The 144179-nt window shown below is 38.1% G+C and overlaps 3 protein-coding genes across 9 annotated transcripts; all 3 read left to right on the top strand.

Moving 5' to 3' along the window:
- The first annotated feature begins 712 nt into the window (after positions 1-712).
- Positions 713-14913, top strand: tmem170b (transmembrane protein 170B). The gene is made up of 3 exons (XM_028461264.1): positions 713-1060; positions 8712-8882; positions 10693-14913. Exons 1-3 carry the CDS (start codon positions 907-909, stop codon positions 10821-10823), a joined length of 456 nt encoding a protein of 151 aa, XP_028317065.1. The 5' UTR covers positions 713-906; the 3' UTR covers positions 10824-14913.
- Positions 14914-37929: 23016 nt separating this feature from the next.
- hivep1 (HIVEP zinc finger 1) lies at positions 37930-110796 on the top strand. 7 transcript variants are annotated; one of them, XM_028460815.1, is made up of 9 exons: positions 37930-38040; positions 46594-46711; positions 94769-94822; positions 97872-103624; positions 103717-103853; positions 103957-104132; positions 105876-105977; positions 107656-108149; positions 109311-110796. In XM_028460815.1, the coding sequence occupies exons 2-9, from the start codon at positions 46672-46674 to the stop codon at positions 110250-110252; spliced, it is 7698 nt and encodes a 2565-aa protein (XP_028316616.1). In that variant the 5' UTR covers positions 37930-38040; positions 46594-46671; the 3' UTR covers positions 110253-110796. The 7 variants fall into 7 exon arrangements, with proteins under 7 accessions (XP_028316616.1, XP_028316617.1, XP_028316613.1 ...); XM_028460816.1 differs by lacking the exon at positions 37930-38040 and adding an exon at positions 43167-43430 and having other exon boundaries at positions 103720-103853; XM_028460812.1 differs by lacking the exon at positions 37930-38040 and adding an exon at positions 43167-43430.
- A 12911-nt stretch (positions 110797-123707) lies between these two features.
- Positions 123708-127977, top strand: edn1 (endothelin 1). The gene is made up of 5 exons (XM_028461456.1): positions 123708-123865; positions 124028-124166; positions 125322-125471; positions 125591-125674; positions 127301-127977. The coding sequence occupies exons 1-5, from the start codon at positions 123805-123807 to the stop codon at positions 127446-127448; spliced, it is 582 nt and encodes a 193-aa protein (XP_028317257.1). The 5' UTR covers positions 123708-123804; the 3' UTR covers positions 127449-127977.
- Positions 127978-144179: the final 16202 nt, after the last annotated feature.

Raw genomic sequence — 144179 nt, 5'->3', positions numbered from 1 at the left:
TTAGTCTTACTTAAGTTAATTTTATGTTAATAAATAGGTTAAAATTTCGAACTAATTTATTAATTACTTAATGTAATGATACTTATTATATTAATGTATTTTTTATTAAGTACTGTATTACTTGTGATGATATGGTATTAACTTAGCCATTACATATTGTATATATGTTATATGCTCAGTAATTATATTAATAGCTTAGTTATTAAGTATTATTTATGTTACAATTTGCATGTTAAGAATGTTCATGTAATAGTTATTCATGTCAATGTCTTTGTTATCAATTACTGATAAATAATGATAAATAAGTTTATATGTAATTTATTGATAATAAATAAACTATCAACACATTTTAAGCGTTTATTTATGTTAATGACTTGTATATGTTATGCTCGTGTTTGCTTTAATAAATGATCTTGAGAATAATTATTGAACAGTATGTGAGGTTTTTTTTTTTTTTTTCTTCCATGGATCAGATCGATACAAAACGTTTCTGTTTTGACCTCCAGTCAAAAAATAAAAAAGTATTAAAATTAAAAATGTATTTAAATTAATTACAACATTTTCCCAGACTTGAATTAGTCTAAAAATAATAATCACAATTTTCTATTCTTCAGTCCAGAATAAATTAACCGTGTGTGTGTGTGTGTGTGTGTGTGTGTGTGTGTGTGTGTGTGTGTGTGTGTGAGAGAAAAAGGGGCTGCTGGCCCTTTAAGAGTTATGTCAGACGGACCAGTCGATGTAGGCCGAGCTGCTCCCGCTGTCCTCCCCGTCATGGCCTCCTCACAGCGGCTCAGCTCCGCTCCTAGCGGCCCTGTTCCTCCCGGAGCAGACACGGACGTTAAGCCGAAGCAGAGGCACCGGTAGAGGCGAAGCAGAGCCGAGGGGAGAACCGGCCCGGTCTCCTCCATGCCTTCGTCCAGAGCCCAGCACAGCGTCTGGATAAAGACGGGTTCGTACCCGGGCCGAACCATGAGCGCGAGCAGGGATTACACCGTCAACCTGTCCGTGCAGCAGGTGCTGAGCCTCTGGGTGCAGGGAGCCACGCTGCAGCACTTCACAGGTACGAGCTTTGTTCATTCTGATGTTTGCATGTGCACCACCATCACCACCATCACCATAGGCAGCATCAGCAGCATCAGTGCCCCGTGCGTCCATTTTAAAGCACCGCTAGGGATGATCTGTCACCTCACCATCATCTTCATCCTCAGCCTCCTCTTCCTCTTCCTCCAGCTGGGCCACAAAGGAAAGGAAATGATACTACTGCCACTCCTATAAAACACTGCTGCTGCTGCTGTTCAGGTGTTTCCTCCACCCTTTGTCTCTCATTTAGGAAGAATTACAGGAATAATCTGAGTTATTAATAAACAGAATTATTGATCCACCTCAGCAGGATGAAGATAAAGCCTCAAGTTTCTCTCTTTAGGTTTGTGTAATATGAAGTTAAGCTCTGACCTATGGCCAATTTCTAGGCCTACCTTATTCCTGGGACTGCTACTTCCTTGTTATGGGTGCAACTTCCTGATTTGATTAACTAATATATGCAAATGTAGAGATTACCTTATTTCTCTTATGTAGATGTCGCCTGGATATAGACTTAAAGATAGATAGACGGATAGACAATTAATAATGAATTCTAGCTTTTCACAATAAAAGCCTAAAATATTAACTTAACACCTGTCTATAAGTGCATAGATGCATAGATGATGTATTTATCTCCTCTGGCCTAACAGAGGAACATTAGTAAGTAAGAGTTAATGCAATAAAATAGTATATACTTTGACATTATTGTCAATTTTTTTTACTCTTCTTAAAGGCAGGGTAGGTAATTTTAGAAAGCTAGCATGATTTGGAATGTATCATCCTTCGAGGACTCCACCTTTACCATCCCCCACATTTGTGCTCCCTCTAAAGCTACGCCCCTCACTCACATGCACGAGTGCCGGTGACGCGCTTTGAGTATGGACTTGTGCACGCAAGGGGTCGAGAACGAGTTGGGAGACAGGGAGACGTGATTGGTTAATAAAAACAACTAACCGTTTTTTTTCTATTGGTCGAATATTTTACAGGTTTACAGCTGCTACAGTTGACAGATTTTCTTCGTTCCTTTTTCAGAGCACGTAAGATCTTAGTTTCTGTCAAGACATAAAGAAAACTTCAACCAAAAACTTAAAAAGTGGATCAGGAGAAAATTACCTACCCTACCTTTAAAATGTTCCACATTTGTAAAAAACTGTTTTTATATAGGCTGTTTTTACAAATGTTGCCTAAAATCTTTGAAATCTACTTATTAGAAGATCTATGCCTTTAATTTAGCATCTTTAAAACCTGTGTCTCTCCATCTTGGAATCACATGATTGATGATGTCACATGGCCCCACTGCCTGAAAACATCCCATTGTTTTCTATTGGAGTGAAACATTTACATTTAGCCTGTTTTTTTTAGATCGTTTTCAGTCAAAATGTCCATTTGTGCTGCTTTCAGTTGCTCTGAATAACCAGGAAAAGTTAAAGATCCCGATGTAAACCTCTTTTGTTTACAGAAAGAAGATAAAAACAGTTGTGACTCGAAAAATTATCTATGACCACAGGGGGGCGATGGTTCCAACTCTGCGATTTGGATGTACACAATGAAGCAGAGAAGAAGAGCTCTCCTAAGGGACCTTTACTCTCCCTTAAACTGTGAAAGTAGTCTCATTTTTAAAAGTTAATCAAACCAATATGGTGCGAAATAATGTGTTTTGTTAGGCATAGATCTTCTAATAAGTACATTTTAAAGATTTTAGGCCACATTTGTAAAAACGGTGGAGGATCCCTTTAAAGATGGATAGATAACTTTTAAATCTAGCTTTTCACAATAAAAACCTACAATCTATAAGTCTATAAGTGCATAGATTGATAGATGATGTATTTATCCCCTGAGGCCTAACAGAGCAATATCAGTGAGAGTTAATACAGCAGAACAGTATATACTTAATTTGATATCATAATTGTCAACATTTTTTGATGTTTCTTAAGCCGAAACAGTCGCCTTAAATCTTGTGAGAAGTCTGTTTATATCTTCTAAACACATGCTACTGATTTAACAATCAGGGGAGCATCTAAAACATGCAGGACAGGGGCTCTCCAGGACTGGACATGAGAAACGCTTGCTGAACAATCAAGTAAAACATTCTAAAATGGTGACCAAGCAGTTTAATGTGGGAAATATTGCTTCTGCTTGAGCATTTTGCCATTTAACGCCTCACATACAGTACCTACCATCATGTATATCATAGTAGAGGTATGAAGGGAAAAAGAGGAAGAGCAGGACTGCTGGGTTACAGAGTGACTTTACGTCCATGTCACATCCTGTGTTGAGAAACACACGCACTTATAGAAAGCGGTAGTAGGCGCTGCTGAGTCAGCAGGAATATGAAGTGCACAGGGAAGTTTAGGGCGGCAGCACAGATCTGCCACCCAATCCATCAGCCGGGTGATAAACGACCCGCGGGGACATTAGGTAAGGTCAGACTCAGACGGAGAGGAATGCACGTGAAGCTCGACGAGGCCTCGGAAAGTTGCTAAAACAAATGTGTTTCCTGTTTTAATGTGCGCTGTAGTGGTTTTCCTTCAGCTAAAGTGCAGAATCAACATATTTAAATGTGAGATGCTACTGTACACTTTGTACCTTCCTCTTCAACTTCCTCTTTATCACGCTTAGCTTTAAAAATCACAATCCCAGCCTACAACAATGTCAATATACTGAAAATCGTTGCTCTGGGATTAAGGGTGTATCGCAATACTTCGCAGCGCGATTATTGTATAGATCCAAAAATTGTCCAAATCGATTTTTATTAATGTTTTTAAATGAAAAACATGTTTAGTGTGTAAACGCTTGATTGCACTTTATATATACTGGGCACTTTTATAGATGTTATGTGGTCAGATTCAGAATCTGTTGTAGAAGCAAAAGTTAAACTTTTTTGAAAAATACATACCACCTGTTTTTGATATTTGTTCTTGAATCACAGTTAGTTATCATTTACTTGTTCTCGCAATTTAGAAAAAAAAAAAAAATGAAATAAATTGTATTTCATACCATTTTTGTACTTGTAAAGGTGAAATTAATTTGGAATTAGTGACATCACGTTATATCACAATGTATATTGTATTGTTTAGTATTGGGATATATTGTATCGTGAGTCGTGACATGCAAATATCGTCAGATTCATGGTAATGTACACCCCTAGTTGGGATACAATTCAGTAAAATGCTTAAGATACAAACGGACTTTAGGACTTTTTACTTTTAGGTTTTTATTTTAAACTGTTGGAAACTATACATGAATCTGTGAGACTGTTTAAACACTAGTAGTTGGAGCGTTCTGTGTGGCATTTGCATGTTCTCCCAGTTTAATGTGAACTAGGTGTAGCAGTGAATATGTCTTACAGTGGGTTTTTTTTTCAAATTTTTCCCCAATGATCCAGTTTCAGAGTTTACTGTTTTTTGCTTCATTTCCCTTTCAGTTTATCAGTTCCATTTTGTTTTTGTTTCATCTTTCCCTAAATACATTGTCGTTACTGGTTGTTAAACTTTCTGAAATCGTGCTAAAAATTATTTTGTAAATTAATGTTATTAATCTCATATTTCAATACATCGCATAGTAAAATCATCCGTCTGTTTGCTACTAGCTAGACGTTCCAAAACACATAGGAGAGGGTTTAGTCTGTGTCGATTTCAATTTCAGGAGAAAAAACATACATGTATATATGGATATATTTATGTTTTGGGAAGAGAATTTCGTGATTTTTGTCCGTTTTCTGTAAATGCAGAAATTCGGAGGCCCGACTTTATTATTATAATTGTAGATTTTATCGTGTGAAATATTACTCCATAGACTAAACTGAGCAGAAAAAGTGGGTTGAGTTGATGTATGTTGCTAGTTCTGCTTTCTTTGTGTTCGTTAACATGACTCTGCACTTTCACCATGCTCATTTATCACCCAACAGGAGCTGTTTTTACCTGCAGTGTCTTAAAATATACCTGGCTCTCCACTTTCCAGCCCTTACCACAAACCATCTTTCTATCAACTATGCTTTTTTCCACACTTGTGTTTAACACCATGTGTTACACCGCTTTAGCGTAGCGGCAGGTCAGCAGGTGAGTGCTGCTGAATTAGCCTCTAACGACAGATTTCACTGACATTTGGTCCTCAGCAGGTCTCAGCGTCTGATCCTGGAAGTGTTCCTCAGATCTTTGCTTCATTGAATTCAGAATGAGAATAAATCCTACACAAAAAAGCACAAAAACAAAAAAAATGAAATTGTGTTCAGAACAACCTAAGAATGTTTGACCAGAGAGACAAGCTTTGATGTAAATTTTCTGTGTTCAAAACGGGATGGGACTTAGATAAGCAAACTGCTTCTCTCGTCTCCTTTTTCGGCATGTACAAAAAAAAAAAAAAAAAACAAAAAAAAAAAAAAAAAAAGTGAATGTAACCATGTCGGAAATAAACTGAATAAAAAAAATAAATAAATTATCCTTTACTCATGTTTTAATCACAAAAAAAATGTATATTTTTGCATCAAAAACACTTTCAAGTATGAAACAGCTGAGTTCACTGAATTGTTGTGTACAAGTCATCAACGAGCTGAATAGATGAACGATGGAGTTCAAATGCGCCAAAAAAAATTGAAAGTGGAGAATAATTAAAATAATAAAACAACATCACAATATGTATTCTCAATAATAACAACAATTAAAGGTGTCCCGACAACTTTTTCTTTGTCCGATATGATGCCAATATTGCAGCCTTGCCAGTTATGATACGCTATCAGTGCAAATCATACCTACTTTTATGACTTATTTATATTAGAAAAGGCTTAATCAGGTGATACTACTAAAAAACCTGTTTCTTTTATTATTAACCAATGAGTTACATACATTTAAGCCTTAAACAGAAGAATATTCTACAATTTATGAAATAAATGAAAAGATGAATTAAAAGACCCTGAAAAATAACCTCAATAAATCCAATAGTTTTCTATTTATAGTTATTATTACATTCAACATGAAACCTCAATGAGAAAATGACCTTTATTTCCCAAAAGATATTTAAGTACATTTATCGTTTTCAGTTGTAGTTGTGGCATTTTATTATGGGTTGATATTCAATCCTGAAACAGACCAGTTCAGAAGTGTTAACTAAAAAGAAAGTGACAGACTTGCGTTTTTTAAACTTATATTTCCACTGCCCTTCGTCCCATCACAGACGTCTCCTGAAAGCTCGCAGAAAGACAATGGTCGATGTTGGCTGACTGGAAAACACGCTGTGTGTGTGTGAGCTGTGCTAAGTCGTGTAAACAAAGAACTTTTGTGTGATGGTCCCGTCACTTCTCTCTCCTGTCTCGCTGTTGGATCGATGCGTAGATGTTGGCATGCAGTCAAGTGGGAAACCAGGTTAAATAGATCCTGCAAAGTGCTCGTGGGCTCTGGATTTCTAAAAGCTTTCCAATATTTCCAATAGTCTTCCAACAATGTCCTGTTTATTTCCCGCAGCTCAAACACAAACAACACAGCAAGGCCCCAAAGAACCTTCCCAAGATTGGGAAAAGCATCTTGGTCTCTGGAATGAGCTAATGTCTAACAGCCAGCTGGCATCCTCGGGCTCCCACGGTTCAGATAAAAACCTGTCGGATCCCACAGACGTGCAGAAAGAATAACCAAGAGGAAGTGGTTATGGAGACTATTGCTGCCAAAAGTTTTGTCCATTAAATTAGCTTTAAACAACACGTAATGGCCACTGTAGCATAAACAACATGTTTTTTATCCAACATTTAAAGTAATTTCCCCTACAGCTATAACAGGCTAACCTCACGTGCCGCTTTTTCATTTACTGCCTAATGCCTGGCTCGTAGTAGATCACTGAAACCGTCTCAGGAGGGGTTTTATGTCTCCTCAGTCCCCCACAGTTCAACGCCTCCTTGATGAGCCCTGAGCAAGGCAGTGGCTGCGACAGATTCAAACCTTCCGTGGTCTCTTCAACATACTGTGTCTGTCTGCTTCAGCTATCAAACCTTTAGTTATACTCAAGGATTATTGTTTCTGTAAAGAAATATGAAGAACTTTCAGAAAAAGGCTCCATGGTTTTAGGTTTAGAGCTTTAAGGCTTTGTTGATTCACTAGTCACATCCTACAAAACTGTTTGTAATGTAAATGTTCAGTGAAGCAACAAGAAAACATCAGTTATTAGTTCTAATGAGGTTAATGTACAGACTAAAAGGCTTTGTGAGGATGTTTAGAGAAGAAAGTCCAAAGACTTCATGGTATTTATGCTCTCCTTAAATGTTACAGTATGCTGTAATTCTATTTGTTAGGGTTGGTTGTTTACGGTATATTTCGGTTGTTACTCGCTTTTGTTTAAACAATGGAACAAAGAAATAAGTAGGGATGTCCCGATACAACTTTTTTCACTTCCGATACAATACCTATATTGTCGCCTTACGTATTGGCTGATATCGACCCGATACGACATCAGCACGAATCATACATACTTTTATTACTTGTTTTGTAGTGTGGAATGTTAGAAAAGGCTACATCTAGTGATGTTACTCAGAGAACAATAGTAAACAATTCAAGTTCACTTCAGTAATTTTTTACTGTCAGTATATGGTGGGAACAACTGAGGACAACAAAAACCTATCGGAGCGCTTATATCGGAGATTTTAGATGCAGTCGGATAAAATCTGATATTCATTTCCTGACAATATTGATATCGGACCGATATCCGATATCAATATTGGATCGGGACACCCCAATAAATAAGTGTGCCTTACCATTTTTAATTGATCATGTTTAATCCACTTTACCTCCATTATTTGTAACATACTTTAACTTTAACTAAGGAGGTCATATTTTTACAGGTATTTATTTGTTTGTTTGCCTGTTAGTAGGATTACGTCTAAAGTACCTTAACGGATTTTGACAAAATTTGAACTAAACTTTAAAGATAGACTTTTTGCAACGGAAGATTCCAATAAATTTGGGAGGGGATTCAGATCAATATGCTGACTCTGAATCAGTTTCAAAAAAACAAATCCCTATCTTTCATCGGTGGCGAAATTTCAAAAATGTATATCTCATTCTGTAATTGACTGATCTTTATGAAATTTGACTCCGTTATGTCAGATTGGTTCCTCAATTATTCCACTGAGTTTTATCCGGATTGGGCATTTCATTGCAATATTTTGAAAAGATGGGAGTAGCCTTTACATTTGTATCTACTGTTTTGTTATTAATAGGGAGAGAAATTTCCTGCGAGCCTTTAAAGTGTGAATGATCATGGTATTATGATCAGGATCAATGATCCAGTAAACTGACAAGATCTGGCAAAGATTTAGAGCTTGGTGGAGATTTGCGCTCTGTTTTTTGAAGTATTTTCTACATACAGTTTTCATTCTCCATTTATCTCGACATGTTTAAGGAGACTTACAAGTTGCTTCTACTTGATACAGACATGTTATATATGTGAGCCAAATTAGGATATTATATAATTTTTGTCAACGTAAAAATGGAAGAGAGAATAATAATCATTTTGCTCGAAAAATGTTTGATTGTTTATGGTCTGACCATCTTAAAATCAAACCAGTCTCTATGTGGCCTATGAACTGGTGTAAACTCTTTGGTTTCCTGTGGTCCTGATGGTCCGTCCTCTCTGTGTCTTCTCCCACTCAGAGATGTGGTACTGGGTGTTCCTCTGGTGTCTCTTCTCCTCGCTCTTTGTCCACGGTGCGGCGGGGTTGCTCATGTTAGTCATGCTGCAGCGCCACAAGTGGGGTCGCCTCATCACCCTGGTGCTGGTCAGCGTGGGTTTCCTGGCCACGCTCACGGGGAGCGTCATCACCAGTAAGTACAGTAAACTTTCTTCTGCTCCCTGTCTCTGCCTTTATTATGGCTCTGGTTCATTGAGCCGGATGGATGTGGGTACGTGACCTGATATCTAAGGATAAAGCTACAGAGTCACTTCAGATTCATATTCTCCTCTCTTCACTTCACTTCATATTTGTGTCGCACAGAAAGCTGCAGCTCTGATAGTCTGACGGCCATAATTTAATATTGGAGGTATTTACAGCTCACTTTAGGGCTTCAGTGTAGGAATGAATGGGATTATGTTTAGTCTGCTGGGCTCGGTCAGCAAAGAAAAACAACAACTTCTAATATTGTTCATGAACTAAGCTGACATGTAGCAATAAGGCAAAAAACATCTACAAACAATAACTGATGGATGTGTAGTGACAGATGTACACTTCATAGTTTTTGTGCTAAATTCATCTCACAGTGAAGTATTATCTGGTATAACAGTCAGTGGGCTATACTGTAACATAATAATATTAATTGTAATGTTATCAGCTTTTTCAGAGTTACTTGTATGTGGAAAGTGAGGTGTGATGTATTGGATTGGATTATTTCTGCTAATGTTTGGTATTTGCTAACGTCTATTTCTGCAATTTTGTTATAATGTCACAGATATGCTAATTATTATGTTGTGCTGGGCGTTTTCTATGAAAGTAGTTGGAAACCATCTGTCTTCATCTTGATTACATATGGTTAAATCTAGGAAAAATAAGTGTTGATTGCAATGTCAAAGTATTGATTTTCAAAAATGAAAAACAAGTTATATAGCTAAACAAAAATTAACAAGTAAATTACACAGCACTTAGTCCAGGGGGGCCTAATACATTTATCGCCAAAGTATAGACGTATTAGCCACCACTGGTGTAAATCTACCTCGAGTTAGCATTTGATTCAAAAGACGAGATGTGCATCTGTATAGTCCCTCCTATCTCCTTTCCTATCCATTTTTCCTTAACTCTGTGGATGACCGCAGCATTAAGGAAAGGTGTTAGGAGACTTTTTAAAGGAGTTAGAGAAAGGCCGTACTTCCACTAGGCGACGTATTAATCAGACGGCGGTGAAGGTTAGTGACGTCTGCCGTGGTGAAAAAAACTCAACATTTCTGAAAATGGACTAAAAGCTAATTTATAACACTTTCCCCTGTCTGTCTAACCTCTGATATAATCTCAAATATCACCCTCAAAACAAGGTTTGAGGGTGAATCAAAGGAAAAGAGGCTAGCTGGCTACGAGGAACAAAAGTGAAACTAAAAGAACGTCACAATACTTTGTTTTATCTCAGTTATAATCTCATAATATGGCTTGCATATTATAAAATGTGTTTTAAATTATTTAAAGTTATTCAAGGCATATTATTGCATTGGTAACTTACCTGATCTACTTCCTTTTTTAGTCATTGTGAGTTTCCGTGAACGTTCAGATGAGCGGGTCCCTTTAAACATTGTCGCCGCAAGGAACTGTGGGACAGCATTATCTAGTGTCCTTTGGTAAAGGATGCATCATTGTTTCCTTGGGTAAAGAAGGTTATAAGGGAAGTATTGAGCCTCCTTTCCTTAGCTTTTAGAGAATTGGAACGCTCCTTATCGTGGCTGCCACTTAAACACTACCAGAGGTTAAGGAAAAGAGGGTAGGAAAGAAGATAGGAGAGACTATTTGGCCACACCCTAGGTCTAATTGGGATTCCATCTTCCTTTCAATCCATTGGTAGATTCCAGGGAACAAACGGGGAAAAGCTGAAACCGTGTCCGTAGCTGAACGCATGAGCGTTGAGCTGCTGCTGATGTGTGTTTCTTTTCCTGTAGGCGCGGCGGTAGCAGGCGTCTACCGTGTGGCGGGGAAGGACATGGCCCCGCTGGAGGCATTGGTGTTTGGCGTGGGTCAGACCTCCCTCTCCGTCGTCATCTCGTTCTCACGTATTCTCGCCACCCTGTGAGTGACAACCCTCGACCAAGAGAAGGACAGGCGCCACCGCCAGGAGGCCGAGTCGTAAAGCGATGCTCTGGCCGGTGACAGAGAGGCCCTGGATTGTCGTGGCCGGATGCTGGATCTGCTCTTACTGCCACAGTCACTGGAGGCCGGCCGCTGGTCCTTGTTTCAAAGAGCAGAGGTTTACATTCTGGACGTGAAAGCCATGTTTCTGTCTGCAGTGTGTTCGTGCCAAAAGCCTTCTCTGGGACGCCTTCTTGGCCTGAAACGTTTGAAGGCTTTCTGTTGCACAAGAGGGAAGAATTATATATTTTTTAATGGAAAAATTTCACACTGTAATCGTGACCAGATGATCGGACGACAAGGAGTTGAACCGTGGATGTTTGTAGGAAGAACGACGATGTCCCATCAGATATTCCTCAGATATTCCTCAGCATCAAACAGCTTCACTTAATGATCAATGCTATCATTGCTATCATTCCATCAGAAAGAAGAAGCTTTGTAGTTTGCACTTTGAACATAATGGCTTTGTCTCATGTGGTGTTAAATCAGAGGAGGAGGAAAAACAGCATTAGCATGACAGTTAGTTTGGTAATAACTTGATTTATAGTTTGCCATTAAAGAACAATGAGTTTGAGTCCAAAGTGTAGAATGATAGATTTGTTTTAGTCCTGATGAATAAATGAAAATACAGAACACTGATGTCCATGATCATGAAGCTAAAGCCAGAGACATTAGCCCAACCTAACCTAGCTTAGCCGAGCTACATCTCTTAGTTTAAACCATTTTAGCCTGTGTTGTTTTGGTTTTTAAAGCATAACTTGACTAAACCTTTCTTAACTTAGTTATGCTGGGCTTAACACTTAGCTTATTGTTTAGCTTAGCTTTTAGTTGAACTGTCATTAAGAGAGGACCTAATCTCATTAAGTGTGGCTTTGCTTAGTAAAAATGTAGCTTAGCCGAGGCTGTTTGTTTTAGCAAGTCTAGCTAAATCTGTCACTTTAATCTACCTTAGCTTCTGTTCTCTTGGTTTAGCCTTGATTAACTATAGTTAGCATGACTTAGCTTAACCTATGTCAACTGAGTTTTTCTTAGATTAACTTTTTTATTATTAAAGTCTAAAGTCAATCATTAAGACTTAGACTTTGCTTAAAAATGGACATTTTATCAGCAAAATATTAACACTATTAAAAGCTATTTGGTAGTTTTCTAGAGTAATATATAGAGTAACGTCATACATTTTAAGTTGAGCCTGTAATTCCCGCAAAGCATTGTGGGGGATCTGAATGAGATGGGTATTAGCACGAAACTATACTTTCTGTCTTATTCAGTTTATCAGAGTTGAAAAATTATGAACCGTATACCATTATATAATCGAGTAATCTGATAAAATGTACTTTTGCTTCATTAAACCTCAAATATAGCTTTAATTAAGCAGATATATAATGTGTCTTAATATCTTAATAATATAAAAAAATAAGTGATATATTAAATATGTATCACGCAAAACAGAAAAAGAAAATATTGCATAATTGTTACTAAAAGATTCCGCTACATGTGTCAAATTAAGATGATAAATACAGAAATGTTAAAGAAATTAAATAAATAAACTGTACACCAATGGCTTCTATTTGAAGCTCCTACTCACTTCATTCATCATGGACTTCAGAGTCTCAGGTTTTCAGCTTCTTTTAAAAAAGGGACAAATCTTCAGTATTATTGTGCTTTCACATATTGATCTTCCATCATTTTATGACCATCTCTCCTATATTGGCCAGTATTTAATATTTAAAAAGCTGTGATTTTTTTTTTTAACCTGTTTTTTAATTAAAACCAGTATTTCCATCTTCAGTGTTTAGTTTGCACTGGCCAAGGTTTGCTCCTGATAGGTTTGACCTTCCTTGTTTTATGATTTCATTTTAGCCGCTACAGTATTATTTGTTCATCTGGTTCCGTGATAATGAAATAATGTGTTGCTCTCATTCGCTGTGTGTGTTTATAATATTTTGGCTGATTGATGTAAATCGTGGTTTGCAGTGTTACATTACACCGCTGTGAAGAAGCTCTCACAGATTTTGCTGCTAATGTTTTATTTTATTATCCTTAACTATTCCATTGCGTGACCCATGTTCCTTAATGTTCTTTAACTTTGACTTAGTTTGCACTGACTTTTTCTTGCCTTGTTTTGCGACGACACCGACCAAATAGAGGCTGATCCAATTACAACAACGAATGCAAAGAATGTGCTGAAAACTAGTGATTTCTGGTTTAAAAGAAGATTGAAATTATGAATGGTAACTTTTACGCCCAAATTAACACAAAATTGAAACTGGAGTGAACCATGGTGTCTTGTTCTTATGCTTTGAAGTCGATTATTAAGTGTAGTGTTAGGATTTCACTTTGCTTTCTCACAGCTGACATGAATGAGATCAAAGAAAGTTGGTTTTTGAACAGGGTGTATGTTTTTGAAGACCTGTAAGTAGCACCAAGAAAGCACACCAGGGGGTGATGTTTCACTGAAATAGTGACTGACTGCTTTCAGGAGCTTCTGACTGAAATTTATTTTAGCAAATAATGTGAGAAGATGGAAAGTCGGCTGAGCTCAGTCGTGGCCGTTTGAATGTCTTAACTTATTATCAGGGACCAAACGCGAGTCGGGTGTCGGAGACTCGTCGTTGGAGAAGTCGCACGTCTGTGTTTGTGGGTCAAACTCTGTTTGTGTGACTCACTGGACTCTGTTGTTTGTGTGGTCATTCAACATGAGACTGACTTTGTGTTTGAGACACTGCAGGTGAACTTAGAAACTCACTTTCTGCAACTTATTCTTTCACCTCAACAAGTTATAAAGAATGAAATGTAGAAGCTTGAAACATAAAAGAAATGAATATGAACAACTTTTACAACTTCTCCCCACAAGTCAGAGTAAAAAAAGACTTGAAAACTTTGGTTTTCAAGTTTTTTCTAGCTCCAGGACTCATCCCAAACCTGAAATAATACAATATCATCACAGAATGGCAATGTAGGAGTTTGATTGGTGGTCTACTGGTCAGAGAAGAGGGTTGGGTGAAAAATTCCTAGGGCCTCCCAATTTTCTGTGATCATCACAACGGACGGAAAACACGGAATTCACTTCCTGAAACGGAAATGGCAATATTTTCTTGGTTTTTTGAAATTATTCTATCTATTTATTTTAAACAAAATCAAGCTGAAATTGCAACATGACAGGAAATATACTCTCGCATGCATGTTTTCAAACATTATCATGCATTTACTTGCCATTTGTCTTCGTAGACGGTGGCCAGAGAAACGCAAATGTCAATTCTCAAGCAAAATCTTGCGTAATACGGCAGACTTCACCTGAAACAGGAATAGCTTTATGGCATGGACTAAATAAACACTTGCCGACTTGTCTTGGGACAATACCACACATTTTCACTATTTTTTTTGCTGTAAAACATATGGTCTAATGTCTGGTTTTAGCAAGTGTAGCAAATGGCTGGACGTAAAATCTTGCGCAAAATCTAGAGTTATCGTACTTGTTTCGGCCATTTTTGCTGTGTGTAAATATGAAATTAATTGACAATAAATGTCAACAGTTAATCCCATTAACCTTATTAAGCATGTTTGGCACGATTTTGATACAATTTAAAATCCTGGGAGGACGTCTGATTAGCAAAAGCAGAGGAAACGGAAACTAAACAGTTGCAGAGGTGAAACAATTGTGTAAAGTGATGCGGAAATTACAAAAAAAAGGGTCAACTCTGAAACTGAACGGAGGATCGGAAGCTTGATATTCCCTGGTAGCCCACGGCTAATCTCAGTAGGAAAAGGGTTTGACTGCAGATACAATTTGACTGTAAAGTCACGAATAAGAGATACCATCAAATAGACGTTAATGCTAGGGGTGTTTCTGCAGAGCTGCGTGATGACACCATTAGATTCATGTGTTGGAACACAGATCGTTGAGGATTTTGATTTTACGGTCCAGAGTAGGGCTGGGCGATATATTGAGATCCAAAATATATCACGGTTTTTATTTTGGCGATATAGAAAATTACGATATCGCCTATATCAATATACAGTCGGTATTTATATAGATTTTGTATTTAAATAATCGATTCAGTAGTCTTTGCTTTCGCTACTTCTCAAAACAGCATGACAAGCTCAGTTAGATGGATTTCTACAGACACACACTCACACATGCTGTCCCTTATAGGAGAAAAAGCCAAAAGTGTATAGCTGCAGCTGTTTGTTAATAAATGAGCCTGTGTGGCATTCTGCATTTCTGGAAAGACTTAATTCAGTTAAAAATATTGATTTATATTGTATATCGCCATTGAGAGAAAATATATTGCGACATAAGTTTTGGTCCATATAGCCCTCGTCCAGAGGTGCAAAAGGGAGCAGTACGCACAAATAATCATTCATTCACGTTACACACACTTTGACTTCTAATCTACTGACTTTAGTTGACATGGGGACAGCAGGACATCACCTGCAGTGTCTTACCATAAAGTAACACAAGTACCGGTAGTGTGATTGTGATTGTGTAAGGAAGTGTGCACGTGTTTGTCACACAAGGTCCAAACCTGTATATATAGTCCTGGTGTTCTTCACTGGGAGGTTGATCATAGTGGGATGGAGTCCTCACATTGTCCTGAGCCCAGTTTTTCTTCTGCTTCAGTGTGTGTGTGTGTGTGTGTGTGTGAGATGCATTTGTTGTTTATTGAAACCCTGAACGAATGAATCTGAATCTGGTGGTTGATCCTCAGTCGTCACACACTCCTCCCTGCTCACTGAAGGCCAGATGATGTGTAAATGGACTTCTAACGAACAATCCGACAAAAGACGATGTACAAAAGCCCAGAGTGGTACCACATGTACATACTGTACCATATGTTCTTTTTTAAATTTTGTACCAGGCTGATATTTATAATGACTGCCTATTTATGTACTCACTCCTCCTGTACATATTCAACGGTTGGTTGAAATAAAACTTTTTGCAGAATAAACACATAATAGAATTATTTTTAATGTTTACTGTCTCCTCATACTTTTTTTTTTAATTTTAAACCAGTGAGTCTCAAAACAGCAAGAGATGCCTTCATATGAAACTGTTTTACTAAAAAAAAATTTGTCCAGTTTAAACTCATAGCTACTCAAATATGTGCTTAAGTTTCATTTATTCAACTTTTTTCAGTCAATTTACTTTGGTCTCCTGACATGTTTCGACTGTCAACTGCCAGCCTTCCTCAGAGGCGACTGCTGATGGCTTTGATGTGTCCTTATGATATCAAAGTAAATTTCCTGAAAAATGTAAATTAAACCTTAACATATTATTGAAAAAGAAGACAAAATGAACTTTCTGGAAATGTTATACACGCTAAATCACGCTAATTTGAATGTTCAAAAGAATTAAGCTTGGATTCACGTGAACGCACAGATTTTCTGAGAGTATAATGTTTTTATCGCTATTTTTACCCAAGGTTTTTTAAACAAGGCACCTGGTCATTTATAGTCAACCGAACAGCTATGGTAATATATTCAGAAATATGTTTAATATAATCTACATAACAAACCCCTGTTAGAGCTGGAATGTGTGTTTAAAATGTGTTTTGGCCCTTTAAAGGCATGAGGAACAATGGGAGGTTTAACTGCAGAGCTTTTTCCACTGAAAGATGACAAAAGAAAGAGATTTCAATCAAAATCTCAACCATACTCATGTTTCAGGTAAGATTAAACTTAATTATTGTTTACCTCCTGGCTAATATCACTGGTTTGGGGTTTGGAGATTGTATTGTACATGCTAACCACGAGCTAACTCATTTCCTGAGCTAACTCAGCTAGCGTCCCTAAATAGATAAATAAATAAATAGTGTCACTCAACACCAATTCAACTCATGTCCATTTTAACATGTTCAATTCTCATTAGATTGCTACATGTTTAGTTTTTTTTGCCTAATGTTAAAATGTGTCACCAACCGGGTCATCAACCCGGAAGTAGCCATTTTGGAGCGGACACCGCGAGTACGAGGTTCCGCTGCTCCAGCGGCCTACGAAGTAGCGGAGCCTCGCAGCAGCGGTGTCCGCCAGCGGAGGAGACGTAAGCGGTGTGATCGGAAGCAGGAGCGGGGATGCCGAGCGAGGCTAGCAACCATGCTAAAAGCTAATCCTCAGAGACCACCGCTTCCTTCCGTCCTGTGTTCTAACGTCTGCTCCCTGGAGAACAAACTGGACTACCTGAAGCTGGGTTTAAATGTAAGACGGGAGATGAGGCCGCATAAACACCAATAACAACAACGGTGAGCTAGTCTCATGTCACTGCTCTTCTAATGTAGAACTACTGACTATAAAGTGCTGACATTGTTATCCCCTATCTGTTATATTTTTGGCAGTCTATAAAACTCCACATGTTTTTCACGTTCTGACGGATTAGTACAGCCAAAAACAGGGCTTTACACCTTTTCCCGGTGACATCATCATCCGGGACGTTTGCCTTAACAACGCCCTCTGCCATTTTAAGAGGGGTTTACATTTGCCTGACAACCATTATTTACACTATTTACGGCGGACAACACGAAGGTTTTACTCAATGTTGTACGAATATTTCAGCAGATTAGAGCCAAAAGCCAAGCACCGATTTGAAGGGAAGTTACATCTGGTTGGTTTGGAATCATACGAAACACCTCCAGGTTCATGGAAAAACGACCCGACCACATGGCCAGATCTCCAATGGATGATATTTACGATTAGCTCTTTAACAGTCCTGGCGTCTACACAATGGAGAAGATGAGGACTTACTAAAGCTTGGATGCATATATATTTTTTAAGGTAGGCCTATGTATGTGTTTTTGTGTCTATATAGGCCTGTGTCATCATGATAATTGGCTCGTTATGCGATGTGGCTATGCTAGGCTAGCGCCGCGAATAATAATATAATAATAATACAGCCTAAATTAAAACATAAATGGGTATATGAAGCACATTTGTTTATTTAATATACTTACAGTTCATATACAAGTCATCGCATTGCATATTTACTGTTAATTTCACGTTGCTTGTCTTAAAGTTAGACATACTAGCCATCAACATTTCAGTCATTTCTGAATAAATTACAATTTAAATGTTGGATAATTCTTAATAAATGTCATAAAATTAGTCAGGAAGAAATTAGATCCTCAAAATACACAACCTACCATTATTGAAATGTCTAATGCAAACATACGACCACTTTGGTTTTGTGCTCAATGTCATTCCATCTACGTTTGTTCGCCTCAGTGCTTGGATCCATAATTTCCGTTTCTGGCCTTTTTCTGTCGGTATTCTGTAAAAGTTTATCTTTACCTTCAGCCAGGCGTGGTTATGACAGCCAAATACTACGCAGCATTTGGGCATTACATGATAAAAATCAGCCAGACTGCAAAATCTCCACCGTGATGTCAGCGGTAAATAGCGGTCGTCAGGCAAATGATTACCACTCTTAAAATGGCGACGCGTGTTTCTAAGTCAAAGTGTTTAGTTCAATTCACCATTTAATCACAAAATTCTGGATTTGCTCATCTGTGTGCTGTTTGTAAACGAGCTGCTTACCTCCAAAATGTCAACTTCCGGGTTGATGACGCGCCGTGAAAACCCTCTATATGTTAGAGAGGATTTAAGAAGACTAAAGTTCTGTGACATTAAAATGCTATATTAGATGTATTTAACCCTGTTTTATTAAATAATGTATGATAAATTCAGCTACATCTGTGTGTAATAAATGGTGAAGTCATGACTGCGTCACTTTTAAATATTTAAACAGATTAAGACTAAAGCTGAATAATAAATCCTTGTTACCAGTTTGTGTAAGAAATGTCTTTCAGGTGATTTATATGAACATTTAGCCTCAAACACTAAAACACTGGTGCTAAATGTGAGTTTAAAAGGATTTTTATTGCATCTGCAGCTTCTAAATCACCTCTCATTCCTACTGATAAAGGTTACATAGAACAGTCTTGTCTTGCGTTGAGTATTGCTTTAAAAAAAGATGCTTTTTACTGACTTACTTAGAATTGTGTGTGTGTGTGTGTGTGTGTGTGTACGGAGTAACTACATACGTCTATTCCGGTTCCAATTTTGATTCCTCATTTCGATTCCAATTCTTAACGATTCCGATTCTTTTAAGAGGGAATTGTACATTGTATGTATTGTATACAATGATCATGTTTGATCATGTGCATGATATAATGTAAAGTGTTGCACTGAGCTTAGTTATTTTTTACTAAAGTGAAGCCACACTTTAGGTTGCGCGGTAAAGCTGGGTGATATATCGATATAGGGAATATATGTTTATATATATATATTTTCTTTTATAGCTTATTTTGTTTTAAAACAGTTATTTTAGGAGTCGCTGCTTTCACTATTTCTTAGAACAGCATAAAAAGCACAGTTTGATGGATTTCTAAGTACGTCCTCCTCACCCAGACCTTCCCCTAAACAAGCCACACTACAGAACTCACTCACACATGCTGTCCTTTACAGGAGAAAAAGCCGAAAGTGGCACATTTCTTGCAGCTGTTTAATAAATGTGTCTGTGTGGCATTTTGCATCAGCAAATCTGACCCAGAATTGTCTTTCTGGTACGACTTTGTTTAAATCAAATATATCTAGATTTTTATTGTTTATTCCCATTTTGAGAAAAAATATTGAGAAGAGTTTTGATCGATGTAGCCCAGCCCTATTGCGCGGTAACGCAAACACTTCCGGTGGATTCTTCTTCATTAGTGTTCGGCTTCTTCTTCTGGACGGCGGACTGGGTATTGAAAGTAGGAATCAAAATTAATAAATGTTAATGATTCCTGGGACCAGTCGATACTCAATACCCAACCCTAGTGTTAACAGACATAAGTCTTTTTAATGGACCGTGACCCTGGGTAGATAGTTGGGCCCCTAATTTGCCCTTGGTCCACTAGTTGAATATCAGTGACGTCTGTAGTTTCTTAGCAGGAAGCATCATGGCTCCAGTAGACGTTCATAGTAAAGAGCTGCTCTTTGATTTGTCTATAGTCGAGTTTCTTCAGTTAAAGTCTACGTGCCCTCCAGCAACTACCAGCCCTTTCTTGACCCTTTACAGCCGGGGTGGGCAACTGTTATTACACACACCACATTATCAACCATCATGCCAGCATTAAGAATAACAACAAATTTGAGCATTAACACAGGAAAGAACAAAGTTTTTGGTCATTGTTTGTTGTCTTTTTGTGTATTTATCTGACATTTTGTGTATTTTATGAGTCATATGTGGTTTTATTGTGTGTTATATTTACATTTTGTTTGTCAGTCTGTGCCTTCTTTTTTTTGGGGGGGGGGGGGGGGGGGGGGGGGGGTATTTTATGTCATTGTTGTTTGGGTGGTTGTTTTGTGTGTCTGATGTCCTTATGTGTGTATTGAGTCTTTTATGTATTTTTGGAATCTTTTGTATTTTTTTTGTTGTTGCTTTGTGCATTTTTGTTGACATTCTGTGCATTTTGCTGTTTTGTGTTTTTGGAGTTATCTTTTGTATTATGTCGGGCTTCATATTACTTCCAATTTCTTGAATTATAATTATTGGTGGATTTGTCTTGGGGGGCCGCACAGAATTAGACCGAGGGCCGCCAGTTGCCTACTGTATGTCTGCTTTACAAACAGTTGCTCATTATAAACGTGTTGGTGTGACGTCTTGTCTTCGTGCTGACTGCAGCAGCAGTTCCATGTGAAACATTCAGTCTCCTACTAACAATCGTGTCCATCTCTGGTGACATTTGCAAAGCGATCCAGCCGTGTGATGTGCTTTCCTCTGGGGATCGTGTCTGAAGCTGCTCGCTCTATGAATAACCAGTCTCAGAGGGACAAAGGTCTCCCGCTGTTATCAACGTGTTTTTTGTTGTTTTATTCGTCGGGTTTGGTTTGCATTCATCAGCAGTCGTTTTTTCGAACCAATGGGGGAGGCTGAGGCCTGAAGATAAGAGGTCAGCGTCCGCTGCCAGGGCAGGAAGTGTTTTATAAGAGGCCAGGGAATGTGGCTTTGGCTACGTTTGTGAGCGTTTGATGGATGTTTGGTGAGCAATGCAGCGGAGACAAAGATGTTTACTCTCTAAAGTGACCTGAAATTACACTGAAATCAGCTTTCAATGGTCTGCAAACTGCATTATCATCATCTGAATCTGCTCCTGTGAAGTCAATCATCAAACACTGTGATCATACACTCTGCTAGTTCCAGGTTAGATTCTTCCCCCGACTCACCACATTACAAAGCTCTGTTATAGAGGTTCTCAAAGAGCGGGTCGGGGCACAGAATCAGGACACGAGTATGAGGGAGAGGCAAAATTGCGAAGACAAAGATCCTATAAATTACGTTTAATCTGAAGAGGATTAGCACATGCATCAGAGAACAATCTATTCTTCTTTATAACAGTAGGTGGCACTATATGGGTCACAGCTTTACTCACAGATGGCCGCAGTTATTGTTGGAAGAGGAGATTTGATCCACAGTTTCTTATTCTTGTTTCCCCCATGATTTTACCACAGACATATTGTGTTTCTCATCAAAAACTAGTCTTATTTTCCTGCTGGAAATTCTGCTGGAGTCATTTTTCTGAGTACACAAAAGTATTTTCTGAGATTATTACTTGGATTTATTCAGGATGTTTGAGACATGATGGACGATCCTGCTATGTTTTGACTTGTACAGCGTTATCATGACTCAACTACTTTATAGCGCCCAGGGTTGCAGAGGGGCAGAAAATTTCAGACAAATTTCAAAGCAAACTCAAACTCAGGAATAATGGGAATATAAAAAAAAAACTATTTCCAGGGAATTATTTACTGAAATTAAATTAAAAACATCCATCATCTATTTTCTAAACCACTTGTTCCTGTTTTCAGGGTCGTGTGGATCTGCTGGTTCCTATCTCCAGCTGTCAATGGGCGTTAGGCGGGGGTACACCCTAGTGGACAGGGCACCACACAACCACTCACACGGCCGATTTTGAGACTCCAATCAACCTAACAGTCATGTTTTTGGATTGGAGGACTTGGGGAGAACATGCAAACTCCACACAGAAAGGACCCAAATGTCCACCCCAGGGCTTGAACCCATAGACCTTCTTGCTGTGAGGTGGACGTGCTAACCACTAAGCCACCGTGCGCCCCAATTAAAAACATATCATTTCTAATTGCAAAATTCTCTCTCAATTCAAAATTGAACGTTGGCCCTAAACAATAATGCTAAATATAGTTTGGGAAAATATATTTAAGCAACATTAAAAATATCAGCATCAGGTATTTAAAAGTTACTCCCAGTTTCCGGTTAATTCCAATAAATATTTCCCATGAAAAATCAATATTTTTGTACAGTCCCAAAACTTCAGTGAAAATGTACCTGAAATGTTGGCCACTGTTGACATACTAACGGCAACTACTACACTTGAGTTTTGGTGTAATTTTGTTCACCACATCTCAGCGTACAAAGCAAACTGTAGAGAGTAACTGGTTGCTTGATTCATGTTAATAGATTCCTGGACATGAAGGTGGAAAATAGCTGCCATGTGATCAGTGGATTAGCTGCTAGTGGACACGTGTGCCTAATTAAGAGGCTGGACACTATCCGTGCACAGTCCTGCTTCTCCTGTCGTTGCCAAAGCGTCTCTGCTTTGTCTTATTGTTTCCTCTGCAGGAAATACTTGAGAGTTGAACGCCAGTGCAGACGAGTCGAATGCACGCCACTTTGGATGAGACGTCCAGCCAACAATGGCTGGCAGCGAGCCAAGTCTTTTGACCCAGGAGATCACTTTGTATTATTGACCTCGCCTTTGTGCAGCTGACTTACAGTAAATCCTCGTTATGAAGTGTATAAAAAGACAAACAGAAACAGTCGACGTGCGCGACGCTTTAATAAAGAGTTAACGTCTCAAACATGGAGGGCCTTCTTCAGATGCTAAAGAAATGCTAACAATGTGCTTTTCAAGTGTCACTTGTTTCTACCATAATAATCTTCACTTAGTTTGAAAGTAAAGCAGCAGTCACAGCAAAGGAAGTCATGATTAACTGTAACAGGATAACAAGAAGAGCTGAGGAGATAAAGTAGATATTATTTCTCTCTGTAAAAACTGTAGAAATCACCCCAAAAAAACAATCTAATGCATTGAACATATTAAGTTTTATATATAATGCTGGCATTACACTGTCATTAGCATGAATAAGGTGTTATGAAGGCTGTCATTAAGTCTTGTTCATTAATTATGACACCTTTGGAGCTATGTTTTTTGGGTTAGAGTAAGGGCATTGAGTTACACTTAATGACAGTCTTCATGACACCTTATTCATGCTAATGACAGCGTAATGTCAGCCTTATGTATAAAACTTCAAGCGTTGCCAGTTTTTCACTATTGAAAATGCTTTTTTTTAAAATTATATGACAAAATTTTTATTACGAGCGCATTTGGGAAAAAATATGTCTGGTCTGATACTGTACTTCTTAACGTACTGTTTTCAGGAAAATTTGTTCCAACTAAAATAGCTAAAAGTGTGTATTGCTTAATAAAGCAGAGAAATCCTAGCTTTCTAGTGCCGCTAGTTTTTTGTAATGAAGGTTCAATTGACGATTTTTGTAGCACTTTTTCTTTTCCTTGCCACACCGTTATCTGTTCCTACGTAGCTCCTCTATATCGGAATCAATTCCAAACCATTTGTAGGAAGGTTAAAGCAGACATTAAAGTAACATTTGCTTAACGCTCCCCCTAAAGGTCCCCTTTGGTTATGTCACTGTCGTAAACACTCCGCACCCCCGAGGTAGCACCTCCTCCCTCCCGCTTCAGTGAGACAGGCAGCGGGGGGCTTCCTAAATGTACCAGCAGTTAATCTTGAATAAGCCTACATTCTGAGTGAACTCATCCTTTAGTAACTCTGTAAGTCGATCATTTATACTGTCAAGCGACTCACCACGGGCGATTGAAGTGACTGCTGTCACGTTTGGTGTGAACGCACCTTTAGTGTGTATTGGGCTGTCGTAAAGCAGTACGTGTTGTCACGAGAACAGAACTGCGGGGCGGCCACCGGGTCGGAGGCAGGGAAAGTTGCAAGTGCTGTTTTCTGGCGAGAGAAAGTGGGGGAGGTGAAATACCCCCGATCACCCTTAAACACTTATTATTACCCTCAGAGGGACTACAAAAAGGATTTATTTAGGTGAAAAAGTTACTTAGTTCTGCTTTAAGATGACTTTTTCTACTTTTTGAAGAGAGAGTTGCGGTGTCCACTCCCCCCCCACCAGGGGGCGTCTGAGCTCACCTTTTGACATAATTTGCTTTGGTGTTGAATCTGCAGGACTCCTCAATACAAATACATTTAAAATGTATCTTAACTGGTCAGTTTTTGTGTATAAAGCATTCTCACTTTTATTTCTCAGCAAGAATTTGAATTTCTTGTTTGTTTCATTTGTAGCTGTGAAATATTTGATCATGTTATTAACTATCACTCACTTCTACTTTGAGTCTAAACAAATGCAGTCAAGTGAAGCAGTGATTCAAGCAAGGTGAAATTAGTGATTTTTCATAGTAAAATACCTTTAACGCTTGTGAAAATGACACACCAAATATTTTACATTTGCAGTCAGTCATTTAATAATCTAATTACTTCAGTTGAAATAGCTTAAAGCCTCCAAGGAACAGGGAACGTCCTCCTCTCTGGAAGATAAATGGAGGAAGTTGTCTCCTCTTCCTCTGATCCTCGCACTATAATAGTAGGATTGGATTAACCGTTAACGTTAACCTCCATTGTTCGATTCGTCCCCTCCTCCTGATGTGAGCAATGATACTCCCCTTCCTCCTCCTTCATGTGTGATGAAGATCCTTTATTGTCCTGACCTCCAGAGTCTCATGGTGCACTGTGAACTTCTGCTCTAACAATGAGAGATGCAGGAATCCTGGAAATCTTCCTAGATTTGGATAATTTAAGAAAAATTCTGGGGTGTCAGGTTTTAAACACACAAAACATCTGAATTAATAATGGTCCATAATCTAAAATGTGTTTTCAACATATTTCATCCCATTTGTTGATGTAAATTTCTAAACTTGTTTAACAATCTCATATTATTTTTTTAAGAAAAACAATTAAAAGGTTAAAACCTTTAATTATTTGTTTCCTTCTTGTGCTAATTTGGTTATAAACTGGTTCAGAGTGTGTTTCAAACATGTCACTCTCAGTCATTTATGAACGAACACATACTTTTCTCCCTCTCCCCAGCGGGGGGCAGCCTCACCCTGCATCCAGGGGCTCCTGTGGGATCCCACAGCGACTCACCGTGTTCACAGCTCTCTGCTGGTGCACATCAATGACCTCTAGGAGTTTATTTAGTGCCATTAATAATCATTCAGCTTTATCATTCCAGCCTCACTCTGTGTTAGGTATATAAAGGTATATAATGTTCTTCACACAGGGGCTCCAACATGTGCCACTGGAGGGCCTCAGTCTGCTGCCTGTGACAGGTGGAGCTCACCTGGGTACGTTTAGCATCCAACACACACACACACACACACACACACACACACACACACACACACACACACACTAGTCAGTAGCACAATTCTTAAAACCACAGAACAGAATGTGCAAACAACACAATGGAACAGACCTTTTTCACACTTCCGCATTTCAAACCGGAAGTGGTGTGCAACAACTTCCTGTGGCTATAGCTTTAGCGTTAGACAGTGATAAAAATGCTCATTCTTGGCGTGGTTGCTCTTGTTATGTTCCTTGTTGCTCTTGTGGGGCAAGAAAACAGCCGTACCTGTCTAACCACGCTTTTCCAATGGACCGAGGCCAAAGGAGGGGATGAGGGTCCATCACTCAGGAGGATTTTGTCAGCAGACCCAGTCGCCACCATTTCTCTTTCCAAGGAATAGTTCATCGCACCACCATAGAGCGAGTCTGCCTTCGAGAGGGCTCATAAACGGCAGCTTGTCCTCTCACAGCAAGCTAGCTATGCTAAAGCTATGGAGCTGCTACGGCACATCCATCCACAGGTAAATAGGACAAACATAACAGAATGTTAAAATATATTTTAAAAGTTTATAACATGGCTCTCTTGAAACATTTCAAATATTTTAGCTGACTAAATTAGGTTTCTTTATTACAATGTTTATACTTCATATGTTGTAGATAGCAGTTACTTCTTCTTTTTCTTATCTTGATAGCTGTGGATATATTCTTCATGGAGGAACTTATACGCCTCATCAAGTTTATTTGTTCGGGTATTTGCCGCTGCGATTGCCTCCGCATCAGCGAACGAAAAAGCTGGTAAGTTGAGCAACGCTGTTGAAAAAACAAGAGCTATTTTCCCTTAGACCCGAAATAACAGGAAGTTACTCGGCACCATGTTGTCCGGTTGTCGTGAAAAATGGCTATTATATAGAATAGAACAAGAATTAAAATAAATATAATTATGGGCAGAAGATTAACAGGTATAGTTACAGATTTTTAATATTCAATTAACAGAAAATATGTACAGCGATTGTAAAGGGTGTCTTTCACATTTATCATACCTTTTTAAATTATATATGTAAAAAAAATAGGGGGTGCATTTAGGTGCCCCTCTAGCAGATGGTGCCCTAGGCAGCCGCCTGTGTTGCCTGTCAGGAAGGCCGGCCCTGCACACACACAAGAATTCCTCCATTTTTACATCCTGAATTTGAGCACTTTATGGATCTTTCACTGTTCTCACAGAGTTAACACACACACACGCACACACACACTAAGCAGACTATCTTCACTCAGAAACACATTCAACACTTTCCCAGCGTTTATTTGAAACCTTTTCTTTGTTGCAGTGGTTACAGATGAGGTCTGAGGTCATATTAATTGTAATTAAATGTAAACTCTTCATTAATTGGCGACATATCCAACATTTCACTATAATGGAGATTATAGTAACAGGCCAACGTTTCACTACAGCTCATGCATAAGACAAAAAGGCCCACATGTTTATTAGATATTATTTGTATAAACAAATTGAGAATATTGCTTCTTCCTTAGTATCTATATGGTTAGATAAATTCCTACAGCATGTTTAAGTACGTGTATCATTATAATATACATTTTCCTTTGTATATCATAATGTAACTCATAACACGATTCCTCCAGATCCTCAAAAACCTTGATTTACCAAAAATTATCAACTAATTTTTTGTCCCAAAGCCTTGTTTGTTATTGTTTTTGTAAATTAAGTTAACTTTTTCTTTTATCATGCTTGCATTTGTCATCTTAAGTCGATACCACATGTAATAAAAGCTTTTCTATTACATGTATGTATGTTCTTGCTTTTTCTTATGCATGATATGTAAGAAATACATGCTAAGTGACTTATTTTCTGTTGCGTGTTTAAAATTTTGCTTTAATCAAGCAAAAGTACATTTTATCCGATCACTTGATGGAATAATCAATAGAATTCTCCTGAATATTGGAAAGCTGCAGCTCTACTCCAGGCACACACCTCCCATCATGAAGAAAACAACAAATTATGATCAAATCAATTCACTGTTGACATTCATTCACTAATCTTTTCAGAAATGTAACAATTATGATACATTTTTGGTTTGAAAGTAGCCAAAATGTATTATTTCTAGTTTAAATATTGAGTTTTTACAGTGAGGCAGCAAAAGCACTAAATACAAATCAACAGTATTGGTTGACGACATGTATGTGAATGGAGGCTAAAGAAAAAACATCAATAAATCTAAATCTATATCTATCTATAAATCAATAATGTCTCCTTTAAGGTTTCAGTCTCATCACTCTTCATGAAACATCCTTCATCCAACATCCTTGGACAGACGCAATCTGCTGTCGGATGTGTTGTCACATCTCACTTTGTGTCTCACGCCTGAGATAGCGTCACTCTGCGTGTGCATGTGCGTGCGTGTGTGTGCAGCAGGAGGGTTCCCTCCCTCTGCTGATGTCTTATGTAACGGCTCAGCCGTAGCTGCAGAGCTTCTTCCTCATCAATATTAGATCCACGACGTGAAAAGCGTTTGTGGTGGCTGCGTCCACCACAACATCCCAGTAGAACACTTATGTAAGAGCAGACGAGCTTCTGCAGCAGCACAGAGAAACAGCAGAAGTCACTCACTGTTTAGACTCATCCGTAGGCAGCAGATGTCAATAAACAGGCACGTTTTGTTTCAACGCTACAGTGTGTGTCAGTTTGATCTATTCTATTGTAGCAGTAATCCTCTCTCCACAGAGGCCATCAAACTATTTCATTAAAAACACCCAACGTTGGTTTTTCTTCTCAGGTGATTTTAGCTTCTATTGTGGTCGCTTTGTGCCTCTTATAGTTGAGCTGCCTTTGAGTTTTGTTCTGAACCTTTTTATCAAATACTTGAAGTTCTCCTGTAAACAGGGGTGGACTGGGACATAAATTCCACCCTGGCATTTTCTGTCCAGATCAGCCCACTACATTATTGTTATTTAGGGAGCTTTCACACCTGTTAGTCCAGTAGACTGGTTTGAAAAGTTGTCACATAGTTGCGATTCTCAACTAGTTTGGTTCTCATTCACACCAGTGTTTTTGCAAAGGAACTAACTACTGTGATTGAGCTATTAAAATTGCAAAGATATCAACGTTTTTGTGGAGACTCGACAGTTGAGCACTAACTCTGCCCATATTTCTATGAGGCACGGTACCTCCTCTTTCGACCACGTTTGTCCCTGATTCATCTCTAGTTAGCGCCAAAACAAACTCGTGAAGAAATGAAGTAAGCGCGTCCCAAAATGCACCGCGTGGCGTGTTACGGAAGCCTCCGTAAACCAAAAAGGTTGCTACATAACAACGCTGGGCCGAACTGAGGCCTGTCAGTGTTCTCACCACACGCGAACTGTACTGAACTCCACTTGGAACCGTACTGAGACCGACCTCTGGAGGTGGTCTCGTTACGGTCCTTTAGTTTGAACCAAATCAAATTGGTCCACTTTCACACCAGCCCAAACAAACCGAATTTGCAGGTGCGTCAAACTTGAGTCCACTTCAAGCGGACCATATAGTGCTGGTGTGAAAGCACCCTAAGGTAGTGCTGCTCAACATTTATTTCTTAATTTGAATTATTACCCCAGAAAACCTCAAAAGGGGGAAACTTTTTAACCCCTTTTTTACCTATTTCCTTTGGCCTTTTTGCAACTTCCTATGTTCAATATTTGCTCCTTTTTAAAAAGTTCTGACACTTTTTTCAGACTTTAGCTACCTTTTCCCAATAAATACCCATTTCTTCCTATTTTTTTGACACTTTTACTAAATTTTTGTCCTTTATTTCTTTTGGCCACTTTTCATCCAAATAAGTTAAGGTTTGCCCCAAAAAATACCACTTGTTTCCTTTTTTCACTACATGTTTCATCTTTTTGTTCCACATTTAATCTACCCTTTGCCATTACATACACCTGGTTCCTCTTTATTTTTCCCATTTTTTTGGCAACTCTTGACTGCAGTGCTTTTGGCCCATTTAAGTCACTTTTCTTGCCACTTTTGGACAACTTTTGGCCACCTGTTACCATGTCTGCCTCCACTCGCTCATCAAAGAAAAACGTAGTTGACCGGCCCACTTTGGGTCGACGGAATGCCAGATGGCCAGTCCAGCACTGACGCTCAGACTGCCAGCATAAAGTCTGGACAATTTCCGGTTTCTATCAGTCGTGGCAGCTCCAACCTCGTTCTTCCTGCCGGACTTGGGTCTTGACATTTGACCAGAACTCCTGAAGTCATTGAAGTCAAACAAAGCCTTGCGGTGATGCTGCTGCTGATATGACCCCCTGACATTTCAGTGTCGGCTTGGAAATAGAAGGCGATTAGTGAGTCCGTGCTGAGCCTGCGGGTTGCCGAGTTAAAGACACAATGGATTCAGGCAGGTGAAGCATTATGTAATTAAAACCTAATGCTGGATTTGTGCAGAATGCGGGCTCTCCTAAAATATTGGCTCAGCAGCACAGCTGATTAGTGCTGCTCACAAACAGCAGGGGCTTCAAATCCTCCTTATGACTAAAGACGATTACATCCAAACAAATCAGCAAATTATACAGCTCCTACCAAATTAAAACACCCAACTATTAATAAAAAACAGATTTGCTCCATCTTAAATTTTTCATTTCTATTTACATTAGACGTCCATCCTCATCCCCTCCAGAATATTAAACCCTGTGGCACTTAATTTTTTACTCATTGTCCCCGGCAGCTTTTAAAATGTGCCTGTATTTCATCCAAAAGTTGTTTTCATCCATTACTGATGTCAGTGTTCCCCAAAAACACATTTCTGGTGTTTCCACAGATTAAAAGTTGGGCCAAAACAGTGGCAGTTGATATCGTGCATGGCTTTCCACAGAAACACCTGAATACGGCTAAAATTGAATGTCTCGCAGACTGACGCATACATATCAATAAAAACAATAGGATAAAGATCTGCAAATCACAGCCTTTACACTTAGAACGTTGTGTGAAAACTCCTTAAAGCAACGTTTCCGCTTCTGCGCCGTTTTTGCATTCTTCAACTTGATTCCCAATCCCATAATGCAAGGCACAAAACTTTTCCAAATTTCAAGTCACATGACCATTTGTCAATAAACCGATTGCCTGCGATGAAGTCAAGAACTACCTTGCGAGCAACAATTTCAACTGCCGAGGTCATATTTTCACTGGTGTTGGTTAATCTTTTAGCAGGATTACATCAACCAAAGATAGACCTCATGCCATGGAAGATTTCATTACAATTTGGAAGGTATCTGGATCAATATACTGATTCTGGATAAGTTTGAAAAATTGAAAAATCCCTATTATTTCAAATATCTATCATATCTTTGTTTGTAATTGACCAATCTTTATGAAATTTGACTCAGTTATGGTAAGTTTGTTTCTCAATTATCATACTGAATTTCATCCAGATCAGATCTAGATTGCGCATTTCATCAAGATGTTTAAAAAAAATGGGGGTGTCCATACATTTGGACTGTTTTATAGATTTTTTTTTAATTAATGTGGATGAAATGTCTTTAAAATGTGAGTGATCGTGTTAACATGATCAGGATTAGTGCTATTAACTGGCAAAGAAGAGATTTGGTGGCGGTTGTGCTTTTTTTAAAAAAAATTAGTTAATTAATTAGTGTTAAGTTCCTGCTGTTATATTATATATCCTATTGTCGTGCATAAGTTGGTTTTAGGGTGCAGTTAAAGTGTCCCCACTCTCCACTGCAGAGGAATATCTACAAACTACAACTGTTCTGATGTTTTTCCCAGGAATCAGGGTGGGTGGGTGGGTGGGTGGGTGTGCAGATTGTGGGGTAAAAATAAAGAGCAAAGAGAGTGAGTCACTGTCAGGATAAAAATATCTACATCAACACTCGCACAGCGCTCCACGCGTGGCTGATATTACGTAAGCTCCAGTGTGGGAGGTGAAAGGCAGGGTTTGGGGTTTGTTAGGATGGGATGATTAGTTAAAGGCTTTAAAGGTCTTCATCAACAGTGGCTGAGGATGACGAGCTGGCTTTAGCACAAGAGGACGATGTCTATATTTTTAGAAGATATCTTAGAAAATAAAAGTCAAAAGTCCTTTTTCACTATTGCGGTCAATTAAAACCACCAAAGATATCAGAAAAACCTCAAAAACTGGACTCTGGACCCCACAGGTGGATTATTACGGCATTAAATCAGTATTAACCTGGTATGTATCGGTATGATTTTTAGACCCACTTCCCTACTTTGTTTATTTGCTCGGTAAGACAATCTTAATGATCTTTTCTCAGCAAAGGCCTTGTTAGACAAGAATAAACAAAGTGTATTAAAGGCATTTTTAGTTTGTTTTTGGTAGTGTTTGATTTGTTCTCGCGTTGAACTGGTGCTTATTTTTTACTTCCTTTTCGGGAAGTTGGTTTAAGTTTCAACGTTAATGATCATTTTTTACTAAATGCTGCTTCACTGCTTTTTTGTTAGATTGGGGCTTCTCAACTGCTGGATCGGAACACAAAAGTGGGTCGTGGAGCTGTTTTCAGTGGAACGCAGGGATTTTAAAATAGAAAGTGCTTTTATTGTGAAAATGATTTTCATGATCTTATTACTGCTTAGACATCAATTCTCTATAAATTTCTGATTTATGTATTTTTGTATACAGATAAATGTAGGTGATTTGTTCAGCAAAACTATTACTATTATTACTTCTGTTATTTGGGAGGCAGCTTGTTTATAAGGGCTTAAATACAGTATGTTGGTACATCACAATAAAGCAGTTGCAACTTTACATTTTTCAACTAGCTTATTTTCACTTTATTGAAAACACAAAATCCACAAATACAAGTCCAACTTACATCAAGTAAGTGTAACATCAGTCTAACTCTATTACATGTAGGTTATTTCTCATTAACTTGTGTTGCACAGGACATTTTCACTGCTCAGTTCCTGCTTTTTCAAACCTTAAAATATGATTTGAGTGCATATTTTTGAGATAATCCTTCAACTAGTCATTTTGAAGTAGGTGTAATGCATTTGATGATTTTATGAAGACAACTTGTTTAAAAAGCTACATATGACTGATAAAAGTGGAAAAACATCTGCTTACAGTGGATTTTCCTTTGACTTTGAAAGTGAGTCATTCCCAGCCCTTCAACAATCACCATTATACGTTTTGTCCACAGGGGGCAGCAGAGAGCTTTAAACTAACCTCATGGGTGTCTAAAGATCAGTCTTAAAAGTCTGCAGTTCTGCAGGTTTTAGAAATGTCTCCTCTAACAATGTGTGTCTGAATTATGACATTTAGCTTTTTTTTCCACCTTTAAAGTTTGTCAAAGTGTGGAGCTGCAAAGCAAAGACTGTAACTTTCCACTGCAGGTTTCTACTTCTATGTTTCTCTCATCATTGCAATACTTTTTTGTCATGGAAATAACTTGCTTTTATTTGTACAAATTCTGCATGTTTTTTTAAATAAATAAATCCACAAGAATGCAACAAAATGAACGTCACTTGGGAGCTTTTTCTTTTTTCATTTTTTTTTTCTTCTTGTCTGCACATGCTGTCAAAGGTCAACACCACAGGAAGTGCAATCATTATGAGACAGCAATGCATATTTTGTTATTGCAATAAAATACATTGATTTATTTTATTGCTTAATTGTGACCATCACCAGCCCTCCCTAAGGAAGGGTAAGAAATCTTTTATTATAGGGAGGATATAAAAAGGGAGAGCAGTGTTACACCTAAGTGGAGGGGGAGGGGAAAGGGAGCAGGGAGGAGAGACTCAAGGCAGGAAATAGAAAAGGTGGGGAAGAATAGACTGTTCTTCGTATACCAGCATATGTGCAAAAAAAAAAAAAAAAAAAACACTACTGCAAGCCCAGGAACTGCCCTGGGCCCGCAGATGCAGCCAGGCCAGCAGAAAGAGCGGAGGCCAGGGAGCCCCAGGCAACCCCCCCGCGGCCGAGCAACCCCCCAGATGCCCCCAAGATCCCAGGCCGAGAGGCAGCCACCGCCCCCCACACACACATCCAAGGAAGCCCCAAGCAGCCGAGCACCCAGCGCATCCCCCACCGACCCCAACCCCCAACCCCAGGAGCACCGACCAAGCGCGCCAGATCGCCTTTCCTTGATGCCGCCCGCGCGATGCGCCCCAGACGCCCGGTGGGAGCATTTTCAAGTGTTTTTTGGCTTCACAGTTTGGCTGGAGGGGCTGATTAATGTCTCACACAATGGTTGGCTAAGAATCAGAAACTTTTTCTAACTAGGTGAAGATTCACCTGATCAATAAACTGTATGTACTGGTTGTTAAAAACTATAAATGTCAACATCCACCAGGTCCTTCTTCCTCGGGTCAACCAATCATTGTTTCCACCATAAATACAGCCCTGAATGGGCGGGACTTCCTCTTTACCTGCAGCTGGAATTGTTTGGTGTGTGTCATGTGTTTTTAGAATGACTTCATTGTAAGTAAAGTTTGATTTATTATTGAGAATTATGTTTGATTGAGCTAAGTTAATGATTAATTAGGTGAGTTGAAGCCTCATGAGGCATCGTACCAATTGAGCCAATTGGTTTGAGAACGGTTTCATTTATGTGTACACAAAACCACCTACTATTTATAATCAGAGGCAGCTGTATCTTCACCACATAAATTGTGATGCATTGGATTTTTGTGTCTGTTGGGAAGTTTTGTGGCTTTTAAAATGAAAATGAATCGCAATAATGTATGAATAATAGATTTCTCCACATAAATAATCACAGGTATGTGTGTACATTTTCCCAAAAATGTTTCTTTCAGCGCTGTTCTATCACTGCTAGGCCACCAGTGTCTAAACATGGCTTTGTGTAATGTTTTGTTTCCCTCACTTCAGGTATTTGTACAGACCCTTTCTAAAAAATATATCATGGGAAAGTTTTTAATTTCCATAATTTTATTCAAAAAGTTAAACTTTCATAGATAATAGATCCAGGGCCATCAATGTAAATGATTTCAAGTATTTATTCGTTTGTTTTTACATAATTTGGGCTTCCAGCTCATAAAACTCATGAAAACAGGAATTAAAAAAATTAGAATACTGTGAAGAAATCACCATTTACTTTTTAGTTTTTGCAGGAGAAGAAGGACTGGACTGTTGGTCAGTGGTACAAGGTCCTCTTTTCCAATGAAAGTAAAGTGTCTTTCATTCAGGAATCAAGGTCCAAGGGTTTGGAGGAAGACGTGTGAGGAACAGAACGGAACATTTCACCCCAAATCATATTTCATACTGGACCTCAAGCAGATTGGGTTCTGTTCCTCACCTGAACTAACCACAACTCTAAAATAAATCAATAAAAACCTACAGGTTTAACGAACCATGATTCTTATGATGCTGTCAAACCACCCAACAAACTCTGAACCGCTTCCTGAAACAGTCACATGGTACAGCCGGCAGCGAAGCTTCGCTCGTCATCATTTTGGCTCCTCCCCCAAATGAAGCATGCCTTGATATGCACTTTGTGGAAACGCCCCCTCCATTACTCGACACAAGCTTTATAGCCTCGGCACATCTCATAACTAACATCACTATTATTTATTGCTGTAAGTTGTTTAATGAAGTTTTTATCTGCTTCATTTGACTTTACTAAATATTATTTGAATTATCTACATTTAAGTTATAAATGCTTTGGTGTTTATTATCCTCATACCAGCCTCTGCATTGATGCTTCTCAGGTGAAAACCTTTGGTTCAAATCACTGGATAATTTAAGGGTTTGAGGCTCTTTTTTGCTTTCTGGAGCCAAAACATGACGTTTTTTTTGGGCAAAGCACCAAAAAGGACAAATACTGAGAAGGAATGGCTAATGCTTCGTCACCTTTGCTCTTAAGGCTTGTGACTAAAACCAATGGATCAATCAAAGAGCAAAGGATGGATGGAAATCTAAACGTTAAAGTCAACTTTTGTATGCAGACAATCATACGGCTGCTTCTTCCAGCAAAACACCAAACCATTGGTTAAATTCTGTGTTTCTGAGGTTGACCTCAATCTGTGACAGGAGTGATGTCTTTGGCCTCCTCAGAGTAAAGGTTATTCGTTTACAGGAAAATGAATAACTGCATATCTGTCAGAGTAAATATTGATCATCTTCTCTGCTTGTCTTCTTTTAAAACGAGGCCAACTGGAGACTCTCGGAGCATTTTCCTTCATCACGACTTCCCAGCTTTTCCCAACAGCTCTGATTTTTTTCCCCTCTGCGCTCACGTCACTGGAAACCCTGACACATTCCCGGCAGGCTTCTCCAGAACGCTCCACTTCAGCATCCAGGCCTTAGCTCTGGCCTTCCTCACCCCTCGTCTTCCTCTGCGATGCTGCTGCTGGCTCGGTGTCTTTATGAGCCGAATGGAAACTCTGCAGGAGGGATTCAAACCCCAGAGAGGAAGAAGAAGAGGAGGATTTGAAGGCCAGCTTTATGTTCCGTTGGGTTATTTGCGGGTCACAGCAGAGTTCATTTGGACAATAATAATGTGTTTTTCTGTAGTTTTAAATGCTATTTTTTTTTCCAATTCTGCTCCACTGCTGCTTAAAGTGACCTGCAGCTGCACACGGAGCCTTCAAATGAGTCTTTTGTTTGATTTCTGTCAGGAAGGGAAAAAACAACGATGGATGACACAGGGATACATCCTTCTGTAAAGACTTGATACTCCCAAAGATTTGGATGACTTGGGCTTCAAAACTTTTTTACGACAAAGGTCAAACAAAGGTCAATAGAAGGATACCATTGTCCTTCTTATAACCTCCCTAATGATCAAGATCAGGAGAAGTATCTCCTCTTTGCCAGATATCGGCAGTTATCTGGATCATTGATCCTGATCATGGTACCATGATCATTCGCACTTGAAGAAATGTCCAGACTCAGTAAAAACCATACCATTGGTCCAGATGTTTGGGAACCCCCATTTTATCAGAGAATCGCGATGAAATCCACAATCTGGATCATATTTCAATGAAACTTGGTGTATTTAAGAAACCAACCCAACAAAAGTCATTCAAAATTCATAAAGATCAGTCAATTACAAACCGAGAATTATGAGAATGAATTTTAGAATTTTCACCAATGATGAGAGAGGGATTTCTAGATTTTTTTTTAAACTGATTCAAAATCAGTATATTGATCCAGATCCCCTACCAAAATTTAATGGAATCTTCCATGACATCATCAGTCTGTTTACAAAGAATTGACGTATTCCTGCTAACAGACAAATGTTGGCAAAGGTAAAAATATTCAAATTTAATTTATTGTTGACATTAATTCCACCATTCAATTTATTTTACACACAGCTTCAACTTTTTTAATATTTTTTTTCATTAAATTATTAATTTTTTCGTTTCATATCCTGTTAAAATATGAGGCAGGCAGTACTCATGCCTCCTGTTAGGAGCGCTGGTGAGCCCATATATTCTTCTACTGTACAGGCTCTCAGTAAAAGACAGTTAGCTAGTAGTCATCCATTATTTCTTTTGTTGGTTAAGGACATTTTGCTGTAATGAATGTTACACTCTAATGTTCAGTGATGTATTTGTAAATCAGATTCTGAAAACCCAGTGAGTCAGAGGATCTACTGTAATTGAACAGTTTGCTGACAGATACATCGTCTCTGATGGCCTTCAGAGGCCGTTTGATTGGCTGTCAGACGGCGTCTGAAGGGCACTTGGAGTTGGCATTGAGAGGGTACTTAGCTCGTAGCGCTGCACACACAGACAGCTCTAGTGAAGGGAAACCTGCTGCTGTTATTGTACAGCTCAGGAAGACAGTAGTGCCTCCCTGACCTTGAGTTTATCTGTTGGAGCTGAATGCTCACTCCAAGTAATGAAAACGGACTCTTAGGGCAGCCATTCAGCATGTCTATGTCAGGTGTTATGGGATATTTCCACAGCAGGTAGTGAAGTGTCAAAACATTTCATAGATTTATCATTATTGGTTTTTACAATAATTGATTGGATGTTTACTTTGTTTACTTGCATTCCATCAACCAGTGTGTCCTATTGCTGTGAGTGCTCTGTGTATTTCTGTGTGTGTGTGTGTGTCGGATGGATGGGTGGGTGGGTGGAGTCGGTGTTGCCACGGCAACAGCCTCAGTTATGTAACATCATATGGTTCTTTGTAAACAAAGCATCCGGTGTTGCTGCAGCCTGTTTTTTTTTTCCAAACTGGTGCAGTTAAATTTAAAGATGCTGCGTGTGTCGCTGCATCGAGAGGAAGGAAAGAAAAAAAAAAACAGCATCGTGCACAGATTTCAAGTGGAATAAGAGGAGAGAGGCGTCCTCCTTAGAGCCAACTGGTACCCTGACTTAAGGTCAGGAGTGTCTGGGTGAATTTGGTGCTTGAATGTGAGTGTAGCAGTGTTTCTATCAGGACTTGAAGACATGTGGAGGGATGGAGGAGGAAACGGATACAGCAGCGTTCCCTCCAGAATCCTCCTTTTTCTTTTTTCTTTATTTTAAATGGTGCTCAGTAATCTGCTATCAGTGTGAGGAGGGACAAAGATGAAGATACAAACACAACAGTCTATTGTTCAGGAGGACATCGAGGCAGCTGTAGAGTTTTTTCTTCTAGCCACTTTGGGTTATTAATAGCTCTGCTGCCATGCACCAACACCCCTGCAGGGTCTCTTTAGGAAGCCCTGCTTTTCCTAACTTTGACCATGAAGCCAACATGCCTAAAGGACATTGGGAATGTTGGAGTTTGGGAATGTTGGTGAGTTCCTGAACACATGTTGTTGCGTTTCAGTTAAAGAGTAAATGTCAGTAAAACTACTCCGTGTTCATGACGAGTTAAGCTGAATAAATGATGACTTACCAACTGTTGCGTCCCCCTCTAGGATGTTATGGGGCTGCACCATAAAGGACGCCATAACAGAAAACAAGGTTTTCAAAGTATTTATTGACAAAAAGTTATTAAAAGTACCAACAGAATGAAACAAAGAGGACTGGAGATCCTCGCCAAACTGAACAAAAGGAGGGAGGACACTGGGCCAACCCTATACAGGGCCGTCACACTTGGCGTCCACCCTCTAACTACAAAAACACTAAATCTACAGAAATGCGAAAACAAGACGACCAGAAATCTCCAATTCAAACTAAAATAACAAACTTATACAATGTGGAGTGGGAAGCACTCTTTAGTTTAGTTACAAACTAAAGACTTTTCCGGTTTTTAACCCATTCTCACTTTGCTCCAGTGGGTTTTATTCAACAACTAAAACTACTTTTTCACTACTTTACTAGTCAGGATTATTTTTTTTAAAGTAATAGGTAAGTTGTCCTGGCTGTAGCGTGTTTACACAGGAAAGAGGTGAAAGTAATGGATTACAAGTACTCACGTTACTGTAATTGGGTTGCTTTAATGAGTACTTGTACTTTTTTGAGTATATTTCTGAATCAGTAATTTGAATATTCAATTTCTACACCCAACTGTTACTGAGTAAATTATAATTTTTGGTTTTAAAATCATCAACGGACATTGTGAAACTACAAAAAATGAAATAACCAGACAATCAAATACATCACATCATAACCAACTAATCAGTTTAAATGTAAAACATTTGTTTTCGAGTTCATAAATATATTTATACTTATTTTTTTTTAAATTTTATTAATTGTTATATTTTTATTTTAAATATACATTTTAACAAGCCTTTTACTTTATACAGATGCCTTTGTGGAAAATAAATTAAGATTCAAATGTGCAAGATGTGGTCTTTTTAAGGTTATTAATGAGATGTTTACTGTATGCAACGGAACCGTGGCAAGATTTCTTACGAATGGGGGGGGTGAAAGTAATTAGTAATTTTTACTTTGAGTAGTATTTAATTGAGCTACTTTTTACTCGTACTTGAATATTTCATGTATGACTTACTTGCATTTGTTCTCGAGTACAATTTCAATTAAGTAACAGTACTTGTACTTAAGTAGGATATATCCGTACTCTTTACACCTCTGGTATTAGATTGTAGCGGCTTGTGGACCATTCAATAGAATAGAATCTCTCTGCGTAGTTTGGTAAACATGAGGCACAAAAACAGCATCTTGCATAGTTAGTTCTGGGTGTACATGACAAACAGATGAGACAAAAAGAGAAGATGAATAACAAAGATGTTTCATAGAAGATAATCTCTAACCATCTGTCCAGTGAAGGAGAAACACATACTTATACCTCAAACCTGTCTGAATAACCTGCTTTCATGAACTCTCATTAACGCTCCCTACGTCATCCTCGACTGAAAGAAAAACTAAACATCAGTTTCTGAGTGGGCGTGAGCAGACAGCGGCCGAGGCCTACACTGTACATCAGCATTAGACGCGTAAAGTTATTCATTTAGAGAAAATAAAGTCCTATTTGAATCAGATCTGGTGGTTTTTGCCACTGCAGGGGAGGGAAAAAGACACTCATACTATTCAAATGTGCAATGTTGGCTCTGCAGCAGTTGAAACAGGTGAGTCATAAAGGAGTCCCACTCTGCAGGAAGCCTGTGATATGGTGGTGGGAGGCTGTCACACTGTAACTTATTAATGGGTAGAACTGCTTCATTGCACCAAACTTTCTCTGGGCCACAGCATGTTTCTCTGGGACGTTTCTGCAGCGACAGCAACCATCTAAAAAGGACTTCAGGAAAATCATAGTTTTTTTTTTTTTTTTTTTTTAATTAAAAACAAACTCAAATGTGGATGAAAGTAGTATAGTTCCCGTGGACACATCTGCCTTTTAAATACCAAAGCAGCACTAACTAGGAATCTAAGGCGGTTATTTCTGCAAACCTGTCATTATGGCCGTTTGGTTCTTGTCTAGTTTTTAGATGCTACTCTATAGTAAAGGTTAGAGATGTAAAGGTGAGCAGCATTAAAACACAATCAGGTTTGTTGGAGCAGGAAGATGCATCTAAAACATGCAGGACAGGAGCTCTCCAGGACCAGACTTGTCACATTATTATCAGTCCAATGTATGTGGGAGCTTCAGAATCAAAGGGTTGATATTTTTATGTCTCGTGATTTGCTTTAACAATCTTCTAAATGTTAAACATTCTTTATCAGACCGCCAACCAATGGCTTGTGTATGAAAACTATGGTTTACTTAAACTAAAAACTATTTTAGTATGATCATAATGAAACAAAATGGTAATAAAACATTCTGATAAAACACTCTAGCAGATAGTTGGTGGCATTTAGTCATGTTATGTCAAATATCTCAACCTGACTTATCATATTGTATTTTATCTTATTGTATCTCATCTAAACACATTTTATTCTATTGTATATCTAAACTCATCTTAATTTAACTTAACACAGCTTCTACCATATTGTATCTTATCTTATAATATTGTATATTGCAGACATTGGCAACTGGCGGCTCTGGGAACACATGCACTGTGATTTTGTGGGGCTCCCAAAGTAAACACACAAAATGACAGAAAAATACACAACTGGACAAGAAAAGTAAACAAAACCTCTCCAGAAACACACAAGACGACTACAAATATACACAAAAATAATGGAAAATATCCAAAACGACGACAAAAATTCACAAAGAACCCTAAAAACACGAATAAAATAAAATACACAAAACGTCAAAAATTCACAAAACCACAACAGAAACACACAAAATGACAAAAACACATAATTGAAAGTAAACAATAAACACCACTGTTTTTTTTTCCTGTGTTAATGCTCAGATTAGTTATTATTCAAAATACTGACAATGTTGATAATGTGGCCTGCTGTGGTAAAAGTTGCTCATATGTACTGTATATGATTAAAGAAACATTGGAAATAAAACGTGCTGCCTTATTAGCTAATTTTAAACACTGCGTCGTCACTTTTTTTCACAGCTCCTGCTGTCATGCGAGCTAATTTATTTATTTACGGAGTCGTGTGACACCTATTCTTGCCCAGGGGGTAAATATAGCGTAACCTTTGTCGTGTAAGGTGATGTGTCAAAGGTGGACTGACGTTCACAGGCCTGTCCAAGGATCCAGAAATAAAGACGGTCTAGTATAAATAATAACACCAGTGCACCTGGGAAACAGCTGCGTAGACTCTGGCAGCAGCTTTCAATAAATATCAACAGTTAAATACATAATTGGAGTTAATAGGAATCAAAGCCAAAACACTCAGGTTTGCAGAGTTAATGTGTAAAGTGCTGAGCAGGGGGAACATGTTATTGGTGTGTGGTTGCAAAAAAAAAAAAAAAAGCTGATTGAGAGGCAAAATTTCCCCTGGTGTTGGCAGGTTGGTTTTAAAGCTTTAAAGCAGCAGCTTCAGTTTGTGGAAAATGTGAGTTAGACCATTGGACGCACATGATTGAACACACAGAGACCATTTAAACCAGGGCTCCTCACTCTGCAGCGCATAGGTGGGCCACTTTCATCAGAGCGGGGCCACAAAAATGTGTTTGTTTGATGAAAGGGCCACATTAACATTAACACAGGAAAGATCAAAGGCTTTTTAGAGTCATTCTGTGTATGTTCATTTCTGTCGTCCTTTTGTGTATTTGTGTTGCCGTTTTGCAGGAGGTTTTTTTGGAGTCATTTTTTGTTGTCGTTTGCGTGTTTGTAGTACTGTGGGTTTGTGGAGTCAGTTTTTGTGGTATTTTTCTAGTCTTTTTGTTTTCTTTGTTGTCATTTTTGTAATTTTGTATGTTTTTTGAGTCATTTTGTGTTTTTTATTCTCTTTTTGTGTTATTTGGAGTTTTTTTTTTGTGTGTGTTTTTCTGTTGTCGTGTTAATTTTTGTAGTAGTTTTGTGTGTTTCTGAAGTATTTTCTATGTATCGCTTGTGTTTTACTGTGTTTCTCTGTAATTTTTTGCTGTTTTGTGTATTTTAATATCATTCTGTGCGTTAAAATTGGAGGCTGCATACAATTAGACCGGGGACCACATGTGGCCCCGTGTTGCCTATGTCTGCTGTAGAGCAAGACTGGAGATCTCAATGGATCGAATACCAAAGCAACAGATTAATTTAAAGCACGGGTGTCAAACTCATTTTAGTTCAGGAACCAAATATGCAGCAGTTTGACCTCAAGTGGGCCATAGATTTTAGGTGGGGAAAAATAATAACTGCAACATCATTGTGCCATAGTTTTCAATATCAGTTCAATTCACTTAAAAAAATCTTGATTTTGTACCTATTTGTGTAATTGTTTGTGGGAAAAAAATATAATTGAGAATTCTTTCCACAATTTGCAATTAAAAATGACTTCATTGAGCATTTGTGTGATATAAACAAAGGAAAAAATGAAAACCTGTAAAAAATATTTTGGAGTTGCTGAATTTGAAATATTATTTGGTCATTTACAAATCATGTTTTCTCTTTTTACTTTCTCCTGTGGGCCGAATTTGATGCTCCAAAGGACCGGATTTGGCCCCCGGTCCATGAGTTTAACGCTTGTGCATTATTGTATGATCTGATGAACCGAATTAAACCCGCGTGCCTTCAGTTGGACACACATGCCTTCCTGTACTGTAACATTTAGTGTTAAACGGGTCATTTGACAGTGTTTGGTCAGCTCTGGAGCCTGTAGTCCGGCTGTGGAGCCTTCTCTGCGGGTTTGAGGACGGGGAAGCCCGGTCTGTGGTGGCGGAGGGGCACAACGTGACCTGACAACAAGGAACCTCCGGGAAAACCGTCAGTCCTGAACTATGTGCGGCGGAGCGGCCGGGAGGGCCCTCTGTGGGGGGATCCCGAGGAGCGGGGAAGAGGCTTCAACCACAGCAGAGCTCTGACACACCGCAGCTGCTGCGGCCGTCCTGACCCCCCCGTTAGCACAGAACCCCCCCTCTGGCTGGGAGGCGGAGACGGGACCCCCGCTGACGTCAGTCCGCCTGTCTGTGAGTGAGAAGGTGAAGCAGCAAACAGCCGGACCCCCCGCCCCCCCACCCCGAGCCTCACACCGCGGCCCTGTCACACGCTGTACCCGCAGGACCCGCACCGTAGCCCGGCTCCAGCTCCGCCTGCGCCCGGGACCGCTGCTCTCTGGCCGGGTTGAGGCGGGTCGACCTCGGCGGTGCAGCCGGAGAGAGTCGGACATGCTTTTGTGAGCATGAACTTCTGCTGCGGACTCACATTTTGGCGCACTGTGGTTGTTTGGCTGCAGGTAAGCTCAGCTCCTCTGTGTGTGTGTGTGTGTGTGTTTGTGTGTGTGTTTATGGCTGTACACGGAGCAGAGCCGCAGACCTGCAGTTGCACAGCCATGGTCAGGGGGCTTTCCCTGACTCCTCCCTCCATCGCAGGGCGTTCACGTGTTGCAACAGGCACTGAGACACCACTGAACGCGCCATTCCCTCTGCACTGCCCCCTCCCTCACCCCCTCCTGCAGCCCGAACCCCCGCTTTTACATAACCTCCTCAGGTGTGTGAGTGTGTGTCACCTGTTAGGAACGCAGCGGAGTGAGTGTGTGTGTGTGTGTGTTTGATGGCCAGTATCGACTCGTGCACCTGAGCCAGGTGAGGAGCAGCTCGCGCGCACACACATGAATGAATGCGTGCATGTGTTGGTGCTGCAGATGATGTCATTGCCGTAGCGCCACATGGAGCGAACCGTATGGAGCCAAATCCTCCTCCAGTTGTAGTAGTTGTTATGTAATAGTGGTGGTGAACGAAGGGCAAACAAAGGCTGCGGCTCCGGGGCTCTGCTGCACATCAGACGTGACCGGAGATGGATGGATGAGGTCGGATGGATGGATGGATGAGGTCGGATGGATGGATGATGCAAAGGCAAGAAAGCAAAGCAGTGTTATTGAATGCAGGGTTGTCATATTTCACCTTCTTAACGCCCTCTTTCCGTCACCTCTACACAATAATGTGCATGTTTACCTTGGTTTGGGAAGATAAATATGTGTGAATCCACTTTGTGACATTTGACTTTAAATTAGGGCTGGGCAATATAGAGAAAAATTCATATTAATGTTTTTTCCTCAAAATAGGAATTTTTTTTAAAATTATTTTTAAATGAAGTATGATCAGAAAGACAATTCTGGGTTAAATTAATCAATCCAAGTGCCACACAGTCATATTTATTAACAAACAGCTGCACAATATGTGTCATTTTAATCTTTTTCTCCTCTAAGGGACAGCACGTGTGAGTGAGTTCTGTAATGTGGCTTGTTTAGGGGAAGGTCTGGGTTAGGACACACTCAGAAATCCATCTAAATGAGCTTTTCATGTTACTCTGAGATGTAGTGAATGCAGCAACTTCCTAAAACAAGTATTTTAAAACAAAATAAGCTATAAAAAAATACATATACATATCGGCGATATTGTAATTTTTTTTTTAATCCCCAAAATAGAAAACTTGATATATATTAAATCTTGATATATCACCCAGCACTAGTTTCAACATGTTTCCATTGATCTTCGTGTCTATATATTTCTATGTTGTCCTGGTGCTGAATTCAAACCTGTGAACTTTTAACTCAGATATATTTTTGCTAAACTGAATTATTCGTCTCTACAAAGAAGACTTGTTCAGCACTTGGTGTTACACTTGCGTTGTACACTAATAAGTCACTTTATTGATCGCACCTGTTCACCTGTTCGTTGACACACAGGGCTAATCACAGTGATCAGGTCAGGTGTGTTGGCAACGTGCAGAACCTGCTGAAGTCCAGAGGATGGAGGGTTTAGGGTTAATGTTACTAAACATGCTGAACTTAGTATTTAAATACAGGCTAACGTTCTTTACCTAGTGTTAGATTTCCACCTCAGCTTCTAAACCAGGGCTAAATAACTTCTCTAAAACTGTGAGCTACTTCAAAGTCGTTGAATAATCTGAAGGGCTACCACTTTGATATACACTGAAATACTGCTACAAATTCCCAGTTTCACTTTAATTAGAGGGAATGAAAATGAAGGAAGACTTGTTTACAACGAGAACTTTTTCTTGTGAAAACGCAAAAGTTTTGTTGCATTTTGGCGGTGATTTTACACTGCAACTGCGTTTTGGTGCTTGAAAATCTCTGTGTAAACAGTGAACTGATACTTTCTATGTTAGGAGCATGCGCACTGCCTCAGATGTTAGCTTTGATTGGACCAATGACGTCAGACCCGACCCAGCCTGTAGCCGTCAGATTTAGGGGTGTCCCGATCCGATGATATATAGGATATCGGTCCGGTATCAGCCAGAAAATGAATATTGGAGTTTATCGGACTGCATCTAAAATTTCCTATATATATTATATTTATTCAATTGTAGAATACTGTAGATATTATGTTGAAGGTTAGTTTTTCTCATACCTCCTGTTGTTGACTATTGTTCTCTGTTTGAGTAACATCACTTGATCAAACCATTTCTAACATTCCACACTACAAAATAAGAGTATGTATGATTTGTGCTGATATTGTATCGGATCGATATTGGCCAACACTCAAGGCTGCAATATCGGTATCGTATCGAAAGTGAAAAAGTTGTATCGGGACATCCCTTGTCAGAATACGTCCTGAAGCTGAATAAAGCCGATCTCTCTTTAAGCCTGAACCTTTGATGCCGACACTGTCTACATCTGTGCACAACACGCACATGTAGGCGGGTTTCTTTAATTACTCCGTTTTATTTAATAGCTACTCATTCTGCATACAACTAAACAGGACAAACAGCTTCATGTGATACTACCGATTTAAAGCTATTGGTCTAGCATGTATACTACAACCTTTTTTGTGCTTCTCGCGGTCCCATGTAAACAGAGATCATTTTGAAAATGTTGCTGTGTGAATGCTGAACCTTTTTGAAATCTAAAATGATTAAGGATAGATAATGGATAGATAGATAAAAAAAAATAATACAGAAAGATGGACATTATAATTCTTAAGTTTACCATTGCAGTACACAAAAATAAAGTCGCACACATGACGTTGTGCTGAACAAATGATACAAAATAAGATGAGTTGGAGCTGTTTCAAGGTGAAATACGAGGTCATAACTATCACACAAGGTTAAGGACTCTGAGAGGTTGTTGTCCGTTGCTCCTCACTGAGGCTTCCCTGCATGTTCATTACATTAGTCGAGTGTTGCATGTAGCTGTGGCTAGAGGGGATGTTGTTTTCGGGGGAACCATCCCTCCTCTTCCTCCTTTATGGCGAGCCGATGGTCGCTCAGAGAAGGAGCATCTTCAGAGTCGTGGGAAAGGACGTGTTGGTCCGAGGCACCTGTTGGAGGATTCCAGCTCAATCAGCCGCTCTGTGCTCCCTCTGTGTCAGCTACACAGAGCCTCATTGATCCGCCTCACACTCCTCCTCATACAGCACGTGTGTGTGTGTCTGCAGATGTAACCAGACTGCAAACTCCCCCTCGAGGCTCGACTCCACTTTTCCCAAGATGCACCTGTGAGCTGAGGCGGAAAGATGCCGCGCACCAAACAGAACAACCCCAAAAACCTAAAAGGTGAGTTTGAGTGTTGCTGATGCTGATGATAGTGCTGATGCTGGGCTGGTCGCTGTGTGTTTTTAAGATATTGAAATGCTCACCAGTGAGGAGAAGAAAGTCACATGTTGGATGTTTCTGTGGGAAAGTGTTGGCTTTGTGCATCTGTGTGAGGCGGTGAGATGTTTTGATGTGTTGTTAGCTGCAGTACGCTCCCACTGCTCCTCATCCTCATCCTCTGACTGCTTTTGATTTTGCACCAAAAAAGAAGAGAAAAAAGCTTCTCTCTGCCTTCCTTAAGCGTCTACAGCTTTTCTTCTTCTTTAATTACTGCTGCTGCATTGATGATGACTTAGGAAGTGTTACCTCATGGAACAGAACCAGTGCTTGTTGTTGTTGTTGTTAAACTAGCTAATGTAGCTTTGTGATGATGGGATGATGCTGAGATCTGCTCTCGTGACTTCTGTCGATCATGTGTATAAAGGACCAGTCCTTTATACACAGGTAGTAAAGGTTTTATTGAGTGACTCTGAGATATTTTTTACTGGTTTCCACTGGAATTCCTCACGCTGGTGTTTCCACTGAGGCTGCAGCTGATGGTGTATTACATAACAGGATGTTTTCTAACTGGTCTAAATGAGGCGGACTGGGATCCCATTCACTCTCAGGGTTGCTTCACAGAGGAAAGAACTGGGATTGTTGTTTTTCCCCGTTTCACTCTGAGATCCTGAGGCTTTCTCCTATACACCAAAAACATGGGTGTTACATCAACTGAGGTGTGTTCCAGAAAGGAGGTTCAACAAACCCTGAGTCTCTCCATAAACTCTGTGTATCTGATTCCGTTAGAGCGGGTATGAAGTGGGTCAATCAACCCTAAGTATGTAAATGTTGGGTTACTTATGTGCACGAGCGCTATAAAAAGCCATCAATCAATTGAGCAAAGATAACACAAACTACCATGGCAACCACCCAGAAGAGAGCGATTTCTTTCACCCCGATGGGTGAAATAAGCCGGTGTTTGTGGAATATGAGCCTGTTCTAAAGGTGCGTTCACACAGAGCGCCTCTTCAGCGTCTATAGTCGCTTAAATCGGCCGTGATTAGTTGCGCTTTTTGGTAACTTCATCGCGCCAGTGATGTGACGACCGGGGAATATAATGAATAAAATGTCTGTGGAGTCAGGGCAGCATCACTGAGAGGGCTGATCACTTCTTTTACAGCCGTAGGATTACCGCACTTATCGTAGACAGCTCCACTTGTACTTACGGTTTAAATGCTCAACTTACAGAGTTTCTAAAGGATGAGTTAACTCAAAATTTTATTATATTTAAAAGGTCACATTTTAAATGGTAATGTTAACGGACAAACAAAAAATCGGATCGAAGCAAAAATATTGGAATGAGCATGAAGGCTTGCAGTGAACGTAGCTTAAGTGACAGATATCAGTCCCTTCAGGATCTTCACTTTGAATTTATTTGATTTTGTTGCCAATTTTTATGTAATTTAGGGAGAGTTTTGGGAATATTTTGAGTAAAGTTGCAGGAATTTTGGAAGAATTGAGAATTCTTTCTACAATTTGAAATGAGAAATGACTGCCTATCATATTATATAAACGTTGGGATAATGTTAGCCCTGCTAATATTGTGGCGTTTCATTGGATTTGTGTTTTATTCTGGAAATATCTAGCTGAGATATTCACAACTGAATTAATTGGTAATTCAAGTAATAATTTCTGACATTTTTACTTTCTGCCGCGGGCCAAATTGGATGCTCTGAAGGGCCAGATTTGGCCCTGGGCCTTGAGTTTGACACGTGTCCTAAAGGCATTGAATCAATAGGCTCATTTATTGAAGGAGAAAATCATGAAAGCATGATGGTCGTAGAATGTTCCATAACCAACAACATTGATTCCACCACGACATGGAGCGTTTGTCTTTGTGTTGTTTTCGTTCTCAAAGCTCAGAATCACTCTGTCACATCTTGCTGGAATCGAGCAGCGACCACTCAACGTTAAGAGTGTGAAATGTTCAGTGTCGAGTCGACAGATTTAAGTGCTGACAGACGTTTGTTGTTCACAGACGGCGTCACATGACGAGTGTGAAAACATGCACTGTCGCTTTTTCCCGCCACATTTCCTCACGTCTGCGAGCTCCTAGTTAGTTTATGTATCATATGCCCCCACCCCGCCCCCTGTGTGCAGCCCAACAGCTTTGACAGTGTTTGTTTTGACCAACAGAAGGCAATCTCATCTGTTCTCAAAGAAGATTTAAAGAATTTCATTGTGAGAAATGTGAGATTTGTTCTGAGGTGACTCGGCCTGAGCTGATCAGAACACGTCCTGTGTTCAATCCCAGTCCTGGTCTTCCTGAAGGGGAGTTTCAGGCTCTCCCAAAGAGTGTTTAAAAACAGCCAAACTCTGAAGTCCCCTTCACTTACTGTGTACAAGTGACCCATGATGGGAGTGGGACACTTGAAATAGGAAATTCCATTTTTTGGATTTGCTTTCTACGATTACAAAAAATCCGTAACCACGTTAATTAAATACAACAGAGGTCTGCTGCTGGATTTTGGCAAAGGATCATGGGATATGGATGCACACACACAAAAGCTTGCTTTATCTGATGTTATGTCTGTTTAGAACCTTTATAGCTTTAGTTTGAAATGTTTTGCACAATGATTCAAAGAAGAACAAGCCTCACTTTGATGCATATTGTATTGTGTACATTAATGAATGACTTTGATGCCTTTAACTTCAGTGTTGTTTAGAAATAATAGATTTTCTCATTGAAGTTTGGTGAACTGTTACTTGCTGATTGATAAAATGCCTTAAAGTTGACAAAAATCATAGATTAAAAACAGACTGTGGGATGTTTGGTGCTGTTTTTTTGAATGGGCTTCAGATTGTTTGAAATGATGTTAAAGGACGTTCAGATGGACGTTTTTGCATCTTTAGACCTTTTCTCTGTAAACCCAGTGTCTGTGAGCGTAAACTTATTACAACACCTAATGTTTCCCTTCTAATTCGATTCCTGCGTTAGGAGAAGCTTCACTGCCGTGTCGTCTAAAATGTGGCTATGGCATTTGTTTGGAGTCTTCCTTTGCCTTTTGACCCACTTCATGCCTCCTCTACGCTTTTTCTTTATCACATAGGAAACGGTTTATCACACTGCAGCGTTTCATCACATGGTTCCAACTCTGCTGTGGAGAATGTATTTCCTGCGAACCCTGAGGTTCCTCCGCCTGAAGCTGTCACATGTCCTAATAACACACACACACACACACACACGCACACACACACACACACACACACACACACACACACACAGAGATATAACTATGCCCTCTGAATGAGATCCTGCTAATCTTGTGATAACTGCACAAATGTTCAATAATAAAATAAATCCCGCCTTCCCATAGTAAACATAAAGTGTAAATCAAATGAAATCACTCTGGTGCTCATTAGTGAATATAATTTGGTGATAGCACAAAATACCTAAAGTGTTGCCACCTACTATTAAATCTGTGTGATTAGACTGAAGTTTACTTCATAATGAAATATTCCATCATAAAGTTAAAGTCCATGTGTCACTTGCACGCTAACAGCCTCTGTGACTGTATTTCACACTGGCATGTTTGACACCTTCAGTCCAAATTGTTTGGCTAGTGTGAATGAAACTGTATCACATTTAAGCACAGTGGTACACGTGTTGTAATGTACGCAAAACATGTGGATTCCATATGCACCGTGCGAGCATCCCTCCGTGATTATTGTTCATATTGATCAAAATAAATGATGTTTGCATTGAGCTGCTGCAGCCACAAGCAAACACGAGTCGTTTGACGGCGTTCCACAGATATAAGCAGGTTAGATTGAGCTAGAGAAGGCTGATGTGAATGCATCTTAATTGATTGGTACTTATAGAACAGACATAGGCAACTGGTGGCTCGGGGGCCACAAATTAGACCTTTAGTCCAATTTTGTCCCACAAAGTAAACACACAAAATGACTCCAAAAACACACACAGGGTCTGTGTCCTAATATTTCCTCCTATCTCCTTTCCTATCCACTTTTTCTTAACACCTGTAAGTGTTTAAGTGGCGGCCATGATAAGGAGTGTTCAAGTTTTCTAAAAGCAAAAGAAAGGAGGCTCAATGCCTCCTTTAGCCTAGGAAACACTGGTGCATCCTTTACCAAAGGAGACCAGACATTTCTAGTCACGTTATGTTTTATTCAACATATTTATTCACCTAAGAATGCTTTGTGTTGTTGTACATGTGTATGCCTACAACGATATGTAGGCCTATATCTTGCATAAATGTAACAATTTCATAAAATCCTACTTATTTTGGATTAATGTTGATTTCTGTGTGGAAGGTGAGTGAGAGCAACCATTCTCAATGTGACGTTCTTTTAGTTTCACTTTTGTTCCTCTTTTCCTTTGAATTACATTCAAACCTTGTGATGTTTGAGATTATATCAGCGGAAAGTGTTATAAATTCCCTTTTAGTCGTCAAATTTTGGAAATTTGTAGTTTTTTCACCACGACAGACGTCACTAACCTTCGCCGCCGTTGGATTATTACGTCACCTAGTGGAAGTGTGTGTGATTGTCAAAACAGCGTGATGGCCTTTCCCTAACTACTTTAGGAAATCTTCTAACACCTTTGTGGATAGGGAAGGAGATAGGAGAGACTATTCGGATGTACCCAGGGACACAAAAATGTACAAAATGACAAAAAAATTTGGAAAATAATTTTAAAAAGTCAAGACGAAATACACAAAATTCACAAAATGAGAGAAAATAGCACAAAACAACAAAAGTGAACAAACCCTTTGTTCTTTCCTGTATTAATGCTCAGATTGGTCCTGATTCTAAATACTAACATGAATTTTGGTAATGTGACCCTCGAATCAATTACATTTTTGTAGCCGTTGCTGTGATAAAAGTTGCCCTTTAATTTCTTAAACCAATCATTATACCTTGTGTATCTACCCCTGATTCCATTTAGGAAAAATAAATAAACGCAACACATAAACTTAAAATACTTTTATGATGACTATGTTCATGAAGTAAATCAGGTAGATTTATTGAGCTGATAGTTGGAAGGCATGTGGTGGTAATGAATTGTTCAAGATAATCTGTGTCTATATTTGTGGAAGACGACACTAATCAGGAGGTTTTTAGTTTAAACACATGTTCGTAATAAACTGCAGGAGAAGCAAACGCACGCCTGCTTTAAACAAATGAAACAAATGGCCGAGAGGAAGGAAGTGAGTTTTAACTGTTCTGTTTTGAACTCAAACACAGGCTCCAACAGTGTAAACACTGAAACTATTCCTGTTCAGGCTTTTCATCACAGAGGGAAAACCCTGATCCCTGACAATCAGCCAATCCCACCCCCCCTCCCACCCCCTGGGGGGACGGCCGTCGGACTCATTCACAGAAACTGATGCTGGCAGCAGCAGGTTGAGTGTGTCCTTCCTCCGCAGATGATGCGTCGCCGGTTGCCGTCAGTAGAGCAGCGATGACGCACTTTGTGGGTAACTATAACCATGCAGGCAGAGAGGAGCTGGTGTGTCCCCCCCCCCCCCTTCCTCAGAGACCCTGTTCACTTCAACAGCTGTAGCTTCTCCTCAGAGACGCGAAACCTCAGAGGACTTGAGCAGAAAACACACACCACAACATCTTCAAACATTCAACTCCCAACGCACACACTCCCAAACGCTGCAGGGCTGTTCAGGGTCTCATTTAGAAATATAAAGTCACAAAAAAAGACACAAGAGCAAAAACATCAGGGCCATGAGGAATTCTAACACAGGAGTGTTCTACACAGTCCCAGAGGTCTGCGTCTCACAGGCAGGAGAATAAGATCCTATGAGGTTCATGTTTTTATGGATTGAGGCACGTCGATGCACGATCGACTCGGCTTTCAGTCCTGGATAGACCAGGACAGGCTGATTTATTATTTAACACCTTGATTTATCTGGGTTTGTCCTTTCTAAAGCTATCTAGGCAGTTACACAGGCAGCTTTCACAATGTTGATATTATTTAAGTTACAAACCTGTTTATACGTGTGTCCACAGCCATTTCTACACGCCTGCTCCCCCTCACTGCTCCACGTCTGCATATTAAGTCGTTTCTTATCTTTCTATTGACATTTCTTTGTTGAGTCGCTCTGCAGTGCAGCTTTCTCTCTCTTTCTCAGAGATGTAGAGATGTTCGTAACTGTTGCTTTGATATTGAAGTAGGGTTGTCAAAAGTATTGATATTGATAAAAGTATCAATACTAAAATGATGTATTTGGATACAATACTTATGTAACAAAAGTATCCATACGCACCTTCTCTACTTAATATTTAGACGTCTTTAAGCCCTACCTCAAAATATTGTTCTAATTTTTTGGTTTATTTAATTTCATTTATTTTTTACACTACCTGAGATTACCTGAAACTTATCATAGTTGAAGTTTTTTTTTTTTGCATAACTCTTTTATTATTATTATTACTATATAACCTGTGATTCTGTTAATTGTTTGATGTTGTAATAGAGGGTATTTTTTTCCATTTTTCTTGTTAATAAAAATAATGATCTTAAATTTAAGGTAATTTTGAAGTAATTTTTAAAATTCCTGTGGTATTGAGTACCGAATATTGGAATCGAAACAACCTTATCTTGAATAGAAAAACCATGTTAGGGAGACGTGATGCTTTTAGCTTGTTTAGTTGACTTATTTACTTGCATAGCTTTTTTAATTCTAAAGTTCAGTTTGCGTACCTATAGGAACCAAAATCAGGATAGGCAGGTACTCAAAATAATTTGTTTCAGGTTTCATCGTCATAAAGTGCATTTAATTTACTGTTGTTTTGAAGTAAATTGTTGATGAATTATGAAGTTATTGTTTGTCTGCGGTTGAGTCAATAACATTAATGTCATATGATGCTCATTAAAAAGCTTCTCAGTGAAACCCACGGCGCTAATCCAGCTTCGCAGCAGAACGATGACGTCGTTTAAAATCTGACATTTCTTTCCAATTCCTCCAACTGTTTTCACACAAACTAATTGAAACCTTTTCACCAGCCGCGGAAAGTGATTTTAATCAGCCAAAATAATACACGGATGCTTATGTAATAAGTCTGACAGTCCCACAGTGTGAGAGGCAGGAATGTGTAATCAGCTGTCAGAGCCGAGCCCAAGGGACTGCAGTCGCTGAGGAAACCACTTTAACGCTCAAAACAACATCTCTATTCTTTAACTGGTCCAAACTACTGATATAAGCAACACATTTACTGGTTTAGAAAAACCTTTAGTCGACCAAACAGCTAAAAAATGTACCTTCTTTTGTTTCAGATTTCTCTTTATTATTAGTGAGGATGCAGGAGGCATTCTCACTGCTGTTATCCATTATTTTTTCTTCCGTCTGTCGTTAACTCGTCCGACACCGTTTGTTCGATTTTTGACAAATAAGCAATCAAAAGGTTCAGGAAGTTCCCGAGATTTATGCTTATACTTTTAAAATTTGTAACTTTTAAACTTTTTGAGTTATTCTTTTTTTTTTTGTGAAACTGCATTGACTTTTCAGCACCAATTCTCATTTTTATTTTGGGCAGCTGGTTAAGCTCGTGGAGCTGCTCCAGTTTTTACCTTCAAACTTTGCTGTTAATGCTAGTTCTAGGGTAACGCTAATGCTAGGTTAATTCTATTGCTAGACCAATGTTAATGCTATGGTACTGCTGTTGTTAGGTTAATGCTAGTGCTTGGTTAAGCGATAGCTAAGTTAGTGCTAATGCTAGTTTAATGCTATTGCTTGGTTAAAGCTGGGGTATGTATGTTTTTTTGGTTTTATTTGGTCAAAAATCCATAATCATCTTATTATATTGTATTGCATCCAAAGTGATAGGTTAGTTTTAATGCGAGGATAATGCTATTGCTAGGTTAATGTTAGTTAATGTCATTGCTAGGATAATGTTAGGTTAATGTTAAAGTTAGTTAATGCTATGCTAGACCACTGCTATTGCTAGGTTAATGCTAAAGTTAGTTAATGCTATGCTAGGCTAATGCTATTGCTAGGTTAATGCTTAAGTTAGTTAATGCTATGCTAGGCTAATGTTATTGCTAGGCTAATTGAAATGCTAGGTTAATGCAAAAGTTAGTTCATGTTATGTTAGGCTAATGCTGTTGCTGGGGTAATGCTACGTCAGTGCTAAAGTTAGTTAATGCTAAATGTAGCTAGTTGAAATTCTATGCGAATGCTAGCTAATGCTAAGCTGATGCAATGCGACGCAGGCGAACACCTGCATCCTCACTTGCATTTTCAAATATTGTAGTTTCTCTCGCTGTTTAGAAAGGCCTAATATTTCTCCTCATTGTTTACGTGACATTTTTTTTCTTTTCGGTTTAACGCTGGTCTGAGTTAATACGAGACTTGAAGCGTAACGAGAGTGAAATTTGGACCCTCATTTCTCCATCAGTCTCTGCTTGTTTGTTCATTGTTTATCTGCATGTCTGAGTCTTTAACTCATTGAGTGCCATTCACGTCAATAGACGTTATTTGGTTTAGTAACGTGCAGTGCCATTCACGTCAAGAGATGAATTGTGATTTTCGGCTGGGGTTGCTAGGAGACAGTATGACGAAGGTCTCCCATGAATATCTAACTTGTACCATGATGTAGTGACCAACTGGTGACATGTAGGTGACAGCAGCACACATTTGGATGAGAGAATCACCCGTGATGGGCAGAGCTCAGAAGAAGAGGAAAATGGCGCTACAAGAGTTGATGCTGAAGTTCCCAGCAGCGCACACTCGACCAGAGCATTTGTGGAACTAAGTGGACTATTGAGAGTGTCGCGATTGTGAGAGAAAACAATCAAAAAACGGAGCAAGCGGTGAGACATGGCATGTACGGGAGAAGGAGGTAGTGGCGTGTGGGGAGAATGACGGGGGAAAGACTTGGAGGACCGCCAAAATATAGTTATATAGAAAAAAATAGAAGGAAATCAATGTTGAGGTGATTCTAAAGCAAAAAAAATTACTTCAAAGTCACTGACAGGTTTTTTCAGAAAAAAATGTTTTTCTCAGCTTTTTGTCACAAACCGGTGATTTGTGTGAAACCTGCCTCTATACAACCCCTGATTACAGAAGAACGAGATGTCAGATTGTCATAGGACAAAATATTCTGAGTCAGTGAAGATCATCTAAAACGCCTGGCAATATGGGGTTGGCTGCTCTGAAAATGGCTGGCAGTGAATGAGTTTAACACTGTGTGAACAACAATAAAATATTTACTCAAGATGTTCAAAATTATTTAGGTTGCTGGTTTTCCTTCTTATTGTCCAAGGGCCATTGTTAAATTTGCAGCCTTGTAAGCAAAGATTAAGTCCTTTTTTAAAACCCTGTGGTGTGTGAGGCCTTCACTGTCCCTCCTCTGCCTCGCTTCCTCGTAGCGCACCTTGCTCCTGTTTATTGAACTGACTTGGCATTCCTCTCCTCCTGTAAAACGTCTCCGTGGTCCTCGATGTCAGTGGACGGTGCACAGCGTGATGAATGCAGCCGAGCGAGGGAACATTTAACAAGGTGGAAAATGTTTACGTCGTATATTTAACGCAGGAAGACGGGGATGGAGTTTCCATCCGTGCTGCAGCTTAGGTTGTTATTACACAGACTGTGTGCGTGCGTGCGTGTGTGTGTGTGTGTGTACACTATGTATCACTGTACAATAAACTCTGTGAAAGGGTTGAAGTCACTTTGCTCCAATTGAGGCCCTGCAGTGGATTTATGAGTTTGTATTTGGGGACATTATATTTTTCACTTCCTTGATACATTTATATTTAACAAACTGGAGTCAGACTTACATTCAGGGCTGGTTTTCACAACCATTACAGTAGTCCCTCGTTTATCGCGCGGGTTACATTCTACATAACATACATGTTTTAAAACCCACACTTTATACACTTTTCTCAGACAGGAATTAGCATTTCTCTCGTTTAAACACCCTTAAAAAGTTCAAACCTTCATAGATTTTAAAACATAAAACCTGTTTTCAAACATACAGCACTTCAGAGTCACACTGCAAGCGATCAGACATTGATGCCAAATGCATTCAGAGTCTTTGTTTGACGATGACATCAGGCCATCAACATGGACACTGGTCTTTTCACCCATTCAACCATAGAGTAGAAGCTGTGTGTGACCACCTGGAGCTGTATGACACGGCCTTTATAACTGGTACCGGACTAGGAAGGATTAGGTAAAAGTTCTCTTTGTAGCGCTGAGCTAGCATAGCGTTAGCCGCTAATCACACCGGCTTTTTTCACTGGTGGTTTATGTTTATGAGAGGAGAAAAAGGAGTGCAGCTCCTCGCTTCAGCAAGCAGTGAAACTCACCCAGTTGGATGTGTCGCTGGTGGGTGAACGCAGCATTAGCCAATCAGGACGCAGAACACAATGCTTGTTCATATGCTGTGAAAAAAAAATTCATCCAAAATTGTACTGTAAATAAAATCTGCGAAACACCGAGGCCGAGAAAGGTGAACCGCGATACAGCGAGGGACTACTGTATATCGAGGGATTTTGTAAATTTGTGAAACTTCCAGGCAAAGCATTATTCTTCAAGTAAAACATCGTATTGTTGAGTTCAATATATTTGTAACTGAAAGCTTTGCAGCTTCTTTGATGGGAATTTTTGATTTTAAAAAGGAAAGTCCCTGAACTTTTGGAGAAGGGAAACTATTGATTGTTGATATTTTTTCCATTGAGTTTAAATTCTCAAATTAAGCTTATTTAATAAATGATATAGTAAATTAAGCTTATATAATTGTCTTTTTCTGTTTCCTTCTCTAGTGTTTGCTCTGGGGTTTTTTTTTTTTTTTGCTTGTTTTATTTTAAGCCTAGTTTCAAGTTGTTTTTTTCTTTTATAGTAAACTGTGCTATTAGTGACTTTTTAATTGATTTTGTAGCATTTTCTTTTCGTCTGTTTTTGCTAATTCAATATGAAAAATGCACACATTTCCTTTTGAACTTTTTTTTCTCTTTAATTCTGTACACAAATATATGCTGATTTATTTTGCATGTTGACAAACTTTTACTAAACTAAATATATTTTTCCATACACATTTTAATTGATAATATTTTAATTATTTTTGAATAAGTGCAGACATGGGGTGGAGATTAATGATAATAAAAAAAATGTTCAGCAGAAAAAAGAATAGCGTTGCTAACACAGGGAAAATATCCAAACTTGGCTCATATCAGATTTAATGCTGTTCTTCAAAATAAGAGTCACTGCTCCTCTATGTCCTCATCAAACAAACCAAGAATTGTTTACTGTCTCACTTTATACTCTCTGCACACAAACACACCAGTCAGCCATAACATTATGACTACTAGTGACAATTGACGTGACCAACATTTTTTATCTCTCGGTCATGGCTGAGATATTTTAGGCACCAGGAGAACATGTTGTCCTCAAAGCTGGTAACGGCAACTGCACCCAGTCTCCACCAAGTTTCTTTAAAATTGCAACTTTAGTGAATACTTCAAAACGAATCCATAGAAGAAGAAAAAAAAAGATGAAATGACAGATTTTGGGCTGATAGTTTTGGTATGAGGAAGTGTTTCATCTTTACAGGTACTTGTATTGGGTTAAAATTTCAGCAAACTCATTTCCACATGTTGTGTCATGCATAGGTGGCCAAACGAGTGTTTGACTCCTTCAAATTACAGTGTTGGCCCTCGGTGACTCTCACACAAAGGGAACTTCTCACCCGGAGGCAGGAATAAACACAGATTTTAGCAACAGTAACTACAACAGACGGGCTGGAACCGGTCCGGGGATGCCTGCCGACCTCAATGGTAAACTCAGAAGAGCTTTCGCTTTGTCGGAGAGGCAGAGAGGGAACAGGGAGGGACCCGGCAGCAGGAATGTTAATGGGCTAGCATTATGTCAAGGAAAGGGAATCTGGTCAAGGCTGATGATCAGGCCACTGTCGTTAAATCTGGGGTAAAGTCGTATTAAAAAAAAAAAGTAAATGTGATTCCCATGTTTGCGTCAAATTTTCAGAAGAATTTCAGGCGAGGATTTCTAAGCAGGAAATCCCGCCTCCCTCGTTTAGAGCGTGTGCTAATTGTGTGGTGCGTCGCCCTAACGGCACTGGTTTTAATGACTGCAGGCTATTTCAAAGCGATGGGTGGATTCCCTCAGGGTGACGAGTAGGAGAACCTCCCCAACACCCGGTAACATCTGTTTCGGAGGAGACCAATTTGTCAAAGAGGATTACAGTTCCAAGCCGGGTAATGCAGCTCATTTCTGTGAGTGAATGTGTTTATGATTAAAATGTAAGAATATCATAGGGGAGTTAACGAAATGAAAACGTGTCATTCAAAAATGTTCGGACACAGGAAGCCACTTCAGAAAAAGCATCATGTCCTGTACTTCTACAATGAGGTATTTGTAGGACGATAACTCAAACAACATGAGACTGAATGGATGAGTAACCTTTATTAGAAAGAATGAAGTAAAATTTTATTTCTATGAAAAATCTGGTCACTTCATTTTGTTTTATTTGATTGTCGTTTTCTTTTCAAAAATTCAATCCACAGATATATATTTTGACACTCACAATGTAAAATGTATTCTTTATTATAAAACAATAAGATCCCAATTCCTAATTCAGCATTATTTGTTAAAAAGGTACATATAATGAATTTTAATAAAAACTAAACTATAATACCAGAGCAGTGTTTCTAAAATGGGGGTACGCGATGGCACTACTCGAGAGAGGGAAAATGGAACATTATTAAATGAAAATATTATAAAAAAAAATTTTTCGTTAAGATTGAGCATAATAATATATGAAAATGATTTTGCTTAGAACATGAACTGAAAATACAATGGTCAGTTTTACACCAGGTGGGAAATGATCAAAACTATAGGAATTACTTTCATTCATTCAGGAGGCACCAAATACTGTTTTATTCTACTTATTTACAATGGGATTCTTTTCAAATGTCTTATCACTCATTCATTCCATCATTATGTGTTTTTTTCATATAATTTTGAGCAAAATGTTGTCGTCGGACAAAGGGGGTACTTGGGCCAGAACAGTTTGAGAACCACTGTACTAGAGGTTAAGATATGATATAGAAGTGAAGGAGACTTTTGAAAATGTTCAGTTTGTGTGTGGTTCTTTTTATTATGGGAAGACATTTGTCTCCACGACGACTCCCCATTGGGTTGAACTTAAGAGCGAAGGAATCTGTTAATCCTGACGGAGCTCTTTGGTAATTGCACTGGAAAGGTCAGGTGGTTGGACCGAGTCAATCCTGTTTTCATCATTAGCCATTGTGCGTGTTATTTTCTTTATTACATAAAAAAAGGACAAAGGAGGGGGAGGCCATTGCTGGGGCAGCTCTTTCATCTGAACCTGGACGTAATCTTAAGTCTGATGAAATGAAGCTAAAGACATATGAGCTGCAGTTTGTTGTAAAGTTTTTAGTTTTGTTGTCTTTGTCGCTCCTGGCTCCACTTAAAAAAATGTTTTTTTGAGTCTTTACTCACTCATTTTGATCCCTAACATTTTTTAAACTCTACCTGTGTATCATCCAAAAGATGTTCTCATCCATTACTGATGCCAGTTTGTCCCCAGTAACTCTGCCGAAAGGAACATTTCTGCTGTTTTCCTGGATTGAAAGTTGTTGACGAAACAATGGCGGATGTTGATATTGTGGTTTCCACAGAGTGACTACTGTGTATAACGGTGAACAGGATAAACAAAGCAGAACAAAAATGACATCCAGCGAATCAGTGTCTACCTTATCTGGTGAAGAAACACAAGAAATTACTGTAAGAATGAAGTAAAAATTATTCTTAAAGAAACTTTTCCACTTTGGCATCATCTTTGCGTTCTTCCACTGGACTTCAAATCCCACGATGCAACGTTCGAGACTTTCCCAAAGTTTGTAGTGGAGTCGATAACGAACTTGCGATTGACAATTTCTATTTTTTTATGAATAAATTCTCCCATTTTTTGGAAGATTTATTGATCTATGAGGCCTACACTATGTTGTTATCTTCCCCATGAGTTTTAAACGACTACAAGGTCATTAATGCTTAAGGTTACATTCTGCTTTTATTTCATCTGTATTTCTGATTTGGAAAGATTATGTATACAAACAAAACAGAGCAGTATCAACCGTAACCATTAGGGGCAGTGTTGCTCTTAATTTTCCACTTTTTAGTTTTAGTATTTTCTTTCGGGACACATATCGGACACATAAGAAAGGGTAAGACAAAATCACAGAAAGCTTTTAGTCTGAGCCCATTAAGGCTCAAGTCAGTCGATCGCTTCTAAAGAAGCTGTAGTATTTTATTTATAGGATTTATTTGTTGTTTTTGGGGGTATATGTGCTCTTTGTGTGAGGATCTTTGTAGTCGTCTTCTGCACTTTAGGTGAATCTACAGTAGAGGCTGTAAATTACATTATTGAGTTATTCGTAGTTCAGAAAATGAACCAAAATGATCTCTAAGTATGATTTATCATTTCCAGATGGTTTTAGTTGATTGCCTCATCCAGCGTTGTTCATTAACCGTCCATTCTTATGTAACGCCACAAAAGTCCTGAGTGTTTACAGCTTCCTGTGTGATCTTTGTGGCTCTGAATCAAGTCAAACTCCTGGGTTGATCTCATCAAACTGAAGCGTATGTGAAGGGCTCAGGCTGGCCCGGGTAAATTGGCGCTAACGAGCGGCGAGCCTTTTGGATGCGTGTCGGCACATTGTTACCCTCCACAGGTGAGCCACTTCCTGCGCCGCAAAGATGTTGATCATTTAGAAAGGTGAGCATTGGAGTGCGAATGACGAGCGGAGGAAAAAACCAAGACGGAGGAAGCAGGATGGGCCTGTGGTTACTTCAGAGGTAGGTTAGTGGAGGAAACTGTTGGGGGAGCGGGTACGAGGCCCAGTGTTTGGAGACGTGTCAGCCTGAAAGGAGACGTGTGCTCTGCAGTGAATCGCCCAAACAAGCCCTGCCTCTGTGAGTCCAGGCCTGCCAGCTTCCCGTGGGCACAGAGTTTTCATGATTGCAGGAAAAAGTGATGCAGCTGGAGTTTAAGTTTGAAAAGCAAATTAATTTAAATAATGACCTTTAGGGGAAAATCTGCTCGAATTAGAGAAAAAGAATGAAACTTTGGCAGTCGGAAAAGACTTAAAAGGACAACTGTGTGGGGGCGCCTCTCTGTGCCTGCGTGTTTGTGTGTGCACGCAGAGCTGGCATTGCTTAATGGTTTCACAAGTGAAGCCCGATGCAGGCGTTGTCAGGGAAACAGCAGAATGAGCCTCGGCCTGCAGGTGTCCAACAGCTGGAAGAGGAGGGGGGGGCAACAAGACAGAGGGGGTGGGGGGCAGCAAGACGCTACCACAGGGAAGCTAGGAGGAGGATGGCAAACTTTACATGACATACACAAAGTTTGTCGTCAGTGTTAGAGTGGGTCGTCTTCTGTTCTGAAGGTTGGTTTCATCCAAGCCTATGACTGACCATGTGCCTGAGGGTGCATTCACACAGACGGATCCTAGAACGGTTAAAACACTCTAGGATTTGTTTGCTCAAATAATCTGCCTTGGGCGGTGTGAACACGCAAACAGAAGAACAAACAGGGAATGCAGAAGTTTCTGGGCACTCTGAAGCGCTATCTTTGACCCATTGTTGAGAGCCTCTTTCTTCTGGTTTCTGTATCTCTGTCTAGAGAAGTCTCTACTCCAGTTACGCCCCCTCAAGCGGTTAGCTCATCACACTACACCAGGAGCTGCTTGGAGCAGATCAGAAGTTGCGCTCTGAATGAAAACCAAGCCAAACCAAGGTGATAAAATTATAATCTGTCCTCTGCCCATTTGGACCAAATCCAGGGCTATACCAGTGTGAAAGCACCCTGAGTGTGCTTGACGCAATATGCTCAAAGATGATTCTGGATATTTGACCAAGTGATGCCAAAAATAAATTACATATTGCAGCTTTAAGTTCAATCAAACTTTGATTTAATATTTTGTCCAAAACTCGTTTCACTTTGAGCGTGGGTTGAAGAGCTTGTTATTGCTTGTTTTTATTGGAAAGCACTTAATGCTGCATTGATTTTGTATGGAAAGTGCTCAACATATGAATGATTGATAAAAAGGTAGATGCTGCTGAATCTGTTCCATATCGACTGCTGAGTGGACCCTGTGAGAGCTGTTGTGCTGCTGTTTAGTATTAAAGGGAGCAGTTTGCTGCAGCGTAGTAACTCATTCATAATTAATTCAGTCTCGGGGTCTTAACAATGCATTGCATTAGCTGTAAATGCATTAGAGACTTGAACAGGTTCTCATCAGTAATTAGGTCTCAGGTCTCTATTAAGTCCAAGTTTTCCGATGGTGGCAAGTGCCCTCGTGATTGGACATTATGTGCTGCTGTGAAACCCAGATGTTGAGGCAGAGTGAGCAGGTGGACAGATGAGCGACACCATTGCAGGTTGAGATATATGTGTGTATATATATATATATATATATATATATATATATATATATATATATATATATATATATAGCATATTTTGTATTCTAATACTTGTTTTAGGAGTTGCTGCTTTCACTACTTTTCAGAACAGCATTAAAAGCATATTTAGATGGATTTCTGAGTGCGTCCTAATCCAGACCTTCCCCTTAACATCCACACTACAGAACTCACTCACACATGCTGTCTCTTACAGTCTGGTCTGTTAGGAGAAGAATTTTGCAAATTTGTCTACAAGCATGAAATTTGGCAAACTTGCAGTTTTTGATCTGCTGATTAAAAATTTGGGCGGGAGCTGGATCCAATTCTCAACGGGGTTGCCATATTGGGCAATTCAAAATGGCGGCCACTCAAAAACAGGTTTTTCTGTTGCTAGCCAACCAAAAGTCACATACATAAAATCAAACACACATTGTCCACACTGTGGACCTCAGGCATTCTAAATATGATGGCTATTTCATAGTAACCTTGACTGGCATCACCATATTTGAAAATCCAGTATGGCCACCTGTGAATATTTAAGATTGAATATTTACGACCAAAAACATCTTTATTCTACCACATAGAAGCCCAACATCTCAGATAAAGTTATCCTTATCCTTAATTAAGCATTTTGAGTGTCTATGATAAAGCGCTATATGAAATCAAATGCATTATTATTATTATTAATTGATCAATAAATGTGGCTGTTTAATTTAATTTAATTTAACCCAGAATTATTTTTCTGGTCAGACTTAATTTGGATTAAAATGATCACGATTTATATTGTATATCGCCATTTTGAGATAAGATATCGAGAGATGAGTCTGTCTATCGCCCAGCACTACTTGGGACTCACTGTATGCCATCGTTAGTGCCTCTCATCAGCCAATCAGAGCACAGCAGTGTGTGCACATGCAGGCAGGAGAGCAAAGGCCTCACAGGGTCATATTAATTTCCTCCCAACGCGTCCCTGCTTTGTGAGAAACCATTCCTCCCCACGCCTCGACCAGCCAAGCCTGCGAGCATCCATATTTGCTTTTTTAAAAACATCCAGAGAGGAGCACAACCAGCAATTTGCAGCGATTAAGGCAAATTGCAGAAAGGCTTTTATGTTTGTTGATGCTCTGATTCGACAGATGCTGTTTTCCAAGCTTCTGAGAACACAAAACGTGAAGTTTGGCTGAAAAATAATTTGTTCTTCAAAGTGGGCTCAACAGAAGAATTTAAAGAATCACTGAAATAATGAAAGTGACATGCTTTTATTCTGAAGTCCAAACTTAAACACTTGCTGAGTTTTTTTTGCACATCACTCACATCTTAGTATTGATTTAGTCATCAGATCTTTTAAGTTTAGTCAACATTTGAGATTTCACAGGAAATCAGAAATATACTGTGAGAGGAGACGATAATTAGAGAGGATGACTCATATTTAATGGTAACATTAAAGAATTAATGGAGTGTGTTGCATCGTCTCTTGCCAAAACAGCAACTTTGATAATGTTTATTTATAGGTTCAAATCCAACGCAGTTATTGTAGCCTGAAGACGAGCCCTGACCTGCTGCGTTTTACGTCCTTATTTGTGTAACAAAAAAGAAAAAAGCGTAGGTTTCGGTGGTTGGCTTTAAAAATCAGGTCAACTCAGCTCAGGCTCATCGCTGCAGTCTGTGGGGGTTGAACAGAAACCAGAGGAGCATTTTAATGATGCGCTGCCTCTTTAGGGCCAACCTGCATATCCCGATGGCTATTCATTCATAAATCTGCCTTTTTGTTTTCATCTTTTGCTTACGTATGCTGAGAAGCTCCAGGAGGAGTCATGTTGTTTCTGCTGTGCAGTGTTTTTTTTAATTTTATATAAAGATAACAACTCAGGTGGGAGGAAGTGAGTGTTTTCAGTTTGCATTGGTGGGGGGCAATTACTGGTCGATTAAGAAACGCTGACGGTCTCTAGGAAGAGTCAGTCATGAGGGTTGAGCGGGTCAGGGTGGGACACACGACTCACAGAAGAATGAGTCCAGTTCAGTCCAGTATGAATATTTTGGTTTAATAACTTGTCCGATGATAATGGCTTCATTGGAATGGTTTAATTGGCCCAATAATATAACTTCGCCCTCTCACCCTTTGAGCCTGTTTAGCAAGCGCTGCTAAATGTTTAGCTAACAAAAACTGGATTTCAGTGAAATGAAGCAGCCACTGTCAAAAAAAGGACACGATTTTTAGTTTCAAAAACATCATTTATCAACAGCTCCAGGTCAAATGTTTGTTAATGTCTTATATGGTTATTAGGGATGTAATGATTAATCGTAAGGCAGTTAAAAATCGATTCATAGGTATCACGGTTCATATCGATAATTTAATCGCAGTACTTTTCTTAAACAGCAGAGGGAGCTATATATTCATCCTTCTCTTTTCCAGAAGCGGAGGCGGCAGGCGGAATCTGCTACTACTTTCTTTCTGGCCGCCTTCTACTCTTAAACATATTCATAAATGATTCCTTACCCCTTTAGCACCGAAGGAATATCTGTAATATTATGTGAATATCTGGAAAAGTCACGTTTTTCTATTAGCTCTGTCTGCTAGCGCGTAGCATCTCTTCTTCACTGCAAGAATATCTGCATGCCAACCGACCACTGGGTTACCAGCGCCCTCTGCTGGTCCAAACAAATATCTGATGTACGTACAGTGCAATGACTGTTTTTTCTAAAAGTCCAATTGTTTAGGCACAAAAAACATGTTTAGTTGCGCTTTTAAAAAGAAAAATAACTATTATGTAGTTTTGCATTGTTTACTATAGAACCAAAATTCAAATTAATAGGCTTCTTCTTCATTTGTATTATTCCTTTATTTATTTCATTCAAGATTTATTTTTAGTTAAATTGCATTGTTTTGAATAGTTTATCAAGAGATTCGTTTGACAATGAAAAATAAAAGGAAAATAGTACAGTATTTTCTAGTTTTTTCCAAAAAAAATAAAGGAATATTTTCTATTGTATCATTTGTCTACAGTCCCATTTTGTAAAATAAATCGTGAGAGAATCGTATCGTGAACTCAGTATCGTGAATCGAATCGTATCGGGAGTTGAGTGAATCGTTACATCCCTAATGGTTATAGTTTATATAGATATAGTTTGTAAATGTAGTAATTTAACTCAGATGGGAATAGACCAGTATTAACCACATTTTATGTTTATAAATAAAGACTCCGTGTTTCATTTGTGATGTAAAAAGTTTGAAATATTTTTTATATTTGCTTTTAGAACATAAAACAGATTGATGCATAACTTTTTTCCATGTATCGCTTTCAAAGTGTTTAAATGTGTTGTTGGGCAAGACACTCAAGTTGATGTTGCTGTTAATGCTAGGGGTGTGCATTGCCATGAATATGACGAGACGATACAATTCACTATTTGCATATCAGGATACAATATATCCCGATACTAAACTATACGATATATATATTGTGATAATATCACAATATCATTAATTACAAAATGGTATGAAATACAATTAATTTAATTAAATGATAACTAACAGTAATTCAAATACCAATGTAAAAAAAAAAAAGTGGTTTGTTTATCAAGCTGTCAAATTTTTCAAAAAACGAACTTTTGCTTTTACAATAGATTATGATCCTATTAAGTTCTCAATGTCTCCAAAAAAAAGGAACCACATACATCTATAAAAGTGCCCAGAGTATATGCATTGAGGATTGAGGTAGTTTAACAAGGTCTGATGTGGTTCACTGACACCTAGTGATACGTGCTATGCAGATGTTAGCGCAATTAAATGTTTTTTATTTTTTTGTTAAAAATCAATTTGGAATTTTTTTGGATCAATACGATAATTGCCTAGTGAAATATCGCAATATATTGCAGAATTGATTTTTTTGTGGCTGCTGTTTCTACTTGTGTAGTTTTGAAGCAATTTTTACACACACATGCACAAGTGGTAAAAAGGCCTGTAATTCAGCTCTCACTGCTCATTATCTGTAGCCATGTTTAGCTTATCCGTACACTGTGATCATTGTTTCTGTATTTTTTATTCAGCAGTACCAGCAGTACCCACAGGGGGCAGTGTGGGTCTCACTATTCTGAGTTCTGTTGATGCAAAGATAATATGTGGCATATTTTGCTCCTTCAATGGTGATGAAAGGATTGATAAATGTGCCTTAAATCAGGTCTCTGCTCAGTTTCTTTTTATTGAAAAGATAATAACAGAAAATAACTTTTACTGTACAGGGAAATATTTTTTCTTTTCTTTCCCCCACCCTAAACAAAAACACACAGGTCACAAAACATCCAAACAAGAATCAAGCCCTGTCTATACGACAGGTAAGCATAGCAGAAGTCACATTCTAAGTAATCAAAGTTCAGGGTTGACAATATACAAGTCGGTATAGATAAGGGCGGTCCTTCCTTTGAACTCTGACGGAAACTGAGTTGTTTTTAAGATCTATGTTGGCTAAGTTTGAGATGATCTCAGTGAATCTTTATCTTGGAGCGTCTATCAGATCCGCTAGCTGTGCTAATGTTCTGCTAATGTAAAGTGGCAGAGCACCAGCCGCGTTGGAGACGAAATGCCAATAACTGTGGGGCAGAAGTGGGAACAACCGTGGGGCAAAGTGATGGAAAATGGTGAGAAGACGTGTGTGCAGTGATCCAAAGTTAATGGAGTGTAAATGATGTTGAGAGAGCGAGAGGACAAACGTAAAGAGGGTTAATGAGGAGGAGGAAGAGGTGCTGCCTGTTGCGTAACATCTCCCCCTTTAGCCACTGTTGCCATGGGGAGAGATGTTGGCATTGGAGGGATTTCTGAGCCCCCCCGGTGTCTTATCCTAAGGGGAATTCTGCAGTGCGATGTTCCCTGTCTTCCCTCGTTACTGCGCTGGCTGCGGAGAAGCAGCGGGAGGTGTATTTTTAGATCTGGCACTCTGCAGGATTTTAGGTGCAACAAATCTGCTGCCAGTCGTCGTAGGAAACACGTAGGATGAAAAGGAGGCGGTGGATGTGAGTCAGGCTCAGGTGTCATCTGTACAATTCTGCCCATCACTGTTTACAGCTGAGTTTCAGGTCGTAGCGGGTGAGGAACGCATCGTCTAACAACAACAAACATGGTTTGAGGAAATAAATGGAAAACTTGAAAAAATTGAATAATATGACCAAAACAGAATATAAAGATATCAACGGAGCACCTGAAGAGACTGATTTGAACTTTTCTGTACTTCTAAACACTCTAAATATACAACAAAATGCATTCAAGGGCTAAAAAAGTGGATTTAGCATGATATGTCCCCTTTAAGATTTATTTCAGCAAAATATGAAAATGAAAAATATTTATTTTGCAAAAAACAATTACAGCTTTTTTGAGGGCAGTAAAATATGTTTATTTACGTTACGTTAAAATACCGCTAGCCACTAACGGCAGCCGTCAACACAGAGGGAGGTTGATCACAAAGAACAAGGAGCACCAGTCTGGTTTCTTTAATCACACATCATGTATGTGCTTTAACATCTTTTTTTTGGTTTGGATTTATTCATGTATGTAATAATTCATATAATGTGACTTATGCTTTGCTCCTTTTTTCGTCCAGGAATAAAGGTCCGCCCCCTCTGTGGGTCCCTTCTGTGGTGAGATTACAACATAAATCTCTCATCCTAGTTTACCTTAAATATTCAAATATTTGAACAGAACAGGGTTTTTGATTTTTCTGTATTTCTGTTTTGGTTTTAAGTCAGTAATACAAAATAACCACACTGTTTTTTTGTTATTTTGATTTGGTTTTAAAATGGAATAACCAAAGAACGAACTGTACACAGATTTATGGACTTGGGGTGTTTGTAAATATCTGAAATGCAGCAGTTGTCTCTCACACAGCATGAGCTTGGGGAAAAATTGTGGTTACCATAGTAATAATGACCAAAATACAAACTATTTTTGCAAACCGTGAATATGATACATGAGAACATAACCTTTCCTAACAAACACAATTATATCATAATAATATTTATCTTAAGCTAACGTAGCGCTAAACAAACCGATACACAATCATGTCACAACGCCGCTTCACCCTCGTTTGTCCCTGAATTCAAAACCAATTTGATTTTGATTGGTTTTGAATTTCTTTCCGTCTTCTAACATTTCAGTTTTTTTTTTAGAAACAGAAAATGAAAATCAACCAGCTTTTAAAGTTTTATTGATCCGTTCTTGACTCTTTGAAAGAAAAATGCCTTGAATTTTAATCATGATAATCAAATAATAATTTAGTTTTTGTTTTTTAATAACCTATTCTGAATGCAAAACATAAAGTAAACCAGTGGATCTTAAATTTGTTTTGTCACGTTCCCTTTGAAAGGTGGACAAAACTTTAACAAAATACCTACTGTATGTTAAAAATGTAACCTTTATTTAAACGTAAAAGATTTGATTATTCTTCTTCAAATATTTTCAAAAACAATAACATGTGCAGTCACAATAATAAAACAGTAATATAATAAATAACAAAGCTGTAAAAAAAAATGATGGGGGGTCTCTTTATATAATATTTTTTATATAATAATATTTTTTTTGAAGAGGTTGTTTCTTTCAAAGGTGCTATGTTATTATAGGAATGAATTTTGTAGGCCCTCAATAATTAATTATTGGAATTATCGGGAGGCAATTTTTGTCAATTATCTGTCATTAGCATGAATAAGGTGTCATAAAGGCTGTCATTAAGTGTTGTTCACTAAATTATGACATTTTTGGAGCTATGTTGGCATTTTTTGGGGTTAGGTGGATGAATCTAGTGGGGTCAGGTAGGGTTAGGGTAACGAAGGAAACTTAATGACACTTTCTTTATGCTAATGACAGGTGCTGTGTCATAATGACAGCGTAATATCAGCCTTTATGTATAAAACTTCAAGTAAAGCATTACCCAATATTTCTGATTAATTTACAAAAGGATGAGGACAGGTTTTTAGGAATTGATTGTTTCCACGTACCCCTGGTTGGGAAACAGGAACTAAAACTAAACAGTGTAAAATCTGCTGACTAACGTAAGGCCATGAGCTTTGTTGTGGAAAATGAAAAACCAAAGTTTGTTTCCTTGGCGTGTTTCAAAGTTTCTTCAGGTTGCAGACAGAAGGCTTTTATTTTGGTGACAAACCAAGGAGTCACTCAGGCTTTTCTAGTGTCTGTGTTCTCCATGTAAACATGTTTATCTGTACAATAAGAACACTATCGCATGTATCACGTCAACAGCTTTCATCCAACATGGAGGAGGTGCTGTGTCAGGAGCAGGTTAACCCAGTTAGTCACACACCTCCAGATTATCCCTGTCCTGCTAGCGTCTTCGTTAGCGTCGGGCGGATCAATGCACAGGATGGATGGATGGATGAGTATTTATAGCCTCTGTGGAGCGTGGGACGCTAGTCCTCACAAGTAGGTTAGCGGCTAATCTGATGTTGCCGGTGTCTGAGTGAGCACGGAGGAATTAAAGAGCCTCCATCCTACTTTGTTTATAGGAGGAGGGAATGTGGCTGCTGAAGGGAAGTCTGCGCTCAGGCAGGCAGGGAGGGCTTTCCCTGAATTAGAGTAGGGATTACAAAAGAGGAGGAGGGAGGGAGGGAGGAGAGAGTGGCTGCTTCAGTGGCGGAGGAGAGCTGAGCAGAAGTGAAACACAGCTGTGTGAGAGCAGACAGCAGCCAGACGCTCCTCTGCTCTCCGGAAGGCTCAGGAATGTCAGCGGTTATTGTTGGGAAGTGTGCACGTCTGCATGGGTCGGGAATGTCAGGTGTTTCCCCGTGAGCGTGTCTGACTCCGGGAGGGAAAACCAACCAGCTGCTGCTGCTTCCAGAAGAAAGTGTCCACTTTTTTTCTGCTCACAGGTACTTTACATTTTCTGTTCCTCACTGAACGCTGTGGTTGGATTCATCGTCTGAAATCACCCTGTGTGTCTACGGCTGAGCTTTGTCATCCATCCTCTCACCACCTGTTGGTGTTGAGTTGATCAGATACTTTTCCATGACACGAGAATGATAGAAAACAATGATCATCTCAAGCTTTTGAGCTCAATTTCATACAAGAAAGTGAAAATCAAGCTGTAAAAAGTCACTTCCTTTATACTGTGCAACATTCTGTTGCTTTGCTGGGTTTTATTCTTCCCTGCAGAAATTAGTATAGATATTTAGTTGTTTTATTGTGAAAATTGAGAACATTTTCATTGAGATTGAGCCGATGTTTAGAGGATGTCAGCTTGTGAAAATAAACAACAACAACACAGCACTTCAAGACCAAATTCTTACTCCTTGATTTGTCTTCGTAGTGTTTTTTCTTGCGGCAACTTTTTGTGTCTTTTATGGGAAGTTTGTTGTTGATCCTTGTTTTAGTTTTTTTTTTTTCTCTCTCCTCATTTAGGTTTGTTTCATTGGTCTGAATTCATGTTTTCATTTGTATATAAGTTATCCTTAATAGGATTGTTGTCATCAACAAACAACATGGTATATAATTCATTACAAGTCAGAAACTTCTTTGTGTGGATCATTGGACATGTTTGCTTTTGTTTGGTTTTGCCACTTTGCAAATACACGATTTAACCCGTTTAGAAACGTCCTGTAGACCTGCTGAGTTTGGATCATCCTCATCTAACAAAGGCAGAGTTGGACTGCAGGTAGCCCGAGTTCTGATTTTAGAGAAGCTTTGGTGAGTTGCGTTTGTTTGAAGGCTCCGTCCGGCGACTCCTTCTCGTTTCCGTGCGGTGGAGCTGCAGCGGCAGCGTCTGACGCAGGCCGTGAGGGGGAGGACAGTCACAGAATGAGCTGAACGTGTTACGCAAGAACTCCTCCAGAGACGGAGCCGAGCTGACCTTCAACATCTCATCTTCTACCTACCAGCACAGAACTGAAGATGCCAGCCCTCATTATAGTAGGGAATAATACTTTTACTCTCATAATGACCAGACTTTAAACCTGAAATCCTGACACACGTTTCAGTTCCGTGACGTAGCAAACAACGCAATAAAAGCTCATTTGTGAAAACCAGTGGAAGTTTATTTTAGATCTCCAATAAGGGCTTTGAAGGATTTTCAAAAAATATTACCTGCATTTTCTTGAAACATTGCACAATACCAACTTTACTTAGGTTTGATTTTAGCTCAGTGATGTTTGGTAAAGAATAATGGAGGAAGAGGAAGTTTCCTATGATCGGGAATCAAAACATCAGCTTAGTTTTCCTTTAATTGGCTTTGATTCACGCACAGAATGAAATGAGTGGAAAAAGACTAAACTATGTAAACATTTTATAACGTCAAAAGCATTGCATGGAAAAAGATCATAAATAAAAATAGTATTTGCTAGTATTTATATATAGAACCCATGATAAATAAAACTATATAAATAATGAAATGTATTTTTTTGAGTATTCATATATAAATCTAAATTTCCCAAATCGATTTGAGATTGACTAATAATCAAACAGAATCAAATTCAAAGTACCAATTATACTTGAAATGGAAGAGATTCTCAGAGAACTAACACATTAAAGAGTAGAAAGCAACTTTAACTTGGTGCAGCATTTTAAAAATTCATGATTACATTAAGAATTGAGCCTCTGCATTACACATGGTAGAAAAGATTGATTCAAGGATTTTATTAATGATATCAATCAGGTCATTCAAGGGCAAATCAATTCAAATGAATTTATTTTAATCCAGCCCTAAATAAAACTATAACCAATGCTCATATACAAATAAATACATGTGTATAACACCTATAGCTAGTGTAACGTGTCTGAGTTCTCACCTGTAACGATGTGCAATGTTAGCGTTCCACAAAAATAATTTATATCAAATCAGCATCACCTGTTGATCGAGCTTTTCCAACAGTCGCACATTTTCTTCTGTAGATTTTAGTGTTTATTTGAACAGTTTTTCATTGTTTTGGTGTAAAAATAGATTTTTTCTACATTCTTCTACATTTTAATTCCTTAATTCAGTGTTTCCCAACATTTTTCCTCACCTGAGACTCCGTTTAAACCACGAGTACCCCGTTATCTTAGTCACATGTTGTTTACACATCGCCATCATCATAACTCCCCATTTAACGAGATAATTCATGTCGTCATGATGTTCAGTATTTTGGCTTTAAATGTCTCCACATGTTGTTATTTGACCATATTTTTGCTTATTTCACAGATGCTATTATTTATTGGGGGGAAATGTTAAGCTCATAAAAGTGACTCATTGTTTTGGAAATGATTTACAAATGTTTCTCAGGATTTATTTTCCTGGAAAGTCCAGCTTATTTTGCCCTGTGTGAACATCTAAAAAATGTGACCTTGTGTCTTTTTCTTTTGTTGGTAACTATTTGAAAGAAATATCAAGAAAAATGCATATAATAGTAATTACTTTAGTTTTTTTGTGTACATTTGTAGGAACTGAAATTTTTGTAGCTAAACAATGTCGAAATTCTCCTGCTGGACTGATTTAACAGCCTTGACCTCTGCTCTAAAGCACAATCACAATTTCTATTGTGATTATCAAGTATTATTATCTCACATAGGGCTGAGCGATATGAAACTAATTTCATATCTCGATATTTTTCTCAAAAGGACGATTATACAATATAAATCTTGATATTTTTAATTCACTAAAGTCTGACCAGAAAAACAATTCTGGGTTAAAATGTGCCACTTTTGGCTTTTTCTCCAATAAGGGACAGCACATGTGAGTGAGTGTCTATAGTGTGGCTTGTTTAAGGGAAGTTCTGGGTTAGAACACACTCAGAAATCTATCTAACTGTGTTTTCAATGCTGTTCTGAGAAGTGGTGAAAGCAACGACTCCTACATGAGTATTTTAATATTAAATAAGCCATAAAATAAGAATATATTGTTATAGGCGATAATAGAAATCGTGATATAGCTTGAATATTGATATATTTCCTAGGCCTAGTCCCACGGCACTTAATGCATTTGACAGAATTTTGTAAGTGTGAGTGATGTCAAATACAAAGCTCCAGGATAGACAAACACCAACATTCATCCAGTCTTATTTTCTTACTTCCTGCTTTCATTTCAGACGACTCTATTGTTGCGTTAATGAGTTTGTGTGCAGCACGTCCACGTCTTCAAGCCCTTGATCCTCTGTGTGTAAAGCTCAGAGATGGCCTGCACACCGTGGGAGAGGCAACAACGTGCTTCTCCTGCATCGTGTGTGTGCGGTTATGTAACTTTACCTCCTGCCTGTTGCTGAAGAAAGAGGGAAGCGTGGAGTAACGCGGAGGATGAGGCAGTAACAACACCGTACATCAGCAGCACAGACCATTAGTGGAGTCTACTGCTGAGGGACATGACGTGGTACCTTAATGAGACGGGTTGATTACTGACAACAAGCTTTGAAGATACATTTAAAGATAAAAGCATCTCATTTAGTAAACGTACAGATGTTGGTTCTACACAGCTGGGTGTTTTTAAGACTTAAGGTTCAATTCTAGCTTTTAGTGTAAGTTCCTAACCTCTTCTCTAAGTGTAATAGCAAAGAGAATTCATTTGTTTAGACCATTTTAACAATAGAAATCAACAAGAAAAACATTCAATTAGCAGCAAAATCTTCCCTCAGACATTACCTGTAGAGAAAAGAAAAGCTTTTAACTTGGATTTAAAAATGTTGACATGTGATGCTGACTTAAGCACTGATGCAGTTTGTTCCACTTCTTTGCAGCATAACAACTAAGTCTAACTCTGGGCTCCACTATCTGACCTGTGTCCATAGATCTGGGAGACCTGCTGGGTAGGGCTGCACAATAATCGAATTCCAATCGTGAACAAGATTTTGGTTTGCGACTGATAGTCTGCATTTACATTTTTTTTTTATTATAATTCTTATTTAAAGCTTAATTTTGCACTGTAAACCGTAGACATATTGTTTGTTTAAAAGTAGTGTAATAAAAACACAGATTTGTTTTCTCCCTAACATGATAAATACAGTAATTGTGATTATAATCATGATTCACAGATTTATACACAAGCAGCAGAAGAAGCTTTAAAGTCTATTCTTAGTCTGACTGGGAGCCATTGGAACGACTTTAAAACTGGATTCATGTGTGAATAATTAAAAAAAAAAAAAGGATGATTTTAATGATTTTGCTCCAGCCTTAATTGTTTTTACCTTCGAGAATCCCTGTTGTGTTCGTGTTGCATTGATTTACTGGTAAACCATTCAACTCTGTGCGATTTGACTGGTTTTTGTTTGTTTTCCTAAAGGTTAATTTGTTGCTGGTGAACTGGGCTGTATGTTGTGGCCTCTGTCGAGACGTGTCCGCTCGTTGTTTACATGCCGGACGGGCTCTGTGTGCGAAGCGATGTGCATGTGTTAAATGAGCTATAAAGGCAGATGGTTGTCTGCACAGCAGCTGCAGGAAAATCCCCGAGGGGACGGAAAACGCAGGGCGAACTGACGGCGGATTGGTTGGATTTCATCGTTGTGCGAGTTAGAATGTTGATTGTTGGGTAGTAAGCCCTCATATTTCATAGTATTGGGTGTTCTTTTACCTCACAAACAACTGTGAACATTTGTTATTGAAGGTACTTTTCTGAGCCTGGATGAAAGGTTCTTGACCTGATAAATGTGTTGGATTCTGCTGTAAACTGAGTGATACACACACTATATCAGGGGTCACCAGCCTGTATAGGCTACCAGTTAGAAAAGCACTTCTTAAATACTAAATGTTCACGGTTTCACTTTAATTAGAGGCTAAGATAATAAAGAAGACTAGCAATAACTTAACAAGGTAGGAAATGTTTACGTTTCATTTTCATTACATTTCATAGAAAATGATCATCTTCCCATTTTGTGTACGACTAACAAATCGGGATGTCTCGATACAATTTTTTCACTTTCGATACGATGCCGATATTGTAGCCTTGAGTATTGACCGATACCGATATTGATATGATCCGATATCAGCATGAATCATTCATACTTTTATTACTTATTTTGTAGTGTGGAATGTTAGAAAAGGCTTGATCAAGTGACGTTACTGAAACGACAATAGTCAACAACAGTAGGGATGAGAAAAACTGACCCATTTATTTTTAATCAATTGGTTACATACATTTTAACCTTCAACTTAATATCTAGAGTATTCTACAATTGAATAAATATTACATATATCAGAGATTTTAGATGCAGTCCGATAAAATTTGTTATTTGTTTTCTGGCTGATATCGGACCGATATCAATATCGGATCGGGACACCTCTACTAACAAACTACTTTTAACTAATCGTATAACATGTAACATTTGTAAAACACAACAATTATATCATATTTTATGAAAATTCACCTCGCGTTTCAAAAAATATATTCTTTATATATCACATTATATATAACATACCACTGACCATATACTAAATCTGCAGCACTTAAAATAAACATTAAAGATGGTTGAAAATAAACATTAAAGACGGTTAATTTAATACTAAAACTTTATCAGGTGCAGCAGTATTTAATTAATAACTACATCTGTCATCTGTATTTATCTTTATGAATTTGAATCCTGGAAAGGCCTTAACTGTCAATAAAATGTATTAAATCAATGTTTTAAAAGTCTTAAATGTTAACGCATAAGTATGATTTTATGATTGTAATTAGTCTCACGTTTCAAAATAAATCGTAACATTTGTTTTTAAAAAAATATATATAATTTACCGTAACATCGCGCAATCATGACGGCGCAACCAACTACAAAACAGTGACGTGGTTGCAGCGGGACTCTGTGCAGATGTGCATTATGCTTGTAGCAACTTAGAACAACATGGGAACATGTAAAGTTAAAGAAAATGGCCTGTTCAACGAAGGCTTTTCTTAATGGTTTTTGTTGTTTTATTGATTTCTGGCTATTTTTGTAGTCATCTTGTGTGTTTTGAGTGATTTTGATTGTTTTTGTGTGTATTTTACTGTCATTTTGTGTATTTTTGTGTGTTTACTTTGGGGACTGTCAGTTGCACGTCTACAGTCGACACTGGAAGAAAATGGTCCCTTACCTTATGTAATTGATGTGCCGTTTTTTTGTTTTTTGTTTCCCCTATTGTGTTTACTGTGAAGTCAGTCCTAAACTTAAATTCAAATGGCATTAAAAAGTCTTAAATTGAATTTGACTGACGCTGTAGGAACCCTGGGTTTGGTTCAAGCTCACGCACACACTCAAATAGAATTAAGACTCTTTTTCTAGAAGTCTTGGCAGCTGTGGCAGTTTCTTTCTTGTGCACAGCAGAACAACTCTGATTAGATCCAGCGATACTAGGGCAGTAGCTGCTGCCAGCTGGATCCAACGTATCGGATTCCAGTGATTGCGTCACAGCCTCAGAGTTTCTGTGACTGTGGGGGATTTTCTGAATGTTGCCTGTTGCTTTAAGGATGGCTCTTAGATATCGTCTCTCTACAGGTGCCATCTTTGGTCCTGGAAAAAAAGAGGCTCGGTGATGGAAAATCAGACATGTTGACATGCTTTAGTGTTTCACGTTGTGGAGCTTTGACTGTAACGTCAGTCTTCCTGGTTAGAGTGGGAGTACTGGGAGGATATTAGTGAGTGAGTCTTATTGTGTCTGATGTAACTCTAAGACGTCTCTGCCTATGATCAGCTCTTCTTCCACTAAACAATTGTGAAGGGGCCAAATCCAGCCCGTTGAAGCATTCAATTCGGCCCATAGGAGAAAGTGAAAATGACAGAGAAAACATGAATCATTATATAAATGAAACTCCACAATATTTGCAGGGGCTCACAGTTTTTCCTGTGTTTGTATCGCGTGATTGTAACCATTTTTAATGTTGAACTGTTAAAAAACCCTCAAAGTTCTTACAAAATTTTTAAATTTCTTCAAATTATTACATAATATTTCCCTTAATTCAATAGAAATTGGTCACAAGATCTAGGAAATTGAAAGTAAACATCCTGTTGGCACATAGCTATCACTTATTGCTTAGATATTGTCATTTTCTTACATATTTTGTATTTTATGTATACAAAGAAGCGTAAACTAGGGCATAAACTAATAATCTTGAAATGACTAGTTTTCCCACATAGAATCTGGGGCCCACCTGTGATTAAACTGCTCCGTATTTGGCCCCTGAACTAAAATGAGTTTGACACCCTTGCTTTAAGGTTTTGAGCCTAATTCTAAGAGCAGCCGGGTATTATGGGAAGTCTGGTTGGAGCTACAGACAAAGAAAAGAGAAGAATGTGTTTAGATTCCACACAGTCCGGGAATTGAAAATTTTCCTGAATATGAGCTGGATTACCTCATTTAGCATGTGTTGCATTCTCAGCCACTCAGCTGTCATGACCTCATATATTTACACACACACACACACACACCAAAACAATCTCTTAATGGGCAGCGATCTCTGTAGGTCATTTTAAGGACAGCGGAAATCCAACGCTAAGTCGTCAAAGTGAGTCAGTGCTTATTTTTGCTATCAGGCTGCCATCATTGACTTTTTACTGCAGCTAATTACAGAGTGCCCGGGGCTTTGCCTGTGCACTATTTATCTCCCTTACCTCACCAGGCAGTGACACGGCAGAAAGTGTCCACACACTTTGTTTTCTCTGGCCTGAGTAAATATTTGTCCAATGTGGACAAACTGCGAGAAACACCAAGAATTCCCAACAATAACAGAATGTTGGCAAAGAGAGAGCAGAAGCTTCCTCATTCAAACAAAACAAAACAAAGTTCAATAGGGGTTTGTAAAAGCCTGGACATGTGACGCAGCAGGCTGGGTGCTGATTGGTTGCTGTGGCGTCCTAACCGTGTAACTCAAAGGTTTGACACAGGAAATGAGACGAGTTCAGTCAGGACTGAGGTAACGTCCGACACACACACACACACAGAGGGAAAGATCCCCTGGAGTGTGCTAGAGCCGGTTCAGCAGTGACATCACGCGGCGCTACCTCCCCTCCCCCTCCCCCCTCCCCCCTCCCCTCCCCTCCTCAGGCCTTACAGGAATTCCCCTCCTCGTCACATTATTATGAGGAAACCACAGTCGACGCCCTGCACTGCTGCACAGCCACAGCTGATAGGGCGGAAACACGGACGTGTGAGTGCTTGTGCTGACACACATACAGACACACACACACACTCACTCTTTGTGCAGTTGCGTTTCGTTTCCTGACTAAAGCGGTTGTTCCCAGTCAACGTGAGCAGGAGTTTAAAGGAACCTGATGAAAAGTGAGCACCTGATGTGGATGAGCTGGACGGGGACGCACACAGGAAACAGTGAGTGAGCTGTCAACCAACCACCAACAGGAATCCAGTGTTGATGCTCTCGTTGTGGAACAGTGGACGTGTAAGTCACCAAACTCCACTTTAATATCAGTTAAACATCATAATCATCACCAGGGATGGAATAAACTATTGCTCTCATTATTCTTTATACTGGGATCCTCAGTTAAACACTGTTCTATGAAAGATGCAATAATAAAAACTAGGGATGTCCTGATACAACTGTTTCACTTCCAATACGATACCGATATTGCAGCCTTGCGTTTTGGTTGATATCGATACGACATCAGCACGAATCATGCACACTTTCATTACTTATTTTGTAGTGTGGAATGTTAGAAAAGGTTTGATCAAGTGATGTCACTCAAATAGAGAACAATAGTCAACAATTCAAGTTCACCAGTTAGTTTTTTCTGTCAGTAAATGGTGGGAACAATGAGGGCGGGGACAAAAACAACAACAACAACATATGAGCGCTTCTGTTGGAGATTTTAGATGCAGTTCGATAAAATCCGATGTTCGTTTTCTGGCTGATATCGGATCGATGTCTGATATCAATATTGGATCTGGACACCCCTCAATAAAAAACCCTTAAAACTCACACTAGATTGAGGTCGACATGTTTAACACACTGTGACGTAGTGATCACTCAGGAACATTCTCGTAACTCGCACTGGTTTAATGAGGTTAAATGCATCTGATGGTTGCCATGGTAGCGTAGACTTCCTGTTTTAAGGTGTCTTCCTTGTTCCACTGAAGGCAAGCATGTATCTGTAGAAAGATGCTGATAGTGGCATCAGAACAATGCGTAAAAATCCAGTTTCTGCTTTTGTCACTAAAACCTGAAAATGGTATTTCACCACAGACTCTACGGGAACGTAAATCCCTGACGCGACAACATAAGTAAACGCTGATTGCCTGAAATTTCCAAAATGGCGACATGTGCCCCACATAAATCAAAATATTGCGTGTTTGAGACTAAAAGTTGATATAAATGACAACATTTCTCACATAAATTAGTAACAAAGTTTCATTATTTAGCTGTACATTGGTGCGATAGGTTGGTATCACTTGAACTCAACTGCATTTTTGTACTTTATTAATCTTTGTTTGATTTATTATTATTATTATTGTTATTTGAGTTTCCCGTTGATTTCTCCCTTCATTAGGAAGCCACTAGACTAAAGGCTAAGTTCATATTTACCTGCATAAACAACAATAAGAGCAGTGAACTCAAGTTCAGTTGCAATAAAGTATAATAAATAAATAAAATATAATATTTTTGAAAGACCATTATGTGGTAAAGACTATTTAAAAAATGGCATAAATGTAGTTTCTTATGTCTGAGTATAAGAGTTTTCAGTTAGGATTTGATATTGTTATTGTTAATGTTTAATTTTGAAAAATAAAAGCAAAAGAGCAAAAGGAGATCAAACCAAACACTTCTTTAAACTTTTACAAGTTAAACTTTAATCAAAACTAAAATCATCTTCCTGGTTCTCCTGATTGTTTGATATTTGTCAAAAACAAATCATGAGCGTTGGGTTCAGGGACCACTGACATCCTGGAGTTCCCCCTTGTCGCCTGGCAACCAGCCCAAGCCAATAGATAACCAGCGGCGTTGTGGTAGCGCTTAGCTAACTGACTGGTTTAGTTTGAACCCAAAGTGAGAAAAAAATTGCTGATAATTTGTTATTGAATATTGTGACATAAAAGGCAGATTAAACATATTTTAACAAGTGAAAATACTGAAAATTATTATTACCAGTATTTATTAAAATGTCAAAACACTTTCATTTCATGTGAAAATGGACAGTTAACTTTCTGTTTATTTTAAAGCTAGTCAACCTTTCACCTTTGAACTTTTAGCCTGAATCGACATTAAAATGCACAATATTATTATTTAGAAAATATTTGACTTCACTCATACATGAATTGGTTTTAACTAAATACTAAATTCTTTGGCAGAATTGAATGTGTTTTTTAATGAGCTTATGTCACAAAAACAACGTGAAGGTGTTTGGGTTGCGTTAAATCAATGAAGGTAAATCAGTTCTAATCTCACTGTCATCCTTAAATATGAATGTTTTATAGTTTTCTTTCAGACAAAATAAAACCGATGAACTTTTGTTGAAAAATCTTTTGTTCGGAATCCTCCAAACTTTCACTTGCAGATCCTTTAGTCTTTGACCTTTGGGTGACCTTCCTCACCTCTTCCTTGTAATGAAACTTCCTGTTTGAGGGTGGGTGTTTGGAAACCCACCATTGGTGACATTAGTGCGATGTGAACGCGTCTGTATCCTCACAGGCTGGTGGTGGAAGCAGAGACGCTGACTGAATGCAGGTTGACGTGTGGGTTGTTTTTACTTCCAGTTTTCAGTTTTTCACACGAAATCAGCTCAACACAGTTTGGGGTTTTTTTCTAAAAGCTACTCAAGCTTATTAAGCAAACTAGACCTAATTTGGTAACATTTTAGTGTTTTATTTTGTTCTTGGGTATAAACTTTATATTTGTATTTAAAATTCATGAAGGCACTGTAAGACAATATTGCAGTGTTTGTATTGTTTTAAATGGTAAGAATGTTCCTGGTCAGATATTGAGATGTGTATTGTTGAAAAATGCTCCAATATGGATGTTTAACACTAGCAGGTAAATCAATTCAGCGATATATCGTGATATATATATATATATATATACATACACACTTTGTTACAAGAAACGGCAGAAATTGTTCTAAAAATTCCCCTATAGCGTTGACATAAAATTACGTGGTTACTTTTGTAGAAATATTTTCCTTTTTTGCACTTTGGATTGGAAAAGTTTTATTTTCTTTTGTGTCAACTACGGTAATTACCTCCGTCAAAACCATAGTAATGTTTTTTAGCAGGATATCTCAAAACGTTTTGAATGAATTGAGATGAGATTTGGTGAGCTGGTAAACGACGTCAAGAGAAAGAACAAGTATGATTTTGGAGACGATCCAGAAGTTACTGTAGATACAGTATCCAAAACACGTTTTGAAGCATAGCGTGGTTGTGTGGGTGGTTTTATAGCACTAACTTCTGGTGATTTTGCGCCTCTATAGTTGGCAGAGGTTTGCACGCGCTGTGTTTTTCTGCTCAGGGATGAAGGTTTTTGCTTGTTTGTTGGTTTTCGTCCTCAGTCAGTGGACGCTGTGTTTTTTTTTTTCATAACAGATGTTGGATGTTTTTGATCGTCTTATTCACTGTCAGTGACAAGTTAGTCTGCTGCGGTATTTCAGTCTTGGACGTGTGTAGTGAAGCCTGAGGAAACCAGGAAGCAAGTTAATGAGTCTGATTCTCCACACAGGAATAGTTTCTGTCTAGAAACATTTATTAGCAGAGCGTCGCTAACCCTGCAGAGATCTACTCCGACAAATATTAGTCATTTGTTGCAAAACGAAACACTACGAAATGAATCATAAACTTTGATTATTACTGTTTTACTTACATGACACTATGTAATACAAAAGCTAATGCATGCACGAAATTAACCTTTTCTTGACACTGGTTTTCTGCAGATTATTTATATTTTTGATGGTCTGGAATCCATCATAATCTCCTTGTATTATTCAATGTTAAATACAGGCCTTTATTTTCTTACAAAAAGTATGGAAGTGGGTGTGGCTTATCACCAGGCTATGTTTTTGATACTTTAATCTTCTTCTTTTTCCCCCACAACAGGACATTAAAACGATCCCAAACAAGCAATAGAGAAAAAACTAAACATAAACCAAACTGCACAAAATCTCACACCAAAGAAATAATAATAAATTACTGTAAATAAAGTTTACCATCTCAAGCAAAGTCATATTCAGATATCTTATTTTCCATCCCTTAGAGAGTAGTACATGAGTGGCTGCCACTTTTTCTTTTTTTTTACTGTTTTACAGTTTGAACTTTAGACACCAGCCCTAATAGAAACTGACCATGATTTTTACATATTCTGCATTGCAAAATAGCATTGATTTCTTTAGTAAATCCAGAGCAGAAGTTAAAGTGGGCGAGCCATAGGCAGTGTGTGTATAAGATAAAGGAGATGTTGTGTATTTAGTGCATGGTGGGCATTGGATCTATTTTATCAAGAAGATAAATTGTCCTTTGTTGCCTAGAAAAGTTCTATACTGTATTTCCTTATATATGTCAACTTCCTGCCAGCTGTTCTACTCTCTGTGGACTATGAAATAGCTTTTTTGTGGTTTTAATTTCCTTATTTTTTACTGTCCAGAAACAAAAGTTGAATCATACACGTACAGAAACAATATATGAGTCAGTTCCAACACATGAACGTGCACTACACTACAAGCAGTGTTAACCTATGACCATCTATACAAACAAAATGATTAATTACGTTTTTTATTTTATTATTTTTTATTTATTGATTTTAATATCGCTCAAAAACATAAATAAATTTCAATATTTATGTGAATTGATTTTTTTTTTTTCCTTTTTGACTTTTACATTCTTGACGAATCATCATGAAATTTCCAGTTGGTCCCATCAGCATCGTAGCATCATGCCTTGATTATTAGGGGTGTGTATTGCCTGCCATCTGGTGATACGATTCGTATCCCGATACACATGTCAAGATACAATACGATATATCCCGATATTAAAGTATAAGGCGATTGTTGCAATTTTTTTTTAATTCTTAAGAAACAATTCATCTGTAAATGTGTACGCCTCATGAGAACATTATGTATGAAATGTCTTTTATTGGCATATTTTATACTCAAAACATTGGCTTTAACATGACATGTGGCAATAACTTAAAATAAAAAAAAATAACACAATCTGCTTTTAAACCAACTTTGACTTTAGTGCAACATTACTGAGGTATTTATGCCTAGAACAACAAATAAATGCAGAAAGTTAGTACTTTCTTTTTAGATTTTATATCGTAATATTGCGATATATCACCGAATCAGTTTTTTCCAACACCCCTATTGATTATGCATGTTAAAAATATCAATAGGAATGAGGCAAATGTGATCCACCCTAGTGGAGAGGGTTAGGGTTAGTCCTGCATGTTTTAGATGCTACCCTCACTGTGGTCAGGCTTTCTGCTGAGCTGCATGATGAGGAGGAGATTTGGGGCTTTTCCTCTCGTTTCTGTTGCTTCATGAATCCCAGGTGTTGGAAAGTTCCCAAATGAAGACGAGATAGTGAAAGTTCAGCAACTGTTAAAGGCTTTACAGCTTTTCATGTTCATCACGTGGCGACGTGTTGTTTCTGTTACACGTGTTTTATATACGCTCAGACTTTGTTTTCAGAAGAGACGATAAAACATGAGGAAGAGGGAACCACACACACACACACGCACACGCACGCTTGTACAAGCCCAGTAGATTTCCTGTTAGATCAAATTTTCACACTGGTGCCCACACAGTCCCAATAATCAGTGGCCTCCAGTCTGCTGCTTCTTCCACCTACAGCTTCCTGCGGGGGCAGCAGCGCTGTGTGCACACGCCGCTCTGCTCTGCACCGCTCTGTGTGTGTGTGTGTGTGCGTGTGTGTGTGTGCGTGTGTTTGCAGGTTCATTATGAATTATTGAAGTTTTTTTGCTCGTTTCATAACAATAATTTCAGATTCTGCTGCAATGCCTTCGACTGATGCCATCATGTACTTTTGCTTCAAACTGTGCTTAAGCACATTCTTCTTCTGTGCATCATATTTAATGTAACTACCACCAGATATACAAACTGCAGAATTAAATTTCGCAACTTTGATTTTAAAATTTAAAATTTCCTCAATTTCGTTTCAGAGTTTACTCATTTCCATTTGGTTTCAGTTTTTTATTTCCCTGTTTAATGATTTTATTGGCTATTACACTTCCCCAAATCATACCAGACATGCTAAAGACGGTAAATAGTTAACTACTGTTATTAGTTTTGTATTATCTATATGCTTTAGATCAGTGTTTCTCAAATGGGGGTACGCAATGGCACTATGGGGAGTACGGGAGAGGGAGAGAGAAGACAATTACAAATGAAAGCATTAAAAATATGGGGTTTTATGTTTATTTTTGGTTAAAAATGATAATCGTACTAAAAAGTATCATCAACTCACAAAAACATAACAAAGAGACGCTAAATGAGAGAAAAATACAGAAGATCACCATAAAATACACAAAAATAACAAGAAACTTACAAAACGACATAAGAAACAACCACTCGACACCAAAAAAAAACCAGCACTTAGAGAGAATAATTTAAATAATACCAAGAACACACAAAAACTACAACAAAAACACACAAAATGAGAAAAAATACACAGAATAATAAAAAGAACAGGCACAAACGACAAAACACACAAAATGATAGAAATGTGTGTGTGTTCACGTATTCATTCCATCATTATGATGTAGTTGTTTTTTTTCACAGAATTCTGAGCAAAATGTGTTGGTCAGACATAAAGGGGGGGGGGGTGTACTTGAGCTAAAACAGTGACCTGTGAGGTCACGTTTTACGTTGCTAGAAATTTGATGTGTGTGCTACACTTACGGCTGCTCAGTTATAGAAAAAATAAAACAATATATAGATATATTTGAATAATAGTTTTTTCTTTTTTCTCGATTATGTTATTTTTGTAATTGTTGAGTGTAATAATCGTATTTCAATTAATTGCACAGGCTCAGCTACACTTGTTAAAGACTCAGCTACTTGTTTTACAATAAAATATCATGTAACGTGTGATATGTAAGTGTGTAAACATGTGAGGGTTTCACAGTCATAAAGATATTTCCATTTTATTTTGCACCATCGTACAGATATGTCATTATGTAGCGCGACATTATGAACAAGATCCATCCATCCATCCATCTTCATACCCACTTATTCCCGTTTATCAGGGTCGCGGGGGTCTGCCGGTGCCAATCTCCGGATCTCATAGGGCGCTGGGCGGGGGTACACCCTGGACAGGGTGCCAGTCCATCACAGACAGACAACCACTCACTCATTCACTCCTATGAGCAATTTAGAGACTCCAATCAACCTTACAGTCATGTTTTTGGATTGTGGGAGGAAGCCGGAGTACCCGGAGGAAACCCACGCAGCACGGGGAGAACATGCAAACTCCACACAGAAAGGACCCAAGTGTCCACCCCAGGGCTTGAACCCAGGACTATGAACAAGATTTTGAGCAAAATCGATTCGTCCATTTTCTACACAGTTACTGTTTTCTCGAAAAAGAAATAGTGTAAATGTATGACATTGTTCACAAAAAAATTCCATGTGAAGTATTTCCGTGTCATGACAGAAAAAATGATGATGGAAAATCCCAGTGCTTTGGTATTCACGCTAAAATACAACCCATTGATCAGCAAACCTAACATGTACCAGTGATTGTTGGAGTGTAAAGAATGTTTTTGATTGGTTGATTGTTTCAGAGATTGTGTGTGTATCTATACAGTTTAGATCAGGGGTCATCAACCTTTCTGATACCATGAGCTCCTTCTGAGTTACTGAATAATCTGAAGGGTTACCAGTTTGATAAACACTGAAATAATGCTACGATTTCCCAGTTTCACTTAATTTAGAGGGAATTCTAATGAAGGAAGACTTACATTTCAACATGAAACACTTTATTTCTCTTAATTTATGCCATAGTTTCATTTTCAAGTTGCTACTTCTGAAACATTTCATAGGGAATCATCATGTTCCTATTTTACGAGCCACTTTACTGTTTTTTTTTCTAACCAAAACATGTTCTTACTATTAAACAATTGTGTAAGATTTTCTAACCAAATCTGCAACATCTTATACTTGAACACATTTGTCTTCTTGTTTCAATGAAAATAAGCATTTAAAGATGGTTAATTTAAAACAAAAACTACATAAAGTGCAACAGTATTTAACTCTACGAAGGCTCTGACTATATTTTTTTATATGAATTTATCTTTGTGAGTTTGAAGCGTGGCAAGTAAATCAGAATTTTAGACGGAGTTAACTGGTAAGAAGTGCTGCTGTTAGAACTGGCCTGAGGACACCTCACATGGTCTACGTGGGCTACCTGAGGCTTGCGGGCACCATGTTGGTGACCCCTGGTTTAGATCTACATTGGTTTTAGAAGAAGCTGCAGAGTTTTTATGTCTTTGGTTTGATGATCACTTCTCGGGTCCCTCATTGGTCGATTCCTTTGTCTTTCTTCAACGTGTCATTGGCTTGTGGTTTGTCCATCATATGTTTGGCTGTTTTCATTCAGTGTTTGGTCGGTCTCAGGTCTAACGTTGATGATCTTTGAGCGTAGAGCTTCAGTTCCTCCCCCCTGATGACCAGGACAAAAACCGTGACTCAGATGCTGACAGTAACCCCCATGAGCACGTATTGCATTGGTCAGCAGCTGAGGGCTGCAGGAAGTGGACTGAGATAAGAGCCAACTTCCTTCGAGGTCACCACCATCTCTACACGCTCTCTGTGAGTGTGGGTGACGGAGCTTCTCTCAGATAAAGGTCACAGATGCTGCTTCCTCATCTAAGGCTGAGCTCATTAGTGGCAGGTTGGAGTTTCTTTCTTTAAACCAGTTTAATATCTGTAAATGTGTGAATTCCCACTGTTGGAGGAGCTGCCACTGCTTTTAAGTTTAACTTTGTTTTCCCACAAATGTCAGAGACGAACAATGAAACACTGTTGTTCATTGTTAATGTTCATCTGAAATTGTTTACATTAAGATTTTGTTTATTCATACAAGGTTTTTCAGGAAATGTTATGTGTGTCGACTGTCAATTGACATCAAGGCATATCACCTCTGAGGAAGACTGACAGTTGACAGTCAAAACATGTTAGGAGAAAAATAAACAAAACCGTAACATATATTTAAAAAAATACTACAAAATGAACTTTCTGGAGTTATGAAATTGTTGATTATCAAATTCAATCAAAATGGGAAAATTATGTATTTTTCAGTCTTGATGGCCTAATAAACAAATATCACATTAAATTTAATAACATGAAAACGATTGCGCACCAACAGAGAAGTGTTAATGATCAAACCATGTAAAGAAACGATCAGATCAATACTAAGACAAGATTGTGCAGGAAGTGCATTGATTTTTAAATTGGCATTTCAGAGACATCGTCAATAATCTTTATTTATTAATGACTCTACTGTTGATCGTCTGATCGATGAATCCAGGCCTTAATGCTGTAGGGGTGTATCAGCCTGTGTGAGGGTGCGTTTGATACATGTATCAAACGCAGGTGGAGGTGCCTGAGTTACGTAACGTTTCTCCCACACAGTGACGGCAGGGAACAGGGCAGCTGCCCACTCCCATCTCATCATCTTCAGCCTGCCGAGGATTCTCCTCCTCATCCTCGTTTCCTGACGCTCCACCTCAGGAGTTATATTTAGCGTTTGTGGAAACCAATGATTTCTAAGAAACGATGAGATGCAGCAACTTTTTATTGTTATTGTCCCGTATTGGACTCGCTAAAAAGTCGCTTTTGTTTTCCAGTGATGGACAAACAGTCCAACGTGGAGCTTCTCTCTTACATTCTCTCTACAATAAATGATGTTTAGCATTAGCATCAATAATCATCTCTAAAAGTATACACAACTGGTGATGTGAGACCGATATCATGCTACGAGACAAGAAGGTACTTCCTGTATCTACTGTTCCACTCTTGTGTTTGTTGGAATCCTGATGATGCTCTAACGCAGCAGTTCTCAACCACTGACGAGTGATGGTGTAACAATAAAGCAGCAGGAGACAAACAAATGACTCATAATAACATATTGTCACAGGTGTTCTGGTACATCTGGTTTTAATTTTAAATGGTGACTGACTCACTTTGGTTGCACAGATCTATTGTTTTGACTTTTAATATTTAACATTGTGTACAGGACGGTGAGAGGATCCCTCCCACTAACTGTTTGTACAACATAGAAGTCATTGGCAACAACAGCAACACCCACTGTCTGCAGAATCAGTAGCTACACACCTCCAAACTTCATGTGATCTTCAGATTAGCTTCAGAAACATGTAGTAGACAACGTCATGGAACGACCGAGCAGCTGCATCCATACCGTACATCACTGAGTGCAATGCACATCATCGACTACAGTATAGCACAGAACAGTGGATTTGAATTTGGGTTTCATTTGGCAATCTGATGAATGAGTCAGGGTTTGGAGTTTACCAAGAGAACGCTACTTGTCTGACTGCATTGTAGCAAGTATAGGTTTTAAAGGAGGGATTATTGGGTGTGTAAGTTTTCTTAGTTCCATTGAAAGAAACACTGAAAGCTTCTGTATACCAAAACATTTTCAAACAATTTCATGCTCCCAACTTTGTGGAAACAGTTCAGAGATGGCCCCTTCCTGTTCCTAAAGTTCTTTCATGGAAGAATGGTCAAACATTTCCTTGAACACACTCCTCAACCTTGTGAAAAGCGTTCCAAGAAGCTGTTATATTGGCATTATAGTAAATGCTTAGACATATTAGTCCATTTGTCACACTTTCTACAAGACATCCATTAATAACATGCATGTGGGGCATTTCTGTGTCATGTTGGGGCCTGATTTAAAAGAAGAAAAAAAAATGAAACTGGTTGGATTGACAGATCTTGAGTTATTTTTTTCCATCTATTTTCCACAATCACGGAAAACTGGAAATGTTTTGTAAGAGTAGCTGCAAATCTGAAATGAATAGCTATGAGAAATAGCGTGACTGCTAAATATGAAAGCCACAAATTGTTATTGTAGATATTCTTGAGTCTCAGTACAGTGTTGCTAGTAGTATTGGTCAGTTGTTGTTGTTGTTGTGTTGATGATGGAACATTGAGGCCTAATGTGATGCATACTGGGAATTGGTCCTTTCCCACCACCAAACCCTCCCAGTGGTGTGATGCAGAGATGTATTCAAAGTGTTGGGACCATCTGTAACATGTGATGGCTGTACATATGCCTGCCACAAGAAGCTGCCACTATGGCTGCCATTTGGCACAGAGCGGCCCAGCAGGGCAGCCTGGTGAGTCACATATGAATGTGTAGCAGTCTGTCAGTAACGGTAGGGGGGTGGGGGCAGCCTGCTGCTTGTTTGTTGGCCGATGCTCAGCATGGTCGCACTGCAGTTGTGATGTTCGCTGTAACGTGATGATGGCATCGCGGCCCCTGCCAGTCCCACGTGCCATGCCTGGTCACATGAGCATGTGTTTGGTATCACAATGTCTCGCTTCTGCAGATTATTGTCTGTCCGACGCCTTCGTGATGCTTTAAAGAACCCAAACGTGATCATACAGGTGGTGTAATTAGAACCTAATCACTGACGTCATGTTGATGTCCTCTGGGCACAAGTGAACACATTCCCTCTCATCCTCAGCACCTCAGAGAGAGGAGTGGGATGGAAGATGCACCAAGTGGAGGGAGGGGAGGGGGGCTGGCATAAAAGATTTGTGGTTGTCATGACAGCAACCAGTGAGGAAACGGACTCCCTCGCCCACAAACTTCTGTTTCACTGACAGACTCTCGCCCACTACAGACCCTCCCTGTCCATCCACACTCATCTTCACATTGTGTACATCCACATACTGTGAGTCCCACTTTACTGCTCCCACACTCACACGGAGCCGCGGTCCGTCTGAGGAAGAGCACAATGATCGTTCCTCAAGTTTAGCATCAATAGCCTCTGCACACTCAAGAACTGAGTTTCTTCATCAAAGGGAGGTGGATAATTTAGGTTAGTGTCGTTATTATAGCTTCTTTGAATCAGTAATGAAAATGGTTTACACGTCTGCTGTGTAGATATAGATATTTATTTATTGTTTTTTCTTTAATGTATTTGTACAAAGACAAAGTCAGTGAAACATGAACATGTTGATAGGATCATTAGGGCCTTCAAGTTTATCATGATAGCGGAAAACGGATAGAAAAATTGTCTTTATTTTAAATTTGCTACGTGTCACGTTTTGTCTCGTGATGATGTTATCCTGTAACTGAAAATGCACCGTCACTAAGACAGATTTAGCTGTTGGTGTATCAGCTGAAGTGGTGATCATTTTACCTGGTGACATGTCACAGCAGAAGCACCTCCAATCACACGGCTCCGCGAGGTTTCATGCAAAACGTGAGGCTGATTTTCAGTTGGTTGTAATTAAAAGTTCAGTTTTGGAACACATCACACATTTTCATGGGATTTTTTTGATTAAGCGAGTGGCTGGAGGTTTAGCAGTGTGGCTAACGTTTCTCTTGAGATGTAATCTTGTGCTTTCAGGGTAACCATCCTGTTTTTGTAAATCAGTAACAGTAGTTGACTCTATTAACAAACTTAGCATGTTTGGTACGATTTCAGGAAGTTTAACAGCCAGTAAAGTCATCTAAAGAGGAAAAGATGATGAAAGGGAAAGAAAATGTAAAAGTGTAACATGAAGTGGAAAAGGAAAGGAAAACCCTGAAATGGACATTTAGAAACAGAAAATCTGAAGTTGTATGTTATCATATAAAACCCCTCATCGTCTCTATTACAAAATATCTGAAAAAAAAAAACAATTTCATTTTAAAGCTGTTTTTGAACTCTTAAGAGAACTTGCAAAATCCTCTAAAACGTGAATTAGAGCTTTAGCAGTAAACATGTTGAATGACTTTACTTTGAGTATCTTTAAATTTAAGTATAAAAGACATTAATGGGTTGGGGTTCTATGACTGTATTGATCCATAATTTAAATGATTATAAAGTTTGTCATATTTGGCTCATAAGAATCTATTTAAGTGTCCTTAAGGCCTGCAAGTCAATATGTTTGATCCTCTTGTGTTGTTCCAATGGTCTAAAGGAACTTTAAACCAAAGACAAATAAAGAAACATGTCTGCATGATGCCCCCACATTTAGGATTAGTTTATGAGGTTTAGATTAGCCTTGTTAACAGTTTAGTCTAATAAATGTTTAACTTTATCTGTTTGTGGTTGTGTTTCACACAGAGCTCTGCTTTTCATCACCACAGTTTGTTTCTGTTGTTTTCCCGTGGTTACGGAACGTTTACACACATTTTCAATAGAGTAGTTAACGTCTTGGCCATAATGAAGGAAACATGAACGTCTCTGGGTAATCACTCCCTGCTGGTTTACGTTTGGGCTCTGACTGGGATTTAGAGGCTCTAATGTCCTTTTCCACTGGTGTGTGTTGGTGGTTCCCCTTTTTCACATTCAAGGGCTTGACTCGTGAGCTCATAATGTGTAGCTCAGAGTGTGGTTAGTTATGAAAGAGGAAGATTTAGATCTACAATGTTTATATTCCAATAACCAACCATACACGACCACTTTGTATTCCACTGATCAGAAATCACATTATGGTTCTGTCCTTCTGTTTCTAACTGGAAGTAAACAAACCTGTGGTTTTCAAAGATGATGTGATACACCCTAAGGTGTCCCGACTCGATATTGATATTGGTCTGATATAAGTGTCAAAAATAGCATAGGATTATATCAGCCTGCATCTGAATTTTCCAATATAAACACTGCAATAGATGAATAATCTTTATTGGATTTATTGAGATTATTTTTCAATATCTTCTAATTATTACTTTTTATTTATTCTTTTCAAATGTAGAATATTCTTATGTTTACGTTAAACTAGTAGTTATTTTGCACATTAAAAATATATTTTTTATTTTTATTGAATTTATTAGGCTTGTTTTTCAGGGTCTTCCAATTTATTTGTTTATCCATTTTATTAAATTGTAGAATATTCTTATGTTTAAGGTTAAAACTTATGAAACACACTTGTTCATAATATATGGGTCAGTTTTTCTCATCCTGACTCTTGTTCTCTGAGCATTTTTTTTAATTCCACAAAATAAATGTATGATTCATGCTGATATTGTATCCGATTTATATCAATATCGGCCAATACTCAAGGCGGCAATATCAGTATCGTATGAGTAATGAAAAAGTTTGATGGACACTGTTAGACCCACATTTCTTCCTTTAGCAGGAAAAATCCTATGGAAAGTTTTGTGTGGGATTATGGATGGAATTGAACAAATGTATCCAGTAAGTTTGTCACACTTTTCCAACATTCAATCACCAGTTTTTATGTAAAGTGCAACATTGCCCTAAAACACACATGTGAGGCGTCTCATGTTGGATCGCTGTTTTTACATAATGAGAGAAAGGAGGGAAATGTTTCTTTTATTTTCGTGAATTCCGTTTTTTCCGTCTGTTTTCTGTCAACATGTAAAATCAGAGCCCTACATGCTTCATTACGGATGTTTTACTGGCACTCATTTATCCTGAACAAGTTTTTGTGTGTGACGGATGCGTCGCTGCCAGGAATGAACAGCATCCGCTCACATGGTCAGACATACCTGTTCTTTCTTTCTTCTACATACTTCTCTGTTAGAGACGCACATAAACAAACTCAAGGCACTGCGTGCGCCACAATTGGTGTGTGTGTGTGTGTGTGTGTGAATGTATGTATGTGTGTGTGTGTGTGTGTGTGAATGTTCCCAGCAGCACACGGGTGGGGCTGCATTATGTAATGCATGGCGTGTGCCTGGGATGGAGAGAGAGAGAAGGGTGTGACTATAGTAGCACACACACATATGATGATATAATTCACTGACCTCCTTGGTGTCGTTCCCCCCCCCCACTCCCCCTAACACCACCACCACCGTATTCCGGGCATCGCACTGAGTTTGGGAATCACAGAAGAACACTTCCTCTTTTTTCACGCTACATTAACCGTTTGTGCAATCCTGCACTGAACGGCTTTTATTGGTCTGTGAGAACTGATCTGCACGGTCACGTGTAAGATGCAGAAGCTGGTTGGAAACACTAGCAAGCCTTTAAAATATGGCATTTAAACTTGTCCTTTCCAACTCTTCTCCTGGGGCTAATATTGTAGACTGGACTAGTGCTATGATCCCTTTTAGATGCATTTGGTTTTTTTTTGTGAAAATGTTCTTTTTAACAAAAAGGCTTTTTCTAATGATGATGATGTTGATCAATGGTTTGAGTTTCCATCGATTTGATTAGATTGTTTCTTAACCACTGGATTGTTACATGTCACATGACTCCTTCCAGTTTAAACTAAGGCAGGTTTCCAACTCACTGAATTGAATTTGGAATTTGCTTCAATCGTGTCTGAATGTTTACAATCATCAGCAAAGAGAGTAAATTTAACTCTGCCCCCTTCTGTGTGTGTGTGTCAGTAGTTTCCATAGTGGAATAGTTCCCTCTGCTCTACGGAATAAAGTGTGTTTTTCATTTGATGGACCTTCAGTGCTGCAGGAAACATCCACAGCATCGTGAGTGAGTCTCTGCAGCGCGATGCTAATGCTTCATCTGCTCCTGTGTTTCAGATAAGATCCAGGAGGCACAGAAAGAGCTGAAGGAACCCAAAGACTCAGAGAAAGGTAGGAGAGACTCACTAACATTAAGCCTTTAGTAAAACTGTGATACTGCTGCTGTTAAAATATGACATTAAAATATGTGTACTGTTAAAAGTTGAGCCAGTTTTGGATGGTTGAATTTAGTTCAGATCAATAATTCAAAAATGTTTTGCTCGGAAAAAGATATAATTGCCTGTAAACTGTAAACACTATTTATTGACATTGTCCTTAAAGTTCCATGCATTGCATTGTGGGATCTAACTTTCACAGGTGTGCAGATTTAAGCAGGTGCATTAAAAGAGAGTAAAATGTTAATATTTGCAAAAAAGTACTTCAAAAGCTTGTTTCATGTATATGTAGTTTAATTTGGGTTTAATTTGTCTTATGTAGCCATTTCCATTTCAGGAGGTAAAGTGTGGAATTTTGTATTGCGAGATTTGACGTTTTCATCTCTGCTACATATTTAACCCATAGATATGAATTCATATTTATGAATCAACCACCCGTTCATGGTAAAAATAGCATGGAAAAACACGATATTTTCCCAAAACATGCATGTGAGGGTATACTCCGCGTCAGATTGTATTTCTGTTTAAGGATGTAAATGCTGTGTGTATTCCGTCCACTTTTCACAATCACGGAAAGTCTGATGTTCTACCGCAGCATAGGCAACTGGCGGCCCGGGGACCACATGTGGCCCTCGATCAAAATTTTTTTAGAAACAGAAACAGAATACACAAAATAACAACAAAATGCACAAAGTGAACACACAAAAATGACAACAAAGACATACACAACCACTTAAACAAACAAAATGCCTACGAAAACACAAAAAAACCCCCAACACATTACAGAATAGCTCCTAAGACACAAAGTGTCAATAAAGTAAGAGGAAAATACAGAAAACAACAACAAAAATACAGAAAGTGACCCCAAAAATGCACAGTTTCACAACAAAAATACAGAAAATTACAAAGACAAAAAAAAACAAAACCCTGTATTAATGCTCTGATTGGTCATTATTCTAATGCTGACATAAATGTTGATAATGTAACCCTTGGATAAGATAAAATCATATTTTTGTGGCCCCTGCTGTGATAGTGTTGCCCATCCCTGTTCTACAGTGTCGTCTTTCCACTGACTTAAATAATGTCTTGGCAGTAAAAGAGTAAATCACAGTAAATCTTGATGCTTTTAATTTGACAAACCTTGAAATTCTTGTTCACACTGTACTGTTGAACCTTTTCCTGATTTTTCAGTTAAACCTAAACACAGCCTGATTACCTGTCCTACAGGCATAGTTTCTTTTCCTGAAGGCTTCCTTATAATAACTTTATCCAAATAGAAAAGCCAGTTTGCTTTAATCTGTGCCTGAGAATTACCCAGCTGAGCTCATGTAGACACACACTCGGGACACTGGGATTATTTTGGCGACCTGCGAGCTTTGATTGAATCATCCTCTGTTGATGGGATTAGACGTTGACACTAAATGGAAAAAGTATAAATAAGCACGTCTTAGCTCCTCTTTCAGGCTCTGATGATGCTACCTGTCAGTCAGAGGTTACTTCCTCTGACGAAAAGCATTAAGGTCTAAATCTGTCACTGGCTCCTTAAACAAGAACATGAAGTCCTATACATACAATCGTACATACAGTGAGGTGGGCAGTCTGATTGTTGTTTTTTTATTACATTGAAAGGTAGCATATCAAATTTAAATATTAAAAATGTAAACATTCTAGCCTTTGGTTCATAAGGGGAATAAAAGCACTTTATAACCATTGCTATTGCTTGCACTCAAACACTAAAAAAGAATACATCTTAAAAAATATATGCATAAAGTATATTTAACCAAATTATATACTTATATAGGCTCCAAATTGTATTTGGTGTGCATGTAAAGCGCCTCTGCAGACATGTTTGCATGGTGAATGGAATAACTTATGTAAAGACAAGGAAATCCAGAATCTAATTATGGATAAACCTGACCTCATGTTGGGAAATACCTACACAGGCCAGGAAAGTGTGACGGGGCACTGCTAATGTTATGCAACGTGTCCTTAAAGGCACTCTCCTGAGTCACAAATGCACTGCAAATTATGGGACATGGCAGTGTGGGCACGGCCTTCTCATAACAGTGACATCTCCATGGTTACGGGAATACAGTTACAATACAAGCGTGAGAAAGTTGTTTACGTTTGTTGGGTATGTAGATTTGGTAGTTTGAAGTTGACGGAAACCAGCACTCACAAACTCTTTGTCCTTAAATGTTGTGTTTTAAAGTAACCTACATAATTGTATTAATAATTAACCATTAGCAGAATGTCTGTCAATGCTTCAGCTATTTTTTTTAAATTTTCGATTAAATTGAATTTGGTTTGGTTGCCGTTTTAAAATATAACTATATTACATAAAGGCAAATTTATGTAATATTTCTGTATTAGAATGTCATAATTTAGATCGCTACAAGAATTCCATAAATTAATTCCTAATAAGCGTTTTTGGCATGATTTGGGGACATTTAATATCATTAATTACATAAAATAAAGGAAAGCTGAAAAGACAGACAATAAAATGGGAATGTCCTGAAATGGAATCTGTAAAAATATTAAAAGGGAAAATTGAAGACCCTACATGTGCAAGTTAAATCATTAGAGTTCCCAGTGGTAAGATTTCTTCCTATAGTATCAAATGGAAGACTGTCATTCATTAAAAGCTACTGTATAATTTATTAGATACAGAATTGTCTATTGATGCATCACAGTGATTTTTTTTACCTAAATTATCCACTCCTGTATTAACAAATCATAACCCTCATATCAAAAGTGCTCAATTAATTTTGAGATTTGATGCCTAACATATGTTTTACATAATTAAAAGAATATATATTTTCAAATATTCTTTCAAATAAAATGAAAAAATTAAAAATTAAATAAAAATGAGAAAGATGGTCAAAAAAGGGATTTGGCTTTGTTATGAGGGTGACAATATGCCGTTTGTTACAGTTTTAATTTACATACAAGAACTACATTGGAGTTATTTGATTGGTTTACCCGTCTTACCTCTGTTTCCACAGGGATACGTGAAAGCAGCCAGAAAAAAGCTGACAGCATAAAAGGCTTGAAAAGGAAAAAGGTTGTCGGTGAAAATCAGTTACAGAAGATCCCTAAATCTCCAGTGAAAAAACCCCTGCAGTTAAAGGCGCCAGAATGCACGCTCCAAAAAACGTCATCGAAGGAAACGCCAGCTTCCAGCTCTTCCCCTACTAACGTTTCTTCCCACAATCCTTCAAAATCACCATGTGAGAAAAACAACACACGGCATGTCCAGCCAGATGCATCACCCCCTGTCAAGGAGTGTTTATCCCCTGATGCTAAAGAGTTAAAGCATGAGCTAACATCTCCTCAGCCGCCATCACTTGAGCCTACGAACAAAGAAGAGCTCTCCTTGGTTAATGCTAAAATAACCGAAGCAAAAAACTGCAGAGTTGAAGAGCCTAGCTTTGAAGGAGATTCTTACCAAAGCAGTGCTCCTCTTGATGTGCTACTTAAAGCCATGGAGCCTGACTTCAGTTCGCTGGCTGAGGGAAAACCAACCATACAGGCTGCAGCTGTTGGTAAACCAGTTGCCACATTTCATTCTCAGTCCATTGGGGAAGTAGGAACAATGTCAGGTGTCAATGTTAGTCTACAGACTCGACCCTCCCATATGCCAACCTACTACATTGACAAGCAAGGGAACTTTATTGGTATTTCTACACCAATACATGGGAATGTGCAAACATCCACACAGGGTACTCCTACACTTCCTACAGCACATTTTATGCCGATTACTTCCAACCCAGAAAAACCAAGTTTGCAGATGAACTTTACTCCAGGACCATCTTCTTTAACATATGCACCTGTACCCTCTGGCTCCAATGTTTTGCCACAAAGCCAACCACCAGTTGTACAGACATGCCAGTCCCTGTCAGCCAGTGTTCCTAGTACTATTCAAGTCCCTGTTACTCCTGGTAGCAACCAAGTTCAAATGGCCACAATCATGAATTTTGGTACCGAACAAGTTTCCAAGGACCAAAAGCAGAAAAAGCCGGGAAAGTATGTTTGTGAATACTGTAATAGGGCGTGTGCTAAGCCAAGTGTGCTGCTCAAACACATCAGGTCTCACACCGGAGAAAGACCATATCCTTGTGTCACCTGTGGGTTCTCTTTCAAAACCAAAAGCAACTTGTACAAGCACAAGAAATCCCATGCTCATGCTATCAAGTTGGGTCTTATTGCACGCTCTGAATCTGGTGGGGGCTCGATGTCACAAGAATCTGACAAAGCCCTTGGGACACATTCAGAAGGGGAGGATAGTGGAGACAGTGATGAGGAGGGGAGTACTGCAGATCTGGACCCCGAATCATCACAGAGCAGTATGGCAGCTTTGTCTGACAGTAGCCTTCAAAGTACAGGTACAACCCAAGCAAGTCATGTGGAAATAGACAAATCTGGCACTTTAGAGTCAGCAAAGCCTTCGCAAGATCAAAGGACTCATGAGCCGAAAGGGACTGTTGCACTTCCAAAAGTTGTAGTGTATCCGGTTAATGTCTCCCCTTTAAGAGCTGATAGTCCCAGAGTTACAGGAACAGCTCCCGAACAAGCAGCAGCACAACGGCAACGAGATTTCCAGACAACTAATCTAAGATCGAGCATCTCTATCCTGTCTTCACTGAAAGAGGTGGATGGTACAAATCCCTCACTAGAAATAGTGAGTGAAGATGAAGATCAGCACTGCAAGTCCCCGCTATTAGGTGGTCATGCCCAGCTACAGCGACAGCAAGCTACAGACTTTTCCCAACAACAACAGCCGAAGTGTCTCCTCAGTCCTCGCAGTTTGGGAAGTACAGATTCTGGATACTTCTCGCGATCTGAAAGTGCTGATCAGGCAATGAGTCCACCCAGCCCGTTTGTAAAGATAACTCCTCCAGTGGACATTGATGTTTTAAAGAATTCACCATCCAGCATCCATCCTGTGGTTGCCACTGTAATGCAGGTCATAACTGAGCAAAGGCCTCGGCCTACAGAGGGACAGATGCGTCCACCCCTTAAAGCCAGTGCTTGGTCTTTGGAAGAACGAATATCAAAGTTGATATCCGACAATGAGGCAGTGGTAGACAATAGACAGCTAGACAGTGTAAAGCCAAGGAGGACGTCACTCTCAAGAAAGGGTAGTATTGATTCCCCTAAATCTTATATATTCAAAGACTCTTTCCAGTTTGATCTGAAACCAATGGCAAGAAGGTCCAGTTCCAGCTCAGACATTCCCAAGTCTCCTTTCACTCCCTCTGATAAATCAAAGCCAGTATTCCTTCTTTCTGTACCTTCTCAATACCCGCCAATGGACTGTCTGCCAATAACAAGAAGTAACTCTATGCCAACCACACCTGGGCATTCTGCTCTTCCCCTTAACGTTGCCCCTCTTCCCTACCCGTTGCGAATTTGTCAGTCATTTGATGAAAAAATTAGCTCACTGAGTGATGATGTATTTTCTTCTACCCCGTCAACTCCAAATCCTGCTATACATTCACGTACGTTAGTCAGACAAGCAGCTGTGGAAGATTTTTCCACAAGTGATGGTCATGGCCTCCCTACTGTTCGCTCTATGGATGAAGGCTACCATGGTTCAAGCTGCTCTACAGAACTAATACAAAGGAGTAGATCTTTTGAACATGGGCAGGACAGAAGTAGAAAACCCCAACATAATAAAGGAACAATGTACGAGTGTGAGACGTGTCGCAACAGGTACAGAAAGCTGGAGAATTTTGAAACTCACAAGAAATTTTATTGTTCTGAGCTTCATGGTCCAAAAAACAAATCAATGCCTGTTAAAGACACTGATCAAGATGTTTTTCATGTAAATGTACAGCAGCCCACAATTGCTAGATCAACCAGTGGTCCGGGAGTACTTGATCAACAGACTTCAATGAGGAAACGAAGAATATTAAAAAGTGTTGGTGATGAGGACGATCAGTCTCCGACTGACACAATTCCACCTTGTTCAGTTAGCTTTGAGCTACCCACAGTGCTACAAAATAAGGCTTTATCTCAGCATGCATTTCTGGTTGATGTACAGACCAAAATCAACCAGTCAAAACAACATCAGATTCAACTTTTAGCAAGAGGTAATAGTAGTTCTGATTCTAGACTCTCGCCAATACGAGAGACACCGAGCATGACCTCTACTAAAGTAGAAATGCAAAGGCAAGGCAGTGGTACGTCCGTCATTAGACACACCAACTCTCTTAGCAGACCCAGTTCGTTTGAGACTGAGACCGTTGAAAGAGTTTCTCCAGTTGACAGTGTGGAGAAAGATTTCCAAATCACGTCTAAAATAGATGCAGAAGCAAGTGTTCCAGCTGAGACCTATCATGAAAAATTATCCAAAACTAAAAATGTTGACTATGGAACACCAAGGAAAGAGCAGTTTACTGAGGGAACAGTGGTGGCAGTCCCTGAAAACAGTACCCCTGTCCATCAGTCTCGTCTTGTTCGTCAAAATAACATCCAAGTTCCAGAAATTCTGGTCACAGAAGATTCAGACAGAGAGCATGAAACCCAGACCACAGAGACAGTAGATAAACCGATAGATCAATTCAGTTGGCCTCAAAGGAGTGAAAGTCTGTCCAAATTACCAGCAGAAAAACTGCCACCTAAAAAGAAAAGAATCAGGCTGGCACAAATGGATCACTCCTCTGGAGATTCCAGTTTTGAGTCAAACCTCTCACGGAGCCTAAGCAGGGACAGTAGCCTTTCTCGCTGCTCTAGCATCTCAGCCTCCTTTGACAGAGATGAGCCCTCTAGGTCTGAGAGTCCTTCAAGGGGGGAGTGTGGCAGTAAAATTTGTGAGCCTCAGGGTTTGTCAGCAGCCTTCAACACCCTCGGTGTGCCGGGAATGATGAGGCGTGCTGCATCTGAGCAGATCAGTTGTAGTCAACCCTCAGTGGAAATATCATCTGACTACCGTAGCAAATCTTTTGACTGTGGCAATGTATCTCCTAGTAGATCTCTGTCGCCTGTGGGTCACCCAAAAATTGTACAACCCCCCCAGGTTCCACTAATTGAAAGAAGGCGGGGACCTTTAGTTCGGCAGATGTCTTTAAAGATAGGCCCAGAGAGTCAACAGCCTGTTCGTAAAGCTGTTGGTCCTCTAGATAAAACATTGGTTACGAATGTAAGCTCATATACTCAGAATAGACCTCACCAGATTCACATTGCCAACAGAGCCACCGTGACTCAGCCATTTATTCTGCGCACTGGAGAGCATCCATTGCAAAAGAATGAGCAAATAGTGCAAAGCATTCATTTGGGTAGCACAATTTTGCAGCCACAAGTTCATGGCCTTCCACATCCTTGGCATCAAACATCGAGGGTTCAAATTTGCCAAAAACTTCAAAAACCACTTGGTCAGATCTTAGTGTGTCATGAAAATGTCCAAAACAAGCAAGCTGACTGTGAAGAGAAGTGTTTTGTACCTAAGTATCAACTACAGTGTTCTGCTCAGAGAGCAAGCCAAACCTTTACGTTCTCCAGTTCACAGGGAACTCAGATAGTCTTGCCTGCTTTAACAATACCAATTGATGCCAATCAAAATCTGAATGTTTCAGAATCGCCTGAGAAAAGACAAAATGTATATGTAGCCCCGCAAAGTATACAGGTCTCCGACAACAAGGCACAGAAAGTCATCCTGTCATGTGGACAACAAAAGAACCAATTTAATCAAACCCACAGCACTGCCTCACCACTACCACAGATCCTAATAACACACGAGCAGGTACTTACTTCATCCTCTGTGTCAACCAAAAATGGACCCCCAACCAATATTGTACCAACTGCAAAGATAAGTCAGACTCCGACTGTGAGCACCGATAGTGTTTCAGAGGTGAAAACACCCTCTCTAGGAACTTGGCATTGGACACAGAAACTGGCATCAGTGACACTTTGTCCACAGCAGGAGCCCACGGCTTCAAGTAAACGAATGTTGTCACCTGCTAACAGCTTAGATATCTACATGGAAAAGCACCAAAAACGGGCCAAGGACGAGCATGGAGTGGCATGTTTAACTGATGGACGGTCAGTGAATTATCTAAATTACAAGATGTCTGAAGTGACTCGACAAAGGAAGTTAACACTGGTGAGGCAGGTTTGTACAACTGAACCTGTGGACAGCCCAATTGAAACTGAAGCCCCTCCTCTGCCACAGGCTAAATGTGATGATGAGAAAGACTCTGATGCTACAGACGATGTTAAACCAATGTCCCCTGATGCTGCTGGGCTAGAAAAAAACACAACTGTTATCAATGAGGAAAGCACTGATCTGCGAACTACGCTGCCTGGCCAAGCTATGGCAATGCAAACCACCCTGACTCAAAAAACACCAGAAAAAGTTGAAGGGCAGCGTTGGACTTCAGCCAAGTCCCCCATCAGACCTTCCAGTTTCCAAGGCAGTCAGGTAAAGCTGACCACATCTGTGTCTGTGATGAACACAAAAGACAGCCACCGCCTATCCTTCCCTAGCCTCAAGACTGCCACCACTTTCACCTGGTGTTTCCTAATGAAGAGGAAACCTCTTCACATTCTCCAAACTGACCTGAAGACTTCAGCATATGCTCTCTGGACTGTCAGTCCCAACAACCCGAACCCACTGGGGCTGCCCACTAAGGTGGTCATGTCTCTGTTTGATTCCAAACAGAGCTCCAAGAAAATACACTACACCTCCGCCATAAGAACGAGTGGGAAATCAGATTTATTGTCTTTCTCAGACAAGCTGAAGGATGCCATGGCCAAGGTAATGACTAACTCTATAAGGATAAATTATCTTACCATTTTATTCCTGGCTTATGTGAATTCAATAATTACATGAAATGCAACCCTTTCCAGCAGGTGTCGGTATCCCAGAGGTCTTCATCTATTGAAAGTCGAAGTGAAGCACAATCAGAAACTCAATCCACCAATGACTCAGAGAAGGACTCGGCCTCTACAGCAGAACCAAGGAGGATCAAAATATTTGACGGCGGGTTAGTGGAACCACATTACTGAAATCTTTCGTTTCATGTTACTGTTGAAATCATAATTTCCTCGGTTGCTGACAGTTGTCAACTCTGCCTTGCAATCCCACAGATACAAATCTAACGAGGAGTATGTTTACGTCCGTGGGCGTGGACGAGGTAAATACATCTGCGAGGAATGTGGAATCCGCTGCAAAAAGCCAAGTATGCTGCGCAAACACATCCGTACCCACTCTGATGTTCGGCCTTTCCACTGTGTCCACTGCAACTTCTCCTTCAAAACCAAAGGTGACATTTACGTTCTTTGTGACTGTTACAACAGTGCTACTCTCACCTATGTAAAATAGTAAAAAGTAACTAAACCCCACATTTTCACTGAAAAAAGAAAATGTAGTGTTACACACTGCCATCATAAAATAAAGTGCAAAACAAGTTTCTTTTCACTGAAACTACTGTGTAGAAGTCTCAAAGTAATAATGACGGCATTGTAACAACTGTAAGTGAGAACATTAAGAATAAATCACCCCGAGTTACTGACAATGCACAAAAATAAGAAAAAATAATTTATCCTATTGTATCAGTTTAAGCACCGATCTGAACAGATGATATGAATATAAAATGTCTTGGCTTTACACACTGCCATCATAAAATCAAGTGCATCAAATAACCATTGCAACACATTGAAAGCATTGTAACCACCACTGAAATATTGCACAAATACACAAAAATATTGATTAAATATTAAAAAAAAAAAAAAAAAAAATCAATTTAAAATCGGCACTCAAAAAATCACGATATATATCGTGAAATCGTGTTTTTTTTTCACACCCCTAGTATTGAGTAGCTAGTTAGCATAGCATATAATGTTCTTTGGTGATTTTATAGTAGAGACTGCGGGCCCCTTAACTTGTCAAGAATCCCCGCCCATAATCAAAGCATTTTTTGAATCTGGGGGGTGTACAAGCCACAGATGACTAACTTGGTTGTCCACATACTGCTGTTATTGGTTTCGGCCAATAAACACAACGTTGAAGTAAAACACATGACTACTAAAGCATCCGTGTTGATCGAGTTCGACACACGCTGCTTCAGGAGTGTGTGTTTCTATTGTAACAGCAGTAATTCATAACTACAGTCAGCTGTTTCAAATACTCACCAGAGCTGCTTAACCACATTTTTCTCCTCCTCACTGTTTTCTGACCACAGAAATTCTCCATTTAAGACGGCAGCCCATTGTTTTTTATTTGAATCAGTCGATAAGAAAACACGAGTGGAATTTGGCTCTTAAAAATTCAACTGTATTTCTAATTGAAAGCTGTGCGTCGATCAATTACTAAACTGGAAGTAAAGTTATTAATTGTGATGTGAATCGCATTATATTGAATAAAACAGTTAGACTATATAGGGTTAATGCAAAGTAATGCAAAGGTGAAAAAAACTTCAGAATCTTTGAGGAAGAGTTTCTCCGTTAAATACTTAAGCGATAACTTCTTTAAATATTCTTTGAAATCTATGTGTGTTACACCGTTGGAAAGCTTAGAAATCTCACTTCAAGAATCTATGAATAGCTCAAAACGCCTGTTTGACGTGTTCCTGGGTGTCTCAATGCACGTCACTTATCTGTACCCCCTTATATATTGTGCAAATACTTAGCATGACATCAGCTGGAAATTACCGCTACACAAGAAATACCTGTCATTATATTAATCAGTAACTATATTTTAAATTAATAGTTAGTGTCACTTATTAAACATTCACCAACACTTAATTTTCACACCAGAGGCAAGAAAGGAAGTTAAAGTGCAACAAATGTATTAATCATTTAGATCCCTTTTCATTTTAGAAACGATTTTAAACTCAGTGATTCACTGTTCTTTATCAAACTTTTCTACCCACACAACACTGCAGTGCTGTACTTGGTATCTCAGCCCACGTTTATTTCAAAATGTTTTTATCAGTTACTCATAGTTTTACTGCAGTATTCATGCTCCATAGACCTCTAAGACCTGGGTGCCTTTTTATCTCTTGCAGGGAATTTGACCAAGCACATGAAATCTAAAGCCCACAGTAAGAAGTGCATGGAGATGGGGGTGCCAGCAGGACTCATCGAGGACCAGGATGCTGAGGACTCTGGTAAACAACCCTGACACCACCTAAAAAAGACTGTGATTGATATAAAAAAAAGTATAGTTTTCTTCAAAATCCAGTGTTTATTATAGGTGGAGATTAAAAATAGTGACACATTATTTTAAATTGGATTGTGGTCCTTTCCCTGCTAGTGCTCTGTTGTTTGGTTGATTAATAGCTTTGCCACAGTCTAATTTGAGATTCCAAACACAGCTTCTTGCTCTGTTAACTCAAGGCGCATGTGGGCGGCGAGCACAGCACTTAGAAAGAGGAAATTGCTGCATCTAATTTTAGAAGAAAAAAAGGAAAGGGGAGGAGAAGCTTGAAAGCTTTTTAAGGTCCAAGTGTCTGTGTGTGTTTGTTTCCTCCTCTACTTCTGATAGAAGCTGCATAAAAACATCTCTGAATGGGAATTGTTTTAGAAAACAGGAGATGTTGAATGAGTGGAGGTGGTCAGGTTATTAAAGATGTCTTCCCTCAAGTGGTGATGACTCATTGGTTCTGCTGAACACCAACATAGTAGGGCCCTAGAAATTCCACGTTAACGGAATCACGGAATCGACCAATGAAAACGGAATCCGCTGATGAACTTGGAAATTGACAGAATAGGGATGAAAATCCATCACTGTGAGGCAAAGAACATTTTTTTTTAGGGGGCATATGTTTCCCAGGGCTGGGTGATATGGACCATATTTTTCTCAAAATGGCAATATATAATATAAATCTGGATATCTTTAACTCCATAAAGTCTCACCAGACAATTCTGGGTTAAATTTGCTGATGCAAAATGCCACACAGGCACATTTATTAACAAACAGCTGCACAATATGTGGAAAATTGCAAAGGACACTGTTTGTACTCTATGAATAATATTAAATACTTGTATGATGTGATTTGTGTACTGCGTGATAGTATAAATCAAAACAAGTTAAATTAAAAAAAAAAAGATATATCTCGATATAGACGATATTGTCTTTTTCTATATCGCCAAAATAGAAAACTTGATATATCTTGAATCACGATATATTGCCCAGCCCTACCGGGGACCGCTCATTAGGTGCACTGCCCCCCTCCAGTCCTGGCCGCTTCAAACACAGCCTAAACCACCCGAGACACCGTCTAAACTGACAAAAAAAAACTACGCAAATTAAGTTGAATTTAGAAAAAAATGTAATTGATTTTATTGGGTATTACATTAACAGGGTTCCCGCGGATCCTTAAAAAGTCTTAAAAGGCATTAAATTCACAAATCTAAAAATAGGGCCTTAATTGTCATTAAAATGTCTTAAATTAATGTTTCAAAAGTCTTAAATTTTAACACATAAGCCTGACTTTATGATTGTAATTAGTATCACATTTCAAATTAAATTGTAACATTCTGTTTTTTTTTTTTGTGTGTGTTTTTAAATGTGTAAACAACATGGGACAATGTAAATTCAACTAAAATTGCTTGTCCAACAAATAATTTTCTTAATGGTTTTTATTTTAGTTGTTTTATAGATTTCTGGCTATTTTTCTAGTCATCTAGTGTTTTTGGAGTGATTTTGATTCTTTTCGTCTATTTTACTGTCATTTTGCGTATTTTTGTGTGTTTACTTTGGGGACTTAAAAAGTCTAATTTAATTTGACTAAAGCTGTTTGAACTCTGATTAGGTCAGTGTCTGACATCTTCTTCTATCTGCAGGCGATCGCAGTCACGTGAGCAGCGTCGAGCGCCAAGATTCAGACGGAGACGACTCCGATGGTCCTGATGATGAGGAGAACGACGAGGAGGAAGAGGAGGACAGCCAGGCTGAGTCTGGACTGTCCACTAACCCCTCAGTGTCGGCCAGTCCTCAGCACTTCCCCTCTAAAGACACGGACGTCCCCCCCAGCGCTCTGCTAGCTCAGATGTCCATCAGCTCCGTGTGTCTTCCTCTGTCCCAGGCTCCGGCCCCTGGCCCCCAAACAGACTCTGTCCCCATGATGAGCCCCGTGTCCCTCAGCAAGCAGATGTCCATCCTGTCTTCCTTCCCCACCTCTCCTCCCCCCGTCACCACAGAGTCCCACGCCTCCGACACAGAGTCAGTGCACATGATGAGCCCCGTGTCCCCCTGCAGACAGATGTCCATTGACTACCCAGACTTTGATGTCCCTCCTAGCCCCCCAGTGCCAATCAAAGGCTCCAAGCTGGGCCAGGTGAGACCCTCGTACGCTCATTGTGTCTGTCCCACCCCCTCCATGTCTGCCTCCGTCGTCCCAATCTTACACCCTCACTTCCAGTCCTGCATGCGAGCCACTAAACTGCAGTGATGAGAAGGTGAATAGTTTTACATGTTTGGTGCTTGATTTAGAACTGGTGACTGGGATTCATCTACATTAAGCTCTGACTAGAGAAAAGAGAAAAAACATGAATTGTGTAAATTGCATAAAACAATATTTTTGTTTACTACTATTACACTCAAAATCTCACTAGTAGATTACGGTATATCTAAATCCAGCATTGTGATTGGTTGTGATACTTTATAAATCCAATGGCAAACCTGAATTTGCTTTTCCCCACCCCCTTATTAGCATACACTGCTTACTAGTGACACCCCCATAAAGGGCAGTTCCTCTTAAAGAGTAACTAAACCACTTTTTTCTGCAGAATACAAATGTATTAGTGTATGAACTAATGCTGTTGATTGAAAAACTTTGACTGTTTTTCAATCAACAGCATTAGTTGTAAAATGTCAGTGACTGCCCTCTATGGGTTGAAACCAGGCTATTACAATTGATTTTTGCTATTGGCTGAGAACAAGATCATGTGACATTTTGGGACCATCTTGCATCACAAACAGCACTGTTAGCCCCGCCCCTTTTATAAAAACTAGCACCTGTGGGCTCCACAATCTGTGGTGAGTAGGTTGGATAGAGAGAAGAGTGAATAGAGAGGTGTAATGAGTAATGAGTAGCTAGTTAGCGTAGCATAGATTGTTCATTGGATATTTTATAGTATAGACTGGGCGTGTGTCTTAACTGCGCCAGGATCCCCGCCCATAATCATAGTATTTTTTTTAATTTTCCTCCTAATGGCAGGTCAGGAGAAAGCAGGGGTTTAGTTACTCTTTATAAAATATACCAAATAAGCCTTTTCACACACGGAAATCTCGCTCTCGTTCAGTTCTTTAGTTCCTCTTTAAAGTCTCGTTTTTAAAGAACAATGTGTGTGTAAAAGTGTTTTAGAACATGTTATTTTACAGTGCGTATAACATATCTGCCTTATCAATACATCCATCAACTAATTAGTGACACCTGATGTTGTTTTCACTCTGGTGATGTTTTACTAAATGAATAAAATCCTGCTTCTGTTCACAGGTTCTCTCTGCTGTAGGCCCCAGTGAACCCAGTGTCCCAGTGGACAGGGGGACACAGACCTCCATGTTTCCCACTCTGTTTCCTCATCATGTAGGGGCTCCGGCCCCTCAACCTCACACCCACCTGTTCAGCCACCTGCCGCTGCACTCCCAGCAGCCGTCCCGCTCCTCCTACAGCATGGTTCCTGTGGGGGGGATCCAGCTGGTCCCGGGGGGCCTGGCCGCGTACTCCACCTTCGTTCCCATCCAGGCGGGGCCCGTCCAGCTCACCATCCCAGCCATGAGCGTCATCCACAGGAACTCCAGCCCGCTACCGGCCCCCAGCACCCCCACCCACGCAGACGGCCTGCAGGTGCAGCAGCCAATCAGCAGTGTGGTTCCCTGCTTCCCTCTGGGTCAGGTGACCCAAACCATCCAGCCATTGGGTGTCGAGACGCTGAACCTCATGGGGCTCACTAACACAGGCCTGGGCCCCACACAGGGCCTCACACTGGGGTTACAGGTTCTCGCCGCTAACCCCACCTCACCAAACTGTGCTGGTTCTGGTCTACAGATAGTAAACATCGCTCTACCTGCCATCATCCCCTCCCTGAGCCCCCTCTCCACCCTTAGCCCCCAGCCCGGCCTGGATGCGTCTCACAGTGAAGTCGTGTGTTCACGGAACCAACCGTCTGCCTCATTCAACGCATCCAACATCGTCATCAGCTCACCAGAACCCTCCAGAGGAGCTGAGCTCACACAGACTGCAGAACAGGAGCAGAAACACGTCCCATCAGCGGCTCCAGAGTATCAGAAAAACACGTGTCCCAAACAGAACGTAAGCAACGCAGCTGCTGAACGTCTGCCTCAAAGGGCGCTGCCCGTCACCAGCTGGCAGACGACGCCCGATGACTACAACGAGGCGTCCAGTGACGATGAAGACAGACTCGTCATCGCCACCTAAAACGCTGCTGCTGCTCGTCTTTTTTTGTAAATCTTGCCACTTTGAAAGACTGAGAACAAACACTTTTCTGCACAAATCACCGTTCAAAGCACAGTTGATGTTCATACTTTACGTGCAATCACATGACGACCAATCAGTTGATTTTTACTTTCCATTGTCAGCCTCTCGTTTTTTGTACATGTTGTACAGACACTTGTGCCTTTATGGAGTTTCTTGTTTAGGAACATGTACATATTTCTTTATGAATTCAGTAGATGTTTGTGTTTATGCCACAAAACTGAAAGTAAAGAAAAATAATTAAACAAAAAAAACACATTTTATTTTGAAGAATCCATCAGTCCAGAATTTATGGAATTATAAATGTTGTTCTTGTAAATGTACATTTCTATGGATTCTGTGTACAGATGTTGTGTTCTGCTATTTATTATAATCATCTAGTGCCCATTATGGTTGTTAGGTCCATAGGTATGTGCATTATGGTAGCTTTACATTGCTGTATTGATATTCTTAACTGTATCAGTAAAAGACTTGTTTATAAACCTGAGACGTGTTTTATGATGGATCTTTGGACCTGAGAAGAAATAATTGAACCCTGTTAATGTGCTGCATTATAGTTTATTTAAATAATAGAATGTTAAATGTATCTGGTGTAATGTTGCTTTCAGGTAAAAAAAAGGACAAAACTCTGAACGCCTCAAAATGGAAGTAAGGCTATAGTAAGGCATAAAAACAGGCAAAGAAAAATTGACTAAAAACTAAAAAAAAAAACCAAAATAAAAAGTAAGGCTATAGCAAGGCATTTTTTTCGAAAAAATTCCAAAAAAAAAAATTGAGTTAGGACCATCATTAGACCCTAAAAACTACTGCAAATATAATGCACATACTTAAACTGGGCTAAAAAGGCTATAAGGCACAAAAATCGACAACAAAAAAAAAATCACTCAAAATAAAAAGTAAGGCTATAGCAAGGCATTTTTTTCAAAAAAATTCCAAAAAAAAAAAATTGAGTTAGGACCATCATTAGACCCTAAAAACTACTGCAAATATAATGCACATACTTAAACTGGGCTAAAAAGGCTATAAGGCAATAACAATGACAAAAAACAAAAATCACCCAAAATAAAAAGTAAGGCTATAGCAAGGCATTTTTTTCAAAAAAATTCCAAAAAAAAAAATTGAGTTAGGACCATCATTAGACCCTAAAAACTACTGCAAATATAATGCACATACTTAAACTGGGCTAAAAAGGCTATAAGGCACAAAAAATTACAAAAACAAAAATCACCCAAAATAAAAAGTAAGGCTATAGCAAGGCATTTTTTTTCGAAAAAATTCCAAAAAAAAAAAATTGAGTTAGGACCATCATTAGACCCTAAACACTACTGCAAATATAATGCACATACTTAAACTGGGCTAAAAAGGCTATAAGGCACAAAAAATTAAAAAAAACAAAAATCACCCAAAATAAAAAGCAAGGCATTTTTTTCAAAAAAATTCCAAAAAAAAAAATTGAGTTAGGACCATCATTAGACCCTAAAAACTACTGCAAATATAATGCACATACTTAAACTGGGCTAAAAAGGCTATAAGGCACAAAAATCGACAACAAAAAAAAAATCACTCAAAATAAAAAGTAAGGCTATAGCAAGGCATTTTTTTCAAAAAAATTCCACAAAAAAAAAATTGAGTTAGGACCATCATTAGACCCTAAAAACTACTGCAAATATAATGCACATACTTAAACTGGGCTAAAAAGGCTATAAGGCAATAACAATGACAAAAAACAAAAATCACCCAAAATAAAAAGGAAGGCTATAGCAAGGCATTTTTTTCAAAAAAATTCCAAAAAAAAAAATTGAGTTAGGACCATCATTAGACCCTAAAAACTACTGCAAATATAATGCACATACTTAAACTGGGCTAAAAAGGCTATAAGGCAATAACAATGACAAAAAACAAAAATCACCCAAAATAAAAAGTAAGGCTATAGCAAGGCATTTTTTTCAAAAAAATTCCACAAAAAAAAATTGAGTTAGGACCATCATTAGACCCTAAAAACTATTGCAAATATAATGCACATACTTAAACTGGGCTAAAAAGGCTATAAGGCACAAAAAATGACAAAAAACAAAAATCACCCAAAATAAAAAGCAAGGCATTTTTTTTCAAAAAAATTCCAAAAAAAAAAATTGAGTTAGGACCATCATTAGACCCTAAAAACTACTGCAAATATAATGCACATACTTAAACTGGGCTAAAAAGGCTATAAGGCACAAAAAATGACAAAAAACAAAAATCACCCAAAATAAAAAGTAAGGCTATAGCAAGGCATTTTTTTTCGAAAAAATTCCAAAAAAAAAAAATTGAGTTAGGACCATCATTAGACCCTAAACACTACTGCAAATATAATGCACATACTTAAACTGGGCTAAAAAGGCTATAAGGCACAAAAAATTAAAAAAAACAAAAATCACCCAAAATAAAAAGCAAGGCATTTTTTTCAAAAAAATTCCAAAAAAAAAATTGAGTTAGGACCATCATTAGACCCTAAAAACTACTGCAAATATAATGCACATACTTAAACTGGGCTAAAAAGGCTATAAGGCACAAAAATCGACAACAAAAAAAAAATCACTCAAAATAAAAAGTAAGGCTATAGCAAGGCATTTTTTTCAAAAAAATTCCAAAAAAAAAAAATTGAGTTAGGACCATCATTAGACCCTAAAAACTACTGCAAATATAATGCACATACTTAAACTGGGCTAAAAAGGCTATAAGGCAATAACAATGACAAAAAACAAAAATCACCCAAAATAAAAAGTAAGGCTATAGCAAGGCATTTTTTTTCAAAAAAATTCCAAAAATAAAAATTGAGTTAGGACCATCATTAGACCCTAAACACTACTGCAAATATAATGCACATACTTAAACTGGGCTAAAAAGGCTATAAGGCACAAAAAATGACAAAAAACAAAAATCACCCAAAATAAAAAGTAAGGCTATAGCAAGGCATTTTTTTCAAAAAAATTCCAAAAAAAAAAATTGAGTTAGGACCATCATTAGACCCTAAAAACTACTGCAAATATAATGCACATACTTAAACTGGGCTAAAAAGGCTATAAGGCAATAACAATGACAAAAAACAAAAATCACCCAAAATAAAAAGTAAGGCTATAGCAAGGCATTTTTTTCAAAAAAATTCCAAAAAAAAAATTGAGTTAGGACCATCATTAGACCCTAAAAACTACTGCAAATATAATGCACATACTTAAACTGGGCTAAAAAGGCTATAAGGAACAAAAAATGACAAAAAACAAAAATCACCCAAAATAAAAAGTAAGGCTATAGCAAGGCATTTTTTTCAAAAATTTCAAAAAAATAAAAATTGAGTTAAAACCATTGTTAGACCCTAAAAACTACTACAAATATAATGCACATACTTAAACAAGGCTGACAAAGCAGTAAGGCACAAAAAACCAAAATCACCCAAAATAAAAAGTAAGGCTATAGCAAGGCATTTTTTTCAAAAAAATTCCAAAAAAAAAAATTGAGTTAGGACCATCATTAGACCCTAAAAACTACTGCAAATATAATGCACATACTTAAACTGGGCTAAAAAGGCTATAAGGCACAAAAAATGACAAAAAACAAAAATCACCCAAAATAAAAAGTAAGGCTATAGCAAGGCATTTTTTTCAAAAAAATTCCAAAAAAAAAAATTTGAGTTAGGACCATCATTAGACCCTAAAAACTACTGCAAATATAATGCACATACTTAAACTGGGCTAAAAAGGCTATAAGGCAATAACAATGACAAAAAACCAAAATCACCCAAAATAAAAAGTAAGGCTATAGCAAGGCATTTTTTTCAAAAAAATTCCAAAAAAAAAAATTGAGTTAGGACCATCATTAGACCCTAAAAACTACTGCAAATATAATGCACATACTTAAACTGGGCTAAAAAGGCTATAAGGCACAAAAATCGACAACAAAAAAAAAATCACTCAAAATAAAAAGTAAGGCTATAGCAAGGCATTTTTTTTCGAAAAAATTCCAAAAAAAAAAATTGAGTTAGGACCATCATTAGACCCTAAAAACTACTGCAAATATAATGCACATACTTAAAGAGGGCTAAAAAGGCTATAAGGCACAAAAATCGACAACAAAAAAAAAATCACTCAAAATAAAAAGTAAGGCTATAGCAAGGCATTTTTTTTCGAAAAAATTCCAAAAAAAAAAATTGAGTTAGGACCATCATTAGACCCTAAACACTACTGCAAATATAATGCACATACTTAAAGTGGGCTAAAAAGGCTATAAGGCACAAAAAATGACAAAAAACAAAAATCACCCAAAATAAAAAGCAAGGCATTTTTTTCAAAAAAATTCCAAAAAAAAAAATTGAGTTAGGACCATCATTAGACCCTAAAAACTATTGCAAATATAATGCACATACTTAAACTGGGCTAAAAAGGCTATAAGGCACAAAAAATGACAAAAAACAAAAATCACCCAAAATAAAAAGTAAGGCTATAGCGAGGCATTTTTTTCAAAAAAATTCAGAAAAAAAAATTGAGTTAGGACCATCATTAGACACTAAAAACTACTGCAATTATAATGCACATACTTAAACTGGGCTAAAAAGGCTATAAGGCACAAAAAATGACAAAAAACAAAAATCACCCAAAATAAAAAGTAAGGCTATAGCAAGGCATTTTTTTTCAAAAAAATTCCAAAAAAAAAAATTGAGTTAGGACCATCATTAGACCCTAAACACTACTGCAAATATAATGCACATACTTAAACTGGGCTAAAAAGGCTATAAGGCACAAAAAATGACAAAAAACAAAAATCACCCAAAATAAAAAGGAAGGCTATAGCAAGGCATTTTTTTCAAAAAAATTCCAAAAAAAAAATTGAGTTAGGACCATCATTAGACCCTAAAAACTACTGCAAATATAATGCACATACTTAAACTGGGCTAAAAAGGCTATAAGGCACAAAAATCGACAACAAAAAAAAAATCACTCAAAATAAAAAGTAAGGCTATAGCAAGGCATTTTTTCAAAAAAATTCCAAAAAAAAAAAATTGAGTTAGGACCATCATTAGACCCTAAAAACTACTGCAAATATAATGCACATACTTAAACTGGGCTAAAAAGGCTATAAGGCAATAACAATGACAAAAAACAAAAATCACCCAAAATAAAAAGTAAGGCTATAGCAAGGCATTTTTTTCAAAAAAATTCCAAAAAAAAAAATTGAGTTAGGACCATCATTAGACCCTAAAAACTACTGCAAATATAATGCACATACTTAAACTGGGCTAAAAAGGCTATAAGGCACAAAAAATGACAAAAAACAAAAATCACCCAAAATAAAAAGTAAGGCTATAGCAAGGCATTTTTTTCAAAAAAATTCCAAAAAAAAAAAATTGAGTTAGGACCATCATTAGACCCTAAACACTACTGCAAATATAATGCACATACTTAAACTGGGCTAAAAAGGCTATAAGGCACAAAAAATGTCAAAAAACAAAAATCACCCAAAATAAAAAGGAAGGCTATAGCAAGGCATTTTTTTCAAAAAAATTCCAAAAAAAAAAATTGAGTTAGGACCATCATTAGACCCTAAAAACTACTGCAAATATAATGCACATACTTAAACTGGGCTAAAAAGGCTATAAGGCACAAAAAATGACAAAAAACAAAAATCACCCAAAATAAAAAGTAAGGCTATAGCAAGGCATTTTTTTCAAAAAAATTCCAAAAAAAAAAATTGAGTTAGGACCATCATTAGACCCTAAACACTACTGCAAATATAATGCACATACTTAAAGAGGGCTAAAAAGGCTATAAGGCACAAAAAATAAAACAAAAAAAAAAACACACAAAATAAAAAGTAAGGCTATAACAAGGCATTTTTTTCAAAAAAATTCCAAAAAAAAAAAATTGAGTTAGGACCATCATTAGACCCTAAAAACTACTGCAAATATAATGCACATACTTAAACAAGGCTGACAAAGCAGTAAGGCACAAAAAAGACAAAAAACTAAAATTGCCCAAAATAAAAAGTAAGGCTATAGCAAGGCATTTTTTTCCAAAATTAAAAAAAAATAAAAATTGAGTTAAAACCATTATTAGACCCTAAAAACTACTGCAAATATAATGCACATACTTAAACAAGGCTGACAAAGCAGTAAGGCACAAAAAAGACAAAAAACTAAAATTGCCCAAAATAAAAAGTAAGGCTATAGCAAGGCATTTTTTTCGAAAATTAAAAAAAAATAAAAATTGAGTTAAAACCATTATTAGACCCTAAAAACTACTGCTAATATAATGCACATACTTAAACAAGGCTGACAAAGCAGTAAGGTACAAAAAAGACAAAAAACTAAAATTGCCCAAAATAAAAAGTAAAGCTATAGCAAGGCATTTTTTTCAAAAATTTCAAAAAAATAAAAATTGAGTTAAAACCATTAGTAGACCCTAAAAACTACTACAAACATAATGCACATACTTAAAGAGGGCAAAGAAAGCAGTAAGGCACAAAAAAGACAAAAAACTAAAATTGCCTAAAATAAAAAGTAAGGCTATAGCAAGGCATATTTTTCAAAAATTTCAAAAAAGTAAAAATTGAGTTAAAACCATTGTTAGACCCTAAAAACTACTACAAATATAATGCACATACTTAAACAAGGCTGACAAAGCAGTAAGGCACAAAAAAGACAAAAAACTAAAATTGCCCAAAATAAAAAGTAAGGCTATAGCAAGGCATTTTTTTCAAAAATTTCAAAAAAATAAAAATTGAGTTAAAACCATTGTTAGACCCTAAAAACTACTGCAAATATAATGCACATACTTAAACAAGGCTGACAAAGCAGTAAGGCACAAAAAAGACAAAAAAATAAAATTGCCCAAAATAAAAGGCATTTTTTTCAAAAATTTCAAAAAAATAAAAATTGAGTTAAAACCATTATTAGACCCTAAAAACTACTACAAATATAATGCACATACTTAAAGAGGGCAAAGAAAGCAGTAAGGCACAAAAAAGACAAAAAACTAAAATTGCCTAAAATAAAAAGTAAGGCTATAGCAAGGCATATTTTTCAAAAATTTCAAAAAAATAAAAATTGAGTTAAAACCATTGTTAGACCCTAAAAACTACTGCAAATATAATGCACATACTTAAACAAGGCTGACAAAGCAGTAAGGCACAAAAAAGACAAAAAACTAAAATTGCCCAAAATAAAAAGTAAGGCTATAGCAAGGCATTTTTTTCAAAAATTTCAAAAAAATAAAAATTGAGTTAAAACCATTTTTAGACCCTAAAAACTACTGCAAATATAATGCACATACTTAAACAAGGCTGACATTGCAGTAAGGCACAAAAAAGACAAAAAACTAAAATTGCCCAAAATAAAAAGTAAGGCTATAGCAAGGCTTTTTTTCAAAAATTTCAAAAAAATAAAAATTGAGTTAAAACCATTATTAGACCCTAAAAACTACTGCAAATATAATGCACATACTTAAACTGGGCTAAAAAGGCTATAAGGCACAAAAAATGACAAAAAACAAAAATCACCCAAAATAAAAAGTAAGGCTATAGCAAGGCATTTTTTTCAAAAAAATTCCAAAAAAAAAAAATTGAGTTAGGACCATCATTAGACCCTAAACACTACTGCAAATATAATGCACATACTTAAACTGGGCTAAAAAGGCTATAAGGCACAAAAAATGACAAAAAACAAAAATCACCCAAAATAAAAAGTAAGGCTATAGCAAGGCATTTTTTTCAAAAAAATTCCAAAAAAAAAAAATTGAGTTAGGACCATCATTAGACCCTAAAAACTACTGCAAATATAATGCACATACTTAAACAAGGCTGACAAAGCAGTAAGGCACAAAAAAGACAAAAAACTAAAATTGCCCAAAATAAAAAGTAAGGCTATAGCAAGGCATTTTTTTCCAAAATTAAAAAAAAATAAAAATTGAGTTAAAACCATTATTAGACCCTAAAAACTACTGCAAATATAATGCACATACTTAAACAAGGCTGACAAAGCAGTAAGGCACAAAAAAGACAAAAAACTAAAATTGCCCAAAATAAAAAGTAAGGCTATAGCAAGGCATTTTTTTCCAAAATTAAAAAAAAATAAAAATTGAGTTAAAACCATTATTAGACCCTAAAAACTACTGCTAATATAATGCACATACTTAAACAAGGCTGACAAAGCAGTAAGGTACAAAAAAGACAAAAAACTAAAATTGCCCAAAATAAAAAGTAAAGCTATAGCAAGGCATTTTTTTCAAAAATTTCAAAAAAATAAAAATTGAGTTAAAACCATTAGTAGACCCTAAAAACTACTACAAACATAATGCACATACTTAAAGAGGGCAAAGAAAGCAGTAAGGCACAAAAAAGACAAAAAACTAAAATTGCCTAAAATAAAAAGTAAGGCTATAGCAAGGCATATTTTTCAAAAATTTCAAAAAAGTAAAAATTGAGTTAAAACCATTGTTAGACCCTAAAAACTACTACAAATATAATGCACATACTTAAACAAGGCTGACAAAGCAGTAAGGCACAAAAAAGACAAAAAACTAAAATTGCCCAAAATAAAAAGTAAGGCTATAGCAAGGCATTTTTTTCAAAAATTTCAAAAAAATAAAAATTGAGTTAAAACCATTGTTAGACCCTAAAAACTACTGCAAATATAATGCACATACTTAAACAAGGCTAACAAAGCAGTAAGGCACAAAAAAGACAAAAAAATAAAATTGCCCAAAATAAAAGGCATTTTTTTCAAAAATTTCAAAAAAATAAAAATTGAGTTAAAACCATTATTAGACCCTAAAAACTACTACAAATATAATGCACATACTTAAAGAGGGCAAAGAAAGCAGTAAGGCACAAAAAAGACAAAAAACTAAAATTGCCTAAAATAAAAAGTAAGGCTATAGCAAGGCATATTTTTCAAAAATTTCAAAAAAATAAAAATTGAGTTAAAACCATTGTTAGACCCTAAAAACTACTGCAAATATAATGCACATACTTAAACAAGGCTGACAAAGCAGTAAGGCACAAAAAAGACAAAAAACTAAAATTGCCCAAAATAAAAAGTAAGGCTATAGCAAGGCATTTTTTTCAAAAATTTCAAAAAAATAAAAATTGAGTTAAAACCATTTTTAGACCCTAAAAACTACTGCAAATATAATGCACATACTTAAACAAGGCTGACATTGCAGTAAGGCACAAAAAAGACAAAAAACTAAAATTGCCCAAAATAAAAAGTAAGGCTATAGCAAGGCATTTTTTTCAAAAATTTCAAAAAAATAAAAATTGAGTTAAAACCATTATTAGACCCTAAAAACTACTACAAATATAATGCACATACTTAAAGAGGGCAAAGAAAGCAGTAAGGCACAAAAAAGACAAAAAACTAAAATTGCCCAAAAAAAAAAGTAAGGCTATAGCAAGGCATTTTTTTCCAAAATTTCAAAAAAATAAAAATTGAGTTGAAACCATTATTAGACCCTAAAAACTACTGCAAATATAATGCACATACTTAAACAAGGCTGACAAAGCAGTAAGGCACAAAAAAGACAAAAAACTAAAATTGCCCAAAATAAAAAGTAAGGCTATAGCAAGGCATTTTTTTCCAAAATTTCAAAAAAATAAAAATTGAGTTGAAACCATTATTAGACCCTAAAAACTACTGCAAATATAATGCACATACTTAAACAAGGCTAAGAAAGCAGTAAGGCACAAAAAAGACAAAAAACTAAAATTGCCAAAAATAAAAAGTAAGGCTATAGCAAGGCATATTTTTCAAAAATTTCAAAAAATAAAAATTTAGTTAAGACCATTATTAGACCCTAAAAACTACTGCAAATTAATGCACATACTTAAACAGGGCTTAGAAAGCAGTAACGCACACAAAAATGACAAAATACTAAAATAACCCAAAATTGGAGGTAAAGCTATAGCAAGGCATATTTTTTTTTAAATTTCAAAAAAATAAAAATTTAGTTAAGACCATCATTAGACTCTAAAAACTTCTGCAAAATTCAAACGCCTCAAAATGGAGGTAAGGCTATTGTAAGGCATAAAATCGGGTAAAATATTTTCAAACACTTTAAAACGGAGGTAAGGCTATAGTAAGGCATAAAAACAGGCAAAAACATTTAAACGTCATAAAACGGAGGTAAGGTTATAGTAAGGCATCAAAATATGAAAACTTTTCCAAAATTGTCAACAAATATTGTGTGGGATTAAAACACATTTTCCAGCAACAATTTCAACCGTTTACATCTTTTTTTCAAGCAAATATGTTTGATTTATTGATCAGTGACACCTAAATTGTGTCTTTATGTGATAAAAGCCGCTTTAAATTCATCACCTGCAGTACCTGAACATGAGCAACGCTCCTCAACATCATCTGTTCCGCTCAGGAGAAGTTCCCAAAGTCACAATCTGGGAAAGAACAACAAATATTAGACTGCATATCCAAAACCAAGAGTTCAACATAGCAATAATATAGTCTTTAAACAGTAACAAAGAGCAACTAAACAAGAGGCAGAGTTACACAAGCACTCAATGAGGAGAACCTCGCTTTCTTCTTCAAAGGCTTTCAGTGATAACCTCCAACCCAGTGACTCATCCATCCTCATCCATCCTCACAGCCAAGCAAACAGAGACCTCTAGAGGTGTGAATGAGCTCCAGCAGTCTGAATAAAAGAAGCTTTCTGTAGACACATCCACACATCATCATCATCATCATCATCATCATCATCACAACACCACAGCAGCTTCACCTCAGAACAATCATGCAAACCAAAGCAGTGGAAACTCTCTGATTAGAGCCCAGGAGCAAGGCAGGACTCTGCAACTGAGACTTTTCCACTTTAAACACACAACATCCATTTTTCCACCACTGCACACAGGAAAATAAGGGTCTTCTTAAGTTTCCACCGTTTATCTCAACTGGTGCTGGAAAACCATTAAAGAAACAAAACAAACTCTGGAGGCAAAGTGACTCAAAACAACTAGAACACATATCATTTTTATATAGCGCGCTCTCATAAACCCCTAAATGTGTCTCAAACATTGGTTTCCTAATGCTTAATCTATAAATTCAAAACAATGTGTGCAAAGTGTAAATTATTTAAAAAGAACAACTTATATGTGATTCCTTTGATAGTAAATAAATAGGGTCTCCTTTGTCAAATGTAGCTAATTATTGTCTCCTATTGCCAGAAATGTGATAAAATGACCTCTACAGCATAAAATAATACTGCTTTAATAAGTTACAAGAAAATATAGTAATTTATTGAGTAATATTACTGGTAGTTTGTGGTGAATTTGCTAAAAAAAAAAAAAAGCCTAAAAAGGAACTAGGAATATTTCCCAACATTTTTTAATAATTTGTTAAATCTGTCCGAGTACCCCCTGCAATGTGCTCATGTACCCCTAGGGGTACACGTACCCCAGTTTGGGAACCCCTGACTTAGACAATACAAAATGTATCTACAATTACACAAATGTAAGCACACACACACACACACACACACACACACACACACACACACACAGATTAATACATTTATCTTGGTTTCTTTTAAAACACTAAATACTTAGACATATCTCCACATAAACTGTCAATATAATCTCATGTATCACGTAAGATGTTTTTTTTTTACATTTGATTTTGTGTATATGGTATTTGCCCACAATTATCACTATGTTAAAAAGTTTTTATTCACTAATTAGCTCGTTCCACATCGCTTTTAAAGCCATTGCCAGCTGGTTTCCCCAGGAGATTCCTGCCACACATCACAATAACAATGAATTATGGGTAATTCCCTCAAGTCTGCAGAGATGGCCACTCACGGAACGGGTGCATGAAGGGCTGAAAAAGTTATGATTCGACAAAGCGACAGCCCTGACAAAGTCAAATAATACCACATGTTTTTTGTTGTTATTGATTTCTGATGACTAACTTGTAGAGATGTACTTAAATTAATATTCTTGGCCCAAAAACTGAAACACTGACAATTATTAGAACCATTGCATTCATGACTGTGACTGTGCACTAAACTCACTAAAATGAAAGCATTGCAATTGCATAAATTAACATTAATGCTTCAAAAAATAAATCAATTAAAAATATATGTAAATATGTATTTAACACTGACATTCCCACAATGCAGATTTTAAAGTAATTTTTTTTTTTAATTGTTTAACTTGACCCCACTTATGTATACATTAAATAATAATATAAGTGACTGGGCTGCTGAAAGAGAGTCAAATTAAATGAAATGAAATTACAGTTCGTACGCTCAGATTTGAACGTACGAACAGTTGATAAATAAGGGCCAATGAGTGTAAAATTGGTTTTACACATAATCAGGTCAGGAAACCTTGTGTTACTGTAAAAAAAAAAAACTAATTTTTTTTCAGCTTTATTACAGTTTTGATCATTTTTAAAGAACATATACAGATTTTTGTTATTAGTGTCTGAATGTATTATTGTTTAGTTGTTTAATCCTGAAAGAAAAACAAAACAAAACCTTCTTTTATATGTATACCTATACCAGGGGTCTGCAACCTGGGGCTCTGGAGCCTCATGTGGCTCTTTGACTCTTTTGCAATGGCTCCCTATAGCTTTAAAAAATATTAAAATAAAGAATTGTTGTTTACTTACAGAGGGTGTTAATGATTAATGACATTGACACCAAATAAACAAATTGTCAACCTAAAAATACACCTGTGGCTAACCTTAAGTTATAAATCCCTGGTGAATAACTAAAACAACTAAAAGACTATTCTGGAAGAAAATAAAGATTTTAACTGTGTAGGAGAACAGAACGTGCCGGCAAAGTATGCATGCTTAACATGTGGCAATATATGAGCAATTAGCATGTGTTGACTGACATGATCATCATCATGTGTTATTTTGTAGCCTTTCAAATACATTGAAAATAATCTTTCTTACATAACATTACTTAATAATAGGTTTTTTTTTTTTTTGGATTCAGGACTTTAATCCAGGTGAGATTAGGCAAAATGGCTCCTTTGAGAGCAAAGTTTGCAGACCCCTGAATATATACATTTATATGTGTGTGTGTTTTTTTTAATGCAAATGTTTTTTATGTGCGAATGAGTCTGACATTAGTTGCACTAAGCACTTTGGTGTGATTGCACCGCCCTCTGCTGTCTGATAAATGTAACTGCAGGACTATGTCATCCTCCCTTTGAACTCAGGCATCTGTTGATTTCTGAGCACAGGAGGAGGAGGAGGGGGAGGAGGAGGGAGGGGGGAGGAGGAGGGAGTAGGAGGAGGAGGAGGGGGGAGGAGGAGGAGGAGGGAGGAGGAGGGGGGAGGGGGGAGGAGGAAGAGTCGGCGTGTGTATAAAGTCTCTGTGCACACATGGGGCCACTGCTAAACTACAGACAACACAGACAACAACGTTCCTGAGGAGGATCTTGTGGAACTCACGCTTTCACTCAAGGATTAACAATCAGTTTGATTTCACAAAAGCTCAGAAAAATGGACTCTGCTGTTTTATTTCTGCTGTTATCTGTGATTTCCTCCTGGATTTTCTGCACAGGTAACACTAAAAAACCCATAATAAATCTAAAAGGCATCTTTTTTCCTATTGATATTATATATTTATAATTCATTCATGATGCTAAAGCACATTATCACTCACATGTACTACCAGCTGAAGCCTGAGGATGATGTGTTGATAATAACCGTGTCTTATTTACAGTATTACCGGCTCCAACTGCTGCCGTACCAGATGCGCGCCGCCACCATGTGCGGAACAAGCGCTGCTCGTGTGCATCTTTCCTGGACAAGGAGTGCGTTTACTTCTGTCACCTGGACATCATCTGGGTCAACACACCTGAGTGAGTGTCAGCACATCAGCATCAACATCTGCACACAGTAGCATTAGAAACAGAGTTCAGAGGAAGGAAAACATCTGAAAATGGTTTTACTTTTCCTTTCAAACGTTTCCTCATTCTGTTAACTTTCCAATTTTAAATAAGACATTTAAAGTGATTTATTAAATGTGTCTTACTTTGGTAGTCCTTGTTCTTAGTGCAGCTTGGCTCTGTTTTTTTTTTTTTTGTTAGTTAGTTAGTTTTTTGGGTTTTTTTTTTTTTTTTTTGCCAGTTTTGACCGTAAACGTTGTACTATGTGTGTTGTTATTTTGGTCATTTCCATTGGTCGCCTAATTTGTCTGGTCTGTTGCTTAATTCTATACTTTGACAATAATTTTTACCGTTTACCTTAAATTTTGTAGTTTTGTCTCATGTCTAGACAAGTCAGCTATGATTTTTATCTTTTTTTAATTTTTGCTTTAATTATGCCTTTGGCCTCCCTTTGAGTGTTTCCAGCATAGACTGTAAAAAGAAGTTTTCAGCAACAATTGATGACTTTTTTCTGTTGTATAACGTTTGACAAGCTAACAGATTTTCTTAAAGAAAAAAAAGATTAATAAGTAGTTTTAAAACGTTTAAAAAGTTGGATAACATTCAGATGTTATACAAAGTAGGCAAATATTCAAATCTCATAATATTTTTCATTTCATTTATTTTCATTCTGTCATGGTAAAAGTCACATTTTTTTTGACAGGGAATATTCAACTTTATTATATTCCATGTCCAGAAAAGAGCAGGGAGAAGAAACAATTCTTATATTACCTGTCCTTTACTCAATTAAAAATATTAAATAATTGATCTGCCAAACAAATAACACTTTAATCACCATTTTCATATTGACTTATGAATCTCTTTATGTACATAATCTGAAATACATTCAAACAGTTTTTTAAATCACTGTAAAGATTTCCACATTTTGACCCCAACAACAGAAATTAAATTATTTAATTCAATACTTCTCTTTTTCAACCAGATTTTTATTAGTTTATTAGTGTTTTTAATAGTTTTCGTTTCATCTGTGGATGAAAGAAGATTTAAAAATGGCCTAATGTAGATGAAAACAGTAAAAAAAAGACCAAAAAAAACACTGTTAACAATTAAATGTCTCTTATTTTGAAGGCGAGTGGTCTCATATGGACTTGGCAACGCCCCGCGCACCAAACGCTCGGTCACGGAAACCATGGCAACCGATCACAGGTCGCGATGCAAGTGTCTCCATGGAGGCGATGGCACCTGTCGCAGCTTCTGCGGCGTTAAAAACAACCTCAGGTGAGTAACACCTCGTAAACACAGGTTTTCTGTGTGTTTATCTGTTTTATTGTGAAAATGAATATCGATGAAATGAGTCAAGAGCTGCTCTGATGGCCTGTTTCTGTTCCCGCGCTCAGGCATGACGTAGCGACGCGCTCCGTGGACGACTGTGCAGAGAAGCAGTGCAAACACAAACCGTCGACAGACGCAGGGAGTAGGAGGTGAGAAACAATCCTCGTAACAGTGACGTACCGTGACCACTAGGGTTGGGTAGGCACTGCCTACCTTATCTACCCTGACTGCACGTCACTGCCTCATAATAAACTACACACATGCACACAGAGTTGCGCTATTATACAATATTGATACAGTATTGCACCCTTGCGAGTTATCCAATACCGTTATCCATCCAATATGATATTGACACGGATCATACATACTTTATTACTTATTTTGTTGTGTGGAATGTTAGAAAAGGTTTGGTCAAGTGATGTTACAGTAGAGATGAGAAAAACTGACCCGCTTATTATTAATCAATGGGTTACAGACATTTTAAACTTAAAGAATATTCTACAATTGAATAGAATAAACAAAAATTAATAAGAAGACCCCGAGAAATCCCAATAACTCTGATAAAAACTGATTAAATATATCAGAGATTTTAGATACAGGCTGATATAATGCAAAATAGTATTTTTTTTTGTTGATGTCGGACCAATATCAACATCAATGTCATACCAGGATCCCTTATCAGACAGTATTAAATCATTATTCGTTTCATTATTCATTATTTCATTAAAGATTCATTATTCCAATTATTCCTGTGATTTGACAAGAGATATCTTTATACTTTTAACAACAGAGTGGATAAAGCAGACACTCTTCAAAGCAGCAAACAGAGCTCTGACCTCAGATAAGACTGGGTGGTTTTGTGAACTGAGAATGTTTTGACTTTCCTGAATTGAATGGAAATGGTTTGTAATATTCAGTGAGTCACCGTAGAGATAATAACAAGCAGCACACAAAGCATATATAGCTTCAAACGGCAAAGACTGTGAGCATTAGTGAGGCAGAGGAATTCCCCCTCAGGTCAGCAGCATTATGTACGTACAGTATGTAATCACTGCTCTCTGTCATGTACCATCATGTTTCAAACCTTTAAATGTCTATAGCATCACAGAGTCACTGATTAATATTAGAAACCAGAGACTGATCTATCCTACTCAGGTAGAAGTACTGTTACTTGATTGAAACTGTACACATTTCTAGTATGTAATATATAAAATACTCAAGTACTAGTGTTTTCACCTCTGTTAAAAACTTCAGTCTGACATTTCAGTATGACATCACTGATTATCATAGGTGAAAGTAACATATTACAAGTACTCACCTTACTGTAACTGAGTTGCTTTTATTTTTTTAATTGAATTAATTGGTTTTATTTTATTTGAAAAAGAATTGCACTTTTTGACAAACATTTTATTTTATACAGATGTCTTTGTGGAAAATAAATTAAGTTATATTTGTGCAAGATTTGGTCGCTTTCTTTTTTAAGTTTTTACGTGAGATGTTTACTGTATGCAAGGGAACCGTGGCAAGATTTATTATCAAATAAGTAATAAAGTAACTTTGACTTTGAGTACTATTTAATTAAGCTACTTTTTACTTGTACTTGAGTATTTTATGTATGACTTACTGTACTTGTACTTGAGTAGAATTTCAATCATGTAACAGCACTTCTACTTGAGTAGGATATATTAGTACTCTTTACACCTCTGCTGATTATCAGTTCAACCTCCGCCTTCTATTTTTATGTCAACAAATGTGTTTTTTGTTGTCGTTTGCAGGATAACAAACAGCACCAGTGAACGGGCGTCGCCTGCAGCGCTCAGAGCCGTCCTGAAAAGCCGCCTCCTGCTACAGAAGTGGAGGGTGAGGCAGCGGCACAGGACGAGGACACGAGACGAGGACGACACACGTCCTCCTTTAGGTTGAGGAGAACATCACCACAGGCTCATCTCTAAAGCTACAGCCAGCAGACATCACCTATAGAAGCTGCTGCACCAAGGCACCAGTGTGGGTGGGACGCGTTCACACTGGGATGTCAAAGCTCAGAGACGATCCAAAGCGGATCAGGGGAGTGACGGTGAGCAGAGAGTCTGACCAATCAGCGGCCTCCAACGTCACCAAACAGCATTTCAAAAAAAGTGGACTTTACAGAGAGGAGTTCTGCCTCCTCATCTCCATCTGACTGAAACTATTCACTGTGTTTTCATTCTCATTTTCAGCTGCTGGAGATTCTACTTTATCACTGGTTTTTAAGCAGAGAGCATAATTTATCTTTTCAATGTGTCATTGCTGTTTTTTTTTTGTTGCTATGACTTATTTATTGAATTCTTTCCAAGTATTTCACGTGACCGCCGCTGTGGTTGGTCACTCGTGTGTCATTTCTATGAAATGGTTTTGTCACTGTTAAGCTGCCAAACTCTGGCCAAACTTAATTAAAGGTTTACATTTATTTAAATGCATGTGTTTTGCACTGTTGTGATCCTCTTCACTGCTCACTCGCTCTTTTATCTTGACCTGTAGTGACTTTAAACAACACAGGTAGAAAAACTTTGAAAGAAAAGCTCTGTGGTTTGTGAAGGAAGGCACGGAGAGCAGAAGTGCAATAAAAACAAGTGAGACAAAGTGTGAAAGAAAAGGATAAAGCCAACGTTTTCATTTGGAACCAAAGTAAAAGTAAACACAGCAGGATTCTTTCAGCCGTGGCTTATATTTCAAACGTGTTTAGTTTTCAACCTTTTCTTTACAAACTTCAACATCTTTCAGTTCCCCGTGCTTTGATGAACGGTGACTCAACATGAACACCTTTGATCCCTTTATGACAGCCTCACATGCTAAGCTACAGCGATGGCTCCGCCTCCTTTGGAACCTAGATTGAATTTTTTTAAGTGTCACCCCAGGTGATTGACAGGTTACTGCACAACAAAACAATCACATTAGTAAAACAGACATGGCAACAGGCGGCCCCGGGGCCACATGCAGCCCTCAATCTAATGTTGAACTCAATTCAAAAACACACAAAAAGAATATAAAACAAAACAATACACAAAATGACTCCAAAAATACACATAAAGGCAACAAAAACACACAAAAGTTCAGAAAAATACCCAATTAAAATAAAAATGCACAAAAAGAATCCAAAAACTCACAAAATGACCAACAAATACACACCAAATGACAACAAATTAAACAAAACAACAACAAAAATTCACAGACTGACTACAAAAACACACAAAATGACCCAGAAAACACACAAAATTACTCAAATTATACACAAAGCTACAATTAAAACACACAATTCATCACAAAACAAGAACAAGACAATGCAGAAATGGAAAAAAAAACAGAACACAACGACTAAAATAATAATTTTTTTAAGGTCATCTACTATGGAACACACTAGTGCCTGACTTAGCGAGGAGCATTATTTGAATGCAAACTATAAAAGTGTTCATTACTTAGCTCTACTATTTACTCATCATAGTCTGAAGACACAAATGTAATTTTGTCGTAGAATTCATGAGGAAAAGCTAGAAAGCCACTTGGTTCTATTCACCATGTTACGTCTTCTGACCAATGAAAGAGTCCCATTTCCACCTAAGCTTTCCTCTGACCAATGAATGAGCAACGTTAGGGATGATTGGGAAAATATTTGCAACAAATAAATGTCTTCGAAGGTAGGATTATCTGTCATAATTTAACCATCTACTCATTCCAAATGGTAGAAATTTGCACTAAATAAGTGCAAACATGTAGTTTGTCAAATATGCAATAATATTGTATCAATTCATTACATTAATGGACAAATCTTGAATTAATCACACTTGAATGACTCTTCTAGTTGGAAGGATGAATTAATTCCAGGAAAAGAAAAGATGTCGTCTCACTCCTTTCCTAAGAAAGACCTCGGACGCTTTAAGAAACAAACGTGACAAGCCAATAATTAGCACCCATATCATACAATGATCTCCCTTTGAGAGGCAGAGATTAAACAGCGTGAAATGGGCTGCATTAACCTGTCAGATCAGTCCGTCCTCCATAATTAATGCCAGACAAGTTATTTTTGGGTCCAGTTCAAAGGCGGGCACGCCTCGTTTCTGCTGCCATCACTCAGCACCAAGCTGCGTAAACTGGCAGCGAAAAACAATCTGGTGAAAAATGAGGTGAAATGTCTGATCCGTGCAGATTCTTACGCTGGATTCAGCGCCTGCAGCGCTCTGAGGAACTTCCACTGCTGCCACGTTCGTAAAAACATCGATGTTGTGCTTTTAACACTTGCCAGTGGTTTGTATTTGGAAAACAATTTAGTGCAGAAAAGAATACAGACAGAGCCACTCTGCATGGCACGCAGTCAGACTGGATTGGAACCTTCAGCCCCGACACGTTTACAGAAAGTGAAATTTATCTCTTCAACCCGACGGGAACACAAAAATATTTAGCTTTACGTCGTTCGCATGCATTACTTACAGGAGTCATTAAGTTTATCACCCTTTTTAGTTCAGGGGTCAAATAGTTTGATCTCAAGTGGGCCGTAGATTTTAGGTGGAGAAAAACAACAACTTTAACATCATTGTGCCATAGTTTTCAATATCACTTCAATTCCCAATTTTTGTGTAATTTAGAGGAATATTGTGTAATTGATTGTGTGAAATTGCAAGATTTGTGAAAAAATTGAGTTCTTTCCACAATTTGCAATTAAAAACGACTGCATTCATGTGATATAAACAAAGGACAAATACAAGCCCCTAAAAATAATGAAGTAATGTAACAAATTACACCACACACTAATTAGTGCATTAATCCTCAGCACAAAATTAAGTGCGACTTTAGGATTATTTAATCAGGACTAGAGCTGCAACTAACAGTTTTTTGTAGTTCACTAATCTATCAATTGTTTTTTTCGATTAGTCGACTAATAATCATATTATTTTTTTTTGTTTTGGAGCACATATTTTCGAATCGCTATAATAACCCACCTAAATTCTCACACGTGTGAAAGTGACCCTGTTTTACAGAAAGGAAATAAAACAATGACAGGACAAAATAATGCATTTATAATACTTGTATTTTCATCATGAGAAATTCAATTTTAATCACAATAAAAAAAATTAAATAATACAAAGTGCATGTGGTCTTGAACAACTACTCATGACGGAAACAATTTGTTAAAAAAAAAGTAACAAAACTAAGCTAACCTGTCTTACAGGTTCTGGTGGTAAAACCTTTAAAGCAACTAAAGAGTTCTGCGTTATAAAGTGTAGTCTGGATTACAAATGATCAGATTACCTACAAATTGAGAAAAATCTAATAATTTATCAATATTATATAAAATGACACAATTGATAGTAGATGAAAGTATTTTACTGTTCATAATTAATGCTAGTATAAGCAGAAAACAAGGTATTTTAATTCAAAGCAGGTTTAGTGAAGTAAATTATGCATGAATGTAACTGAACTAGCTTTTGCTAACTTAGCAAACTTCTTCCGTGGTTTTCTGACAGATAAGCGTAAAACAAACGTAATAACTAATTCAATTATAGTTTGTTGGCTAACGAACAAAACTGCATGTGATTAAAATGAAAGATTCTTGAGATATCAACGTGACTTATGATCTCACCTTTTTTCACCTGCGGGGTGCTTGCGCTTACGGTGCTTGTGCATCATGGAAAGCCAGCTGTACCTCACATAGTTTACATCTAACTTGTTTCGCTGCTTTATCTTCGCTGAAATGTTCCTCCACATTAGAAACTTTAGGGAGAAGCTTTCGAGCGTGTTAGTGGCCACGTGTCGGTTTTTATCCTTTGTTTATAAGATTAAACGACACGTCGACGCTATAAAATCTGCGTTGACAAATTTTTGTAGTCGACGTTATCGATGATGTCAACTAATCGTTGCAGCCTTAATCAGGACTTTAACAGATCAATTCATGACTATGATTGTTTTAGTGTCTTTGGGCCAAATACTGAAATCTTAAAAAGCCAGGAAAGTGTTACAGGGAATAACATGAACCAACGCAATCCTCACTTTTCCTGTGATTATTCTGTAGTAGTTATATTAAGGTATTTTTGGATCTTTTAACTTATTTAAATATATCTATTTCAGAAATGTTTTGGTGAAAATTAACCCAACATTAGATAGATTAAAACTAAACAGACTAAGAAGTCGATGCATTGTTTAAATAATGTTACTGGAGCCACTGGGTCTCATTTTCGCTCTTTGTCGCATTGCGCTATCGAACTGTTGCCATGTTTATTTTACAGTTGGATCAAAAATGTAAATGAACTGATTAATCATTTTTGTTTGCAGCAGGAAACAAAAGTGTGACTTATCTGACTATGCAGTTTGTCATCGCTATAAGTGACTGTTGCATATTTGCTTTCATGAGTCGTGCCTGCAGGTTCATTGCTAAACCAATATGCTGGATCATACCTCTGTAGAGGTTCACACTCACAGCATACCGACGGGTCCGAGCCCAAACACAATAGCCCTGACTCTGCTGACATGCAACTTAGCCCAGGGAACTCCCTGGAGACATTAGCTTTTGGCATAGCTTAAAGGTCTATTGAATAGAGTGAGCGCTAACATAATAGCCCATTACATTAGGAATCTCCTCGACTCGACAGGAATTCTCAAGCTGGGGAGTGAAACAATGGTTGGCTGTGCAAGGGCCGACAAGGCGGGGCCCACTGGCCTCCAATTGTGACGTTGGACCCACTGCCGTCTCACGCCCTATTTTTCCATCCAACTCTCCCAGGTGCAACAAAGACACCTCACTCACAGCTTCTCTTACCACCTCTACATCACTCATCATCACTGTCTCTCCGTCTTTGTACAAACACAAAGTATATCAGCACGTATGCTGACGATACAATCAACCATTGTTTTCTGTATGATTGACTGATTTTGCCAAGGTGTACGCCAGTAGCTCCCTGTTGAACAGTCGAACCTTCAGATTCAAGCATTACTTCATCAAACAAGTCATTACAAGCAACCACTAATTGTCAGAATATGCTTTTGTGTAAATATTACCTCAGCTGACGAAGCGCTCTGAGGTGGCACGTTGCGATGGACTCGCTGTCTCATCAACACAAATAGTATGATAGCAGACGTACTGTAGTAGATGTGAATACTAGACAATAGTGGAGGTTCTTTCCAAGGTTCAAAACTTGGTAATGATTGAAAACTATTATACACAACACATACTTGATGCGGTTGGTTCTGTAAAAACCATCATTTTTATCTAAGAGAAAACGCTCACTGATCAATATTTGTGTACACTCATGCCCAATAGATAAGTGCTCATTTCTTAGGTTTAACAGAAATTCATGGTTGTATCGCAACAAAATCAATTGACAATTTGCTCGTAGAAGCTTGGTTGTAATTTGTGACGTGTCCTCAGATGCTTTGGCAATACTCTTGACCAGTGAGAGCGTCCAATTTCCACCTTAATATGAAAACCATGCTGGTTTAAGATGAACCTTCAATATACAAATTTAAAATATCTGGACTTGTTTTGGTCATTAGAGTTACCAACCATCCCTTAAAGCTGCAAGTGATAACTAACATTTATTAAACTGTACCTGTATTTCATCCAAAAGTGGTGTTTTGATGAATTGAAAGTTGTGCCAAAACAATGGCAGATTTATTGTCTCGTGTAGTGACGTCATATCCAAGGAAACACGATAAACAAACCAGAACAACAATTACATCAACAGAAACACTGTCTCTCTTTGTCTGGTGAAGACACAGAAGAAATCACTGTAAGAATGAAGTACAAACTCTTTTTAAAGAATCTTTTCCACTCCGATGCTGTCTTTGACATAAGTTTGTGAGTAAATTCTCCTGATTTTTTAAAGAAATACCTTTGATTTATTGATTTATTAGTCTAAACTATGTCTTTACATGTGTTATAAAAACATGTTCGCAGCATTTTAAAAAAGGCAGTGGCTATCTGTACCGTTGATGCATCAATATACCAACATTCTGTCCATACGCAGCGCCCCTCCTTGGCCAGTTTAGGTCACGTGATAGGTCAGTCATTGGCCAGTTTAGGTCACGTGATAGGTCAGTCATTGGCCAGTTTAGGTTGCGTGACTAAGACTAAATGTTACCCTAAAGCTAACCCTAACCCTAACCAAAAACCTAAACCTAAAAATTGTTGCGATATTGGGTTATAACCTAACCCTAACCCACTACGTAGGTGCACTTCGGTAACCGTACCAATAGCACCAGGGGTTGTCCGTACAGCAACCGTACGAATAGACATTTTCTTTAAAAAAAAGAAAAAACAAGACCGTCCCATAGTTTAGCACAATTTTCAAGTTTCCATATTTCTGTGAAAATTAAAACGGACAATTAAAAGTCAATTGAGTCATAAACAGATTCCGACTGAACTTTGTTGCCGGTGCAGGGTCACACTTTAAATTACTGTATCTGTACTGTATAAAATTTGCCCTTGTGGAAAAAAACTGTTTCTGAAAGATGTTGCGCTTTACAGCCAATATGGTGTCATTACAGTCATTTTACCCAAATCTATGTGAGAAATCTTTGAAAAAGCCAAATTGTTTGATGAGAGTAGCAGAGAAAAACACAGCAGGGTAAAGAAATGAGAGCAAACACCAGAAAAAACATACAGAGGTCAGCTGATTACTTACAGTAACTACTATAGTGTATATTTGTATTACAACAGAGGCTCTGAACTTGTGGTTCGGGGCCCTAAAATTGGGTAGCATTGAAAAAGCAATAAAAATCTAAAACCGTTTTGTCCTCATTGTGATATTTTTTTTAAAATTCAGTTGAAACAAACTATTTAGAATTTTGAGATAAAAAGTACACTTTTTTTTTAATGTAAATTCAGGAAAATTAGAGTTAAACATTGTAAAAGGGTTTTTTTAAAAAAAAAATTCATCTTTAAACATGCACTAACACGTCTAATGTTTTAATACAAGTTTCATTACCTCCGACAAGGACGTCATGTTTTCACCGGCTTTTGTCTGTTAATGTGGATGATTGTTAGCAGGATATCTCAAAAAGTTCTGAACGTATTGATATACATTTTTGTGTGCTGACAGACAATGTTGAAAGGAAGAAAGAGCTCGATGACCCGGCAGGTTCTGCAGAATCCAGAAGTTTCTGAGCAAGGATATTTAAAAAAAGTTATGAACGGATTTCAGTGAAACTTGGTAAGCTGATCTAAACTTGTCAGAGAATTTTCGCTCTCTAAATGCTTTGTTTGTGTTACTTCCTCATTATTTGAGTTGCGTGTTTGTTTCTTACGATGGGAACAAAATGCTTTCACTTTGGTTCCTGCTACTGTGAATAGAACAGCTTTAAACTGCACGAAAGCCCATTGAGAACCAGGAGCTTCTACATGAAACGTCAGGAATGATACAGTTTAAAGAGGGCTTGAGAGAAAGTTAGAAAAGAAAAGTATCAGCCTGTCCTGTGGTTGGTTTGGCTGCTTCAGGAGGATCTGTGCAGGTATCTGTCTACACCCTGTCTGCTCATAAATCCCTGTCCCAGTCCTGCCGGGAGCTTTACGGGACCATCCCTGATCAATGTGCTGCTGACAGACACGGCGCTGAGGATCTGTGTGTGTAGCGCTGTGCTAATCCTCACTCAGCATGTCACGCGTGGCTCGCTCTCTCGCGCACACACACACATCTGGAGGGAATGTTCAGAATGTGGAAATTTAAACAGCGAGCTTAAAAAAAACCTGTCGCAGTTCAAACTCAGCTGTCCAAAAATAGCTCCGAGTGAGCAACGATGTACAACACCTCACGTAAAGTTCAAATACACACGTTATTGAGTACATGCTAACATGCTGCTAATGCACGCAGCCAATGAGCGCACTGGAGGAGAGGCGAGCGTTTGGTGCTTAAAGTAATTATTTGCATTTTTGTTCGAGGAGGTAGCAGGTGTTAGTACTGCAACATTCCAGATGAAGATATTTCAGTGTTTACTTTTCATCAATGTATGAGAAAAAAACAGCCGGAGGCGGTGAGAAGAACACTGTGTCCTCAATTAAAGCTTCAAACCACCAGCACAATTGAATTCTAAACGCTCAGCTTTTAGGTACTTTTGAAGGGACTTCACAGCAGGAATGTCAATCGGACAGTAAAACACTTTAAAAACAACAACATTCTCTTTTTTTTCAAGTCAGGTTGTCAAATAACTGTTGTTTCTGAAGCCAAGGGGATAAACACTGTTGATTGTTTTCATAAATGCCACAGTTCAGAGAAAATCATTTACTCTGAGGACACCTTTCACATTGTTGAAAAAAATAGTTTGTCAATCATGGCTTTTGTTAAGTAATATTCAGAGAACGATACAGGTTCATTTTATCCTACTGGTGATGTTTTGTTGAAATATAGTATTTTTGCTACATCCTCTACTTTTCATTGTTACAATTACAAGAAAATACATTGTATATAATGTGACAGAGAGCATTATTATTTTAAATATTTAATAATTTAATTGATTAAATGTGTATTGTAAATATTTAATAGTATATTATCAATATTATGTACATGTCATGTATGTGTATATATGTGTGTACATCTGTATATATGTTCAATGTGCATGTTTATATATATATATTGAATGTGTCTTGTAAAAATAGTAATATTAGTTTCCTAATTATTATTATTTTTTGTGGTATTATCTAGAGAGGCTTGTTTTGTGTTTTGTAACGTGGTAGGTGTCTATAAGCTTTTGCGTCAACCTACAACCTTTCATCTGATTAGTTAGACAACTGAGTGTTGTTTGTTCTTTTTTGTTTTTCTGAAGACTACCAAAATAAAATTCAAATTAAATTTCATTTAGCAGATGCTTTTATCCAAAGTGGCGTACAACACGAGCTGTCAGGGTTAAGGGACTTTGAACCTGTAAAATATAAACTAACTTCCTCTCAGTGATATATAGAATCCATCTGTCCAGGACTGAATACTGTATTTTATCACAATTGCTTTCATTTTAAGCAGTTTTTTTTACAATGCTGTTACAGTCATTTTCAATGCTTGTAATGAAAACATTCTATGTAACATATAAATATGAACGTTTTCCTATTACCGTGTTATTTTTACTTAAACTGTTGCAAAGGTGAGTGGTTTAACTCTTTACTTCTACATACTCCTTTAATGATGTAATAACAACAACAAGCTGGTTTAATTCATAATTCTCTGTTTGTTTACAAGACCTAGCAGATGAAGTTGTGCTTTTTTTGGCTGCGTACAAAGCACTAAAACTGTCCGTAAAGGACCTTTGAAAATTAAAAAAAAAACATTTTTTTAATCTGACAGTCAAGCCTTCATTTGTGTGTTCTTTTGTGCATGTGCGGCATTCTTAAAAGCCCCACCCATCATCTTACAAAGAGGACACTTTAAAACCACAAAAGCTAATTTGTTTTGATGGTTGTGCAACATTTTTTTCTTCCTTTTTTTTTTTTTTAAAGAAACCGCATTCAGTCTTTTATAGCATGTAATGACTGCCAAAGCTTAACATGAGCATGGGTTCCACGAGTGACTGTGAAGTAAACATGTCACAGATGAATTAAGATGATCTCATTAGTTTGGAAAGTAAATAAAAGCACAGCACGAGTAGCTTTTAACTCCATCCACAAAGCTAATAATAGCCATAAAAGCTTAAAAGGTGAGGTGAATGACACTAAGTATAGCTCTGACATATAGCACCTGTTTGTGCAGGTCCAGTTTGATGAAGACAAATGTTCAGCACATGGAAAGCAGTAAATCCAGGGATTGGGGTGAACTTGAGCTGCTTTATGCTGCAGGATCGAACCAGATTTAAAGGTGGACACGATAGTTTTTTATCGGCCAAAGACAGCGTCTAGGCCTCGTACATCAATAAATCCTAGATCCTTTGCTCTATAAAAAACTGATGTAAAAGATTGAAATTCTAGAAAATTGTATTTTTTAATCTCCACTGTGAACACTCGGTTTATTGATATTGTCGGAAATTGCATTGCATTGTGGGATGTGGAGTCCCGGAGACAGATGGATAAAAGTGTTTTTACCTTAGTGTTTTTACCTGTCAAATTACATATATTAAAAAAAGTAACCACATACATCTATAAAAGTGCCCAGTATGTTAGCGTTAGGTAGAATAACAAGGTCTGATGTGGTTCACTGACACCTAGTGACCATGAGTTTTTGTACCATTATGCATATGTTAGCACAATTCCGTGGTTTAAAAAACATGATTAACAAAAGAGATTTGGACATTTTTTTGGATGGATAGGATACCCGTGCGTTGAAATATCACGATATGTCACAGAATCTATTTTTTCTTACATCCTTAATCACATTGATATCTGAAGAACTCTTGCATGAAATACAGGCACAGTTGGAAAATGTCAGTTATTGTCCCCAGCAGCTTTAAATACCAGTAAACTTTTCCAAAAAAAAAAAAATATATATATATCTATATTTTAAAAAGCTCTATTTTCTAAGACATTTTTAAGTTGTACAATTATGTATTTCACTCACTTCCTACATTATCATGCTTGGATTGGCCCTCGTTTGATCAAACTGACTGCAGAGGTTCACACTGGTTCATACAAAAATGTGTAAAAACACACAAAGTTCATCCACGTTAGCTTAATGTGTGGTGATGGTATTTTTAACATGTGATCACAACCATAAGCAAAGCTGAAACACAGTAGTTTATGCTTTGGTGTCAGGTTGGAGAACAGTAAATTATTAGCCAGCTCAGAAAACAGACATCATTAGGAAACTACAGGGATTACATCTAAACTAAGGATTACTAAAAATGATTTTCTGTCAGCCTGAGTTAAATCAGCTCCATCCAGACTTTGTCTTGTTGTTTTCACAGGACATCAGCCAAGCCCTGAACTCTTTGTCTTTTTGTATACTCCATCACCGACATCATCCTCCTCCTCCTCCGTGTCGCCCTTCACTGTACGCGGCCGTGCCAAGATGATTGTTCACGCTGGGGTTTGGAATTTTTGCATCTCCTGCTGTCGTCAACACAATATTGGAGGCAGACGGAGCCAAAACAATAACACAGAGCACTGGCCATCATGTTTCAACACCAGCAGAAACTCATTCTTTTAGCTGTGTTTGTTGATAATGTCTCCTCAAAATAGGCTTAAAGAATAATTAAAGAACATGAATGAATGTGTCCAATAAATTAAAGCAAATAGACAAATGAACGATCACATGGTGTTGTCTTGCGTTTGTCTCATCAACGTGTTTACAGGAATACAATGTGCACGGCACTGTCCAAAGGTTTGAGTCTGATGTGACATGTAAATAAGAAGCTGTTCATTTCTAACAAACTTAGCAAACAGTGTCACTGTTACTACTATTTGCATGTAAAGTAAAAGACTGTAAAAAGAACGGACAGGACAAGCTCCCCGGTGGAATGAAGCTTTTATTTTTAGAGCTCCCCCTGCTGACTGGCTGCAGTATAGGTCATAAATCCCGCCTCCTCAATGTCAACAGATGGGATGTGGGTCAAACTGTAAAGCTAAAATCCTCATCACATGCTTTTTTTCCAAACCTAAACCCTGCCGTGATCATAAAAAACGTCAATCATCGTCACATATGACACACAGTAGCATTTTAGCTCACTTTAAACAGTAACTAAACCCTGAGGTTTACGACTTGCACAGTCCATACTATAAAATAACCAAAGAAAAATCTATGCTATGCTAACTAGCTACTTAATACTCATTATACCGCTATTTACAATTCACCATACTCACTACAGATGGTAGGGGCGGGGCCAACAGTGGTGATTCATGATGTAAGAAGCCACCAAAACATAACAACCACCATTCTCAGCCAATAAGATTAGGATTAAGATTAAGATTAAGACTTTCGTCTTTATTGGTCATATATATATTATTACATATTTGAAATGTGTCCTCTGCATTTAGCTCATCTCTGAGGAGCAGTGGGCAGCCATATTGCGGCGCCTGGGGAGCAGTTATAGCTAATTAGTTAATAGCTAAGTGAGATTATGATAGACAGGTTTCAGTTCACAGAGGGCAGTCACTTACACTTTTTACTGAAAATCTTATTAACACTCGGGGTGGCACGATACACTGAGTTCACTATACAAAAGCAATACAATACGATAAAAACAATATGGAAAAAAAGAACGCAGTTGTAAAAGTAACCATGTTTTTATTTGACTTTACATCTGGACATGCTTATATAACTCTGGGTATGACCCTTTTCAACTCAATAGGAATGTAAAAAATAGAAACAAACGATAACAATCTGGTGTGTAGTAAATCGTTTCTTCATCCGAACACTCCCTCCATGCACGTGTAACCCTCGACGATAAATCTTGTGACGTTTTAATACCAAGATATCTTGCTGCAGGATATATTGTCCCACCTGTACTCATCACTGTATGGTTTAAGTTACTAAGCAGATCTTTTAACTGACGGTGTTTTACTGCCTGTGTGGAGCACTTGTGAAGCCCAGGCTGAAGGCAAACTGAGACAAACCAAAGGAAAACTGATGTTGGTGTGTTCACAGTTTACAACGTTTTCCAGTTTTCCTCTACCTCCTGTGGTAGAGAAGAGTTCAGTGGTTTAATCGTGTGCATCCTAATGTTGGAGCTTACAGGAGAGACACTGGTGTGCGTGCATTGGCACAAGCTGCAGCAATGAAGGTGGTAAACACTTTGAAGTGAGGAGCCCGACGGGTCCATGCAAGGTGCATTTACAGGAATAAATGAGGAAAGCGCAGGTGAGAAGAGGCTCTCGGTCACGTCTCGACCTGCTGGCGTTTGTTCATTGCCATAGCAATTAACATAACATCGCAGGCTTCATTAAAAGTAACAGTGAAGAGCTGCACGCAGTGGATTATGAGTCTGCAATAAACAGTGATCTCTTTACTGTGTGAAATATTTGACAAGTTTTGGTGATAGGTTTGAATTTTTGGGAATAATTATGGTCATGAAAAATCTCACGAACAAGCTGATAAATGGATAAGGAAAAAAAAAAACAAGACAAAACATGTGAAGTCATCTTTGAATGATTGGTAATAAGTACATAAATACTGGTTTTTTAAAAACCACAGAAATTGCTTAAAAGTTGCAAAATAGAATGGCCAAAAATTGACAAAAAAAAGTGGTTAAAAAAAGCTAAAAGTGTCAATATTGGCTTAAAAGTGGCAGAAATGAGGGGGGAGGGGGAGTTGGGGTAATGTAATTTAAAAAGTAGGAAGGGACATGACAAATGGTGAATGTGGTTAAGTTGGCAAAAATAAGCATGGAATATGGTGAAAAGAGGTTAAATAATGTGTGACATTAGGTGGGAAAAGTGGTGGAAAGGGTTTATAAATGCTGAAAATGTCGTGAAAGTGAGAAAAATGTGCAGAAAGGGCATCAGCATTTAATGTAGAAGTGACAGAAATGAGAGTAATGTAGCAAAAATGCATTCAAAGGATAAAAAATGTTGCAATAAAAAGTGATGAAAATATGTTGAAATATGGCAAGTTTGCTGTAGTTGAAGAAAATGGGTAAAAATTATAAAAAATGGGCTCAAATTGTTCAAAAAAAATATTCTTAGTTTCTTGAAGGCATCTGCCGACCCCCTCTTAGTGTCTCGCCAAGATTCAGAAGATCTGTATTAAGGAAATCATTTTTAATTATCTATCTGTATTTTGGTGCATTGGTTTCTGAGGCTTAAAAGCTAGAGTGGAAATACATGAAAAAACATATTTTTGTCTATTGGATGCAACAACTAAATGAATCATTATTTATAATCAGGAAACTGTCTCTGCTTGTACTTCCTGTCCTTTGACATTTCAGCTCTTGTTCACTTTAATAGTTTTTGATGAGAACGCAGCACAGAGGTAAAAACAGGAGACATGTCGAATAACCTTGACTTCAAGGAACAAGTGACTGAACTGGATGTACTGGAAGAAGTTCTCCTGAAAAACAATCCACAAGGCCGAGGGGGTGAAACTGTTACCTCACTGATATTCTGATAGATTACCGTCACTGCTGGTGTGCGTTTGGTTTGGTTACAAAAAGTATCTCGGTCTCCATCGGTGTAGCACATTCCAGACATACTTTCTCCAAGAATTTGTCCCATTTCCCAAAGCGTTGTGTCTATCTGTCAGCGCTGAGGCCCCACACGTCCCCTATGAACTGATGCTTTTTCAGCACTGGAGCAGACGCTGCTGCAGCTGCAGATCTGTTGGTTCCTGAAGTCCCTTCACATGAGAGAGCTCTGATCAGAGGCAGATAGTGGGAGGTGTGGAAACATCCCAGCAGAGACTTTGTTTTACTGTGGGAACACTTCTAGGTATACAAACCGAAGCAACTGTGAACTTTGAATTACATTGTGTTATATAAAGGCGGGCATACACTGTGAGATTTTTGGTCCATTTTGAGCCGATTTTGGACTTGCGTGTCTATTTTCAGGATCGGGCCGAGTCTCGTCTAAATCGTGTGTCGTGCATCGTGTAGTATACATGGGGTCACGAGAAGCGATTAACACCTCACGACCAGATCCCGCTCAGCAATCGTATGGTCGTAAGAAAATCCTGGTGGTTCCTCGTGATGGTATCGCAGGGTGAGCAGTGCCATGGACCAGCTTACCTCAAACTCTCACACTGTGTGAACACCGTAGGACCACTGTAGAATTGACGGTCTGTCCAACCACTTCCTGGTCCATCACATCGCCGTCTTTTCATTTCACTTTTTGCTGAGATTCGCGGGTGTCTATTAACTTTCGGATTCTTCTTCTTCTTCTGTTTTAATGGCAACGCTTCAGAGTTCTTCTTCTTCTTCTGATTTTTACGTTGCATTTACGGAAACAAGACCCCGACGTGTTGCGTATGGACGAATGGTGTAAGCAGTCAGATCTTGTCAGAGTGTCAGTCCTTATAGTGTGAGAACATGAATCGTGAGCTGCGCACATTCAGGCTCTGCAATTGAGTCGCAAAACAATTGAAAAAAAATCGCACAGTGTTCATGGTGATTGATTAGGTTAGTAATCAATTCTGTGTGTAATGCTGACGGGATGGTGGGTAAACTTTGTTTTTAGAACACTGTCCTAAGCACTGCAATTCAAATGAGTAAAGTTTTATTTAACGGAAGTCCAGTTTTATGTGTTTTGGATGTTTTCCTGGGTCCACATTAGTTTTCTTCAGGTTCTCTGGTTTCTTCCCACCTGTCAGGCTGACTGAAGTATGAAAATGGATGAAACATTTGTCCATAAAGCAAGATGAGAAGATGAATGGATGGATGAACAAAGACAAAATCACGGGGTATCAAGTTAAAATTTTGTGATGGGAGATTCTTATGTCTGTGTTTCATCACATGTAGGAGAGGGTGTGTTCTGTGTCGTACGGATATTTTTGTTTGAGGAAATAAAAATAGATAATAAGTCTTCTTTGACTACTTTTTTTTTACAAAACCTAATCTCCTCATCTCTGAGGAAGACTGACAGTTGGCAGTCGAAACATGTCAGGAGATCAAATTTCCTGATAAAATGTATCTGAATAAACAAAATCATAAAATTAGTATTACACAAAATAATTTCCTGTGTAAAGGCTGTGAAAATTATAAAGAGTTCATTTATTCTACATTTTCAGAAAATTCATTTTTTCATGGTTTTAGTTTAGGTGACGAGTCAAATTAAAGTTCACCTTGTCTTGGTTTTTTCTCTCTTTTCTATGTTCGAAATGAAAATAATGAATCAATCAATCACTCTTGTGTACTTTTAGCTCGTTTGTGAGTTCATGCATGAAGTCATGCAGCATTCCATCTGTCACTGCGATGGATTGGAGCACATTCATCTAAACGTCTAGATGGTTCATTAGACGACGTGACTGTCTTCTACAGAATCTGATTTACCTGCTCCCACATAGGAGAGCCTTCCACTGTGAGTCACATGTGCTGGTTTACATATCTGGGTGTGTTTGTGTGTGGCTCGTCATCACAGGCTGATAGCGACATCGGCCTGTGATGAGTAATGAAAGTTTTATTTAATGGAAGTCCAGTTTCATCTGTTTTGGATGTTTTCTTTAGGTTCTCTGGTTTCTTCCCACCTCTCAGGCTAACTGACACACTGACACAAACCCTAAAGTGTTTACAGGTTTTGCTTTCCGCTGGAATCGGGTGACTTTCACACCGATAAAGTCTCTGTGCTCCGTCGCCCTTTACCTCTCTGATTGGCTGCTATCTGCCTGAAAACAAACACGATTGTGTGCACCTGCAGGGAGTCGAGGGAACCATTACCAAACAAATGCCAAACTTGTCAACTCGACTCAGCTGGCAAATGACAAAAAGTGAAACAAAGTGAGAGACCTCAAACCCAAACAACAGTGACAGAAACATAGTGCTCTGAGATGATAGTAGCAAGGATCATAACAGTATGACATACACCTACAGTATGTGCTCTCCTCTGTTAGCTGATAGATGGACAGGTTGACATATAGCCTATTTCAGCCATGACAAACAAGCCGACACAGGCTCTTTTACTAGTTCGCATTTAAAATTATTGGAAAATAAGAAACATTTCAAGTTATTCATCAAAGGAAGGACATTTACTAAAATCTCTTGACATTTCAAAGGGTGTATGAAGAGCAGCACACACTGAAATCACACGAGATTACAGTGTGTGACATTTGACATGTTCGTCAGTTTTTGCTA

Source organism: Gouania willdenowi, chromosome 11 (genome assembly GCF_900634775.1).
Source record: "Gouania willdenowi chromosome 11, fGouWil2.1, whole genome shotgun sequence".
In the NCBI taxonomy this organism is placed as follows: Eukaryota; Metazoa; Chordata; class Actinopteri; order Blenniiformes; family Gobiesocidae; genus Gouania; species Gouania willdenowi.
This window is presented reverse-complemented; position numbering and strand designations above follow the sequence as displayed.

Bases quoted from the DNA above. Each gene is read 5' to 3' on its own strand.
- tmem170b (XM_028461264.1), top strand. From the start codon at position 907: ATGCCTTCGTCCAGAGCCCAGCACAGCGTCTGGATAAAGACGGGTTCG. The intron at 1,061-8,711 runs GTACGAGCTTTG...TCTCCCACTCAG, and splicing joins CACGCTGCAGCACTTCACAG to AGATGTGGTACTGGGTGTTC. The intron at 8,883-10,692 runs GTAAGTACAGTA...CTTTTCCTGTAG, and splicing joins CACGGGGAGCGTCATCACCA to GCGCGGCGGTAGCAGGCGTC.
- hivep1 (XM_028460815.1), top strand. From the start codon at position 46,672: ATGCCGCGCACCAAACAGAACAACCCCAAAAACCTAAAAG. The intron at 46,712-94,768 runs GTGAGTTTGAGT...CCTGTGTTTCAG, and splicing joins CAACCCCAAAAACCTAAAAG to ATAAGATCCAGGAGGCACAG. The intron at 108,150-109,310 runs GTGAGACCCTCG...TTCTGTTCACAG, and splicing joins AAGGCTCCAAGCTGGGCCAG to GTTCTCTCTGCTGTAGGCCC.
- edn1 (XM_028461456.1), top strand. From the start codon at position 123,805: ATGGACTCTGCTGTTTTATTTCTGCTGTTATCTGTGATTTCCTCCTGG. The intron at 124,167-125,321 runs GTGAGTGTCAGC...CTTATTTTGAAG, and splicing joins ATCTGGGTCAACACACCTGA to GCGAGTGGTCTCATATGGAC. The intron at 125,675-127,300 runs GTGAGAAACAAT...TGTCGTTTGCAG, and splicing joins ACAGACGCAGGGAGTAGGAG to GATAACAAACAGCACCAGTG.